Here is a 122,800-nt window from a genome sequence, read left to right on the forward strand (position 1 = left end):
AATATAGTACTACTCCCTCTGTAACTCATCTTTCAATATATGTTTAATTTAGTGAGGCAAAGTGAATAAATATGAAAGGAAGAAACATAAAAATATATGGCTAAATTTTAGAGCTTTGTATGTTAAAATCAATTCATAAGCAAAAGTTTTACTAAAATTGAGAGTTTGAATGTTTTCCTAAGTTTGCACATATATATATATTACTAATTGAATTGTTATAAAAAGAAATTTCTATTTCATAATTCATTTTGAAATTTAATAGGTTGTTTATCTTGGGGATGAGGTCTTGACACACATTTTAAAACTCTCATAAGATGTAATTTTATAAAGTATATTAAACATTTTTTAAATACAATTTTTAATATCTAAATATCTATCAAAAAATTAAAAATACCAAATAAGATTATAATTATATATACTTTAAAATCTTATTGTCATATAAGAGTAACTCCAACCTTTAGCTAAAAAGAGTTAGACGTACCAAATATAAAAAATATAGTCAATGTCTTGAAAATATCATACTCCAACCATCTTTTAGGATCGCATACACTACAGATCGACGTTAATCAAACAAAATAATAAGCACGAAAGTAAAGAACACAAACAATTAACGTGGAAACCCTTGAATGAGGGTAAAACCACAAATCCGCTAAATATAATCTAAATTACAAGATTGGAGTCGCCCCCTCACTCAAAACTCTTGAATACAAACCCCTCAACTTAATCACAAAAGTTCTCTCTTATGTATCTCTCACACAACTCTCTAACTTTTGTAATTCATAAACCTCCTACAAATAACTGTATACACAAATATTCTAATCCTAATTTACTTCAAATCCTATTTTATGATAATTACCTAGATCTTCATTCGTGCATAAAGTCTCAAACATCGCTCGACCCCCACATATGTGCATGGAAGTATCAAAGTCAATCACCGATTCTGATTTACTCATCACCGAATCAGGAACGGTATCCTCACTTTCTATCAAAAACTCGTCATCCTCGATCATGTGTAGAGATGGCGCATCTTCAACTTTGTTCTATCCCTTCATCTCTTCTAAGGATCTCAAGTCTTCTTTATAGTTTGAACAAAACATCTGCATATGACCCGTTTCATCATAATAATAACACTCAACAGTGCTCATATCGTTCTTACTCGATCGAGATTTACTTCTTCCTTGCGGGTTATCGCGCACGCTCCTCCTCCCTCTTTCAGCACGTTTGACAGCCAAAACTGTCTCACCACTTTGAGAAACAACATCCTTTGTCATCCTCTCATTATCTCTTAACGCCTTTAACACATCATAAAGCGCAAGAGACGTCATCCCCACTAACAACGTCTGCTTGAAATATTTGAAGGACTTCGGTAATGATGACAACAGCAGCTGAGCTTGTTTCTCGTCTTTAATCGGTTCATTAACATTAGCAAGATGACATACTAGCTGATTTAAAAAAACTAATGTGATCATGGAGATTACCTTCTTCCTCCAATTTTAAAGAGTACAACTCCATCTTCATCAAATTAAGTCAGTTGGTCAACGACTTCGAAGCGTATATGCTTGCTAACTTGTCCCAAATCTCATTTGGTGTCGACTCCTTCAACACGTTATATCTCACATCGGGTGCAAGTGCCAGCCCGATTGTACTCGCCGCTCTCTTCTGGATTTGTGCCCAATCTGTATCACTCATCTCTTTTGGCTTTGTCCACTCCAAGGCATCATCAAGTCCTTGTTGAACTAACACATCCTTGATGGTTAATTGCCACATAGTGAAATCCGTCTTCCCATCATACTTGGATGCATCAATCCTCAACCATTTCAGATCCTCCATCAAACCAAAAAAAAAAATCAACTCAAGACCAACTATATGCAAACAGCCTACTTCGTGATTGCCTCCTCTTTAACGTCAAATCTACTCCTCGAACTTGAGCTCATGATACTAGTTTGTTAGGATCGCATCCATTATAGATTGAAGTTAATCAAACACAATAACAAACAAGAAAGTAAAGAACACGAATAATTAACGTGGAAAACCCTCAATGAGAGTAAAACCGCAAATCCACTAAATATGAATGTATTACAAGATTGGAGTCGTTCTCTCACACAACACTCTTGAATACAAACCTCTCAACTTTATCACAAAAGTTCTCTCTTTTCTATCTCTCACACAACTCTCTGACTTTTGCAATTCACAGAATTCTTACAAATAATTATATTTTAGTCACACAAGTATTCTAATCCTAATTTACTTCAAATCCTAATTATGATAATTGCCATCTTTTTTCTATCTTGAATGGAATCTTTCCATAATTAATATTTCCACCGAAAATAGGATTATCTCACTTATCATAAATAAGACAACTTCTTAAATTAGGATTCTTAACTTATATAAGAATTTGGGACGGACCCCAACACCACCTCTTGTTTTTGGCCAATCTCCTATCGATGTCTATATATGTGGTACCTCACTACCTCTACATGATTGTAAGAAATATGTATGAAGATAACAGATTATTTATTACGATATGATATTTTCTATTTTAACGATCTGAAATATTAATAACATACTATTTTTAAACTATAACTGACCACTATAGTCAATACTATTGAAAAATGTCTCGCAGATTCAACAAACTTTACATAATATTTTACCGATCCAATTTAACCGACGATCATAACCAACCGTGTTTCAGATGTTGTAATGAAAAAAATTCTTAAGAAATGAGAGAGGAAAAATGGGAGTATTTGATATTAAAAAAAAAAAATGAAATGCAATAATGGATAAGGTGACTAGACGAGGACTAGGCAAATCCGGTAGCAAGCAAATAAGGCATGTGCAAAGTTCGTTTCATTACAAGACAATGTTAAGGTAGGTAAGCCAAGTTAACTAGTTAAGTACTACCAATGACTAAGCTGTCACCAACTGTGTGTCAAAACACAACACACAATGTCACTTGTTTTTCACCTCATTTAATCCTATAAATATATACACAGTCATACACACTTGTATCCAACTCCAACTCACTCATTTTAGTTTTCTACAAGTTGCAAGAAAGAGCTAAGGAAGTAAGCAGAAGGTTATCTCTAGAATACAAGGTACCAGTTTTTTCTCTATTTTTGATAATAAGTTTTGATTTCTATTATGATTTTGTCTTTACAAGATTTGTGTTCTTGAACATGCATGGATGAAGTTTCAATATTATGCTTATGGAATGATACTTGATTATTTTATTTTTTTTAAATTATTGTGATAAGATTTGTGTAATGTGATGGGGTTTGTACAATGAAGAATTTTAGGAGGCAATGAACTGTTTTTCAGTTTGTTTGAAGGTTATAAGGAGTAAGGACCAAGAAGGTTGGTTGTTTTATCAGGTTTTTGCTGGGACTTGGGTTGTTAAAAATCATTTATTTTATATAATTAAACACGCTCACACACTCGTCTTGTCTTTGTCAAGAATTGAGCTCTTGACCTCCTTGCCTAGATTACTAGGAAGATGATGAGGGTATGGTTTTCTTGGAAGTAAAGAGTTTAAATTCAGGCAGAACTTAGAGGGAGGACTGGAATTAGAATTAGCCGTATCTCCAGGAAAAAGTGGGTATGGGGATTATAAGGACTTGCCATTTTATGTTTTGTGGTTGCTTAGCCAGGACTTGAGTGCCTTGTGCCGAATTCGCTGGTTCCTGTATGTTCCAGACTCCCACATTACTATCAACTGCCTGCAGGCAATGTGATCGTACCTTTATGATAAGAAGTGCATCTCCTTTGTTAGAAGTGTGTCACTTCCTGAATGCTAGTCTTCAATGTTTCACTCTACTATTCTAGTGGACTAGAAGTCAACTCTAAGAACTGTTTTGTTGAACATGTTTTAAGAAGAATTAATCTATAGCTTTTAGGTGGAATGATATATGACTTGCAGCTGGTTTATGTGAGGCAAGTTAAATTTTTTTTTTTTTTTAATATGTGTTTTAACATACTCAGAGATCATTAAATGCATTTAAGTTTGTCTATAAGGTTAAGGGCCTTAAGGGCAGTTATAATATGTCATCTTTGTCATGTCCAGATATTTGAAAATTTTCTTTTAGATGATGAATCTAGGATTCTGACAAGCTTTTAGTCGTATAAGTTCCACTTTAAGCATCTTCTGGTGGTCTTTTTGTGTCTGTAATGGTTTAGTACTGGTTGTGGAGAATTGAAATGTATGGAGAAAATTAAAGAGTGAAGTAGAGTGCTAATTAGCCTTATCCTTAAAAGAAATGAAGAAATGGGGTGGTGGGGGGATCAGGACTTCTTTAAGTTTTGTTGTTAAGTCAGCCAGGACTTTGAGTGTTTTTGTGTCGATGTTGGTGAATTGTTGTTTGTCCCATTGACTTCCTGTTACTTGCAAGGATTGTGGATCGTTACACATGACCTTATAATGATGGATAGAATGTCAGGGGTTCTAAGTACATCACACTCTCTATATGACAATTTTCATAAATCCTGCTCTATTTTAATTCTATGATGCCTGACTACAAGTATTACTGTTAGAACTTTGCTTTTGAACGCATGTTAAGAAGATATTTGTATGGCTTAATAGGTTAATTGCTTCAAGCCTTGCATTTAAGTTACGTAAATTGAGTTAATCTGTGGGTGATTTTTTAGTGAAAAACTGATATCATCAATTTTTTGCATTTAAGTTTGTTTAAGAGATTAAGGACCTCGAGGGCCTGGGCTTGTTACTGTCTGTTATCTGCAATAGGTCTGGGGCTTGAATTATATGTTGTCTATGAATAAATGCATATGTTAGGCATTAGTCCGTGCCCTTTTACCATCTCTGCGCCATTATATTATGTTTTGTGGAGGGAGTTCCTTAGTTATACTATCCACAGTTTTGGTTCATAATATTTTATGCTGCTTGATGAAGCGAAGGTAGCCTAATGTTATATTTAAGCAAAATTTAAATGAAGTTTCGGACTTGACTTCGTTTTTTCTAAACAAATATCAATGGGGCTTGCATTTGTTGGATTAGATATCTAAACTATTTGTCCTGTTTTGTCTGAATATGCTAGGTTATGTTTCTGCAAGAATTATAGATCCTTCAAAACAATACTATGGACTACATTTCAACTCTTTTTAGTTCATACCGGGGGACTCCCTCTCCCTATATATTATACATGCAAAAGTGATGAACCAAAAGGTGATTAGTATAAGTCCTTGAGGAGATTAATAATCCTATAAACAACCAGTCAGATAGCCTTATTATGCACACTGAATATATTACTGCTTAGTTTGATTTGAGCTGTGTCTGAAAGTTCCGTTCTCCTGAGTGGTCAGAAACTCTAGCCAGATTTAGTTCTGCACTGTTTTAGTTCATCTCTTGGAAGATGAAAAATAAACAGGGCCTTCAAGTAGGATATTTTATTGCACATTGAGCCTAAATTTGCTAAATCTATGCACTTTGCTGAATTTATGCCTTCAAGTAGGATATTTTAGTTGCAGAAATCAAAAATTATGCAAAACAAACAGGTATATCTAATGACCAAGCATTCGGGAAGTTCTATGAGATATGTTTGTTGTTATCAAAACCATGATAAAATTCTTTAAATCCTTTGTTACATATACTTATCTTATATAACTCTCAGATCGGTCATCAACAATCTGTGCAGGAGCACTTGCCATTTTATGGATAAGACAAAATCTGAAAAGGAGTCTTCTGAGGAGTCGACTCGGGAGTCACTAATTGCTCTCTCTCATTGTTTGCCAGACTCACCAAAACCATCAACAAAGACACTGAGCAGAGACCACTCATTCAAAGATATCAATGGTGACAGAGCAGAATCTCATAGGTCAAAGCTGATCGCAATATCCAACAAGCAGTCCTCGGACAAGAAAGCTAGACCGGTGTCTCCTGGTGCCTAATGTGCACACTGGTTTTTTGTGGAAACAAGGTTGTGCGACAAGGCTTGCTTTCACAAAAGAACATTCTAATGGTTAAGTGTTCGATCAAAGATTCAGAACTTTAAGCTTCAATCTGTATGTGAGTTGTCTTATTGCATCACCTGATATCTGTATAGCAATTTGAGCAACAAAAAAATATAGATTATCGGCAACTGGATTTCTTTAACTTTTATTCGATCAATGGAAGGTTGTCTTTGTCATCTAATTATTTTCTTGCTGCAATGGTTATTTATTATCATTGATCTGAGCTGATTTAAAGCTCAAGCTATTATTATCATTGATCTGAGCTAATTTAAAGCTCAAGCTTTTCATAAACTTTTAGCGGCCTAAACAGGTTTTGGGCTAGTTATTAATTTATTATCAGGAAAAGTATATGACGTTGGCATGTCTTCGATTGGCTACAGAACTGTACATATCAACGTGATTTTTTTTTAATTTAACTCAAAATTATGCCTAAATGCTCGACCTTCCTATTTTAAAATTTGCATATTATTAGCTATAACTAAATGTTAAATTTTGATTAATTATACTTAATTAATTATTAAATATTATAGCTATAATAATGAAATCACACACATGTATTACCGTGCAAAAGACATCTAGTTCTCTGTTCAGTATATATTATATGGAGGTCTTTTGCAAATATTTATCTATTATTTTTTGTTCAATTGCAAAACTTTGGTCATGCGTTTGTACCCCTACATTAAGTTCAAGGTTCGAAATCCGCAAATAACGTATTAAAACATTTTTATAATAATATCCATCTAAAATCAAACATAAACCATTGATTGGAATGGAGGGAGTAAAAGAAAGATTTAAATATAAATAATATATCAAAATTATATTATTTAGTTTTAAAAATATTAAAAATTATAATACTCTTCCTACCTCATATACTTTGATACGGTTAAAACTCCTATAAAACATTAATTTTTAAATTATTGTAGGCCTTTTTCACCTGAATAAAAATCTAATGTCTTAATATTTTTAAAAAGAAAATTTTAAAAATAAGCTATATGTATTATATAATATTTTATTATTGATAGTTGATACTCCATCCGTCTCAATTTAGAGGTCCCTTTTGGAATAAACACATATTAAGAAAAAAGTTGGTTAGATAAAATTTTATCTCATGTATCATTAATTAGTGCATTGATAAGTGAGAATATAGTTGAGTTTCAAAAAAATCACAATAAATATAGGGATTTAGTGCATTGAGAAGTGAAAATAATGATGAGTTTCAAAAAAATCACAATTAATATGTAGATAAATTTGTATTGAAAGAAGAGAGGACAAGTATTTTGAGACAATTTTTTTTCTTCCAAAAAACACTTATAAATTGAAACGGAGGGAGTACAAGACCATGGTGAGTAATACATATAAAAATATAGACACATATCAGATCACCATAATATTGTAGACTAATACTATATTTTATTAATGTTAAAAAGAATAACATAGTGTTAATAATCAAAACCGAACCTAACTTTAGTGATAAAAAAAATTCGAACCTAACATTAGTGACAAAAAAAAAAATTATAGTTCAGTGGTAGGTTTCTAAATAAATAATAAGTTGAGTGGCAAAAAAATCTATTTTCCCTATAAAATTCAATTCAACCAAAAAATCAGAAATCCAATTATTTGCGGAGACTTCCACTAATAGTAATGGAGCTCAGTTTTCAATATATGCTCAGCTCACATAGAATACAACTGCGATTCTAGAGATTTCTAAAACCCAGTGGTATTGTGCTTAGTTACCCTCATTGGAAATGCAGGTCACCTGCCATACTGAAATAGCGAAATTTCTAGAGTCTTGTTTGTCTTCTTTCATTTATTTATTTGCTAGTGTCTTGAGAAGTGGAATTACCAGGGAAGACCAATTGTTGTGCTGCAAATTATTACTAATATATTATAGTATATTTTAATATTAAATAATATATATTAATAAATTAATATTTAATTTTGATATATAGTTTAGACTTAATGAGTTATATTCATTATTAATTATTTTTTATATATTTTTTTAGTATATGACGTATATAACTCTTTATAATTTGTATAAGTTTTGATAACTTGGTTTAGAGTTATATTCATTATTAATCATCTTTTAATTTTATTCTATATTTTTTGAGTATATGGCGTATATAACTCTTTATAACTTGTGTTACTTATACTATCAAGACATTAGACTATCCCATTAATAAATTTTGTTTCTATTCATATACTGTAACAGTAGTGACATGCTCATTCTCCGTATAAACACTAGAGAATCACAGCCTATAGATCAACACTTGAATAACCTGAAAACAGGTTAGATTGATGTACTTGAAAATAGCATATAAGTGGAAAGAGGGTTATATATATACTCCCTCCGTCCCCTTGAATAGTATACATTGGGGGACGGGGACGCGGCACAGACTTTAATGCTCCTGTAAAGTATAGTTGTGTAATATATTTTTAAAATTTTCTTTTTGTGAATTAAAGTTCGGATGTTATATTTTTATACAGAAAAAGAAAATCTCCAAAATAAGTTACGGAACTATATTTTATAAGAGCATTGAAATGCGTGTCGAGCAGTTGAAAAAAAACTTATAGAATTAAATGGGACAGAGGGAGTATATGATATTTGAAAATGAGTTTGTTTAACGTGTGTCCTTAGCATATGATAAGTACTAATATCTATAAATTTAGATGTTTTTTTATTAGTGTGATTGTTATAAATGCAGAGGTCTATCATAATTAAAAAGTTCAAGTCAATCAAAAAAGAAAAAAATATCAAATTTTGAACCTATGCACATAAACACAATCATAAAAACCTGTTTTAGAAATAAAGTCTGATTGAACGATACGAGTTCAAATTTAGAACAAGTCTCGAAATCCTGATTATATTTTGGATGGAATATGATGAGTGACTATTATTCGTTTCCCGCGTTGTTTTACAGATCTCATAACTATCAAGTTAACCACACATGGATCGCAAAAAACAAGACGATCAATATATAACTACTAGACTTATCTGCAGAGTGAATGATTGAAGAAATATAGAATGAATGAAATATAAAGTCCAAAATATCTAAATTTTCTTTCTGAGGTCTCAAGCGGCCCTATTCGACCTCATGCAGGCATCAAACATTTTTCCCTCCGGTGTCACCTTTACGTTGAGCTAAATAATTTGGATTGAGCTGCCGACGTGAATAAAAAAGAAACATGTGTCTCCTTCTAAAACCGCCAACATAAAGAAAGATAAGTGCTTATGGTGTGCGGATATTTAGGGACGTTTGGGTGAGTTTAAAATAAGTGTTTCTTGCTTAAAATAAAAAAAATAAAATAGAAATTAGAAGAAAGATAAGATTTATAAGTGATTAAAGTGTTTGAGAAATAAACAGAAACCCTGAAACAAAAACTAGCATTTCTAGCATTTTTTAAATGCTTCTTGATCTTTTACACAAACAATATAAAATAAGTGCTTCTAATTTATAAATCACAAGTCCGGATTTAAGTCGGAAATAAACACCCTTTGTTAGCTCTACACATTCACGAGAGCTTCTTATTTCGGCTGGAACAAAGATGCTGAAGTGGACATGACCTATTTAATTGCCCACTTTTTAACGTCTGTTTGGTCATTATTCCTTGAGGAATAGCTAGCCCTCGAAAAGGACAGCAACTAAACGGCCGATTTTTCATTTTAAATAATTATTACATCGATGACAGATATATGCATCATATAAGCAAGGGACCTACAACGAGAAAGGTAAATTAAAGATTGCCAGTTTGCCACAAGGCTTGTGCCTTAAGAATATTGATGGCTCTTTTGATTTTTTAATAATAATAGGCCTGCCTTGTATAACTTTATTGATCATTTCTTGATATGTTTTATCCATGGGCGTAAACAAACCAAACTATTCGTGAGCTACTCGAGTTTGGTTCAGAAAATATTCAGAATTTCATTCGGTAATAATCGAGTCGAGCTCGAACTCGAGCTATTTGGATGTTTTGCCGAGCCGAGCTCGAGCTTTAAATTTCTCGGCTCGTAAGGTTCGCAAGCCTTATCGAGTCTCTACTATTTTTTTTATTAATATATTTTTACAAATATATTTAATATTTTTTTATATTTTATATATTTAATCGGATCAAACTCGAGTCGAACCGATCATATTTCGAGTTTTTGTCAATATTTGGTGACTCATTCGAGCTTTCGAGCTGAATTCGAGCCTATCGAATTATTTACGAGCCGAGCTTCGAACTTGAAATTAAAGGCTCGGTCGAACTCGAACTCGAGTTCGAGCCCCGAACTTTTCAGTCGAGCTCGAGCCGAGCCTAGCAGTGTACACCCCCGGTTGTATCATTCTGAAATTGTGATAATTGAAGACAACCCAAAATAGAATTCTTACCGAGATCAGAAACCCATATGTTCTTCTAAAATACTCCCTCCGTCCCCCTGAGTAGTATACATTGGGGGACGGGAACGCGGCACGGACTTTAATGCTCCTGTAAAGTATAGTTGTGTAATTTATTTTTAAAATTTTCTTTTTCTGAATTAAAGTTTGGATGTTATATTTTTATTCAGAAAAAGAAAATCTCAAAAATAAGTTACGGAACTATATTTTATAAGAGCATTGAAATGCGTGTCGAACAGTTGAAAAGAAACGTATACAATTAAATGGGACATATGGAGTAATTGAAGTTGGAAAATATTAAACCATTTCACACGGACCACACCTACTAATTAATAAAATCTGATCAATACAAGTATATAATTATGAGTAGTAATAATACTAAAAAGAGAAAGGGTTTGTCTAGTGTGTGCCCATGGGTAGAGGTGGCCAAACGGGCCGAACCGACCGAACCGGCACACCCCGAACCGGATTTTTAACCGTCCGAAACCGTCTAAACACGGGCCGGTTCGAAACCGACCTGAACCGATACAGAGTACGTGCCGAATACGGGTTGGGAAATGAGGGACCGAACCGTAACCGGCCCGGAACCGCGAAAACCCGTGGAACCGGCCTAGTGTGAACCGTAGAACCGCGGAACCGCGGTTGAACCGTAGAACCGCGGCTTGCACAATAAAGTTACTACCTACCCCTACCCCTAGTCACAGTCAGCAAGGTGTTATAGATGGACCAATCTTAGGTTCAAAATTTGTAATATAATTACAATTTTTTGCTTTCTATTCTTTTTTACATGGGTTTTAATATGTTAATTTTTGTTTTATTTCGTTAATTTAGTTAATTTTAGTTGTTGTTTAGTTAGTTTAGTTTATTTCGTTTATTATAAAAATAATTTACTTAATTTTATTTCGTTTTAGTTTTTAAATTTCAGTAATTTTCTTTAAAAAATAATTTAGTTCATTTTGTTTCGGTTAAGTTTTTAAATTTAGGTAATTTTATTTTTAAAACTTTATTATCCAATTTTTAAAATTAAAGAATTGTTAAAATTTACCTGTTATACATAATAATACTTAACAAAAATAATTTTCAAAACTAATATCTTATAAAACAATTTTATTATCGAATTTTTAAAATTTAAGAATTCTTCAAATTTAAACCCGTTACTATTAAACTAAAAAAAATGAAAAAGAAAGACATGCACCTCAACAACAAGACAGACAACTAGACAAGCAAACACATACAATTTACACACTCTGTTGAACCGCGGTCAAGAACCGCGAACCGCCAGCCCGGATTGTTCGGCCCGAACCGCCGAACCGCAGAACCCGTGTAAACCGTATAACACGGTTACGACTTCCACTTTCTTCAGCACGGCACGGCACGGCACGAACCGTCAGTGTTGACGGGCCGGTTACGGTTCCACAGCTGACGGTTCGGAACATCATTGGAGATGCTCTTATTAGAGCATCTCCAACGGCGTTGGCTATAATCGTCGGCTAAATTGGACCTGGAAGACATTATGTAAAATTTGCTGAACCTGTAAGACATTTTGCTTCAATGGTACTGGCTATATTGGTTGACTATAATTTAAAAATAGTATGTTATTAATATTTTAAATTGTTAAAATAGAATATATCAATTCAATATGGTAATAAATGATGTACAATCTTCCTACAGATTTTCTTACAGACCTGTAGAGGTTCGACAAATTTAGCCATCCATAGGAGGTTGGCTAAATTTATAGACAACAGGTGAGCATGGTTGGAGTTGAGATTTTGGAGCTGTTGGCTATTTTTTTTATTTTAGGTATGCCAACTCACTTTTTAGCCAATGGCTTTAGATGGTTGGAGATGCTCTTAGAGTGCCGGTTTGTTTACAATAAAGCAGGAGTTGCTTTTCTTGACCCATTTGTACAAAAAAGCTACAAGTACTTATAAAAAGTTGAGAATGTTAATTTTTCTTCCGAGCTTGTACTTGTTAACATGCTTTTCAATTTTACTCCATTTGTTACTTTATACCAGAAGTCACTTATTTTAAAAGTTATCCTAAATCGTATTTATATTTTAATTTCCGAAAAGAATCGACGGTACACCTGAAAATGAAACAGCTATTGACGTTGACGTGCAAAGGTATAATTTGATGACTCGCTTCCTAAAAAATCACAAACCAATAAACCAATCCCTCCGTTCTTGAACATGTGCATTTTGACTTCTCAGCATACATTTTAAGGTACTTTGACTATATAGCTAGAAATGTTATTTTCAAATATTTTTTTTTGTGAATAAAAGCGTTAATATAATATTTTTATTCAGAAAAAAATTTGAAAATAATATTTTTAACTATATAGTCAAAACACTTTAAGATGCATGCCAAAAAGTCAAAAGGCAGATATTTAAGAACAGAGAGAGTAATAATTTGACGGAGATAAACCTACAACAAACTAGGGTATTTACGATGGAAATTAAGCCTGATATCCGTCATAAGTTCCCAATTTATGACGGACAATAACCGTCGTTTTTGCTCAAGTAGTAAGTTCGAAAAGCCGTCACAATTTTCCACGAGCGTCGTAAGTTTTATCTAGTGTCGCAAGTATAAACCGACGTGGTAAGTTAACTTGGTGGGACCCACAATTCTACCATATTCATAATTAGACTTATAACGGATTGTCCGTAGTAAGTTGGCCATTTTACGACAGGAATTTCCGTCGTATGTTAATTGTGGAATGTGGACCCACATGTTCATATTTTTGGTTCATTCTTGCAACGGAAATTTCCGTCGGTAGTTAGCTTACGATTGAATCTGTTTAAGAACATTTGTCGATGTTATAACACTTGATTATTAAACCAAAAATATATATAATCAATTTATATTAAACTATAAATCATATATAAATTTTATTACCCTTACATGTCCAAAATTATAGGACAACAATCATGAACATAAAAAATTTAAACAATTTTATATTATTTTATTTTTCACGGTAAGAGATTTTTTCTTCAAAAAAATTTATCATTTAGCGAAAACCATACAAATATGTCTGAACGTTTAGACAATAAAGTTTTAATGATTAAAAAAAATATTTTAAAATTAAATATATTGAATATTTGATTCCTCCGCAATATTGCTTCTCATATACCTCCTTTTAACTTTCTCATCTAACAATGAGAGAATGTCATGTTATAAAGATCCTGTTCGACTAACTTAAAAATAAGACAAAAGAACAAGAAAAATATAAGTCGATGCAATCTTTTAATTGATAATAAATGATAGTATACCCCACACTAAAATATTAACAAAAATGTGTGTACTATATAGAAATTAATAAACAAAAAAATAGTCTAACAAAAGAAAAATCTTTAGCCAAACTGCATGATGAAATGAAATAATATATGCCTAGAATAGAAAAGGCACAAAAACGTCACTTAATTGTCACTTAAAATGCTAAAATACGTTTTCAATCATCGCCACCCATAAATGGTAAAACATTAACCATCATTATAGTTACAATAAACTTAGAAAAATTTCAAATTTTAAAATATTTGAAGTTTATAGATTCAATCACAATTTAAATTGTTAGTCAGTTTTTGTTGGAAAAAAGAAAAAAGAAATGTCAACTAGTTATTGTTCATGACGATTATTTCCCCCTCCCCCCTCTCTCTCTCCCTCTCCTTGCACATACATAGATATCATCAAGATTTGGCTACATTTCAAGTTAGCCCATGATTATATCCGCTTTAACTGGAGATGATATGAGACCTATTAGATCAATACCGAATCCCCATGACATTTAATTGGTGGCGGTCTTGTAGTCAAAGCGCTGCTTCTAATCGGTAGCGTTATTCTTGTTAAACGCTTCACCAAGACAGCAAGTACACCACTTGATGGGGAACGCTCATCTCGTCGCTCAATCCCTCTACGACAGAAAGGCAACTAACCAAAATTATGAGTCAGAGTGCTCAAGATTGTAATGGCTCATATCTACGGAAACATTAAAAAAACAGTAGAAAAATAGGTGTGATCTTTCCAAAACATAAAAATACATGATTATGATTATGTGATTATTTATTAATTTAAAGTATATATTATGTTGGTGTGATTATATTTCATTTTGCCATGATTAGGTATGATAGAGTGCTTGAATATATTATTGTATGAGTTTTTCATACCCTATTTCTTCATTTTTAATCTATTTTTGTCCGAATTTGGGGAGATTGGATATGTGTAATCAATATTATATTATGATTACTTACAATTTATGCGTTCAATATCCTCATTTTTGATGGATGTTTGCAGTTTTTGGATGGTGGCAGTGGAGGTGGAGGTGGTGCTCGTTGTGAAATTAGATTATTCTGATTGACTTATTTTATTGCGTGATTTTAGTTTTAACTTTGTAATTTTGGATATTATTCGGTTTTGATAGTAGCAATTGTAGATCGGAATTTTAATTATTGTTTGAATGGCAAGTTGACTATCTTTTAGTTTGTTTATCTTTGAAATTCGTCTTTTCTCTACATACTTTAATTTGAATTTTTGTATTTTCATTGAAAGATTAATTGATAGAATCTTTATAAATGATTATTGTACCAGAATTTCATAATTCATAGGGGCCATATAAGATGACTTTTTGTGTCTTAATGAGGTATTATTGTGTCATTAATGGTTAATTGGTGTATACATAATCGGATTTTATAGTGTGCCCATTGGCACACACTAACAACCACTTTTTGTTGAGGTGGAGAGCTTTTATTGGCCAAAACCTCATTAATAATCATGGCCCCCTGCATATGCACAAAAATCATGACCAGTAAAAGCCCTACACCTCAACAAAAAGTGGTTGTGACCCATACAAAATTTATATTGTGCTAATAAGGATGTTTCAAGTATCACTAATAGGGGAACATGTGATAAATAGAACTGTGGGGTTGTGTTTTGTTCCTAGTAAGAAGCAACTAGTAGACATTTTTACCAAGCCACTTGATATATCTACATTTTCAAGATTAGTAAGTAAGTTGTGTATGCTTAATTTTTTCTAATTAAATAAATGTTTTTTTTTGTTTGAATTTTGCAGCCAATGATATGTATGAATTTGGTCAAAATTTTGTCCAAGTCAAATTAACTCTATTAACTCCTAATGATTAGTCTTTGATAGATTTTCACATATCAATGGATAAAAATAACACTATCAACGGATAATTCCTCATTTCTAGATCTAGCATCTTATCCGTTGATTTGTTTAAATCTCAACTCTTGATATTCATTAAGTCATCCGTTGATATATACATACAGTCGTGTGTGTGTGTCAGCTGATGCCTTTTGGGAGTTAGCATTAATTTTTATCTTTGAACGATTATATTTTACACTTGATTGCAATTTTTCTAAGCAAGTATATAAAAGTACTTGGGTCATTTTAAATTCTTTTTATCTTACTTTCTATTTTCCTAAGCGCGCAAACTCTCCCTCTCTAAACATCTCTAAGTCTTCAGGCTTTCTTCAAAAACAACAATGGCGCAAATCACCAAGCAAAAGTCAAATCAAGGCTTTATCTATGAATTTAACAAATTTGTTACGTTCGTTGAAACTTCTCAAGTTCATTTCGATTTCTACTACCTGATGCGGTTCATCAAATACTGTAAACTGTTGTATGTTATGCTTAAACCCCTCAGTTGTACTAGGAAATTATTGAAGAGATGTGGAGCTTTGCAAGGTATAACCTTGAGACTAAAACCCTAACTCTGTCCATTAATAAAGTCATATATGATGTAATTGAAGAGATAATTAGAGATGCACTACATATATGTTAATAATATTGTACCAGAACCCATTATAGATATTGTCACCATGCTTGGCTCTATCAACTACAATGGAAATACATATAATTTAGGAAAAATATATATAGAAAATGCATGAAGAGTTTTTCGGTAAGGTATCTAATTTTGATGTCTTCACTATGTCAATGCAGAACATCACCTATATGCTTTTAAAAATTCATATTATAATATTGGTGATATAATTCTGTTTAAGATGGTTGCTAAACTTGGTCCACTTGAATCAAGGACCAAGAACATATATTATTCTAGGTTCTTTATGCTTATATTGCTAAGCATTGGTGTAAAAATTTAGTAATCTCCGAGCCCAACAAAAAATGTAATTTTTGAACTTAAAACAAATGAATTGTTGGAGATTTTATGAGGCTGAATCATAATAAATAAGTGGGCCTGGTTTATCCACCACTTTTGTAAGTATACATTTCTAATCTTAGAACTGCTTCTACCTCCAATTCTTCAATTTCAACTTCTGCAATGGAAGTTGAAAACCCCAACTTCCTACCCAAGCAGCAAAACCAAAGAAGATTTTAAAAGCAATCTAAGAAACCAACCTCAGGTGTCTCCCAAAAGGTATCTGTTGTAAAATCTACCCAACCTGAGGGGAGTGTGTTGGGCGAAAGTTGTGAGAGGAGGGGTGAACATCAAGAAAACTCCTAAAACAAGGTTGGTGAAGAACGTACACCCCATACAAGTCATCTTACATCTTCTCAACAAGATGTGGTGATTAACATGGATATAAGCACAACCTAGTGACATCTTCTCAACAAGATATTTCTATTGAAAAGATCTCTCAACCAGGAGCATCAAATAAATGGGACTTGAACACTTATCAAACACCACCTCAAACCTATATAGGGAAACCCAGGAAAAGGGAACTTGTTGCATAAACTAATTGAAAGACCAAAATCAAAGATTTGGGGTCAGTGCAATCTACTTCTGAAATTTACCGTGATATGGATCTTACAAATGTGATGTCACAGCCTCCCTTCTACCCTCAAGTTGAAACAAAAATTCCTAGCATAGATATCTTTATGGAAAGGTTGATTTAATTTACAGCAATTAACCCCCAACAAAATTTTCCATCTTTACATCTTATGGAGATGCCAATTTCCAACACTGATGATTAGCTTACTCAAGCTTTGTTAGATCATCAGATTATCCATTCATATACAATTATGGAGCCTGTGATATCATTTTCAAAATTACTATACACAGACTCTACAATTGTGTCAATTACACAATCAACTGATAATAGTTTGTTTTTTTTGCCATAATCAACTGATAATAGTTTAATATCATCAAATGATGTTCTTCATCAGTTGATAAGTGAAGATTCATTAACAAATAGGCTCAACAACAATTATCTGTTGGCAATTGATAATATCCCATCAACGGCTATCTCACAGCGGTGATGCATGCTTCTTATGTACCAGTCGATGCTCAAATAGAACATCTTACTATAACTTCAACTACTAAAGACGAAAACATTATTATCTATGTATTTCTAGGTCTAAGTGCAAGTGAGGTAGATAAGAGGCTGCCTTTTGAGCAGGCAAAATAAGAGATGATGAGTAAGAGGCTGGGTATTTCTTCCACTTAAGCCAAAGAAGAGCTTGTGAGTACCACATTATTAGGTGTAAATGAGTGCATGGTGAGTCAGGGTGAGACCCTGATGCAAGAAAAGAGAGATCTTGAGAGAAATACATGTACAAGAGAGATAAAGGAGATTGCTATGGATGTATTGGATGCCTTTTCCTTCCATCACCATGTGTCTACTTATCAAGTCATGGCAACAAAATTCAATATCCAAGTAGAGGAGACCCTGGGATTGGTGCATATATCAGAGGCATTAGGAAGAGCCCAATTAGCCCATGCGGCTATTCCCAAGGAGATGCTGAATATAGAAGGAGACTCTGCATATGATGAGAGTCATGATGATGTTACAAGCAACAAAGGTGAAGAAACTGCTTCTAAAATACCATACTGGGTTTATGATCTCAACTATATAGGTGGAGATTCTCAGAGGTCATAGATCAGTACAACAAATTCGTGGAATAGGAGACCTCATCACGAAACATCTGAGTTCTTTCTATGAAGATAATCGGAGACTATATAAGCTCTAGATGACCAGTTGAGGTAATAAATGAGGCATCTAACCCAGAGAGTGGACTCTATAAAGACTAACAACAAGGCTACTCTTGAAGATAGAGTCCCCATTGGAACAATTAGCAAAATCAGATCCAGAGTTAAGAAGGAATCAATACTTGCCCCTTCAATTGATGCTTTTGAGGCCAGAGTTTTCTCACTTGAAAAAGATGTAGCTCAAATTCTTCACAACCAAGAAGTTCAGAACAACATGATCTAGAGGCTGCTCAATTGACAAGGTCTTCTTCCAACCCCTTGATGATAATAAAAAGAGGGTGAAGATAGATAAGAAAGTTAAGGCTACAAAAGAGCCACATGCAACAACCAATGAAGGACCATCATAGAAAAGCAAATGGAAGGAGCTATCATAGGACTTCTCAAAAATACCGAGTATAAAACTAAGGAGAATTTGCCTATTCAGTAGAAGGATAAAGATGCACAAGATACTAAACTTAAAGGAGTCAATCGCTCATCATCCCCAAAAGCCCCAACCAGTCTTGCTACTCTGATCAGTCCTAGCAAAGTCTTTAATAAGAAGAAATTCAAGGGTGAGCCATCTTGTAAAAATGAATTCCTTCCAGAAATAATTTATTTTTTCTTGATTTTGAATGAGTATTTATAAGTAAGGCACACATGTATTGTGAGTCACAGGATCGTTCGTACTTGGCATATGACGGCAACGTGAATCTGAGTGGATTAAGTCTCTAGTCCAGCTTTAAATAGTGTTCTTGAGTTTAAGGGTGTTAATGTTCCGAGTTCTTGGTGTTGGGTCATGCTCAATTGAGTTTGAATGTTACATATAGGGTCTGAGTTTATAACACTATGCACGACATAATCTGAACTCTAAGTAAGCTTATATTGAAAGAATTTTTAGGCCCTGTTTGAAAATTAGCGATTAGTTGTAGCGGTTTGAATTAGCTGTTTTGACTAATTTATTTAATTAACTATTTTGACTAGCTGATTCAGTTAGCTATTTGTATAAAAGTGTTTGGTAAATAACTATTAGCTAATAGCTACTTAAATACACAAAATAACTAATAAGGACACTGAAATATAATAGAATTAAATAACAATCATTCGTTTTGTTTAATGCATGAACATTGTTACCAACTTTAAAGGTTTAAGTGAAACTCAATTTTTTAATTTACAAGACTCCTAGAATATTCCTAAAAATCTTATCATCATTTTGCATTCACCAACACTCGGCCAACATATAAATTTCTTCAAACAATCTAGCTTGAGGCCTCAATAAAAATATACGCAATTTTTTACTCCTGCTAAAAATTTATATTGCAGCATGCAGGTATGCATTATGATTATTATTTTTTAGCTCACCAACTTGTGATATATGACACTTTCTTCATGAAATGTTCGATTGACATGAATGTCCTACATCTCTTCTGGCATCTGGGGCCGAACCAAATAATAGATTTTGGGAAATAAACCCATCACTATCGATTCATAAATGTTGATAATAAAAATACATATTCAGTATTGGATATATTTGACATTGAGAGTAAGTAGAATAAAATCAAAAAAATTTCAGATTCTGAAAAACCGAGAGGCATGTATAGCATAAAGAACATACAAAACACATAAAATGATAAATTAAACAGTTATAATAGAATGCTATAAATTTCCAAGGAAACTAACCTTCTCCGATATGCTTTAGAGGTAAGAGTGAAGAGGAGTGAGGATAGTTGAGAGAAAATGGAAAAAGAACAGGTGAAGTGTTAGTAAGGTTTAATTTGATGGGAGGATAGAATAGTAATTTTATTATTTTGTCCCAAATCTCTAATTGAAAAACCTCCTCAAAATAATTTTTTCAAAATTAGCGAATTGAGACTAAATCACTGTTTCAATCAGCTTACAACCAAACACTCCCATTAGAGGATCTAGACGGTCAAATCTCTAATTTGAGACAAATCTCGAACTTTTACCAATTCGCTAACTTCCAAACCCTTAGTCTAGTTTTGAATGAGTGATGAGTCTTGATTTTGGGCATATTTCAAGTATTTTTTAAACTCACAATAAGCAAGGCTACGCGTGGCCCTATCTTATCATATGCCCCACTAATTCATGAACATTGTGGTTGGACGGGGGAGTAGAGTACAAATGTTGTGCGGTATTTTAGACTTATTTGGTTTGAACAGGTCTTTGAAATGACTACTTGTATGACATGTATTAAAATATGGATATTATGTTGTGGTTGTGCAAACTTTGTGTTTCTTAAGATTAGTCGTAGTAGTTGTCATCGTGTTTGTGTGAAGGATTGAAGAACTACTGTGACCGACCTCTAGCTAGAAAAACTATATGGGCGTGACAATTGCACGTAGGAGATTCCAACAGTGTTTCAAAAAGGAATGATGACTTAGGGCCTGTTTGTTTGTAAGAAGCTGCTTCTGGCTTCTGCTTTTCTTGACTCGTTTGTGTAAATAAGTAAGCACTTTTAAGAAGCTGAGAATGCTAGTTTCTCTCTCAGAGTTTCTGTTTTTTTTCCAAACACTTTATTAACTTATTTTTAATTCTCACTTCTAATCAAATTTTTGATTTTAAGCATGAAATCACTTTTTTTAAATTTGTCCAAACGGCCCCTTAATGTTTGGATGAATGCTCCACTAGTGGACTGAGCATATAAAGCTATTAAAGAGTTGATTCTAAAGACGAACAAGCTATATTTCTTTAACAAGCACATAATGAAACGACATAAGAAGTAAGAAGTGGAAAGTGGAAAAGCAAAAGAAGATCACAACAAAACTAAGAATTGTGCAAGGAGAAGTTAGTTACTAGAAGTTAGACAACAAGGATGATAGCTCGCTTTGATTTTGTTTAACTTTCCAGGTCTTTATTATATGCGTTATTTGTAATAGCATGCAGGTTGCTTCATTATATGTGCGTTGTTTGTAATATTGACAGCTTAGCAGTCTCAAATATTGACAAAAACACATTAATAACAAATATAAAACTAAGAAACATCATTCCTATATTATTCTTTTGACTTGCAGGTTACATGATCAATAGCTAGCTTAGCAGTCTCAAATATTGACAAAAAAACACATTAATAACAAATATAAAACTAAGAAACATATGCATCATTCCTAGATTATTCCTTTGACTTACAGGTTACATGTGCTAAATTTTATCATCAATTTTATTCTCTAACTTTATTATGTCTTTGGCATAAAGTTTGCTATGCTCTAGAGAGTGCTTGTACTTGGACTCACTCATTACTTTAGTAATATCTTGAATCTTCCAATGTTGGCTCCATCATTAAGAGTAAACGTAACTATTTCACCCCCTCGACCCTCTATTATTTTCCTTCGAGCAATCTTATAAATCAAACAGCGCTCTCAACAAGTGAGATATAAAGAAATATAGATACATAAGTGTAAATATATTTATAGAGAAAAAATAATTGACTAGAGAATGTTTTAAGTTTGGAGAAAATAGAAATGGTATGACTAAGTTGGCTATAATTTTATAACAAAATGAAAAGCGGAAAAAATTATAGGCATTTTTTTTCCCCTATGTTAGACCGAGTTTAAAGAAGTAGACACAAAATTAAAATGTTAAAAAATGTAATATTAAATATATTTGACATCTCAAACTCCAAATACAATATATGTAGTCTTAATATAAATTTATATGATTCCTCATATAAAAATTATATATATATATATATATATATTATATATATTAAATCTAGCTCTGATTGTATTCTAATTTTATTAATCTAAATATATATATATATATCACCTATTTTTCTATAATAACATATATATTTAAAAATATTAAAATAAAATAAAATATTTATCTTGCCTGGCATCAAAATCATGACAGGATTCACACCAGCTATGAAACAACTCGTAAATAATTCTCACAGACAGGATTCACACCCGCTATGAAACAACTAGCAAATAATTCTCACAGCCCAGCTTTCAGTCTCAGACCACCGCCTTTCAAACCACCGCCCCTGTTTGTCAGATTGTTTTTCAAATCGCAACACTGCTGCCTCAATTTCAGTGCTGTTTTAATTCACAGCTCATTCAACTTTCTTCAACCTTCTTCAACTTTCTTCATGATTAAGTTTACTTTCACAGAGCCAAATAATTTAAAAGAGTAATGGATTCACATAACTTATGTTTTTTTGACAGGACACATAACTTATGTTAACACAGTTGTATACATAAAAAACATATAATAGCAATATTAGTTTAAGAAACATATCATTTGTAAAAGTTTCTAAATCTCTTTTTAGTTGTAACTTTCACTTTTTGAAAGTAATATAAAAAGCATAAAGCACGTACTTTCACTTATTATTCTTAAAAAAAATTATAAAAGATAAAAATATAAATTATAAATTTTAACTCCCAAAATAAAAAAATTCAAAAATAATAAGTGGAAGTATATTTTTTAATGACCTTAAATTACGTGCAAAAAGTCAAAGTGACAACTAAAAAGGGACGAAGGGAGTAAAAATTTACATAATTATAACTTAAAATAATAAATAAAACTTTCATTTTACATCCAAAATACATAAATTTATATTAAAAATAACTAACAAAATAATTTTGACAAATATATGAATTTGAAAGACATGTCATTTAAGATTTCATCAATTATCATGAAATTATAGGTCAAAGAAAATACTATTACCTGTTATAACACTCTAAAATAAATAAATACATATTTCAAATTATATTATTTTTATCTTATATTCTTTCCGGCCCTTTTTTATTCCTCTAATAATAAATAAGATATATGTCATTAAATTTTTTTTTTATTTTAAACAAACATTAACAAATTTAACATCATAATTTATTAAATGGAATTAACGTGTACAAATTTTTTTAAACAAAGGAAATAGATTGTATAACTATATATTATGGAAAATGTATTTAAAATATTCATTCACACATATAAGATAATTTATAAAGGGTGGAATCGTTATAATTTATAAACACCCTTTAAATATAAAACTATTTTCACCCAAACTAATCCTAGTTTGAGGTTTTACTTTTCTTTATTATACAAAAATTATATATATGTTATATTATCACAAAAAAATCTCCTTGAAAACAATGACTTAGAAAAATATATTCAAAACAATGACTTGGAAAAATATACTCCCTCTGTCCCAGTCAATTCTATACGTTTCTTTTTCACTACTCGACACGCTTTTTAGGCTCTTATAAAACATAGTTTTACAACTTTTTTTTCAGATTTTCTTTTTTTGTATAAAAATATAAATGTTATACTTTTATTAAAAAAAAAAAATCTTAAAAATAATTTACATAACTATATTATATCTCCCCCAATGTATACTATTGACCGGGACGGAGGGAGTATTCAGGATCCTCACCTCGGCTGTCTTCCCCAGAAATCTTGTCTCGTTAATCAGAAACAGAATGACACACACTAATCTAACAAATCAAATCAAACTTAAAACAAATTACTATATAGAGTTAGGAATAAATGTTAAATTGTAAATTATTAAAAATAAATAAATATATTAATAAACAGAATAAGATACATTTATTAATTTAAACAGCAAATGTGAAAATTAAAATTCAATTAATGTTAAAAGTATTGAAACTATAATATATTCATACACATACATGTATTTAAATAAGTTAAGTAAATAATGAAAATAGCCTAATACGTAAAAATTATTTCTCTTGCAATCATAATTTTTTTTTAGAAACAATGAGGAGTATAAAACTAATATATTAAAATACATTTAATAATATAGTGCAAGATATTTTATACTATTGTCTAAAAATTATTACTTTAACCCCGCTCAATTGTTTAATTGGGGTAAGGGGCCTCCGCACACATTTTTTAATATTTATTAATTCTGAATTAATATCTAAAATTTTATATAGAAAAGGTTTAATAAAAAAAATTTGAAAGAAAAAGTTTAATAAAATTATGTAACTATATTTTATATGAGTCTTGACACCGCAAAAGAATATAAAAAAAGAGAGAGATATCGTAAAGTTAATTGAGTACTCCCTCTGTCCCATTTAATTGTATACGTTTCTTTTTAACTACTCGACACGCATTTCAATGCTGTATTTAACTACTCGACACGCATTTCAATGCTGTTATAAAATACAGTTCCGTAACTTATTTTTGAGATTTTCTTTTTCTGTATAAATATATAACATCCAAACTTTAATTCAAAAAAAAAAATTTAAAAATAAATTACACAACTACACTTTACAGGAGCATTAAAGTCCGTGCCGCGTCCCCGTCCCCCAATGTATACTACTCAGGGAGGGAGTAATTAATTTCATTTCTATCTTTTAATTTTACTGGCTAGCTAGAATCAAACTGTGTCAGATGGACACGTGAACCTAACAAATCAATGAGCTTTTGAAATTTTTCAAAAGACAACAGTCACATACATAACCTATCCAAACAATATTATAAAAAGTTGTACTGTAATTAACTTATCATAACCCCACACATATTATAATGTTATCACAAAGATAACATGTACTCCTACTACGTAGTGGGATTAAGACTTGAGACACTAACATCTATCCTCAGAAATGTCTCCAACACTTTTTCCCAGTGTTAAGTTGTTAACCATCATTGCTAAGAGATTTTGTGGGATACCTGTATCAATATTGTAACACATCCATATTAATAATAATTAACTTTTGTCTTGGTTAAATATTTTAATTTTGCTAGAAAGATGGTTATAATTTATAAGTGTTTATAAATTTCTATATATATATATATATAACCTTTTATATTGCATTCAAATATTTAAATATTGTATTCTCTAATACAATAAATTAAAAACTTTAACAATATATTTTAAACAAAAACTTTTTCATAGTATACTACATTCTCATGTTAGAATGTTACTCTAAATAGAATATTATATACTAAACTGTTTGCACTGTGAGTTGATTAAACAAAACATACTCAAAGAATAAAGTTACTTGATTAAAAACTAGAACACGTCGACACTACGAGTCATTGCTTAACCCACTCATTGACTTCCTTTGCCTCAAAGGAAATTCAAATAGCTAAGGAAAAGCCCATACATACAAATGACCAAGACATTCTTCTTATTATGTGGGCGTTTGGGTAAGCTTAAAATAAGTGCTTTTTGCTTAAAATAAATAAGTGGAGCAGAAGTTAGAAGTAAATTAAGACTTATAAGTGGTTAAAGTGTTTGGCAAATAAGCAGAAGTCCTGAAACAAAAGCTAGCATTCCTAGCTTTTTATAAGTGCTTCTTGACTTCTTACACAAACGGTCCGAATAAGTGCTTATAACTTATAATCCAGAAGCTGGGCTTTTAAGCCCTCCCCAAACACCCCCTATATAAATAAATATGAACTGTTCCCTCCTGTTAAGGCACTCCTTGGATGATATATTAAGACAATATAGGCCGGCAACACATTTCCATGTATCACAGAATACAAAAGTACATAAATGTGGAAAGTATGAGTGTTATTAATACTCCTTCCGTCCCATTTTAACTGCTTTTGACTTTTTTACACGTATTTTAAGGTGTTAAAAAAATCACATGTAGACATAATTAATCTTTATAAAATTTATATCAAATAAAAGTTTAGAATCCAAACTTTAATTTAATATAAGAATTAAATATTTTTATTGAGTGTAGATACTATATTTTTACACCTCAATATATGTGTTAAAAAATCAAACATCAGTTAAAATGGGACAGAGGGAGTACGTTCTTTCTGATGTGTGTCAAGGGCACACAATAAGCACCAACTCTCATGAAAATGGCTTCATTTGATTGGTGGAATTTGTGTAAATGCAGGGGGGGTCATCCACATTTATTATCCATTCACCAATCAAAATCTAGTATTTTCATGGGAGTTCGTGACTATTGTGTGCCCATGGTCACACCATGAAAAATTCGATATTAATATACCTCTATTTTAAAAGCAGATAATTAATTGTTATTAATTATCAATTAATTTATGTTTCATAATTAATCAGATTAATTTAATTTTTGACTATTTATTTAATCATCCAATTAATCTCTCATCAATCTAATAAATCTCTGATTAATTTTTTTTTCTTTAACTTTATGATTAAGTCTCATTCCTAAATTTTAGGACACTATAATATACTAATAAAAAAAATTAGATGATCATTTTTGTATTCGGAACATAACGAAGTGATATGGATAGTAGGGGAGAGCAAACCTCGGTTTGGTTCGGTTTTTGGGTAAACCCGTAATCGAAACTGAAGGTCCTCGGTTTAAAAAATTGAAAACCGCAACCGAACCCAGTGGTTTCGGTTTTAAAACTCCGGTTCGATTTTAATCAGTGCGGTTTCGGTTTTAAAACCGCAAAAAATTAAATTAGGAAACATACTTCCAATTTAATGAATAAATAAGTTAACTTGATTAATGGTTGAGGAGAAAATTTGAAATTTAAACCATCGCTTGAATAAGGAACTATTTATGATATGTTCATTAATTGTATACAATGAATAATAATATAAATAAAAGACTAATCATATAAATTAAATTAATGATATCATACTTATAATTATACCTAAAAATTTTCTTCGTGCTTTATTCACACCGACGATCATAATTCTATGTTTAAACTTATAAAAATTATACTCACTGCTCCACTATTACTATCCTACTCTGTTATATACAATTAATATATTAGTTGATAACTCATAGTAGACTATGAGATATTAATTTAGTTTACATATTTTTCTTATAACATTATATAAATAAATATTATTTATTATTTTTTTAAAACTCAGTTCGGTTCGGTTTTTTACGGTTCGGTTTTCATTTAAAACCGAAACCGCATCCATTAGAATCGGTTTAGTTTTTAAATTTTTCGGTTTCGATTCTGATCGATTTTATGCGGTTTGGTTTACCGGTTTCGGTTTCAGTTTGAATTCGACTTTTTGCTCACCCCTAATGGATAGTATAACAAGTGTCACACCATTTTCAAAATGGACATGTAAATTCCGTAATTTAGGATGGAACATATGATGGAACTTGATTGGATATATAAGTGAAATTTTGATCTTGATTCAATTAGATTCATCATTATTAATAAAAAAAATATTTGAATTATAATATAGATATAATAAATTGACTGATGAATTTTATATTTCAAATATAAATAACATGAAATTCATATATTTACAAATGATACTGATAAATATAAGATATATAGTTATTCCTAAATTTATATTAATCAATTAAATTTTAAATTTAAAATTAAAATAATATTAATATAAAATTTAAAAATATTATATATATATATATATATATATATATAGAGAGAGACAGAGAGAGAAAAGTTCTATGGAGACTGAATTTTGTGGAGGCTTTAGAGACTTAATCACAACCATCGATTTCTTAAACATCCAAGGGCTGCATATATTTGTCCTGCACCTTCGTTTTCTCCCTCTATCCTGTCCTGCCTTTCTAAATTAGTTAACAACAAGCAGTACTTCTAAATCTTGCATAACATAAAATAATAATTCCATAATATTGGTGTTCAATCACAAAAATCCTAACAAATAAAAATGATAATTGCATACAAAACAAAGATGTAGTTGGACATTGCTATGATTAGCACTGAACTCATCGTCATTGTCCTACAACGAATTGAATTTGTTGAAAGACAAAATAACACTTACATATATCACAAATATGCGAGACAAATTATTAATATTACATTACTAGATATGCAAGACAAGAATAGTATAAATTATAAAGATAGTTTTGAATTTTAAATAAAACAAGAAATGCATGACAAGAATATTATTATACATTACTAGAAATGCAGGACAAGAATAGTGTAAATTATTAATATTACATAACTAGAAATGCAGGACAAAAAATGCAGGACAAGAAATATTTAATCATGTCCATTAATTGCCAGATTATTTTAACGGTAGATATTGTAGTCTCTAATGACTCCAAAATTTTTGGTCTCCATTGAGCCCAACTCTCTCTCTCTCTCTCTCTCTCTCTCTCTCTATATATATATATATATATATATATATATATATATATATATATATATATATATTATAAATTATCAATGCATATCGAGAATGAGAGGTCGGATCCGGACTAATCGATGCATATCGAGAATGAGAGGTCGGATCCGGACTAATCCAAGAAATAAGAAACGTTTCATATTTCAGCTCGGTTTAGGTTTGAACCATTGTCCCATTCACATACAAAATAGATTTTTGGATTTTTTTTATAATTTATTATTAAAACATCACTCTAAATGCTATATGTTCATCAAAAAATTAAAATCTTATGAATTTTGATGGGATTTCAAAAAACTCAAAATAAACTGAAAAATCTCACAAAATCCATCATTTTATGAAATCCAGAAAAATCCATCAATATTTGAATACCATCATATTTTAATGGATTATAAACAATCTCAATTAAATACCATCAGATTTTAATGGATTATAAACAAAATCTCAATTGAATACCATCAGATTTTTAAGCTTAATTTGAAATTCTAATTGAATACCTCCTTGTAGCATAATTTAAAATCTCAATTGAATACCTCAAGATTTTGATACATTTTTTAAAATCCGAATTGAATATCCTTGTATTACATAAACAAAAAATTCTTTAAAATCTCAATTCAATACACCCATCTTATTTTATGTCGGCTATATTTGAAGTAATGGTAGATACCTCAAATGACGTGACACACGTATGACTAATTTAATTGGACAGTCTTTGTATACAAAGGAGTCTCATTATTATGAATGTGAGTGAAACCAATCATGCATTACCAATTAGATCCGACAAAAAAGCCTTGAGAAGTTTTTTTTGTAGCATTTTCCTTGCCGAACCTGTACAGACTTGTAATAAATTCATAAGAAGATTATTACCGTATTGCATTAATATATTATATTTATGACAAATTAAAATATCATCTTGATATCATAAATTTTACACATTATCATACAGATTCAACTAAATCAACAAATTTGAGTCAATTTTATTTGAGATGCTCTAACATTTTTCATACTCATTATATATATGTATGTATGTATCTGAATGTGTGGGGATAAATATGTGATAAAATAATAATACTTTTGCCAGAGCATCTCCAATGAGAATGGCTATAATGGTTGGATATACTTTGAAAATAGTATGTTATTAATATTTTTGATTGTTAAAATAAAATATATCAGTTTAATATGATAATAAATGATGTGCAATCTCCCTACACAGGATAGGTATGATTAGAGTATGAATTTTTCGAAAAGTTGACTATATATTTTATTTAAAGTATTTTAACTCCCATTTTAGCTAAAACTTTTTAAGATCGGAGATGCTCTCCCTATCTTGTAATTTCTGAAAGAATACTTTTAATAAGATTCTTATCTTTTGTGTCTATAATCTGTAAAGTTCCTTGAGGGTTCTCTCCAAAAATTTTAGAATAAAATAATTTGACCGCCTAATACCCCAACCAACCGTGTATAAATAGAGGCCAGCTCCTCTCATTCCTACTCACTCTCATTTCTCTATACTCCTTGCTCTTATTCTACTTTCTCTATTACATCATCATGAGTTTTAGTTTGGTCCTTTCTGTAGCCATTTTTCTCCTCGTTCTCCTGGGGTTTCTCAGGCGGGTTAATGGGTGGTTTTACGACTACAAAGTGGGCGAAAAAAGCTATGAGCTTCCTCCCGGTGACATGGGCTGGCCATTCATCGGAAACATGTGGTCGTTCCTCTTGGCTTTTAAGTCCAACAATCCTGATTCCTTTGTTTCCAGCTTTATTCAAAGGTCTCGCATCTTTCTTCTTTGTTTTTTTATGTGTTTTGGTTATCCATGTCGATCACAACTAAACTTACATGCCACTCAGTTTCCAAATGAAACCTTATTTTATTCCAAATATGTGCTTTTATGGCCTATTTTTGTTTTCTCGAATGAATGCAGATTTGTAATACTATGCATTTAGTATATGTTCAAATAAATCCCCGAGAAGGGGGATAAGTCTTTACCGATAGACTATCCTGCTCTCGGATCAAATGTTTTAGAATTTTCCAGAGAAAACAGAAGTTTTCATCATTCTAGTGATCTTGCAGTACATGATTGTCAAAACACGGGGTCCACTTAAAGATTATTTTTTTCTTATTATTCGTGAATCTTTTGTTTTATCCTCTGGTTTAGCTGTGTTTTTCTACAATTAAAGGCTTGATTGTGTTATGTTTTTACAACTTTTTGGTTTTTCCTTAAATTTATATGTACATGACAATCGTGATCTGTGTCCGTTACAAATATTTCTTGATAAGGACTTGTGAGCTTATCGAATAAAATAGATTTTTGAATATTTATTTCCTTTAAATCGAATGCAGAAATGCGCATCTTTTATCTGTAAATTAAATGCATTCATGTAAAAATCTCTGTGATTCTTATCTTAATATCTGCAAATATTCCGCTCTTTAATATAGAATACTATTATTTTTTGGTGTGGCAAGCACAGACTGGCCTTATACGATTATTTATATTTCTTTTGCTTTTTACTATAAAAAGTTATAAATTTTGTGACCCGAATAATATATACTGATTTTTCGAGATTTACAGGTTCGGGAGAACCGGTATTTACAAGGCGTTTATGTTCGGGAACCCAAGTGTTATTGTCACAACACCGGAAGCTTGCAAAAGAGTTCTGACAGATGATGAAACATTTATGCCAGGATGGCCTGTTTCCACAGTCAAGCTCATGGGGGAGAAATCCTTCATTGGCATTTCTTTCGAAGAACACAAGCGGCTGAGACGATTAACAGCTGCACCGATAAATGGTAACGAGGCACTCTCGATTTATATGTGTTACATTGAAGATCTCGTAAAGTCTGCATTGGATAAGTGGTCGAAAATGGGGAAAATTGAGTTCTTGACTGAGGTCAGGAGGCTCACTTTCCGCATTGTTATGTACATTTTTTTGAGCTCTGAGAGTGAAGCTGTACTTGAGGCACTCGAAAGAGAGTACACTACACTTAACTATGGAGTTAGAGCCTTGGCGATAAATATTCCTGGATTTGCATATTATAGCGCGCTTAAGGTTTGTTCTGTTTTTTTTAGTTATTTTTTTTATATCAGGTTTATGATTCGAGATTGGATCCGTATCATTTAGAAATTAAAATTGTGTTGTGAATTTCAGTCACGGAAGAAACTTGTGGCTCTTTTCCAATCTATATTGAATGAGCGTAGATCACGGATAAAGAGTAACTCAGCATCATCAAAGAGGGATATGATGGATGCTCTGTTACATGTTGAAGATGAAAATGGTAGGAAACTGAATGATGAAGAAATTATTGATGTTCTGCTCATGTACTTGAATGCTGGTCATGAATCTTCTGGGCATATTATCATGTGGGCCACGGTCTTTTTGCAAAAAAATCCTGAAATTTTTGCAAAAGCCAAGGTATTGATTTGTGTATATATAGTATTTTTTCCGGAGTTTGGAGGCCGGGTTGAATCTAGATCTCTAATTATGAAATTTGATGGAAATGTAGGCCGAGCAAGAGGCTGTAGCGAAGAACAGACCCCCTAATCAGAAGGGAATGACATTGAGAGAATATAGACAAATGGAATATCTGTCCAAGGTATTTTTTTCGAGTTATTTTTGTTGTTTTAGCATACATAGATTTTAAAAACAGAAGTGTTCATTCTTTACAAGCAAATCTTTGATTGTTGGTCTAATTTTGCAGGTTATTGATGAAACACTTCGCTTAGTAACATTTTCACTGACTGTCTTCCGCGAAGCAAAAAAAGATGTGAAAGTCAATGGTATAAAACAACGCATACCTTATATCATAATTGTCATGTTTTATATTAATTCTTGGTCTAAACAAATTACAATGTCTTGGACAGGTTATACAATTCCAAAAGGTTGGAAAGTTTTAGTGTGGTTCAGGACTGTTCACCATGATGAAGATATTTATCCCGAACCTTTGGAGTTCAATCCCTCGCGATGGGATGTAAGTTTCATATTCTTTCTCGAGTGATCAAATGTATATTTCAAGATGCACTTGTATGTTTTTTCGCTAATTTATAAACTTATTTGTTCAACACTACAGGATTTCACACCAAAAGCCGGGTCATTCCTTCCTTTTGGAGCAGGAAGCAGACTCTGTCCTGGAAATGATCTCGCAAAGCTTGAAATATCAGTTTTTCTTCACCATTTCCTTCTCAACTACAAGTAAGCCGAATAAAAACTTCTGCAGAAATTCATAATATCGTTATGATTAATATGGACTATTCATTGTTTGCGATATCATAAGACTAATTGATGTGTACTTTATTTGCAGGCTCGAAAGGGAAAATCCTGAGTGTCCGTTGATGTTCTTACCCCATACCAGACCAAAAGATAACTGCATGGGAACAATCAGAAGGGTTTCAAGTGAGAATTGAGGCATAGATAGAGGGCAAAGGAGAGAAGAAGTTTGGCACATTATCAAGTTTATAGAACTTGATAATGACTATCAACAGTTCTTTCTATAATATCTTAGTGTTCCTTTATTTGTAGTTTGTTTCCGCGTATCTTTGTACTTGGTTTTCTTTGAGATCAATATCATGGTACGTTATGGTTTTGCTTGGTTCAATGCTTTTTTCTCAAAGGAAAATCTTTTAATGTTTTAACCAAGTTTCTCTATGAGAGTTATTGTTGGTTGGTTTGATGACTTTAAACTAAAATTATGTGAAGGTAGATTCAAGTATTCAACTAACTAGCAATATGGTCCGGGCCTAGCACACGAGTACTTATTATTTAGTTAGGATTTTGAATTTGTAAGTTTTATATATTATAAAATTGAGACAGAAGTTCAATAGAAAGTGGAATTGTGTTTTAGAAGTCATGGTCCATTTTTCCAGTTCTATTTAGTAGAAGTCGGCTTATTTACTAGTGTTCGTGAAAATCAAATAATAGTAAAACGGAAGTATTTCTTGCTGTTAGATATATTAGTAATATTGAAATAAATTCAATGAATCAAAGAAACACAAAAACATCTTAGCAAAGAAGAGTGGGGTACTGAAACATACATATAATCCGCAACGCAAATCAAAAATAAAACTAACATCAGACATGAATGAGCAAAAAACAGCATAAACGAAATCAATATCGTTAACGAATGAGAAAAAACAGCATAAAAGATATCAATATCATTAATGGAAAAATCTAGAAATTAACAAGGCTGAGGTTGTTACCGGAATCAACATCAGTGACGATAATTTTTGGTCGAAATCGGGATGGTGAATAATGTAGATATGGCTGACATTGTATGGTAAGGTTCGTTATTGCAAAAAAAATTGGGATTTTCTCCGCAAGTCTCTCGCTCTCATGAATTGCCAATACCTATAATGTGCCTACATATCCCTACATACAGGCAATCAAGCCATACGTAGTTGTAGTCACCTAAGAATTCTACTAGGATTCGATTTTTACTTCATAGATCTCGAAGCATATCGGTCGGCTCAAGGCTTTTCGAACCTCACTTGAATTCGGATTCTCCCGAAGTCGATGTAACCGTCGCTCCATAACTTACCCCAAATGCAAGGGCACGTCTCTGCTCCTCGATGAGGACAACCCTCTAGATTACAAGCTCTTCAACGAGGATAACCAGCAAAAATACAGAGTAAGGATCTCTCAATTCTTCATCCACTACTTCCCAATAAGGATGACTCATCAGAATACAAAGCAGGGTCTTTATTTATCAACGATAGATTTCACCCATACTAAGGGTGTCCCCAAGTACAAGATGTTCACTCTCGCCCTTTGAACCTATTTACGACTCATTTCCTGTCCTCGATGCTTGATGCCCAAAGTCTATCTCTCTGGGGCGCGCCCGCCATTAATGAAGGACATGTCCTCCTTCATTTCAATCATATTGGGCCTAAATTGTGGCCCATAAACTTGTCTTCAACTCTCTTCGTGGATCCGCCCATATAAACTAGCCCATAGTGAATTTTGGATATAACAACTATCCCCGAGTCTCAGGTTTATTAAAAATATGAATGAGAGTTAAATAATCTTCAAAATTCAAGCTTCCAATCTGCAATATTTCTCTGTCAACACGTCCTAACTCATATGGAAACATCCTTCAGTGGCCTGCTTCATATCCTACGTTAGTCTGCACCTGGCGCGTCCTAATTTTACGGCCCGCTTCTAGCAAAACCTATGACCTTTCAGTTTCTCGGTGGTTGACAACTGTTACGCATTACATGCTTATTTTTAATCAACATTTTATAGATAATATAAATATTCGAATTCTCTTCATTTCCCCCCTTTTTTTATAACAGTTATCAAGCCAAAGAGAACCCTCCGTCGTTGCTTGTATTTCAAGCTTCATCTGGTTGCTGCAGCGTTATTGTCCAATTTCTCGCAGTCAACATCTTCCCCAGTTCATAAGTTTTGATTTCATACCCAGAACTCTTCATTTCATCATCTAGATTGTAAAATTCAAGTATGAGTCTTTTTTAGTTGCTTCATGTTATTCCGTCTGTTCTTTTATGTATATACATATGTATACATGTTATATCTGCTTTTGCTTAATATCTTATTGGGTTATATGTTTATGAAATTTGCAAGTATGAATCCTTGGCGCACCATAACCTGAGGCGTGTCTCAATTATTGGCTTTAAGAAATCCCTTTACATAGTAGACATCTGGGAACACTTTTTATTTTTAATCATAATGGCGCACATTGTGTTTGTATTCTTTTGCAGCTGGCTAATCAGGGTGTGCCTGACCACTTCTCTCCCATTTCTTTGCATTCTCTACCTTCACGCCCGTTTGTTTATATAGAAGAACAAATCTCAAATCTTTTTCACCACTTCCATTCACAAAAAATCTCCGACTTCATGGTAGAATACAAGGCTTCTTCTCCTTCCCCTCCAATTCATTTTTCTACCGATATCTCGGTTGACATCGACAAAATCCTTGATGAGGATGAGAAAGCTATTAAAAGCACCTATCAGAGGGGCAAGGCTCCATAGTAGAATCTGACGCTGAAGAGTCTCACGCCGCGTCCTAGGAGGATAATGACAATGAGTCCTCAAGGGACGACGAAGATATTACAGCCTTATATCAAGAATCAGACGAAAGCTCAGCACGTCCATCATCGCCTCTTCATTCACCTAATTTGTATGTTCTCCTCCTGTAAATAAAGATGAGTTAGATACAGATTGAGATTCCGAGGAGGAGCTAACTAAGGCTGAGAAAGTAGTTGTTCGCAAAAAGGCTGGCAGACTAGCCTACGTAAGTCTGGTGTCCAAGGCTACCGATAATGAACTCTTCAGCGCGCCCCTTATTAGAGCCAGGGACATGTTTGGCAGCTTCACTAACATGTACGTTGATCTTGACCAGCTAAAGGCGTGGGAGGCTCGTGCAGGGGGGACATGTGGATCTGGACAGGAGAATGGCTGCTGCTGAACTTTTCTTACCCACCTGCTTCAACCCTTCAGACACGAAAATACTTCAAGCTTAGATTAACGAGCTAACTTCTGCCAACAAAAGATTAACGGAAGACTTGGATGTGTCCGAGAAGCGCAAGTCACAGCTGGAGCCTTGGAAGACTAAAGCAGAAAGCTTCATCAACCAACTTCGGAGGGAAGCTCCCACTTTTAAAATTGAAATGAACACCAATGCTATTGTACTAACCAAAGCCAACACCAAAGTAGTGGAATTGGATAAGAAACTCAAAGGATTCCAGACTCAAAAATATCTTGATGTGGACGCGTCCTTCACGGAAAGCTTGTGAAGTTATGTTCTTGGATTTCTTATAGTGGATCCAGAATATGACTGGTGGATTTCATCCCACCAAAAAGGCCTGGATCGACACGTTCAAGATTGAGCATGCTACAACCATCAAGGATAAGCGTCTTGAGATTAAGCTGTAAAATATTTAACATATTTACTGTTAAAAATTACAATTTGAAAATAACTGGTTCCCTTGTAAAAATAATGTTAAACTGATATATGAAACCGAAGCATGTATATCATTTTTCCCAATTACCAACATTGATTATAAAAAACGATTTGCAATACTCGATAACCCCTTCTTTTCATGTACTTCATTCCAAATTATTTTTTTTAATCAAACTTAAATATCTCACATTGTGATAGCCTTCATGATCTCAATTCTTAGGTTGGACATCATCTTCAGTAGACCCAACCTAAGCATTCGTTAAAAAATCTTGAAAAATCAGACGTATTTTAATATTACAATATTATTTAATAGTTAGTTATTATTATATTATTACTCCCTCCGTCCTTCTCAATTCTTAATATTGGGGGATGAGGGCGTGGCACGGACTTTAATGCTCCTGTAACGTATAGTTCTATAACTTTCTTATAAAAATTTATTTTTCCGAATAAAAGTTTGATATTTAAATTTTTATTCAGAAAAAGAAAATTTTCAAAAAAAGTTGTAGAACTATATTTTTTAAATGCATTAAAATGCGTGTCGAGCAGTGAAAAAAAATGTTAAGAAATTAAAGGGATAGAGGGAGTATTTATTAACAAGTATATATTTACTATATCATAAATCATAAATTTTATAATAGATCATATTTAAAGTGATATAGTATTTTAATTTTATTAAATTATTATATATATTTCAATTAAGAAAAATTTATAAGGATTAGACATATTTTAAAATCAAATTGATCGGCAACATTATAAAGATTAATCGGTTAAATGGAGAATTTTTAGACACACAATACATTTCGTGAAAAGTTCTCTTAAAAATATTGCGTACGCCCGTTTATTTAAGAGAAGTAGAAACTGCTTCTAAATTCTGCTTTTCTTGATCGGTTTATGTACATAAGTTGTAGCACTTTTAAAGAATCGAGATTGCTAATTTTTCTATTAAAGCTTCACTTTTTTTTCAAATACTTTATTAACTTATTTACCTTTTACTTTTAATCCACAATTTACGCCATGCTCTCGAGTTAACTGGGTGGAAAGTAAGTGAAAAGGAAGTAAAGTTATAAAACTTTTGTTTTTATTTGTGCTCCCTAGCTTTTTAAAAGGAGAAAAGCAAATGAAAATTGATGCAAATATAGCATACTTTTACTCCAAAAATGGGATGAAAGTAAAAGTAGATTTGTTTTCACTTGTTTTCTCTTCAAAAAAAAATCTTGAGAGCATATCTTAGACAAGAAATCACTTATTTTTAAACTTGTTCCGACATGCATTCGTATCAAAGTTTTTTTAAATTTTTGCACGATAAATAATTAAAAGAAAATATTTCTTTGTTTTAAAAAAAAGGAAATATTTCTAAAAGAAAGATCGAAGTTAGGGTTTTACCGTCTTAACAAGAGACAGAGCACCGAGCATTCTGTGTAATGGCAAAAGCTTCTTCAATTCAACCAACATAATCCAAGGTACCATTCATTTCTTGTATCTATTATACATATATACCTACACCCTTTGTGTTAAACAGCAGAGATACTACACATATTGCCACCATCGTTTCTTTAATATATTCCCACACCGTTTGGTTTTAGATTCTTGATTTTGCAAAATGAGGTCTCTTTTGCGAAAAAGATTGCATTTTGATTCAATCCTGAGAAACCCATTTTATGTTTATCCCCAAAACTTGCTTGATTGTATGAATAGTATTCATAAACCCCGCCAAAACCCATGTTTTCAAGAACCTGGGGTTTCAAGAATTAGGCCCTTTTCAGCCCAACCCAGTAAATTCCCTGAATATGAAATGCCAACTGTGACATGGGGTGTCGTTCAAGGGCGTAAAGAGAAACTTGTTTCTCGGGTTATAGTTTGTGATTACTTGAAGGGAATAGGGATTATTCCTGATGAGTTAGAGCAATTAGAGTTGCCTTCTACTGTTGATGTGATGCGTGAAAGGGTTGAGTTCTTGCAAAAGATTGGGTTGACTATTGATGATATTAATGAGTATCCGTTGATGCTTGGTTGTAGTGTGCGGAAAAATGTTATTCCAGTGTTGGGGTATTTGGAAAAGGTTGGGATTCAAAGACAGAAACTTGGAGAGTTTATTAAGAACTATCCGCAAGTTCTTCATGCTAGTGTTGTTGTTGAGCTTGTTCCGATTGTTAAGTTTTTGAGGGGGCTTGATGTGGAGAAGCAAGATATTGGTTATGTGCTTATGAAGTATCCGGAATTGTTGGGGTTTAAACCAGAAGGGACGATGAGTACATCGGTTGCATATTTAGTTAGTATTGGAGTTAATCCGAGAGATATTGGACCTATGGTGACACAATATCCTTACTTTTTGGGAATGAGAGTTGGTACGATGATTAAGCCTCTCGTGGATTATTTAGTTTCCTTGGGTTTGCCTAAAAAAGTGTTAGCGAGGATGTTTGAGAAGCGAGCTTATGTACTTGGTTATAATCTTGAGGACACAGTGAAACCAAATGTGGACTGTTTGATAAGTTTCGGAATACGAAAAGAAGCTCTTCCTTCTGTTATTGCGCAGTACCCTCAAATTCTTGGGCTTCCTTTAAAAGCTAAACTGTCTTCACAACAATACTTCTGTAACTTGAAGCTCAAGATTGATCCGGAAGGGTTTGCTCGTGTTATTGAGGGAATGCCTCAGATTGTTAGCCTCAATCAAAATGTCATTATGAAACCTGTCGAGTTCTTGATCGGAAGAGGTATTTCTCCCGAAGATGTGGCTAAAATGGTTGTTAAATGCCCCCAATTGATTGCTTCACAAGTTGGTCTCATGAAAAACAGTTTTTACTTTTTCAAGAGTGAAACAGGGAGGCCATTGAGAGAGCTTGTGGAATTTCCCGAGTACTTTACTTACAGCTTAGAATCAAGGATCAAACCAAGGTATCATCGATTAAAAAGCAAAGGGATTAAATGTTCCTTGGGCTGGTTCCTTAACTGCAGTGACCAGAGATTTGAAGAAAGGCTGCAGGCAAATTATATCGAGGCAGAGAGTGCTGGTCCATCATTTTATATGGGTGGGAAATTGGAATTACCTGGAAATGACATTGTATCTGATGATAATGATGATGAGAGTGATGATGAAATACTTTATCGACGCACTGTTTCTCTGTAATAATCTTCCATATAGATCTTTTAAAAGATTATTGATTTTATCAATTTTCTAATTTAATAGACAGTCCTCATGCTCTTCTCCTTTTGGTATATTCATTTATATTAATGTTATGGCCTATGGTAGCTGCATCGTCAATTTTTGATGAATCGATTACACAGGAACATATTTACTCTAAGGATCTTAATTAAAGGCACAATTTGCTACAAAAAATGAGGGATGGCCCTTTTTAATTTTTATTGTAATGTTAGCGATTTGATTTTGCTATTATTTTTTACTCTTTTGTTGAGATAGAGCTGAATTTATTGATAATAATGATGGAAACTTGTCTTTAAATTGATAGAGATCGGTGTCTTTTTCATTTATGAGAAGTTCTATGATCTGTTGATCTGATTTTGATATTGTTTAATGTTAGCATAATGAGTATAGTTACTGTTTTATTTAGATGTTGAAGATTAGAGATGAGAAGATTAATGATTTTGACAATAACTCGTGTTTAAATTAGTGAAGATTTTGTTCTCTTTGTTTACCAGAAGATTAATGATTTGTTGGTGTGAGTCTAATTTTACGTAATGTTGGTGTTATGATTTGGTGAGTATTATTATCACACGGTCAAGAATTGAAGATTCAATAGTTTGTTAATGAAGCTCAAACCTTATTCTGCTTCTAAAGGTCAATATTGGAGCTCCAGAACTTGTTGAATCTTACAACCTTATGGTATGAATTTTGATTCTCCTGTTTCGTTATATTAAAAGTATAAAGTATTTCGTTCAATTTCTTTGTTAGTTTTTGATTTTTAAGTATCAGTCTGCAGTTGCTCACACTTTGGAATTGAGACACAGAATATCTTACATAGCCTGCAGTTTGTTTTGAACAGAAAAGGTATTGGTTTTATTGTAAAACTAAAAGAATTGAAATTGTTTACTTTATGCTTGTATCAAAAACTTTTTTAGGTGATAGTGGAAGAATGTTTTTGATCACTAGAGTCTAGACGCATTTAATTTAGGTGTGACCACTCGTTCATCTACCTGTAGACAAACAGTTGTGAATTCTCATAAAACCTGACCTGTATATTGATTTTTAGTGAATACTAAATCACGGAGCGCACTAGTGAATGACTTTGTGGAGCAGGGATTTCATTTCCAATATATCTCTACATATTAGAAACCTTTATTTAATAGTAACTAGCCTGTTCAATCAGTGTGAGACAAGAATGAATGTAAATTAATTATGTGTCCTTTTTTTCTTTGAAGGTCATTTTCACTATGTTTACGCTTCTAAGTATAATAGCAATCATGTGACTCATTGTTATCAATCGACGTTGATCTTAAATCCCCTTTAGCAATTGAAATACTTTTTCCAGTACATCTGATAACATACTAAAGAAACTCAAATGTCTGAGGTCTAAAATGGTCTTATTTGTCTTATACACGATGCAGTAATGTAGGACCAAGATTTCAAGATTTTACCATTTAAGGGTTATGCTCTTATGTCTAGACTAGAAACTGATTTTCGTTTTCTATTTATCAATATATATTGAATTTTCATGGCCATGTTTGTTTCAGGTTGTATACAATTACTGTACAGGTTCTTACATATCACATATGGACATTTGCCACTATAATGCCAAAATTCCCATGTAGCTATGTGGTTGTTAATTAGATAGTGGTATGAGTCCTATAATTGTTCGGAAGGAACCATTGAAGTAATGGTCCAAGTATGATTTGAATCAAGTGCCAGTTAAACTTTCTTAAAGACAATTTCTTTATATTATAGAAGTCGAAAAGCAACTAGTGGCCAAGCAAGATTTTTTTTTTAGATAATATCTAATCTAATATCTATAAATGAGTGTGTGACCATTTTGCATTAATTTTCAATTTCTGATTTCCTTCTATGTGCCATCCCCTGCTTGTTTCTTGTCTTCGTATTATTTCCCCCCTTCATTTTGGCCTTTGTTGAGTCTGCTCGTATTTTATTGATGTTAAATAGGTTTTGCTTGAAAAATTTTAAGCACTTGCAAAGAAAAATTTTATGTCATGGCTTTCCAATTTTGCATGTTTCTTTGATAGCATGATTGTTGATATAACGAGTATTCCCTCATAGAATTGATATAGTATTTCATCTTATTCGTAATCTTTTTGGCAATATTTTAAGGGGTGGACAAGAAGAAGTTGAACTCTCTTGTGATATACAAGTTGAAAAAGACTTTAAAGGGTGAGTACAAGCTCCATATTCACATTGCCAAAGATCATTGACTGAAGTGGATGGAAGGGTGTGTTGGTTGTTTCATTTATCAGTACCAATACTTGTAAAGATTAATAGGCATAATATGTCCCAACTGCTGCATGCAAATATATGGAAAGGAGCTTGCCATTATATTCTGGAAATTCAGTACTAGTCAGCTAGAAAAGGTAAGTTGAACATTTTCCCGCTTTTCTTTAGAAAGGAGCTACTAAAGTTGCTGCTGGCCTTTCACTGCCTTTTTCTCAACAGTTACATAGTAGCCATGTATATATAGCAACAATGGAAAAGCTATGTATCAACATTCTGCGTTTACACTTCACTTTTGTGTATAAGAAATGATTTAGATTTTTTGTTTGTAACCTAGAATCCTCATAATAATAAAGAATATAGAAGTATAACCTAATCTACACTTATGTACTGCAAATTATATATCACAATTGATACTTAAGTTTACTTGTGGAAATCAACGGACTTGATATCATCACACGGTGAGTTCTTAGCATTGGGTCATACTTGCTGGTTTTTTTTTGGATTCACAGGCTACTGATAAGTAATTTCTAGGTGGCTAGAGTCATCAGCTACTTGTGCACTTTTAAGCATTTTTAGACAGCCAGAGAGTTTGTGCATCTACAATTCGCTTTCATGGCCCTCAAAATAGTTGTAACAACAATATTTCTTTGCCTCAGGGACATGCCGTAGTGCAAAACTTATTGAAGTACAGTAGCTTAACTCGTGTGCTTACATGGCAAAATAGAGAAGTCTTATTCTTCTGTAAGCTCTGTGACATGCTACTGACATAAAATCATATGTAATCTTTGCACATTCATATCTAACTTGTTCCATGTCATTAATTTCTTTGCAACCTTGATGCTCATAACAGTTTTGTTTACTTTTTCTTTAGCAGGGAATTTTCTTCATTGTAAAATTAAGCCTTCGGTATTGTAATTAGAAGCTTTATCCCTTCTGTCGTTGGATTAGGATTTACATTTATTGAATCTGATTGATCGTGTAAACATTGTGTGTCATTATGTTCTCTTTTGTTTCAGGATAATATCATCCGAAGCCACTACATAAACGGATCTCTTCTGGGGAAATGTTGGTGTAAGTTTTCACAAACAGCAGACACTTGAACTATATAAATCACTCGCGGAGCTACCTATTTATTGTGCTAAATCCAGTTGGTGAACAAAGGGCAAATATATATAAGCATATGTATTTTAAGTTTTTAACCACTTTTTTCTAATTTTTGTTAACCTGACCTGAATATAGTAATACACACTAAGAATTGGGCTACAAAAGTAGAACTTTATTCCCTATTCCTGCTTAATGAATTATTTTGTTCAGATTCAATGTCTAAAAAATATATAGATTAGAGCTCAAATAGTGTTTTATACGGCGGTGTTTCTGTGGCAAAACACACTTTAGCAGACCCAGAAAATCCCTCAGACGAGTCTTCTGCTTAGTTATGGTATATTAGTATATAATACCAAAAATTCTGTCCTAAACTAATTTGGATACTTGCATGTCTCCTCGGTCTTGCACATCTTTGCTTGGGATCAACATCTCATACCATCCGTGGCCATTTTTGACTGCACATTTTCTTCCAGTAAATAAGCCTTAAAGAGGAATTTGTAAATTCAATGTATATCAGATATTTGGTAAAGAGGGCCATTTATTACCCAACCAATTTTCCTAACCTGCTACCTTTCATCTTCTATTGCAATTCCTAACCTGCTACCTTTCATCTTCTATTGCAATTTCAATCGTTACAGAAATTTTGTTCAACTACAAAGTGCTTGGTGACTAAAAAAAGATGTGTGTGTGTGTGGGGGGGGGGGGGGGGGGGGGGAGTCGGGATCTTTGAGGGCTCAGAAGATATTCTGCAAAAGACTACTGATAGTAGATCATGTATGATGCATCATTGTTGCACGACTGGAATAATATTGCAGATTATTTCTGGTGAACTTGACATCATGAGATACTGAGAGGTATAGTAATTAAAACCACGCCTTATGTAATATAATTCAATGTTTATAGATAAAGTCACTCTTTCATCTAATCAGATGTAAGTAATAAAGTTTCTGAACAAAACTAAAATCTATCATATAATGACATCAAAGACTGATTTGCGGCTGTAGATTTTTACTCTTAATTTAACGATATATCTTGAATGCAAATGTTTCGGTCCTTACACTATGAAAAAGTAATTTTCTTCTTATTTTCAGGTAGAAAGTGTGAAATTCAAAATACAATGTAATATGATATGCAGATATCTTTGCTGGATATTTTGTATTACCCAGGGAATATACAGGTGTGTTAAGTTGTTACTTGTTATTAATTATTATGGCTAACGGGCCATGTCAAAGGTCTTTTGTTTCCCAGTGTTTTGCATTCTTAGAGCACACAACTACTTTTAATATAAATGTGAAATGTTTTTGGAAGTCGTAATTGAATCAGGAACATCTACTGTATCGTATGAAGCGCATAAACCTGCAACCCTGAACTTGGTCAATTTAGATGCTGTAATAGTTAGTAAGCTAGCACCAGTTGTTGGCTCATTCAGAATTCGTTATTTATGTTTTACAATGCTGCCAATGAGAACTTGTTGGTGTTTGAGAAGTAATTATAATGGTTTAGGTTAAGAAACGATGGTGCTTTGGTTCAACTGTTCCACAATGTCTCCAGAGAGTCATATGATATTGTTCTTTTTGCTATATATATAAAAATCAAGGATTATGATTCTTGTCTGATAGGGGTGAGCTAAGATGTATTATCATATCTGATTTTAAATCTGTATTGTATAATATATTGAAGAGTAGTGCTACGTATTCCGAATACTGTTCCCAATTTTTTCCCCTAAAGGCAGATAGATGACCAATTTTAATTGGGTGGTTGATGTGCATACAGGGGGTCTTATTATTATTAGTGCGAGTTGAACCACTTATATGTTGCCAACTAAATTTGGGGAATAATTTTTGGGAACCGTTTTTTAGGTAGCTAGCATTTTTCTATATTGAATTCTTAATACGATAATTTCGATATGTTTTCTGTATATGAGACGCACTATTCCGTCTTTTTTTCTGATTTTTATCACTTATTAAATATACAGACAATCTCTTCTGCTTATTGATTGGTTCCACCTTTGACATTTTAAAATCAGCTGGAATTCGAGTGAATAAAAATGTTATAATTCTTCAAAGTAAACCATTTGATTTGGTTAAAGTGAGTTGATAACCCTTGAGCGCCGCTCAAGGGAGACTTAGTTTGAGAAGCACTCCTAATTGTGCAAGTCCAGCCCCTCAATGAGCTGACAAAGCCGCTGATCCATATCTTTTTTAAAGGTTTTGTTTATAATCAACCTTACACACGTTACCATTTAATAAGTACCTCTGTTTCAGGTGACATATTTATGCACTTACAATATTTTCAAATTGCATTTTTTTTTACAGGTAATTTGCATACAACTTGCGAGCACCTTTCACAGTTTTGACTTTAATAAACAATGTCAGATCTCCACCAATCCGGATCATACTTGTCACGTTGTGTTGTGTGTGTATATATAAATAACATGCCGTGGAGTTAGAATCGTAATTTAATTGGGTCGGAACCAGTATAAATATTTAATTTGGATTATTAATATTTTTTTAAACTGATTTTATAGTTCTTTTCAAGATTGAAATGTAGAACAATGATAGTTAAAATAATTTTTTATTTTTTTAAATTTTTGAAGGTTAGTCGGGATTGTTGTGTAGATTCACGCGTATATACTTGGTCTTTTGACATTTATAAGTTATGTGAGATCCCCACCAATCCAGGCCATCCATATCATGTGTGTCACAAAGCTGTCAATGTACACAACCTCAACTATAAATGAGTATGCTCATCAAACACTTTATTGACTCTCATTTTTGAGTTCCAAACATGGATTTTCCTCTAGATTTCAGATGTCCTATATCCATGGAGCTGATGAAAGATCCTGTTACAATCTCCACAGGTGTTAGTTACGAGCGCAAACACATCGAAAAATGGTTTCATTCTTACCATAAGAAGACTTGTCCGGCAACAATGCAGAATTTGGATAACTTTGATGTCACTCCAAACCATACCCTCAAAAGGCTTATTCTTGCATGGAGTACTGGTTGTTCATCATCCTCTTCGTCTCCCAAAAGCTCGGTCAAGAACGAGGAATTTGTGGCGTTGCTGAATGCAATTGACTCGTCGTGTCCTTTTATTGTAAGTTCACTTCAGAAACTCCGGTCCATTGTGCAAATGAGTGAGGAAATAAAGAGAGATTTCAGAAGATGTGGAGGTGTCAAAGTTCTTGTGGAAATTGTTGTTCAGATTCTGATTGAGAACTCGGATTTCATGACTTTTAGAGCTTGTGAGGAGGCCTTGGGTGTTCTGCATGAACTCCCTTTGTCAGAAGACGATGAAACTGTCTTGTTATTATCCAAGCCGGAGTGTGTCAAAGCCATGGCTATTATGCTTCAAAGAGGAAGTGCTCAGTCCAGGTTTTGCACTATTTCTATATTTCATAAAATGGCTCGAGTTGATTATGACTGGAAATATGTTGTTGAAGATCAAGGGATCGACTTTTTCAAGGCTTTGCTGGAGCTTGCATCGGATGAAATGGGCACCAAGGCAAGTTCATGTGCTCTACAAGTCCTAATTGATATACTCACTTCATCTAAGAAAAGCCGGTTAAAGGCCATTGAAGCCGGTGCAATGTGTACTCTAATCGAGCTCCTCCCTGATTCAAGTCGATCAAAGTGTGAGAAAGTTCTGGAATTAATCAAATTGCTATGCAAATGTGCTGATGGCAGGTTGGCTTTTATCGAACACGGGATTGGTATAGCTGCAATAACAAAGAAAATGTTGCATGTATCCTTTGTTTCTACAAAAAATGTGGTGAAAATATTATGGTTGGTTTGCAGTTTTAATCCGACCAACATCAGGGTTATTGAAGAAATGTTGTTTTACGGCTCAGTGTTGAAGCTTGAGGCCTTGTTGCACATAGATGGAGGATCCTCCACTAAAGATAAAGTTGTCAAGTTATTGAAGTTGCATGGGAGTTCATGGATGCGTTACCCTTGTTTTCCTTGTGAATTAAAGGATTTTTTGAGCTTAAGTGCTTGAGTTTTGGTAATGTAAAATTGAAAAATATATAACATGCACAAATTTGTCTACATGTTTGAATATCTGTTCTAAAAATCGGTAATTAATCATGATTAATTATCAATTAATCTGTTCCGTAACTTATCAAACTGATTAATTAATCAATCCAATTAATTTCTAATTAATCTTATTATGTAACTTCACCGATTAAGTCTGATTCTCATTTTTCACTGACACCGACTTTGATTACATTGTTATCATCTCTATAGTAGGCCACCTTGTTAAATCTTTGAATTTGTTTGTGCTGGTGTGTGTTGGCATTTAATTATCACAGACTTCATGTGATGCAAACTGCAGGTCATTGCAGTGGATGGTGCCTGGTGGCATCAAATCAGTTAACGCTATACCTAAGAGAGATTCAATGCAACACGGAGAAAACAAGAAATACCCTAGAACATTTATGTAATGACATCAATTACTATATCTATATTTTATTTAAGTAAAATCTCAAAAAATGAATATCTCTTTCTTAGAGACTTATTTTTATTTCTGAAATGTGATTTTACAAAAATATATATGATAACTGTAAAAGATATTTTATAATAATTTAGTATTATATTAATAATTTTGTACCAATAAATTATAAACACTAAAATTTATCCAAATATATAAATTAAAAATTACTTCTCATTTAGAACTCATTTCTTATTTATAAATAATATATACATTTATTTTAAATCAAATTAAACCAAACGTTCCACAATAAAATACCAAAAAATTGACTATAACAACCTATAAGTATAATATATGTAGCTCAGATGTCTACATGTTGATTGACACAAAAGAGTTGACCAAGTATACGGGCTATGAATTACTCCTTCCGTCCCATTTTATGTGACCTTTATTCCTTTTTGGGACGTCCCAAAAAGAATGAATCTATCATACTTACTATTTTTGAACACTACTTTTCACTATTACACCCACTACCTTCTTCCACTATCTTCATTCTATAATACTAATATAAACACTATTACACTCACTATCTTCCTCCACTATCTCAAATCTATTACTCCCTCCGTCCCAGTTCTTTTGGCTTGTTTGACTTTTTATGGTCAAATTGACCAAATTTTGACCGATAATAACTAATTATTCTTATATGATTTTCAAAATCCGAAACATACATCTTAAAGTAGAACAAATGTAGATTTTGGTAATATATTTTTTATAATCTTTTTCAATGATTTAATATATATAAATTTCAGTCAAAGTTTGGTCAATTTGACCATAAAAAGTCAAACAAGCCAAAAGAATTGGGACGGAGGGAGTATTAAATATTGGTAGGTCCACCACTTTACCTACTTTTCAACTAAAATTACTACATTTTTCTTAATCTCCGTGAAAGTCAAACCAGCTCACTCTTTTTGGGACGGAGGGAGTATGATTAATGCATGCGTGATTTCTTTGACAAATACTGTATACAGTTGAGCACTCGACACTAGCTTGTCGACAATGAATAATATTTAATATTTCACCCGTCCTAATACTATTCCTGACACAGTGGTACAAATGGGAATCAAAATTAATAGATACAGTTACGGAATAAAAATTAATCAGAGATTAACTGAATTGATCAGGGTATAATCGGATGAATAATCGAATATTTAATCAGTTTGATGAGTTAGGAAATAAAGATTAATTAATTATTAATCGTGATTAATCACCGACTTTTAGAACAGTAGAGAGTTTATTTATGTATCAATCACTTATAATTATATTTGATACTTATATCAAATTAGAAAAATACATATCACGTGTATATTTATATAGAATAAGTTTTGTAGATCAGAAAAACCTATAAATTGATTCAATGAACAGTACATATTACATTTTCATACTTATGTATATGATATGATATTATTATAATCTAAATATTTAAAAAATTGATCAATTTGATTTATTTAATTCTATGGACTTCCTTAATGAATTTTTTTATCATATACTAAAAATAAAAACATTGAAAATTTGATCGATATCTACATCCTCCTTAATTTATAACATATTATGTTAGACCTTTTTATTATAATTAAAAGGTATTTGAACATTTACATTGAAACATATCTCTTTTGCATCAATTTTTAGCTATTTGACAAGTTTAACTATTAAGAGCTTATTTAATATATTAAAAAATAATTATTTAAATTATATTAATCAAAACATATTTATTATTATTTAAAAGTCTATTTTAACTAAAAACATGTATTATTCAAAAAGTTTGTCTTCACAATAAAATTAAATATTAAAATATATAAAATTAAATAAAAAAATATTACAAGTTCATGTGCATGACACGGATTATAAGTTAGTACAAGATAAGTTTCCTATATAAAAATACTTATAAATTGATTCAAATACTAATTAATCAAAATTTTAATATTTCAATTTCAATAATATAGATAAGATAATCCTAAGATAAGATTTATATTAATTATAACTTATTTTATGTAAATCGCGTTGCAGCAGGCTCTGATCAAAGAGGCATAATCACAAATTATGCTCCCTTCGGGAGTCGAACCTCGAACCTGTGATCAAGAGGATACTTGTCCCCTCTTTAACCAGCTGAACCAACCCTTGCGGGATGTGATTTATGACTTGATGTAACTTAATATGACAAGCTAAAATTTAAATGTCTGTTTGAGTAAATTTGACTTACTAAAGATTTATGAATTATTAAAAATGCAATGATAAAAAATAAAATTGATCTATAAATAATTTAGGGCTTTTTTTATTCATAACCCAGTTTTCAATCTTATTTTCAAAAATACTACCTTCTCCAATCTTATTTTCAAAAATACTACCTTCTCTAAAATATTTTCAAAAATACCGTGGTTGCATATGCAACCATATATGCAACTGAATTCCTGATTTCAAGTTCCAGTTTTCAAATGTCATTTTCGACCTAATGACATTTGAAAACTGTAATTTGAAATCAGGAATTCAGTTGCATATGAGGTTCTATTCAGTTGATTCTATTGTAATCTAATGGCCCCGCCAGGGGCACCCATACATCAGTTGTAACTAAATGCAACCTCATACCCAACTAAATGCAACCTCATATGCAACTAAATGCAACTGAGAACTGTAAGTTGCAACGGATGTATGGTGTGCCCCTGGCAGGGCCATTAGATTGCCACAGAATCAACTGAATGCAATCATATGCAACTGAATACAACCATATGCAACCATATATGCAACTGAATTCCTGATTTCAAGTTCCAGTTTTCAAATGTCATTTATATATGGATTCCAAATATGAGGTCGAAAATGACATTTGAAAACTGGAACTTGAAATCAGGAATTCAGTTGCATATATGGTTGCGTATGCAACCACCGTATTTTTGGAAAATATTTTAAAAAAAAATAGTATATTAGAAAGATTTTAGAGAAGGTAGTATTTTTGAAATAAAATTGGAGAAGGTAATATTTTTGAAAATAAGATTAAAAAAACAGTATACAAGATAATTCCCCAATAATTTATGATTTATGAGACTTTTTATTAAAAAAAATCAATTTTAGATTAATTTATTGAAGAAACATCAAATTCTGACTTATTAATCAAATTTCAGATTGTCAGAAACGGCTCTCATTAATCGAAGTCCAAGGAGACTCCATATCTCAATGTGAATGTACTGAGAACACACAAGCATGTTACTCATACCAGGCAGTAATAGCATACCTCAGATTAAGGCACGTTAGGCTCTTGGAAGTTGTTTACATTTGAATCTTTGTCTAATTATAAATTGTTTATTTATACACATACTTGATTTGATTCGTCTAATCCAGTTGACAAGTAGTTGTTTTGGTGGTCAAAGACATTAAAAATGTATTGAACTGGATGATATATAATTTATACGACGATAACGAAGTTGCTTAATAATCAAAGTAAACGCTTTATTTTAATACATATAAAAGTAAACTTGTGTGAATATGACATTAGATTTTATATTCAAGATCATCAAATCAATACTAAATTACATAGTAATTTCTGCCTAGCTACATACTTACACAAATACATGACTATATAAAGTATTAAAAAAATTACGGCTATCTTCAATTTCTTTGGTGTATAATTTGTCTTATAACATGATTGGAAAATATAAATCACATCAATAATTAATTTCCTGCATACGTTTGCCTAAAATATGAGGATTTATAGTCAAAATTGCTTCACTTCATATGATTCAAAATAAAAAAACTTACTCCTGACAAAAGGTTAAGTACAAAAACTTAACATACTTGTACATAGTTAATGTAATTTGGTCATCTGGTTCAACTAAATTATGAAAATTTGCTTAAACATTCATGTAGTTTGATCATCCAGTCAACTGATCAAATTTTCTTTAAGACCTTCATTTTCTGAACTGGCGGCAAGCAATCAAAATTTTGGTTTTCTAATACCCGAATGCCAGAACAAAATATATCATCCTGGAGGTCCAGGCTTTATAAAACTTTTCTATCATATTGGTAAAAGAAAATTTACTAAAATGTGTAGTTCATAGTTCATAGTAACCTGATAACAGTCCATAGTTCCAAGTTCCAACAACTATTCTTCACAGATTATATGCAATAGTTCATATAGTCATTAGTCAAGACAACTACTAGGAAGATAAGTTACATGTACTCAGATAGAACTAATATGAGATGGTTTAGTTAGCTCAACGGTCAACAATATAGGCTTGAATTGTAAAAGCAACTACTTTTAAGATAGTCCACCAGAATATATGTTCAAGTCTGATACAAGCCAATCTAGCTTTAATATTTATATTCACTTGCATATCTCACTCTCCCTCTCACTCCATTTATATTATTTCAATATGTATATATTGACAATTTAGACTCACACATCACTAACATGCTTCGAACCCTTAATCTCAAGAAAAAAGACACTCACACATTACATGTTTCGAATCCTCACCCTCCACTAAAGACATGCCCTCACAGTTTTTTACCTTCAACCTCATCTTTAAGCCAGATAAACCACACCTACACAACTTTACAGACCTCCGGTAAAGAGGCTTTCATGTTACTTAGATCCTTTGCCTCTTCTTTAACATTGAGAAGGTGTTAAGACATACCACAAAAGACCGCCCAGTATAAAATATGTTACAGGTCATCTTTTAAAATTCTACTTACAACATGTTTTACATTTATATTTAATGTAACAACCGGAAGTTAGTTAAATAAATTACCTGGAACTGTCAGCATTATGTACAAAGTTGTTCAATACAACCCTAGATAACAATTAACAAGTACACAATATGTCATTGTATTGACAATACCAAACAAAAATATTAGATAATGGTGTACTTGCATTACAGGTAAACCAGCGCAAAGCACGCCTAAAACAAGAAAGACTTTTAGATTATGATATAATAGAAGCAACAAAATAACACTGACATACACATATATATTACATACACACACACACACACACACCGTACCACCAATATACAATTATCATCAAGAACATAACTGAGCAGAGATGCAGCAGAAAATCACTTGCGAGCAGAGATGGAGAATTTGATGCAGCTTATCAAATTATCAATTAACTGTATCTATATACATTATTTTTTCTGTTATCATTCAGTTTGCATTTATTTTACAAATAAGCATATTCACCTTGATGGCTTGATATTTATGACATGATTATCTCACTAACCGACCCAATCTACTTGAATGGAGACGTAAAATTTATTCTGTAATAATTTTTTTTGCATATGCAATATGATTGAGGAGCTTAGACGTTTGAATCTTACAGGGACATTTTACATTGTCAGTCTCTAGAGTATTTGCATTAAAGCTTGGCAATGGCATGAACTGGCAAGTTGGATCTAGGGGGGAGTTTCAAATCTTCCCAATCAATATCATCTACCTTCGAGAAGTGCCGATCAACCATTTCATCCGTGACACACTCTAGTCTAGATGGTTGCCACTAGAAGACAACAACAGAGAAAAAAAATGGATGAATCATTATATATTTATACACATTACAGTATTAGGCATTCATGCACTGGAAAAAAAATAAAAAAGGAAGAAAATTGTGTACATTTGGGTTTTTATCCTTGTCCAACAGTAAAGCCCTGCATCCCTGCATAATGACGTGGGTTCATATATAGTCCAATAAGACAATCTTACATCATTTAAATAAATATGTACCTCAAAGAAATCCCTGCTGACTTCTCCTTTCATGACACAGCAAACCATTCTATACTCTCTAACAAGGCATTCACCAACACCTTCAAGCCTTCCTTCTCTGATCTGGAACAGCAATCACATTAATAATTTAAAACTTCAAATATATGCCTTGAGATTTTGAATCTGTTATTATGGCTTCTCTCTGATGCAGAATAAATATCTACTTTACGTGTAATACTTTATTCTTTTTTTTTCTCCTCTATATTATTTAAAACAGTGTAACTAGAACAAGAGTCATAATTAGGTCATGAATAAGACTACCAGAACCCAATCATAGGCCCTTTGCTGGAACAAATTCACAGATGATCAAATATAGCATCTGCAGTACAAGGGTACAATTGCAATGATCTAACTAAGAGATAGTGAACCTGATAACGTACAAAGTCAAGTAAAGGCTACCCTCGGTATATTTAAATATCACTTCCAACTTAAATACTTAATTGTTTCTAATCATCAGGGAATTTTTGACATTCAACAGATGCTAGCTAATCATTAAAAAGGATGAAAAACTGCCTGTGTTTTCCAGAAGATAGCTACTATGCAACTTCAAAAGTAATCAATATCAGTATCATCTAAAATCCACAACATTTATGCATAGCCTAGTTAAATTTGGTGTATCGTGGATGCGCCAGTATGATTATATTATTAACATAGAAAAATTTCTAAAAATAGCTTAAATAATCATGAGGGCCCATACCGATCTAAGGGAGATTTTTAGACTTGTTGGAGATGCTTTTTTCAAAGTTTGAACGGTTGAAGTGATCCATTCATCCTTGTGCTCTACAGCTTTGCTCTCCTGCACAAGAACTTATAAGTTATAACATATTTAATGAAAGGAGACGGATAAGAGTACAACCAATCAGATACGTTGAGGCAAAGGTTATTTAAAATAGTAGGGGACATTAGATGATCTTTTTCATAGGACTTGCTCCAATCAACTTACAAGAACAGATATTATCTCCTCAACTGTCTTTCGTGAGAAGCACTTATCAATGATATGCAACCTGTCGAAATTATATGTAAATTAGACCATATTTTACTCAAGGAAGAACGAAGCACTGGTCAATATACACAGATATATTAAAAAGAGATAAAAGGTAGGAAAAAACATTGAAACCGGTACACCCCATTATGTAATTTTACAGTCATTGTTTTCATTCCATCCCATTCATTCCAATTTACACCAGAGCTCAATCCTGATGATCTAGGATGATGCTCATTCCTACCTCCTACTCATCCCTTTACAAAATTTATCATAGAAAATCTGCAGATCTGCACTTACTCATCTTCTTCACTAGTCTCAGCCTTTTCTCCTACTTTCAGTTTTCTTCTACATTTTCACTACATTTCTACCTTTCTCATTCCCTCCAAATTCGAACCAAATAGATTGTAGGTATTTGTATAGGAAAAATGAACAGAAAACAGTAAATTACAGCCTATGTACCTGTTGTAAGCACTATTTGCCTTCAAACTTGGATATTGAGAGAACTGACTTATAATTGAGGATATAATTGTTGCATCAAATGAATCCACCTTGCGTAGTTCTTCTTCCAACAAAGACAATTTCTGATCATTGTAATTCCAGTGAAGGATTAGATTGCATTCTTTATGAAAAAAGTTTACATTTCCTCCATTTCAGAATAGATTTGTAAAATTATTCCGGAAAATTGGAAATTAAATGGACTCATATTTGGAATAAAAGGTGATGTGACGATAAATTTTTTTAGCTTTGACTTCCAAAAGTAATATAGTGAAGCCTCTATAAAGTAATAATGTTGGTACCAAGGAAAATCTTACTTTATTGAATTTATCATTTCATCAATATAATATTATTACTTTATCGATAAAGTAATATTAATTACTCTAGATATTTATTTTTTTACATTATTTGTAATATATGAAAGGAATTTTAAAGAGTATACTATACACCTTATGAGTTATGATACGTCGTATATAGAATGATAATATTAACTTGAATACATTGTTTTTAAATTTAAAAATCATTTTTATAATTAATATATCCAAAAAGTAGATTCTGTATACAAAAATAATAATACTTATATTTACACCATAACGCGACCTTATATATATATATATATATGTGTGTGTGTGTGTGTGTGTGTGTGTGTGTGTATGGGCTCCTTTTCAAAACTAACCACTTTGTTCGATCACTTTTCAAAAACAACCGGTTTTTTTTTGAGCTTTCAAAACTAACCAGTCTAATTCATTCGAAAACGGGCGACCCAAACCATATTTTTCCAGCCGTTAGGGACGCCCCTTGAAAGGGCGACCCAAACTTGTTTTTTAACAAGTAAGGGACGCCACTCACAAGGGCGACCCGTGCTCGGAAACCTGTGACGTGGTCGCCCCAGTCACGGGCGTCCGCGTGGCCCTTACCCCTCAAAAACCCTCCACTTTTCCTCCTCCCCCATTTTCTTCCTTCCTTAGCAATTGCGGCGACCCCTCCCCCGGTTAAAAATCCACCACCCCTCACTCACAAATCAGCCTCCAAATCACTCAAATCAGCCTCCAAATCAATGCCATTTCAGATCGTTACTTAAAGGCTCCCTTTCATTTATAATCACTATGTTCAACCACTTTTCAAAAACAACTAGTTTTTCTTCGAGCTTTCAAAACTAACCAGTCTAATTCATTCGAAAACGGGCGACCCAAACCATTTCAAATTCCCTGTACGGGACGCCCTTCCAAAAGGCGACCCATGCATGCATGCATGGCCATATGGGTCGCCCTATACACGGGCGACCCTGGCCTATTTTTTTTTTAAAAAAAATCATTAATCGGATAATTCTTATACATTATTTGTGATATTATATAATTATATTATGTAATGATATAATATAATATTATAGATTGTAATATTTAAATATTTAAGCTCATAGTGAAGTATAATTTAGAAGGTAATTAATCATATATATATTTCAATGACCAAACGGCGATAATCACCCCCAACTACCGTTAAAGTTACGAGCCGGATACACCGCTAAAGATTTCATTAAAATAAGAATTCTAAGTCCTTAGTGTTCTCAATCCTTGGTGATGTCCACAATATAGTCGGAACCATATTCTTCATCATCATCTTCATCGTCCTCAGCGTCAACATCTCCCCAATAATCAGCTTCATCACGTGCATCAAGTTTAGCCTGCAATGCATCGCATTCTTGCTTAATTCCAGCCATGTATCGATTGTAGCGAGCATCAGAAAATGGGATACCCAACTGACGAAGTCTGTCATTAAAAAGTTTATCAACTTCAGGATAACGTCTCCCCTCGTCCTCAACCTCCTGCTCTGTCGGCACCCAATCTTTGCCATTTCGGGCTCTCCTAGTAGAGAACTTGCGTTGCAAATAGTACGCATGATCCCACTTGATCTTCAACGTCTGTGGTGGTTTGCTTTTAGGAGCTACTGCAGGTTGTTGGTTGTTTTGGTTGCTGCGCATCCCTCCCAACAATAGCTCCGGTTGTTGTCTTCTCTGTTGTTGCTGTTCCAGGCATTTTTCGTAGCCGTAGGACATTGGCCTTTTACCCTTTTCCATCTTGGTGCAGTTGAAGTGATGAATGAAATATTGTTTTCGATGTATTTTCGTAGTTCAAATGTGGAAACTGAGTTCAATGTATGTGTAGAAGGCAGACTGGAGGACCTATTCATAAGACAACTCGCGAAGGAATTATTGTTAGGCAAAAATTCAAATCCGACTGTATTCTGAAGTATCTTTTCATTAAATGCATGCTTTGATTTCTTTAAATGCATGCTTTCTATTTGCATGCGTATTTTGATGGAAGACATGGTTCACATGTGTACAGTAATAAGCCTGACATATTTCACATGTGTTGTGTTGTACTGTAGCTTTAAAAGTTTGAAATGACAACTCTCTGCTGCAGTGTTGTTTTCTTTGCAGTCTTCTTTTGCAGTGTTGTCTCTATTTTGTTTAAAGTGGTGAGAAGACAACTCATATTTACAGTTTTCAAATGACAAGGGAAATTCTATACAGGCCTTTACTGCTAAAATGACTAGATCATGCACTGAAGCACGATAGATAAATGTAGAACAATTAAATCCGTGACATTAACTTGAAAATATGTCATTACAAGTGCTTGAAACCAAATTGCGACAAATTTAACAACACAACATTTAATTTAAATCACGAGAAAAGCCACAAACAATGCGATCATTAAACAAACTAATCCTACTACGGAAGTCAATGCCTTATGCATCTTCCTGCTTCTCTCCAGGATAATTGCATTCCTGAGTTCTTGCACCCTTGTCTCATAAGCGTGAAGAGTGTCCTGCAGATGTAGACGCTCATTATTCAATCGAGTAATTATAGCATCGTCCTCCAAAGGCTCATCATCAAGCCATTTGAAATAATGACAACTATTTGCCTGTAGTGAAATATTGGACAGTTTTAAGCACAAAAAATGTAAACATATGATGTATATTCGAAAACTTTACTTACATTTCGAGAACCACAGCAGTAAAATCTTTGAGCCATCATCTCATCATTCCAACAAGTTCGTATTTTAGCCCTCAAACCACAATTACAGAGGTATTTTAGCCATTTGAATAGGATCACATGATCAACAGTAAAGATTAGACCCACGTTTTCATACTGCCACTCTATAGATTAGACTACACACTGCCAAACCATAGCATGCATTGAAAGAATTTCCGAGTTAGGGACGCCCTACCATATGGCGACCCATGCTCTGATGCATGACCATATGGGTCGCCCTATACACGGGCGACCCTGGCTTATTTTTTTTTATAAAAAATTAAATAATCGGATAATTCTTATACATTATTTGTGATATTATATTTTATATTATTATATTATGTAATGATATAATATAATATTTATAGATTGTAATATTATAATATTTAAGCTCATATTGAAGTATAATTTAAAAGTTAATTAATTATGTATATATATATATATATTTAATTCAAGTTTTAGTAAGTATCTAATTAATAATGTTGTAATTACATAGCTAGTAATAAAATTGTGAATTTTTGTAACTTATATGTTTCTATAAAATACCATTAGGTTTTTAGCCATTGTCACACATACACACATATTCCAGATCGACTCGTACAAACAAAGCTCTGAATGGAGAACCATAAACGATCGAAAAAGGAAGACGAGGGGATGGAAGAATGGGCTTCTGAACAAACGAAAGGCGAGCTTTCAATTGATGCGGAAAGGGCATCGAGGAAGATGAAGTTTGTTGCGGAGATGCGGTTGTTGCAGTATCGAGAATAAAGAAAGGGCAGACATTGGGTGCCGACCAAGGATGAGACCGACACTGAGGTTATGTATGGAGTAGGCAGGGCGTTGCGAAAATATCACTTCAAAAAAGATAGAGATACAAATAATTCTTTCTTGAGAGGACAGATCACGGAGGAGCAAAGGGTAGCATTGTTGGAAGAGAGCTGGGCAGAATACGATGCAAAAGTGGTGAGATCGAATTTTGACGAGTATGCAAAGCATCCGTGATGAATTTTGTCATATGTTAGACGTGAGTCATTTTGAAGTAGTTGTAATGTTGTGTTTATGCTCTTACTAAGTGCAATTTCATTGAAATAAATATAATGCAAGTACAAACAACTAGATTTATCGAAATAAAAGCAAGAACAAAATATATTATTCGGAATCATCAGAATCAATTGCCTCTTCATCGGATTTTGAAGAAGTTGACATTCTTCTTCAAAAGCCATTTCCCTGCCGCTAGCAGTTGCCGAATTTTTTACCAACTTAAGCATGTAGAAACGACAACGACGCAACAACATTCTGTTGTCCTTTTCCCTTATTAGTCCCACAGCTTCAATGACCAAACGGCGATAATCACCCCAACTACCGTTCAAGTTACGAGCCGGATACACGCCTAAAGAATCGCGGACGGGGAGCTTTGCACCGAGACCAATCAGATCATTTCTCAACTGATCCGATTCTTCAAGACGGAATGCCCACTCGCGCCGCACTCCAGCGAAATACTCTTTAGGATCGGTGTATCTCAAACTATAGTAGTCGTCATCCATTTGTCGTAGCAACCAAATTCTAGAGGATGAGAACATTTCGTGATGAGAAGATTTAAGTTGTAAGTGTAGACACCTTCAATAAACATGAGTACATATAGACTAATAATCCACTGTAGGCATGTGAACTAGTTGAGTTGGAAGGCTAGGGTTGCACAGCTTTCATGGACTGTAGCCATGTGAAGCTACTTGAGTATAGTGGTGAAGGTGTCTGAATCGGTCCATGTGAAACTGCATAGATTCCTTTACTGTAACCATGATAAAAGTAAATGACATGGTCTTTTTGGCAGAGATTCGGAGACTGTACCCATGTGAACCCTATAATGCACCCATGTGAATTATTTTTTGCAGAAATTCGGAGACTGTAGCCATGTGCAGCCATGTAATGCTTGGGGCATGTGAAACTGCATAGATTCCTTCGGGGTCAGATTACAAGACTATAGCCATGTGAAGCCTATAATGCACCCATGGCAGAGATTCCATTATTTTCTTCCGCAATAATGGTAATCTGGTGAGTAAACATTTGTATGAAGGGAGCCTATTTGGGAAATTAGGCTTAAAAATAGTGGAAAACTTGTTCACACTTTTTAAACAAATCTTAATTACATGATCCAATAGGTGAGGTTGTTCAAGGGGATAAGTGCTACTGTGAAAGGCTTGCCGTTCATAGTACTTATCGAGGGACTGGGCCTAATGCTGGAAGAATGATGTCCCGGTGTCCACTATGGCCAGAGGGGTGCGGATACATGTTTTGGATCGATGACCCACTTGAGGCGCGTGCTACTGCAGTGTTTACTGAGATTACTAAGGAGATGAGCGACCTCATATGGGATCATCACTTTGCAAAGGAGAGGATTAGGGAGAGGCATAATGAAGACCTTAAATCTGTGAAGGGAAAAAAGAAAGGGGAGGGTTGTTCAAAAAATAAAAACGAACGTTGATTTAAGTTGATGTCCTAGTAACATGCATGTGTTGTTGTGTTTCTTATTATGTACGTACAATAATACATTTCCTTCCCCACTTTACGAACCCAGTCTTATGTATTAAGTTGTTTATTTTTTAATATTTTAAACTGATGGACTTATCATTTTCACCTATAAATAAGTCCCTCAAATCATCTCACCTTCATCACTATCTCAAACACATTATAACATTTATGGATTCCGTTGCTGTCGATAAGTGCAACTGTGACAAAGTCCTTGTTAAGAGAGTTTGTCATGACAACGGTCCCGACGTTGGTAGACGGATGTTGCAATGTCCTAACGGCGCTAGTGGTTGTGGTTACTTAGTATGGCTAGATGAGCGGCTAGACACCCGGTCAACTGTGGTCATCAACAAACTTTCTGAGGAAATAAGTGACCTCAAATGGTAGCAGGCAGTGGAAATTGCAGAAATGGAGACGAAGCATGCTGAAATGGTAAAAAAATTAAAGAAGACCATGAAGGGTGATGGATCTCGATGGGATGCTGAGGATGTTTGATGTTTTTTATGTTATGTGTTTGTCTTTCAATGTTGTTTAACTTATGCACATCTCTATCTATCTTTATAACTGTTCCAAATGTTGTTATCTCGTGTTACATTTGTAAGTGCTAAATGCTATGTTTCAGTGGCATTTTAAGTGTTACGTTGATGCTTATTATGTTTATGTGGCTTTGTCATTGTTTGTTGGAATAAAAGTGATGTTATGCAAGAATGTTTACATACATAATGACACCTAAACGGAAAAGTAGCAACAAGTAGCAAGTGTTCATACATAAGCAACAAGTACCAAATAAACATACATAAGCAAACAACGGAACTACAAACTGAAAATACATAAACTCAAAATACATAAACTACTTCTTCTTATGCCCGAAGATATGGCTACCCGTGTGACATCTCCTGCCCTTCCTCTTTGCATCTCTGGGTGGCTGCTGTCTCTGCTCAGGCTGGGACGGCCCCTCGGGTTCCGACTCTTCTCGTACTGCCCACAGACTACTCTCAGCAGCGTACGCACCAAAACTATGCATATGTACAGGAGTAGGAGTGGACCTCACCCCTGCCGGTGTAAGTGGAAACGTAGGTGCCCCGAACACGTAGGATGGGCTACCAAATGACGGGACCGGGGCCTGTAGCGGAGGTGTGGTGTACTGATCGACCAGGAATGACATGTCAGGACGATAAGCATCTCGATCTAAAAACTGGTATGACTCTTAAAGTGGAGGAGAAACATGTGTGTGCCCACCAGTAGCAGAGGTGTCCTCGTCATCCTATAAATTCACCGCAAAACCACCTTCACCACCTACGTAGTCATCCCCTCAAGTCTCAGTTGGCACGTCGGGCCAACGGGGCCATTCCCCCGCCCCTGAAGGACCCCGTGCATCCCTATCTGGCGAAGTAGAGGTGCCAACATGGTGCGACCAGCCTCCCGTACCTGAGCTAGTACTGGCCACATGAGTGTAGTAAGTGCCAGGCTCCGGCTCAACTGGTGTGACAGGACGCCGACCTCTGCGTGTCGGAGGGCCTCGGTGACCCCTGACACGACCAATCAACCCCTGTAGAAGACTCTGTGCCCGATTAAGATCGGGGGCAGCAGGGTCAATGGCGGAGTCCACCTCTAGAAGCTCTTCCTATTGTTACCAAACATAAACATGCAAGGAAAAGTCAGGCCGGGAATACATTCTAAATGACATAACATATGCAGTAGAACAAAAGTAATTGTGGAAGACAGTAAAAAACTTAATAAGAAGGTTGTTTACCAATGACTGTGTGGCGCCCTGTGTCCCCTGAAAAGCATCCGCTCTGGTCCAGAATATTGGGTTAACCATGTATCTACGTGTAACCTCGAGGTACCAAGGCATGTATGCGGGAGCGCAACCATCGCCAGGCATGAGTGGAGGAGATGTCATAGCTCGGTGAAGGGACGTATCCCACAAACGAATGTATGTCTCCATAGGGCCCTGCCAGTCAATGGACTCGTTGACGACGTCGTGCAACTCATGATGATTCCTACGTGGGGAGGATGTGGGTATGTCCTGAACGAACCCAAATTGCCTCGTGACCCTGTCAGTATAACACCACTCGACATATGCCATGTACATCAAAGGGGTGGGAGCTGTCCACTGCAAGTACAATGTCTGATCGGGCTGAAACTCATCATCTAAAGCTGCATACGGCCTCCACAAAAACTGTTGTACACCAATGTTATCCAACTCGTACCGGGTGATACGACTCTGAGAGTGCGGCACCTGAGTACGGGTAACTGAAGCCACCCACCTACAACAAAATGTTTAGATTAAAGAAGAGAAGTAGTGCATGTGCAATAATTGAATGCGTTTATGAGAAGAGTAGCATATTAGATACCTAAGCGCAAGTGGGTAAGTCAATTGGGTTTGAGACCTGTGTCGTGGAGCTATCGTAGGGAACCGCTCGTATATCCACACCTGGTATCAAAATACATATATGTGCACATCAAGTTGTATGGGAAGACAATAAACTGAAACTAAATGACAGTAATGGGATTAAAGAGGGTACTTTCACGCGTACCTGAAGTAATGTGGCATACCCACTGAAGTCGATTTTGACTCCCCTGCTCGCATCACACATCTTCCTGTATAGGTAGGAAAGAACAGCACTACCCCAACTATAACCACCCAGGCTCTCCAGGTCATCTCCAAACACTGGAGGATGTTCATCACATTCTCGGCTTACGGACCACTGGCCGTCCACTTATCCTGCACGGGTACACCTCCACTCCAGCCCAGAGGGTGGCTTTGGTACGGGATTTACTTGGACTGGCTCCTGGGAACGATGATTTGAGGAAGGACAACTTGAAGATCCAGTGGTTGATTACACACTTTGGCAGATGTCACCGGTTGGACGAGTTGGCTGAGGATTTTGGTGCGCAGTCTATCTTTCACATTAGGGCACACCTACTTTGTGTGATCGGATCGTTGTTTCCCAGTGGCAGCGGGAACTATGTGCAGCTAAGCCTTCTTCGGTTACTAGATGACCTGGAGAGCCTGGGTGGTTGTAGGTGGGGTAGTGCTGTTCTTTCCTACCTATACAAGAAGATGTGTGATGCGAGCAGGGGAATCAAAATCGACTTCAGTGGGTATGCCACATTACTTCAGGTACGCGTGAAAGTACCCTCTTTAATCCCATTACTGTCATTTAGTTTCAGTTTATTGTCTTCCCATACAACTTGATGTGCACATATATGTACTTTGATACCAGGTGTGGATATACGAGCGGTTCCCTACGATAGCTCCACGACACAGGTCTCAACCCAAGTTGACTTACCCACTTGCGCTTAGGTATCTAATATGCTACTCTTCTCATAAACGCATTCAATTATTGCACATGCACTACTTCTCATCTTTAATCTAAACATTTTGTTGTAGGTGGGTGGCTTCAGTTACCCGTACTCAGGTGCCGCACTCTCAGAGTCGTATCACCCGGTACGATTTGCATAACATGGGTGTACAACAGTTTTTGTGGAGCGCGTATGCAGCTTTAGATGATGAGTTTCAGCCTGATCAGACATTGTACTTGCAGTGGACAGCTCCCACCCCTTTGATGTACATGGCATATGTCGAGTGGTGTTATACTGACAGGGTCACGAGGCAGTTTGGGTTCGTTCAGGACATACCCACATCCTCCCCACGTAGGAATCATCATGAGTTGCACGACGTCGTCAACGAGTCCATTGACTGGCAGGGCGCCAGGGAGACATACATTCGTTTGTGGGATACGTCCCTTCACCGAGCTATGACATCTCCTCCACTCATGTCGGGCGATGGTTGCTCTCCCGCATACATGCCTTGGTACCGCGATGTTACACGTAGATACATGGTTAACCCAATATTCTGGACCAGAGCGGATGCTTTTCAGGGGACACAGGGCGCCACACAGTCATTGGTAAACAACCTTCTTATTAAGTTTTTTACTGTCTTCCACAATTACTTTTGTTCTACTGCATATGTATGTCATTTAGAATGTATTCCCGGCCTGACTTTTCTTTGCATGTTTATGTTTGGTAACAGGAGGAGCAGCTTCTAGAGGTGGACTCCGCCATTGACCCTGCTGCCCCCGATCTTAATCGGGCACAGAGTCTTCTACAGGGGTTGATTGGTCGTGTCAAGGGTCACCGAGGCCCTCCGACACGCAGAGGTCGACGTCCTGTCACACCAGTTGAGCCGGAGCCTGGCACTTACTACACTCATGTGGCCAGTACTAGCTTAGGTACGGGAGGCTGGTCGCACCATGTTGGCACCTCTACTTCGCCAGATAGGGATGCACGGGGTCCTTCGGGGGCGGGGGAATGGCCCCGTTGGCCCGACGTGCCAACTGAGACTTCAGGGGATGACTACGTAGGTGGTGAAGGTGGTTTTGCGGTGAATTTAGAGGATGACGAGGACACCTTTGCTACTGGTGGGCACACACATGTTTCTTCTCCACTTCAGGAGTCATACCAGTTTTTAGATCGAGATGATTATCGTCCTGACATGTCATTTCTGGCCGATCAGTACACCACACCTCCGCTACAGGCCCCGGTCCCGTCATTTGGTAGCCCATCCTACGTGTTCGGGGCACCTGCGTTTCCACTTACACCGGCAGGGGTGAGGTCCACTCCTAATCCTGTACATATGCATAGTTTTGGTGCGTACGCTGCTGAGAGTAGTCCGTGGGCAGTACGAGATGAGTCGGAACCCGAGGGGCCGTCCCAGCCTGAGCAGAGACAGCAGCCACCCAGAGATGCAAAGGGGAAGGGCAGGAGATGTCACACGGGCAACCATATCTTCGGGCATAAGCAGAAGTAGTTTATGTCTTTTGAGTTTATGTATTTTTAGTTTGTAGTTCCGTTGTTTGCTTATGTATGTTTATTTGGTACTTGTTGCTTATGTATGAACACTTGCTACTTGTTGCTACTTTTCCGTTTAGGTGTCATTATGTATGTAAACATTCTTGCATAACATCACTTTTATTCCAACAAACAATGACAAAGCCACATAAACATAATAAGCATCAACGTAACACTTAAAATGCCACTGAAACATAGCAGTTAGCACTTACAAATGTAACACGAGATAACAACATTTGGAACAGTTATAAAGATAGATAGAGATGTGCATAAGTTAAACAACATTGAAAGACAAACACATAACATGAAAAGCATCAAACATCCTCAGCATCCCATCGAGATCCATCACCTTTCATGGTCTTCTTTAATTTTTTTACCCTTTCAGCATGCTTCGTCTCCATTTTTGCAATTTCCACTGCCTGCTACCATTTGAGGTCACTTATTTCCTCAGAAAGTTTGTTGATGACCACAGTTGACCGGGTGTCTAGCCGCTCATCTAGCCATACTAAGTAACCACAACCACTAGCGCCGTTAGGACATTGCAACATCCGTCTACCAACGTCGGTACCGTTGTCATGACAAACTCTCTTAACAAGGACTTTGTCACAGTTGCACTTATCGACAGCAACGGAATCCATAAATGTTATAATGTGTTTGAGATAGTGATGAAGGTGAGATGATTTGAGGGACTTATTTATAGGTGAAAATGATAAGTCCATCAGTTTAAAATATTAAAAAATAAACAACTTAATACATAAGACTGGGTTCGTAAAGTGGGGAAGGAAATGTATTATTGTACGTACATAATAAGAAACACAACAACACATGCATGTTACTAGGACATCAACTTAAATCAACGTTCGTTTTTATTTTTTGAACAACCCTCCCCTTTCTTTTTTCCCTTCACAGATTTAAGGTCTTCATCATGCCTCTCCCTAATTATCTCCTTTGCAAAGTGATGATCCCATATGAGGTCGCTCATCTCCTTAGTCATCTCAGTAAACACTGCAGTAGCACGCGCCTCAAGTGGGTCATCGATCCAAAACATGTATCCGCACCCCTCTGGCCATAGTGGACACCGGGACATCATTCTTCCAGTATTAGGCCCTGTCCCTCGATAAGTACTATGAACGGCAAGCCTTTCACAGTAGCACGTATCCCCTTGAACAACCTCACCTATTGGATCCATGTAATTAAGATTTGTTTAAAAAGTGTGAACAAGTTTTCCACTATTTTTAAGCCCAATTTCCCAAGTAGGCTCCCTTCATACAAATGTTTACTCACCAGACTACCATTATTGCGGAAGAAAATAATGGAATCTCTGCCATGGGTGCATTATAGGCTTCACATGGCTACAGTCTTGTAATCTGACCCCGAAGGAATCTATGCAGTTTCACATGCCCCGAAGCATTACATGGCTGCACATGGCTACAGTCTCCGAATTTCTGCAAAAAATAATTCACATGGATGCATTATAGGGTTCACATGGGTACAGTCTCCGAATCTCTGCCAAAAAGACCATGTCATTTACTTTTATCATGGTTACAGTAAAGGAATCTATGCAGTTTCACATTGACCGATTCAGACACCTTCACCACTATACTCAAGTAGCTTCACATGGCTACAGTCCATGAAAGCTGTGCAACCCTAGCCTTCCAACTCAACTAGTTCACATGCCTACAGTGGATTATTAGTCTATATGTACTCATGTTTATTGAAGGTGTCTACACTTACAACTTCAAACTTAAATCTTCTCATCACGAAATGTTCTCATCCTCTAGAATTTGGTTGCTACGACAAATGGATGACGACTACTATAGTTTGAGATACACCGATCCCAAAGAGTATTTCGCTGGAGAGCGGCGCGAGTGGGCATTCCGTCTTGAAGAATCGGATCAGTTGAGAAATGATCTGATTGGTCTCGGTGCAAAGCTCCCCGTCCGCGATTCTTTAGGCGTGTATCCGGCTCGTAACTTTAACGGTAGTTGGGGTGATTATCGCCGTTTGTTCATTGAAGCTGTGGGACAAATAAGGGAAGAGAACAACAGAATGTTGTTGCGTCGTTGTCGTTTCTACATGCTTAAGTTGATAAAAGATTCAGCAACTGCTAGCGGCAGGGAAATGACTTTTGAAGAAGAATGTCAACTTCTTCAAAATCCAAATTACTTGTCCGATGAGCCGATGTCCGATGAAGAGGAAACTGATTTTGATGATTCCGAATAATATATTTTGTTCTTGCTTTTATTTCGATAAATCTAGTTGTTTGTACTTGCATTATATTTATTTCAATGAAATTGCACTTAGTAAGAGTATAAACACAACATTACAACTACTTCAAAATGACTCACGTCTAACATATGACAAAATTCATCACGGATGCTTTGCATACTCGTCAAAATTCGATTTCACAATATCTATCACTTTTTCATCGTATTCTGCACAGCTCTCTTCCAACAATGCTACCCTTTGCTCCTCCGTGATCTGTCCTCTCAAGAAAGAATTATTTGTATCTCTATCTTTTTTGAAGTGATATTCTCGCAACGCCTTGCCTACTACATACATAACCTCAGGGTGGGTCTCATCCTTGGTCGGCACCCAATGTCTGCCCTTTCTTTCTTCTCGATACTGCAACAACTGCATCTTCGCAACAAACTTCATCTTCCTCGATGCCCTTTCCGCATCAATTGAAAGCTCGCCTTTCGTTTGTTCAGAAGCCCATTCTTCCATCCCCTCGTCTTCCTTTCTCGATCGTTTATGGTTCTCCATTCAGAGCTTTGTTTGTACGAGTCGATCTGGAATATCTGTGTATGTGTGACAATGGCTAAAACCTAATGGTATTTTATAGAAACATATAGGTTACAAAAATTCACAATTTTATTACTAGCTATGTAATTACAATATTATTAATTAGATACTTACTAAAACTTGAATTAAATATATATATATATATATATATATATATATATATATATAGGGTCTTACTCCAGTACAAACTCCTTACTGTACAAACGTACAAACCAGTGATTATAACAATAATATTTAGTGATTAGCATATTTTAATTTAACAAATACATACATACATTCATCACCACCGCCACCACAATCACCTCCAATCACCACCACCACGACCACCCCACCCACCACCACCACGACTGCCCAGCGCCACTCTCTCTCTCTCTCCACCATCCACCACCAACCACCACTGCCCAGCGCCTCTCTCTCTCTCTCACCACCACCCACCACCTATCACCACCCACCACCACCAACCACCACCACCACTGCTAGCGGCTCTCTCTCTGGTTGTTCCCTCACTGATTAGTGCTATACACACACAAACACACACATTCACCACTGCTTTTCTCATCTCCCTCAATCGTGTCTCTATCCCTCAATCGTGTTTCTAGCACTGCCCTTGCGCCGGCGTCGCGGCTGCAGCCGGCCGCGCTGCACCACCACTCGGCTATGCCGCCCCGTAAGTGCTCCCCTCCCCTTATCTCTCCATCAGACCCTCCTGGTAGATTTAGTGATTATGTTCAATCATTTAGTGATTGTGTTCAAGTCATTTAGTGATTGTTTGTACGTTTGTACACTAAGGAGTTTGTATTTGAGCACTTGCCTATATATATATAATTAACTTTTAAATTATATTTCAATATGAGCTTAAATATTATAATATTACAATGTATAAATATTATATTATATCATTACATAATATAATAATATAAAATATAATATCACAAATAATGTATAAGAATTATCCAATTATTTAATTTTTTTATAAAAAAAATAAGCGAGGGTCGCCCGTGTATAGGGCGACCCATATGGCCATGCATCAGAGCATGGGTCGCCATATGGTAGGGCGTCCCTAACTCAAAAATTCTTTCAATGCATGCTATGGTTTGGCAGTGTGTACTCTTATCTATAGAGTGGCAGTATGAAAACGTGGGTCTAATCTTTACTGTTGATCATGTGAACCTATTCTATAAAGTGCGAAACTTTGTAGAGTCTAATCAGTGGAGGTTGAAAATTTTTGTTTGTTTTGTTTTGTTACAATTTCGATGATATCATTGTATTCAAGCTCTCTCGTTGCATCAAGCAACCACCTCTGTAATTGTGGTTTGAGGGCTAAAATACGAACTTGTGGGAATGATGAGATGATGGCTCAAAGATTTTACTGCTGTGGTTCTCGAAATGTAAGTAAAGTTTTCGAATAAACATCATATGTTTACATTTTTTGTGCTTAAAACTGTCCAATATTTCACTACAGGCAAATAGCTGTCATTATTTCAAATGGCTTGATGATGAGCCTTTGGAGGACGATGCTATAATTACTCGATTGAATAATGAGCGTCTACATCTGCAGGACACTCTTCACGCTTATGAGTAAAGGGTGCAAGAACTCAAGAATGCAATTATCCTGGAGAGAAGCAGGAAGATGCATAAGGCATTGACTTCCGTAGTAGGATTAGTTTGTTTAATGATCGCATTGTTTGTGGCTTTTCTCGTGATTTAAATGTTGTGTTGTTAAATTTGTCGCAATTTGGTTTCAAGCACTTGTAATGACATATTTTCAAGTTAATGTCACGGATTTAATTGTTCTACATTTATCTATCGTGCTTCAGTGCATGATCTAGTCATTTTAGCAGTAAAGGCCTGTATAGAATTTACCTTGTCATTTGAAAACTGTAAATATGAGTTGTCTTCTCACCACTTTAAACAAAATAGAGACAACACTGCAAAAGAAGACTGCAAAGAAAACAACACTGCAGCAGAGAGTTGTCATTTCAAACTTTTAAAGCTACAGTACAACACAACACATGTGAAATATATCAGGCTTAATACTGTACACATGTGAACCATGTCTTCCATCAAAATACGCATGCAAATAGAAAGCATGCATTTAAAGAATCAAAGCATGCATTTAATGAAAAGATACTTCAGAATACAGTCGGATTTGAATTTTTGCCTAACAATAATTCCTTCGCGAGTTGTCTTATAAATAAGTCCTCCAGTCTGCCTTCTACACATACATTGAACTCAGTTTCCACATTTGAACTACGAAAATACATCGAAAACAATATTTCATTCATCACTTCAACTGCACCAAGATGGAAAGGGGTAAAAGGCCAATGTCCCCCGGCTACGAAAAACGCCTGGAACAGCAACAACAGAGAAGACAACAACCGGAGCTATTGTTGAGAGGGATGCGCAGCAACCAAAACAATCAACGACCTGCAGTAGCTCCTAAAAGCAAACCACCACAGACATTGAAGATCAAGTGGGATCATGCGTACTATTTGCAACGCAAGTTTTCTACTAGGAGAGCCCGAAATGGCAAAGATTGGGTGCCGACAGAGCGGGAGGTTGAGGACGAGGGGAGACGTTATCCTGAAGTTGATAAACTTTTTAATGACAGACTTCGTCGTTTGGGTATCCCATTTTCTGATGCTCGCTACAATCGATACATGGCTGGAATTAAGCAAGAATGCGATGCATTGCAGGCTAAACTTGATGCACATGATGAAGCTGATTATTGGGCAATTTGGGGAGATGTTGACGCTGAGGACGATGAAGATGATGATGAAGAATATGGTTCCGACTATATTGTGGACATCACCAAGGATTGAGAACATTAAGGACTTAGAATTCTCATTTTAATGAAATCTTTAGCGGTGTATCCGGCTCGTAACTTTAACGGTAGTTGGGGGTGATTATCGTCGTTTGGTCATTGAAATATATATATATTTAATTACCTTTTAAATTATACTTCAATATGAGCTTAAATATTTAAATATTACAATCTATAATATTATATTATATCATTACATAATATAATAATATAAATATAAAATATAATATCACAAATAATGTATAAGAATTATCCGATTAATGATTTTTCTTTAAAAAAAAAATAGGTCAGGGTCGCCCGTGTATAGGGCGACCCATATGGCCATGCATGCATGCATGGGTCGCCTTTTGGAAGGGCGTCCCGTACAGGGAATTTGAAATGGTTTGGGTCGCCCGTTTTCGAATGAATTAGACTGGTTAGTTTTGAAAGCTCGAAAAAAAACTGGTTGTTTTTGAAAAGTGGTTGAACATAGTGGTTATAAATGAAAGGGAGCCTATATGTATGTATGTATGTATGTATGTATGTATGTATGTATGTATGTAATATATATATATATATATATATATAATATATATATATATATATATAAACCAAATCTAAATAGAAACTAAAAAATATTTTTAAAAACTTATATTATGTTTCCTTTATTTGTTAAAACTTACATTATGCCCCCTACTTCGCACGATTACTTCCCCTATTTTACACTTTAGCCCCTGCCATGCTTGCGCCCCACTGTCAAATCAGCAAGGACCCACTACCATGTCAGCAGGGTCTACAGCAATGTGGGGCCACATCAGAAGGCCCCACCCAGCCCCACATAAACAACAAACTAAATAATAATATTAGTTTCCAGTTTCTAGGCTAAGGAGGTTTCTAGTGGAGTACAACCATATATAAACACACACACACTCACACAGAATCAAAGATTCATTCACTCACACAGAATCAAAAATTCATTATATATGAAATCTAAATTCATAAACTTATAATATAACAGTAAGGAATAATAATAATACCTGGGTTCATAACTTCATATATGCTTTATAAAAAATCAAGTACGATGTTAATTTTGATTTTGGTGGGAGAGTATAAGTGACCATACATTCATATTTTCGAAAGAATCAAATTGTATGGTGAATATATGAATTATATATAAAATTCTGGATTATTACCTTATATATTTATTGGGACCTAATGATATCCAATTTTTATTAATTATCTAATACATTTAGCGAAATTATTACTATGTAACATTGGCGCCTGTCAGGACCAAACAAATTGATTACCTAATCAAAGCTATTACTCTAACAGATTTTGCTTAATCGAGGTTTAATTGTACTTTGTTCTATATGTAAAAGTTTCATAAAATCCACAGTGGAGACATGTTGATAGATTATAAAATGTGCCAAACTATACCTTTGACGGGACAAAGTGAGTAGCAAGGCCACATGCAAGCATTTCAGCTCCATCTAACCTAGCACCAGTAAGGCCAACATATTCTCCTACAAAATGTCCGAAAGGAAGACTTAAAAAATATGGATATAAATAAATCCTAGATTTATATTACAGCTATACAAATTCCCACCAAAATGAGCGACTTAAAAAGAGCTGAGAAAAAAAATTACACTCCAGAAAAGCTTCTTGTCATTTAGGGTAAAACCTGAAATTCATTAACTGATAATGTAAACCTAAAGTATACCAGCTTCTTGTATAAACCCACCAGCACATTTATGCCCTAAACTGGTGACATGGCGGAATTGATGACATTTGGCCATACATATGGAGGTGAAATAACTCCAACGCGTTGTTGTTGAGTCAGTCGACTAGTAGCGTCATCGACCGGGATCCTATCAACTAATTGCAGCGACTCAGCTAATGTCAGTGTTTCAGGCGACTAGTTGACTAGTCGAGTCGATTAGTAGACAATGTGACCCGACTGGTTTATAACCCAATCAATATTGACTTTTTTTAATAAAAACCCTAGATTTAAAACACAACAGTCTCCCATTCAATACCAACGACTAAACAGCAACAGCAGCAGCCTCCATCGGCTTCTTCTCTGCCTCATTGGAAAGAATTTTTTCTACTTCTTTGCTTCTCTCTATTATATGTATGTATATATATGTATATGTGTGTAATTGTTTATGTGCGTGTATATATAAATATCTTATATGTATGTATACATGTAAACTTTTATATATCATATAATATACCTATAAATTAGTCACAAACTTTTGAGTAGGGCTGTAAACGAACCGAGTCGAGTCGAGTTTTACCGAGTTCGAGTTCGAGTCGAGCTTTTTTTTACCGAGTCGAGCCAAACTCGATTATCTTATCGATCTTTTTTCTTGGTTCGAACTCGAGTTCGTTAACGACCGAGTCGAGTTCGAGTTCTTAACGAACCGAGTCGAGTCGATACCGAGTCGAGTCGAAACCGAGTCGATTGATAAAAATTTCAACTTTTTTTCTTTTCTTGGCTTTGATTTTGTCTACACACTTAAAAAATATTAAAAATTAAAAGTTTAAAATAAAAAGAACAAAAACCAAAAATCTTATTATTAATCCATTCTTTAAATAATATAAAAAAGATTATTTTTTTAATGTATATAGATACCGAGTCGAGTTCGAGTTCGAGTTTAACGAGTCGAACTCGAGTTCGAGTCAAAATCGAGTCGAGTCGAGTCGGACATCTAAAAAGCTCGGATCGACTCGTTAAGCTTATCGAACAGATTTCGTTGTTCGAACTCGAGCTCGTTAACGAGTCGAGCCGAACCGAGTCGAGTTTCTTACCGAGTCGAGTCGAGTTTCTTAACGACCAGCTCGGTTCGTTTACAGCTCTACTTTTGAGTATCAAACTATGGTTGTATTATGTTTTATAGTTTTAGTGCTTTGGTGATTAATGGACTGAGGTACTGATTAGTGTGCAGTAGCGGCCGCCGATCCATCCATACAAGAGTCTGGAGAACTCTTGTTATTTTTCAGAATTTATCGTATCTTTTATCCAAAATACATGTGTTCTGTAAATTAAAACACAATAATGAGAAATAACTGCATTTAGAAAAAATATTATGAAAAGTTATTTACTCAACACGTGAATGATATGTACGAAACGTAGTAGTTATATAATTTCTGTTCTATGAAAATTATGACATTATTCATTAAAATTTGATGTGTTATGTAATAAAGGGCAAACATGAGAAAAACAAAAAGTCAAAACTTTTTACAGAACACGTAAATGTAAGAACATATGAGTTCTCCGCGGAACTAGTTCTCATTTGAACCTTAACCTATGCACACACACACACACTAGCTCATAGTCCCTGATGATTAACAATATTTGTTATTTTATTGTATATATTTTAATCTTTAATTTTGTTTTAATGATATATTTATGTTAGAGAATGCTATGTTATATATAATATTGTCAAGTTTAACATGTTCCAGCCATTACCGAAGAATCCACGAAGTCTTGATAAATAATAAGAGGCACCAACATCTGGAAAAAGCCCTAGAGCAGTTTCTGGCATTGCAAAAACCTGCAATTATGCCAAGTATTATATACTGTGAACTAGAACCAAATGAAGATGAAGAAAGTTATCAAAAGTGGCACAAGCCACAAGTACACGTTCTACTAATGCTTTTTCTAAAGAATGTCGCCAATAACTAGTAATATTACTAGAACACAAACTAAAATACTGTCAGAAGTGATGCAGAAGTCGCAGAAGTCGAGGACAACGTAAGACTAGGACCACAGAAAATGGACAGCTTGATACTATTGGCTTTTGAAGATATTCTAGAATAAGTTAATAATTATCTTTTGTATGGAACTTATCTTTATAGAGGTTAATTTTATTTAACACAGTTTGTTTAGTGTTATTGTGGTAGGAATCATTTCTTGTAACTGAGGCTATAGAATTCCTATTGGGCTTGCTGGCTCAGGCAAGTACCTCAGATTTAGACAAATTAGAATATAAAATTAAGACTATTTTTTGTAGACACAGGCGGTTGGACTCTATTATTACAAAAATAACCAGAAGGATCTATATATGTCAACGATATCTTTTCAAGTTTACCCCAACCAATTTCTTTGTGTAAACTCTTTACTATACGTCGCGCAGTTTATTTATTTTTTTAGTCAATACATTATAAACCATAAATCTCGGATCAACACACTATAATGTAGGCTTGGGTTGATCAACCGCAGAAAAGAAATAACCCTGCGATTTCTCAGTGGCACAAGAGAAGAATCTATTTGGATGCAGATGATAACAAGAAAAATGTTACTTCCACTACCACTGCCTAGTTTATTCTCAAAATTTTCCATATCATATGAGGGCCCAGGGCAAAACTAAAAAATGGGCCGCTAACTTAATTTTATTTTTGCTACCTCCCAACAAAATACCATAATACAAAATAAGATGCAAGTGAATTTATAATTAACGTTCTAACTAAATATCGGGACACTAATAATAAATTCATTAACATAAACTATACTCAACTCAAAAATACTTATAAGTTTTCATATCATCATAACATTGGACAAGTGAAGAATATGACCTTAAATAATATTGTTCAAAATTCAAATTTTAAAACTTTTAAAATTTAAAATTCTAATGTATATAAAAATGATTTGGAGAGGAAAGAGGTTCCAAAATAGTGGAATCGAAAAAGTACTAAAGCAGAGCATAAAGACGAATCACGAGCAAAATGGAAATAATTCGTTTTTTTCATGAAACAATAATGTATAATATTATTACTACTCGGTTGGATAAGATTTTGGGCACTTTAGAAGTACAATTGGGCCCAGGGCGATGGCCCTCGTTGCCCTGCCCCTGGACCATGAATGGGATTGGTAATCTGTTACTCTTTATCAAATGTGGAAAGGTCATTTTGTGGCAACCTAAGTTGGCAAGTACCAATGTTGTGTTGTGCAAACTGAATCAGAAAATTGATTAACTCGCAAAATATAGAAATCTACAGGTAGGAACACTGTAAGGAAGCAAAAGTACAGATATTTGGCTAAGCTATATGAACACATAGCTACGTATTTCAATAGCAAGGTGGAAAATAAAGGCATACCGAATTTTCAGTTGCAATTCGAAATCTACCATGAATTGAAGCACCTGCACCTCCTCCCATAACAATTCCATTAAGGAATGATACCTACAATATTATTTGCCAGCAAATATAAATGCCTGAGCATTCCTAAAAAATCTCAATAACCAATTTGTAAGAGTTTCTTTAGTGCTCATAGTTACCTGTGGTTTACTATATGTTGCCATCAAATAGTTCAAGGTAAATTCTTTCCGGAAATAGTTTGCACCTAATTTCCAGTCACCTGATAACATTATTAACACAACTATTAAATATCACCTTCATATCTTTATTGTCATGAACAGATTCAAGGAAACTCGTGAAGGATATTGAACAGAACCTTTATTGTCATGGACAGATTCAAGGAAACTCATGGAAATTGAACAGAACTTTATGTTAAAAACTCGCAGAAAATCACATTGGTACTCATAAGGTACAGTTTCTAAAATGGTCTTAGCTATCACATTTAATGCAGAATTAAAGTCTATGATAGATAGGAGGGGCTGCAAGGTAAATACTAAAACTTGCCTTTACTAATATCACGGACCACAGCTGCAACATCGCCACCAGCACAAAAAGCTCGTCCATTTCCCTATAAACAAAATTAACACAACATCATGTGATGATAGAAGTATGCATCTCAAACAAAAGGAATCAACAATGTGGCTCCAAAGTTACATACTGAGAACAGGTTGATATCATATCTAATATGGGAGTTACATAATCAAATTCATTGTTTGGGGGTTATATACTCAAATTCATTGTTTAATGTAACCACTTTTGACCCAAATGTGAGACCAATATATAAAAGTGACACAGCATGAAAGAAATTAAGAACTTATAACTGAAACTTGCCTGTTTGCATCAAATGTTAACTTATCAACTGCTTTGTGAAGGACAAATTCTAAAAGGGGTTTTATGAAATATAAACGACCAAACATAACCTTGGGGGAATCAGAAGTGAAAGAATAACTATCCCTAGGGTTTCTTAGCCATGAAAGGGAGAAACTGTGATGGATTGCAAAGAATTGAAGAAGGGACTCAACTTCATAATCATTAATATCCCAGGGATCAATTCAATAGTTAACCACAAACCAACTTATAGCTTAATAAATGAAAAAATAAGATACGTAGATACAATAACTAATGCCTACCTAAACATGTTGCTAGCATAATGTGAAACATGGGAAAGAAAGGACGACATGGATGACGTTTACCAAATACAAACAATAGACAAGATAGACATACACTGCCAACAAGATCTAAACGATAAGCTGTGATTTGATGATCAAAGTGAGAGTAGACTCTAGAGAGCATCCACTTAAAATGTATTTATATTTATACAAAGTAATAACAGTGACGCGAGTATAAAAACCAAGCACACAAGCATATATATTCCCTATTCTACTAGATGAGTTCCATTAACCCAACCAGCCATGTTACTCATGTGGTGGAAACATTTTAATCATTTTCTGAATACTGAAATAAATGAAAGATTATCATGACTGGTGCCTGAAGATTTGAATAAATCCTGAGCCTTATGATGTCACACCTAGTGCTGTGGCTGCCAGTGATAAAACAAATAAATAGGTCCCTGGTAGACCATAAGAGATTTAGCAAACTACATATATTCTTGAAATCTATAGAATAGTTTAATCATTCTACTAAGGTGGTTTGTATTCTCATTTATGTTCTGACAATACCTTATTCTTTGTGTCTCAATTCACAGTTACAGATTTGGGGTAGAAACACATAGAGTTGTAGCTAAGAAAAATATTCTTTTACTCCTTGATATCTTAAAATAATTTGAATATATAACAAATAAGTTTGACATTAGAATTTTAGACATACCTTCATAATTATTAGTTTGACACTGGGGTCATGATCACATGCATGAAAGAGCTCCAGAAGACGAGATATCTAGGGAAGGAACGAAGAAAGATATTAAACACTTTATAATGACAAGGTAAAAAGGAAATCACTTCACATATAATAATTAATAACCCAAGTGAACCACTACATATACAGGTCACTGTACTGAAAAAGAATCATGCAGTACACATTTGCTTAGAAAAATAATTATGATGAGACTAATATCTCAAATATAATCATAACACTATAAAATTCAATCAACTTCCATATGAATTCCTTGTTTTGTCCCTGCTTGGTGCCGACTACTTGATCCATGATTCAAAAAACAAGATCCAACACATATTTAAATCTCAGAACATGCCAAAATTTAAATACAAAATCCGAAGTAGCGAGAGAGAACATTTAAGAAATAGATGATGGAGCTGTAATATTATTGTTATAAAGAGGCATTTGGTGGCAACTTTTAATGTCTTCCCTTTCTAATTTCAATAATTTAAATTTAACCGTTTTGTGCAAAACAATCCATTTTACAAGTATACAACAAGAAAATAGATCGACTACATGCAATATATTGAAGCTTTAATCACTACCTGGTTTGTTTTTTATAAACGAAAAATAGAGCCCAGTAGTATATTTATATATAGTATAATACATGTTTCACTGTTATGAAGCTGAGACACAAAGGTACAAGAAATAAAGGATACCACGTGAAAGTTAAATTTGTATATGAAAGTCAAACCAAAATTAGATTCAAAAGTAACAATATAGTGAAGCAGTAATATAAGAGATCTCCAGAGAACTCAGCAGCATTTCAAGTAACATGTTACAGATATTGCAAAAAGATGCACACTCCTATGTGGAGCATTAACTTCAAATGTTGAACATATTGCACCTATAATTACCCTCATACCATGGCAAATGAAAGGGCATTTAGCTGCTTGGTCCTGTTTAATGTATATATTCTCACAGATCCACAAGTTTCTTCCAAAACCTGCAAAATAATATATTATATATCTCTAAATTTGAAGTCTAAAATTAATCTGATTAAAAATGGGAACATATTATGCTTAACACTATTCAGTTTTTTCAAGGTATTCTGGATTTTGGAAAGACAAAGATAAACAAATAAAGGACAAGAAGCAGCGTAAAAAAGTAGAGTCAATTCCTTTTGTATGTTGGTGAGTTTCATAGGTAAAGTGTTTTATTTTAATCTATGTGTCTTTAAGTTATAAGGAAAAAAAATATTTTACACAGATATGCCAATGATCGTACCATTTGTTGATGGGACAAAAAATCGATTTAGTGAGAAGGGGCAAACCACTTGATGCATCAGAGAATTCTGACAAATCATTTATTCCCAAACGAAGAAGAAATATGATGAAGGAGAAAATCAATGCAACTGATTGGAGGAGTTAGGAATATGTGTCGGGCAACAACTTTTGTTTTTAAAGTAGGGTTAAATTGGGTTTCACTTCAATAAGGCGCGAGTTACCAGCCCTCTCGCTTGCAGAGGCATGTCTCGGAATAGCAAGGTGAGGCCATCAGCTCGCAACAAGAAGGTCTCCTCTTTCCAATTGCATCACCACAGGAAGAGGAGGCAGGTCACCTCCGTCTTTTTGCTAATTGATGTACTTCTTGTTTTTTCTAATTAATTGACATGCCTAAAAAGCTAGTTGAGAACTTTCAAAAAATTACGTTAAAAACTACTAAATTGCTTACGGATTTGTACATAAACAAACTAAATTCATTCGTATTATTAAGCATGACTATAGGTGTGTTTATATTAAAACTAAAATAAAAAACCAACTGCATACACTAAAACTCATTGTAAAGAACCTGATGAAACATAAAATAATGTGTCCATAATAATACCCTATTTAATATGGAAACATATATACGAACCTATTAAACTAGGACATCATTTTTTATATTGTACTTATGGAAACATATATCCTAAGTTAAAATTTAGGGCATTTGATAAAAAAAGTTGATCCAATGCCTTATATCACTAGGACAATATCTCCGAGCCTTATTCTTAAAGCATCTCTCTCCTTGCCTAATCCTATATTTTATAATAAATTATTACACACATTCTCTTTCTCTCTCTACTTCATATTGTCCTTTAATGATGAAAGAACACCTTTAATAATATTATATTAAATATATAGTTGTGAAGGCACATTGTTATAGTCAACAGTGCCCTATATTGATGTCCTAAATCAAAATTTAAGGCACGTGAAGCAAATCAATGCTCCAACGGTGGTGCCTTAAAACACTAGGACATGTAACAAGTACCTTATTTTTGAGGCACCACTATGCATGCCCTATCAATTAAAAAATAGTTTCATATCATTCCACTACATCTCTCTCCTCCCTCCTTTTCATTTCTTTCCAATAACAATTCAAATATATATTATTATTTTAAAAATAAGGCACAATAATGAGGCATGTTGTTGGACTTGATAGATTTAAGATGATGTCCTAAGTCACTAGGACACAATATTTTATTATATTTATAAGGCATTTGCTAGGACACTTTTGGACTTGCTCTAATAATGTCTAAAATCACTAGGACATCATTTTTTATATTGTACTTAGGGCTTTAACTAGGACATTGTTGGATTTGCTCTAATGTCAGAAAATTTGCCGTTAGCTACGTCGAATATAACTAGCTGGGTGCTGGGACAGTTTGCTTCTTCTAATTCTACAACCTAAAAAAACATTTTAAATTAAGGCTTTGTAGAGTGAAATAAAAGAAGAATGAGCAATCGAAATAATGTTTGGCTAGCACGTAAAAAAGGAAGAAATCGATGCAACAACTGAATCCATTTTTGTGACAACAATTGCTTCTTGTTAACCAATAACCCCAATTTGGGAAAAATCGATTGATCATAAATCAGGGCTAAACAAATAGTAGGTCTTGAAGCTAAATTATAAATATTATATACTAAAATCAAGACGATAAGTATGAAAAAACACGAAGAGACACACATATATATAAGCAGTTCCATATGATGAAACATGATGAGTTGAGATTTGTAACCTGCTCAGTTTGAGACATTGTTGCTGTTATGTTTGAGAAGAGCCAAGAGTTTGGGAGAGTACTTGAACACCTTGACTTTATATTATCCTTATACTGCAGTCAATGTTTTTAGTTTGGTCGGGCACGAACCCAGATGCGAACCCATCTTTCTGTTTAGATTATCGCAACATTTATAAAATAAACAATTCAATTTTTAAATGAAGACTAGATATTGAATTACAATTTCAATAATTATTCCAATTTCTATTCCATATTATTATTATTATTATTATTATAGTATTAAAATTTTAATTTATTAATAAAAATTAATGGAAAAAAAGTGAGGAAAAGTGTATAAAAGCTGGCAAGTGAAAATATTATAAGGGTGTAATCAGGGTTTTAATGAATTTTATACTCCGTCGATTTTAATGGATTGTATGTGATTTTTATATTTTGATCTTATGCAGATTTAGATAAAATGTCGCAAAATTGATATAAATTCTTTAGGATTTCAGGACAATACTTCAAACATTCATGAATTTTGGTAGTATTTCAAATTTCTTAAAGTACACTGAACAATTCAAAAAAAAATCCATCATTATATGAAGTTCGAAAAAATCCATCAACATTTGAATACCATAAGATTTTCATAAATATTAAATAATTCTAATTGAATACCATCGAATTTTTAAGCATATTGAAAATCTTGATTGAATATCACAGGATTTTGTAGCATAATTTAAAATCCTAATTGAATACCTCCAGATTATGACACATTTTTTAAAATCCGAGTTGAATGCCATCGGATTTCATAAATGGAAAAAAAAACCTTTAAAATCGCAATTTAATACACCCTTGATACACCCAAAAATCAACATGGGCTTACTTGATTTAGGCTCACTTAAAGAATGAAGATATGATAATGAGCTGAGACATGGTCAAAATTGAGCTGCTTAGAATGTGCGCGTCCAAATATATGGCGCCTCCAAGAAGACCTGCAATCTGCGCGCGTCTTGATTAAAGGAAGACATGAACTCGTTTGATGGGTCATGCATACTTGAAGACGGGAGATATGGTGTTTGGGTCGGGACATGGTCAGAATTGTCCTGCTCACGCCCACTTATCTAGCGCCTCTAAGGAAGACCTCCAATGAGGGCGCGTCGTCATTGGAAGGAGTGTACAAATTTGAACAATCAAACATGAAAATGATTTTTACGAAGATATGAAAGACAGGAGAAATCCCTTTGTAGCCAGGGGACGCCCTTAAACATAGGTGTATTTTATCGTCAAGGTTCGAAGACCCAACTCTGTATTCTAGTGAGCCATCCTCATCAGGGAGTATTGGGATAATGATGAGAGGTCTTGCTATGTAAATAAGTGGGTTGTCCTTATAGGGAGCTTGTAGGACTTTCTTGTGAGCATCTTTTAGACGGCCTTGCTCTAAAGTCTGGTGGGTTGTCCTTATCAGGGAGCAAGGGCACGCTCCATGTATTTGGGGTAAGTCATGGAGTGACGGTTGCGGCGAGTCTGGGAGAATCCGAGTATCAGTGTGATTTGAAAAGCCCTAGGTCAACGGACATGCTTCGAGACCCATGAATACACCTCATCGTATTGGTCCCTTTTTGGAAAGGCGGCTGAAGGAGAAACCGAATCCTAGTAGGTTTCTTAGGCGACAAGAACTACACATGGCTCGATCCCCGATAAATATGAGGGTATGTGGGCAAATTAGGGGGACATGAGTTGAGAGCATAAGGGGGCAACTCGAAACTCTAATCTTAGCCACTCTTACTTTCATCATCACCACCACTCTCCGATACGAATTCCAAGAAGCGGGCACCATCACAGAAATTGATTCCAGATACAACCTCAAACTTTTTTCACTACCGAATTCCTCCATTACAACCCCATCATCAAAAACAAAATAAGAAATGAGTTAATTATTACCTATTTAGGAGGAATGAAAAATGAATCCTAAAAATTTAGAGAATGACTAGGACTTTGCTTGATTGGATTTTTATTACATTTCTCCGAAAATTATAGTTTAGGACATCATATAGTTAATTTATTATATATTCTTATACAGTTACTATATGGTAATATAAAACCACTATAGTGTGTTTTTGTCGCGCTCCGCGAGTGTTTAAGATATTTTCCTATTATAATCACAATTTTGGTAATTATAATATCATAAATGTTTATTTAAGGAATTGTTTAACCAAGTATATTAAATAGTCTAATTTCAATCACTAAAAACCCTATCCTTTTATAATCTCTCTACCTATATTTCCTAGTCGTTGCTGGAGTTTTCATCGATTTTCACTAGTGGAAAACCCCAAATCAGTTAATTTATTTTTGTTTGTTCTTATATTTTCAATAATACTCCTGACCGGATCTTTTCTTCGATGGGAATTTCAAGATTTTGATTCAATGATAAAGCAATTAAGATGAGTCAATGACGAGTTAGGCGACTGCAATTCAACTTTAGCCATATCCAGTGTCTACATCTATTTACATTCGGTAAGGTAACAATCGTGTGAATTGACCCCACGATAATGTTATGAGTTCGAAATCTTTTTAGTACTTTTAAATATCACCTTGGGTATTTGTAATATATGTCCTTTGTTATTGGTTATATATTTCGTAATTTGATTTTTGTTATTTGTTTATAGATAGATATATAGGGCTTTATATTGCGAACTCGGTTAAAGTCTTTTTGTATAATCTATTTAAATTATTGTGTTCCTTTCGAGAGAGTGCCATCGCAGATGCAAAAGACACCAAATCTCAATTGAAAAATCTGGGAAGAAAAATCTATACTGGATGGGTCATCGAACCTCAATCTCTTCCCTCTTAGTGCGCTTTTTTTTTTTGATATGTGCTTCCTAACCTTTTCCGGCGTGTCTTCAACCATTTCATATTTATCCAGATAATCTTCGATTATGTGTGTACGCAGATCTACAACTGGGGCTTGCAAAGATGGAGAAGAAACAATATCAGAATCATCATCAGATACTGGGGCTGAGTTTTGTATGAGTTGTGATTCCATAAAACAAGTTTAATTGAAGGTAAAAGATATAGATGGAGCAAAAACAGAACATATGTATTTTAGGGTTCATGAGAAATGGATGAGGGGGAGAGACGAGATATTGGATATCGGAGTTTAAAGTGTGTTTTTAATCAACGTATGTGTTTAATTAACGTGTGTGATTAATTAAAAAAGAGATCAAGATATAACAAAGTAATTTGTGGGATAATCAAATGAAGTTTATAATAATATAAAGGGGCGTTTGGTTCGTTTCGGGGAAACAGAATGAAATGCGGAAAGGGAAACATGGAGAAAGAAAATTAATGATCCTGAATTGTTTTACTTGTTTGATTTTGATCCAGAAACGAAATGAAAAATTATATGACAAATTTTAAATATGATTTTTACGATATTATATTATTCTAAAATTTTAATAATCTTTTTGATATATACAGGGAGATGACCAAATATAAACCAATATTAGCCTAAAAACCTAAAAGCTAATTTTAAAATTTTAAAATATCTCCTTATACTTTTTAAAACTTACAATATACGCCCTAGTCGTCATATCAATCTTTCAAAATTTACACTTTCTATCCAAATGCCATGTCATCAATGGGGCCCACCTAGATGCCATGTCATTTGCCACGTTAGCTAACACACCAGCATTGAGGGCCCACTCAAACCGCCATGTCAACATTGGGCCACCAGGACTGCCACATCATTATGACGTCACTGCCATGCCAGCAGAGTATTGACATGGCAACTACCAAATCAACAGTCCCACCACATCAGCACTATGCCTGCTGCCACGTCAGCAGTGGTGCCTAAAAATTAAAAAATATATGAAGTAATGAAGTGAAGTCCAATTAGCAATCATGGAGTGGGTTTAGTAAAATTGGGAATGTACAGTGTGCCTAGTTGTTTTTAGTTTGCAAGCTAATTTGGTTTGTATTTCAAAAACATTTTACATATTATTTCTGTTTCTTTAATGATTATATACATAAATAATAAATGAAAAGTAAAAAAAAATTGGAAAAAGAAAGGAAATACATAGTGAGGGGTGGAAAAGAGGTTGGTTAAACTCAAAACTAAAAAAGGGTGAAAAGTAATGAAATTTCTAATAAAACAAATATTTGTAGAGGAATCATTTTAATTATTTCTCTTTCCGTCTTTCCCTTTCTCAATTATCCCAAAACAAACTGACATGATTTTATCATTTTGGGTAAGTAAAAAAAATACTCCCTCCGTTCCTTTATGTTAGTCAATTTGACTTTTTGCACATATTTTGAGATGAAAAAAACATATTTCTATAAATTATTTTTCAAATGTTCTTTTTATGAATAAAAATATAGATGCTAAATTTTTATTCAGTAAAATAAAATTTGAAAAATAATATGTAAAAGGATGTTTTTTTGTACAACTAAAATTACGTGCACAAAGTGAAAGTGACCAACATAAAGGAACGGAGCTTAGCTATATGGTGTCCTAAGCTATTATAATAAGGAATATGATATAAAAGATAACTCCAGCAGAGTCCTAGCAGTTCCTTAAAAAGTTAGGATGCCCACTTCATTCCTCATTTTTAAGGATTGTGAAACCATTCCTCATATTATTTTGAACAATAAGATATTCACCTTCACTCCTTTTTTTCTCACTCTTTCCCTCATTTCTCTCGCCTACTTACAAGTTGAATATAATATTATAATAATAATATGGAATACAAATAGGGAATGTTGTTGGAGTTCCCATTGAATAAAATGTAGTAATTTTTTTAAAAATTACATATTTTATTATATATTTAGGGAATATGTTAAAACTCTGCCGTGGATGATTTCAGCTCAAAGCGGAAAGCGTAAAGAATCTTAGGATAAAGAATCTGAGGGTACCATTTAGGGGTGTGCACGGGTCGGTTCGGCTCGGTTTTTACCAAAAACCGTTACCGAACCGTGTATGTCGGTTCGGTTCGGTTTCTAGGTATTAACCGTAACCGAACCGTTCGGAACGGTTTTTCTCGGTTCGGTTAACCGTTTGTCGGTTTCGGTTTTTTTCGGTTTTCAAATTTCATAATTTATTCTCTTTAATATCGTGCTAATAAAAAATTATAAAAATCATATCAACATTGTGATAAAAATTATGAAAATCATATTAACAGTGCAAAAATTAATTAAAGGCAGTGGACATATTGATATTAAAGCATTAAAATGATGGCAAGATTGAACAAACTTTTTCTTTTAAAACTTGAAACTCAGGACACAGGGAGTAGACTACATCTTTTGTTACTGTAGACCTGCAGACCATCTTGATACAAGGGAATCGATAACCAGTAATCACTAATGCACTGATCATCTATTAAATAAAATATAAATGTATATAGTCACTAGCACAATCTGTATATAATAAATAAATATATATTAAATATTTTAAATTAATATTAGCGGTTCAGTTATAGGGGTAAAACCGTAACCGTCGGTTCGGTTAGGCTACGGTTTTTTTCGGTTTTTGTCGGTTTCGATTTTTTCCGGTGTGGTTTTTCGGTTTTTCGGCTCAGTTTCGGTTTTTTGGTTTTTTTTGCTCAGCCCTGGTACCATTTTTAACCATAAATAAAGGTGGAAGGAATTTTACTTATTATTCAGGTCCGGGCCCAGAAGCTGACCCGAGTGGACTGACATCACGGGTCGGAAAGCTAGTTGAGTTCTGTGATCTGAGTTTCAATACAGACAGTGCGCGAGTGTTCTGTCGGGAAGCTCTCTAGTGAAAAATGGAGGGTGTGTTTGGCGAGGCGGAATATCTAGCATGTTGTGGAAGCCACAAATTTGCAAAACAAATGGTGGAATCTGGTCCTTTCTCTTCACTTGAGCAAGCTATTAGTGCTGCTACTCACATCTGGTTCAATCAAGTATGTCTCCTTGGAGCCTTATCCCTCTCTGTCTTTGTATATTTGTTAATTTTGTGTTAATTTTGTATAGATATGTATATGTAGGTTGATGTTAATGGTTGGCTTGAAGCCTTTGGTGCTCATCCTCAGATCGGTCAATCTCCTTCTAATGATCATAAAAGTCCTACTAGTGCTCAGTTCAGTCTCTCTCTCTCTCTCTCTCTGTCCCCCTCTCCCTCTCCCTCCCTCCCTCCCTCCCTCTCTCTCTCTCTCTCCCCCTCCCTCCCTCTCTCCCTCCCCCCTCTCTCTCCCTCCCTCCCTCTCTCCCTCTGATTGCGGCTACTTGTGTAATTTTGTATTTTACATCCAATTCTGTAATTGCCAAACTTTGGGTGTGGGCTAAAATCTTATGTTAATCAGCTATGTTATTGTTTTGATATGTTTTAATATATATTTAAGTTTTCTTAAAGATAATTGTGAAATATGTTTGGTTTGGAAGAGAAGGGTGTTTGGGCTAAAATCTCAAGTTCATGATTGTACTTATTATGTACTACCCGTGTTGGACTAATTTTACTAGTTCTATTTGTGCTGTATGATGGTAAAAGTCTAATTATTGCCTTTGTTGTCTAATTAATATTCGCCTAGTTGATTAATACCTGTTATCCTTCCTTAGCATGTCGACAATTCTAGATCTTTTGCCTTGATGTAATTTTTTTTCGGATGCTTCAGCCTTGTCCGTCCTCCCTCAAATTCAGTTCTCCCAGTGAGGCTAGTTAGGAAAAAGAACCTTCTCTTTCGGATTGTGCTGTGCAACCAAAGCTCCAATGCTATCTTAAATTACTACTCTTCGATCACTAGCTGTTACAGAAAGCACTAACAATGTATATAAAGCTAAATTAGCTGCATTAGTATGGAGTTTTATAATATTAGGTGGTTAAAATATAAGTCGGCAGTGAAAGAAGTGAACTATAATGAAGGCTCTCCTCAATGAATTAAAGGTAGTGATTTCTATGGTTTCAAATTTTATAATTAAAATAAAAGTTATGATTTATATGGGCCCGGCCTGCATTGATGTCTAGCATGTTTACTGCTATACTATAATCTTGCTTCACCAACTCAAGTTAGGAATTACATTTTATATTGGCCACTAATATTCTCATGTTACTCTCTTTTGAACATGAACTTGGAATACTGACTAATGAGTACATTTATTAGTCTCACTTTTTGAGCCTGTATCGTCCAATATTTATTTCTTGATCTAACTAGTTGAATATCATTTTTGTAGGTGGAGCAAGGGGGAACAATCAACTGCAATAGCCACTGCTACTGATTCTACCTTGCAGGTGATTCCTTTCCCCGCAAATGAAATATAATATATCATACTGTAAGAATTAAGATAGCACTTAGCAAACAAAGAAAAAGAATGAAGATAGTAAGGTACAGAAGAAACAGAGGGATTTAGATAACTTCCGAAAAAAAGATTAGCAGAGAAAATAGGATTAACTAGTACTGGTGACTTACTTTTGTGATAGGTTTGGGAAAATCTCTCTCTCTCTCTCTCTCTCTCACACACACACACACACACACAGAGAGAGAGAGAGAGAGAATTACAATTTAATATGCATCTATATAACGATGCCAGCTACTACCTGTAATTGGTGCTGCGGTGATTTGCTTAGCTAAAGAAAAAGAAAAGGATTAGTTACTTTTGTGATAGGTTTTCTTACTACTACTGACTTACTTTTGTGATAGGTTTTCTTGAACAGTCTCTCTCTCTCTCTCCCCCCCCCCTCTCTCTCTCTTTCTCTCTCTCACACACACACACACAAAATATCAAAGTTAAATATGCATCTATATAATGATGCCAGCTACTACCTGTAATCGGTGCTGTGGAGATTTGCATGAAGAATTCCATTTCTTGAGATGCTAATTTTGAATACATGCATTATCCCTCCTCTAAGCCACAGTCAATATTGTTTAATCCCTTCGACCAATTTAATGGACTTGCATTCTTATGTTGATGCTTTAAAGAATGTAGTTGCGGATGCGGCACAACAAATATGCTACTCACTCTGCCCTGTTTTATATGAATCTTTTGCTATGTGTTCAGAAGATGTACTTGCACATAATATTTGTTTACGTAATTTTAGTATTGTATAGAAATTCAAACTTTAAACTTTTATACAAAACAAAAATTATGAAAAAAATGTTGATACAAGTACCTTCTTTACGCCTCTTGAAATACGTGCAAAAAGTCAGGAGGTCACAATATTTTGGACGGAGGGGGGGTTGTAGTTGATATATATATGTGTTATATATATATATAATCAAATTAAAAACGGAGGGGATTTCGTGGTTTTATGTATCGGAGGGTGTATTTTAAGTGTGTGTGGTGCCTTCTAGGGGGCCATTATATTAGATTGATCTAAGGGCTTAAATTAGTTTCTAGTTTCTGTTTTAATTTTGGTTTCTTTCTGATCATTTGCATATACATACATATATACATATATATATATATATATATATATAGAGAGAGAGAGAGAGAGAGAGAGAGTTCTACTCCAATAGAAACCAAATTAGCCTAAAAACTAAAAACCAGTTTCTGAACAGTTTTTTATCACTATTTTTAACTACAGAAATCACTAATTTGTACATAACATATCACTAATTTATATATAGCATATCTCGTGAATATAAATATATACACACACATATATGCAACGTATATGACCATCATCTTCACCCAAATCGTAATAATGGACCTCTTACCACCATTACCAAAAGTTTCTATGACTTGCCACCATTGTCTATCATCACCAATAGTCACATACACTTTCCATCATAACTTACAAAACTAACGACTACTTACCATCATCATACAACTTCTCTTGCGGCTTCCTACCACCAAGAACCATCCTACGGATGAAATTAATCATCTATAATCGATTATCAGTAATTTAGATAAGTAGATTTTCTCAATTTTGATAATAAAAATCGCTGTTTACATACTGTATAAAAACAGTGATTAGTGCAGTATAAATTAGTGATACCCGTAGTTATAAATAGTGGTAGGGAAACTGGTTTCTAGTTTTTATTTTAAGAGTGGTTTCTATTTGATCATGAGCCTATATATATATATATATTTCATTGAAGCAGTAGTGTTGTTTGATACATAATTCACTTTTGCCGTACAGGAATTGTATGACTGGAATACTCGTTACAGACAGAAGTTTGGATTTGTTTTCTTGATTTGTGCATCTGGAAGGAGTACACCTGAAATACTTGCTGAACTAAAGGTGAAGTTAATAGATGATTTTTTTTTTGTTCTGCAACTACTAAGAGGAAAGTTGATCTTTTCTGGTCACTATGGTATAACTCATATGATATACGTTGATTTTCTTATATCAACTCGGAGGAAGGCATCATAATCAAATCTCTTTTGTCAACTCTACCTGACTTGTGAATTTGGACAGGAACTACCTGAATTATGCTAAAAGTTATTTCTTTTAGAATTGATGAAAGGTTGATGTTTGAGACTTTTCAGATTAACACCGAGCACTCCTTTTTGTTGATTTGTTACAGAGACGTTATTCGAACAGACCATTTGTTGAGTTTGAGATAGCAGCACAGGAGCAAATGAAAATAACTGAACTTCGTCTTGATAAACTCTTTTCAGCTGCAGAAAAAGCATCTACAACTAAAACTCCGTTCTCCACTGCGGGTGCCCTGACAAAAGCAGAAGGTGATTTTACTTAAATTAGCCTTTACCATTACATATGGACATCCTTGATGGGGCATTTAGAGTTAAAAAACTGAAGTTGCTGTTGTTTTTTCTTTCCAAACTTATCTCCTGTTTGTGGATCATGATTAGAAACCTTTGAATCTGACTAATATACTTAACTAATATTGTCTTTTCAGTTTTAGTAACAATTAAAGAGCAAGAGTACCTTATCAATCATAGTTAAAAATTCAGAGATGGCTGCTCTCCTACTTCCATCAGACATGTAAAACTTATTCAAAATCTCTCAAATTGATTTCAGCCATAGGCCATAACTTGGGCGAATCACGGGTCTTCTTTAATATTTTATACCTTTTTTATATATGATTTTTTCGAATGTTAGTTTCTAAATAAATTAAAATAAAATATTATAAATGTTCTATTTGTATGTGTCAAACTCATGATACTTAAAATTTTAATATGTTGATGATGAGAATCGAACCTTAGACCTTTGACAACATCTTAGATATTAAAATATAGATAGCATATTCTTTTTTATTGTATCTAATGATTCTTGTTCAAGAGATCTAATGATTATAATAACAATTATAAATGAACATATTAAACTACTAACTGATAGGCAAACAAACCAACTCATTATTTAGGCTTTAATAATATAGTATAGTATAAGTCCTTGTAACAAAGATCAAGAGTACCTTATCAATCACAGGTAAAATTTAAAGATAGCTGCTTAGAGCATCTCCAACACATTGAAACCCTTAGTTAAAAATGAATAAAAAGATACCATAAATAAAATTATAAATAATATGTTGATACTACTCCGCTCTAACGGGCATTCTCCTTGTCTAAAAGTTTAGCTAATCTCGTAATGTTGACTATATTTGTCGAACCTTCTATAGGAAAATTCCACATCATTTTGTACTATATTAAAATAATACTCCCTCTGTTTTGAAATATAGGTCGCTTGACTTTTTAGCACACACTTTCAAGTCTTTTGACCGCATAGCAAAAATCATTATTTCTATTTTTTTTTAAATTATAATATTAATCATATATTTTTATTCAAAAAAAGAAAAATTTAAAAATAATAATTTTAAATATGCGGTCAAAAGACTTAGAAGCATGTGCCAAAAAGTCAAACAACTTATATTTCAAAAAACAGAGGGAGTATGTTTTATTTCTAACAACTTGAATATGTTAACATAACATTTTTTTTCTATTAAATCATATTATGTATTATCAAATCTGGGGCGGGGCAGGTTTTTCCTGTGGGGATTAAGTGAATACCATACCCACCCCATATATATATAGGGGCAAAACAAAAAAAATCTCCCCATTTTCCTGCCCTGTTTTGCCGCCACATTAAGAAGCCTATGGCTGCTCTCTTACTTCCTGAACTAAATTAATCTCTATACTTGTAAAATTTATTTAAAATCTCTTGAATTGCTTCAGCCTTAGCCCCATTTGTAAACAATATCTTTCATGTTTTCGTATGTGATATGGTATGTATAAAAAAAGAAGCGTTTTACTGTTTGAGTATTTAAGTGTTGAACAAGGCTTGTTTAGTAAGTGACTCAAATCTCTGAAATGATCATAGCTTATTAATATATTTATATTGCGAAGTTAGTCCACAAACTCAATATGAAATCTGAAAAAAAAAGGTTCATATTTCATGCCAAAAGCATATAATTCTGAAAGTGGATGTTGTATGTATGTGTACTAGTGCATTGCTTTCCCACTTCAGTCTAAATTCAACACACACACACACACACACAGGATTGGTTAGTAAGTGTATTCTGCTAGTCTATGTTACCCAGACTCTTCATTTTGTCTCGAGCACGTGTCGGACACTCGACACTCGGACATGGGTATGGACACTCCGACACTTAGTTTAAGCCAAAAACATGTAAAATTTTCAAATTATTGCCGAGTCCGACACTCCGACACGTATCCATGTTGGACACTTTTAGCCGAGTCCGGGTAACTTAGCTGCTAGTAATATAGCCACTTACATTTTACTTTAAGGCTACACTTGTTCCCACACAATAAAAAGAGCACTTAATCCTTAGGATTGTAGCCTGGTGGATATCTTCACTTTCGGTAACAAGTGGTTGAGGGTTCTAGTCTCAGTGGAGAAATATATATGCGTGAGTATTTAAATTACTTGATCGACCCAATTTAGAAGTCAAAGTACAAAAAAGAAAAAAAAGAGAGCTCCTTAAAAATAAATTTACAAGATTCTGTGAAAGCCTTTCACTTTCATTAGTTTCAGGTGGTAAAATATATATTCCTTTGTTTAGCTGGTGATCATTAATATTTCTGAATTGTTCATGCTACAGTTCCATCAGATATATGCTTGGTTGTATTAGTATTTTCGCTTGTTGTGTAAATGACGAAACCATATGTTTATGTCTTCATTCATTCTTAAGTGACTTGTGTTTTATGAAATTTAGAAGACCGTGTGAGCATCATCGGATCACATCTGACTTCAGCATCACATTCTTCTACCACAAAGCCATCACAAGTGTCAACTAGGACTCGTCCACCAATTACAACTCATGTCCTTGATATTGCTCGTGGACATCCTGCTTCTGGCATTGAAGTAAGATTAGAGATGTGGAAAACAGATCGGCCTCGGCCACTGTTCAGTGACTTGGGAACAAATAATTGGACATTTCAAGGGTCTTCAACTACAGACAAAGACGGACGAAGTGGCCATTTGATGACCATTGTTGATGCTCTGAATCCTGGCATTTATAGGATAAGTTTTAATACTGGCAAATACAACCCGGATGGATTTTTTCCTTTTGTATCTATTGTGTTTGAAATAAGGGAATCCCAGAAGTTGGAGCATTTCCATGTTCCCCTTCTGCTCTCCCCATTCTCCTACTCTACATATCGCGGGAGCTAGACATGTTTCTAGGTGATTAATAACAGACTGTCAACTTCGTACTGTAATGTTTTTATTTGCCCAAGTCAAACTTCTAAACTATTAAGAAAGTAAAACTTACTCTTTTAAGTGGAAATATGACCCTCCCGGACTTCTTTACCTGCCAATAGTTTTTATTTTATTTATAAATGTTCATGCAAAGGATTGCATCCTCCCCACCATAGCGTTGTATGTGTTGAAGGCATGCGACGAGAAGAGAAGAAGACATCCAGGGCTAGCCACAGCTCAACCTATTAGATTACTGTCTATGCTTATCTATATTTGTAGCATGTTGGAAATGCTTGTAATTCAAATTCAGAAAGACGTTCTCTTATTATTCATGATGCAAATACAGAACTTACAACACAGACTATTATAACTGAAAACAAGAATCGAAATCTTCCCTCCTTATTCCACAACAGAAGGTACAAACCAAACCCATCGGAGAGAACAGAACAGCTATTGAGCAACAAAGCCTCTAGACATAGGCATCGGGGTTTTGGAGAAGGTAGGCTTCGACAACTTTGTACATCATTAGAACCTTTTCCTTACCGCTCTTGATGTCCTCTTCTTTGAGCATGAAGTCACCTTTAGTGTAATACTTGCTTGTCACCTTAGAGATGGTACCACCACTGGGCGAGGATTCAAACTTAACCTCGTAAGTTATTTTCTCAAGATTTTCAACCAAAGCATCGCCTTCCAACAACGTATAGTTGTATGTGAACTTATCTTCATTAAGCTCATCAATGTGGTACTTGACACTACTGAAATTGCGACCTGAAGCAGTAAAAAAGATGTGCCAACTTAGTTTGATAATTTTAGTATTCATGTTTAACAAGAATCCAGATACATGTGTTATGTGTATGTATGCTCATGAAAATATATACTAATGTGGCTATATAAGCGTGAAAGAATGAGCATACCGTCAAGAAAGTTGACTTGCTTGATGCTTCCAGCTCCGCCATCTCCTTGAATGATCTCAATGCTCTTAATACCTTGTGGCAAGAGTTTGGGAATCAAGTTGTGAGAGTCGAGGATGGAAGCCTTGAAGATCCTTGATGGAGCGATAGCAGAAGTGTACTCATCCGTAAAGCTTGCGAAACCCATTCTATTATATATAAAACTTTGGTGAGAAGTAAGGAAAGGAGGTTAATCTAGATGAGTGAAGAGCTTTTTGGGTTGATTTGAATGACATGGTGAAAGTATGGTATTTATAGGATAAGTAAGTAGACATGGACTGGGATCACTTATTCTGGCGTTTGTCCAAGTAGGGTATGGACACCTTTAGGTTTCAATGGAATGCACAAGACAAAATTTTGGATCTCAACATAATAAGAATTAGAAAACCAAAAAACAGAGTCACAGGGCTAAAAAGAGTCTAAAACTCCTATTTATTGCAGCATAACATATAATTTCACTCATGAGCAGTTAGTTGCAATATAATTGTTAGGCTGTTGAGTGAGTGAGTTAGAGAAGAACCACTCATGTAGCAACAATCTTTTGTTAAACAAAAACAATAGTCATTCAGAAATTTATACTTAAATGATAAGTCCAAATATACGAAGCCTCGATTCCCACTTGTCATCTTGATCTCTAATTTTTGACGCCGCTGCTAGGTGGGGAGCCTGCAAAACAATGCCTGACCGGGGTGGTGGCAGTCAAGCACCTCCGGTGTAAGGATGAGAATCGGTTTATTTATGTTCTTGTATACAAAACATGATTGCCATTCAGAAATTTATCTTCGAAAATGGAATGCACAATACAAAATTTTGGATCTCAGTATAATGAGAATATAATCAGAAAACAAAAACAGAGTTACAAAGCTTAAAAGCACAAAAGCAGAGTTACAAAGCTTAAAAGCTTATATATAGAGTTGAATATACAGGTAGGATGATATTGCATAAACAGATGAGTTTGTTCTCTTTCACATCCTCAGAAGGAATAAAAACTCAATAAATAAATATAGCTGGACACAAAAGCTATAGTAGTTTTGCAATTGCTTTGCAGTATTCTCTCTGTCATCTTCAATTTTATACGTTTTTTTTTCACTATTGGAAACATACTTTAATACTCTTATAAAATATAATTTTTTAATTATTTTTAAAAATTTCGTTTTCTGAATATTGAGAAAAAATTAGAATTATGTTATATATTTATATTTTACAAGAGCATTAGAATACATATGACGTCCTCGTCGGCCAATATATATAATTTAGGGAGACAGAGGAAGTATAAGTTTAGGTGTTTGGGCGTGAAAATAGGATGAGTTTAATATATGATATACAAAATACTTAAAATTGTTTTAGATATTTTTATTGTCATGTAATAAAAAGTTCACTTTATTATGCTCAATATATGATCCAAATCATAATTACAAGAAAACGAGTACGCTGCCGCGTATCTCGTATCAGTTCGTTGGACCCAAAATAGGGATCGTTTCTGACCCAAGTCGCCAGAATACAGGTTCCGAGGGCTTTGTACTTCATGAGATCTTTAGTGATCAAGTTAGTACCAAAGAAATGTTCTTACAGTTTCAACATTTGATAAGGGAAATGCTTTTAATTAAATTTAAAAAGAAGCTTTCTTATTATTCATGATGCAAATACAGAACTCGAACCAGATTCGAAATTATCTACAACAAAAGGTAAACCAATCCTATTGAAGAGAACAGAACAACTATTAAGCAAGAAAGCCTCTAGACATAGGCATCGGGGTTTTGGAGAAGGTAGGCTTCGACAACTTTATACATCATCAGAACCTTTTCCTTACCGCTCTTGATGTCCTCTTCTTTGAGCATGAAGTCGCCTTTAGTGTAATACTTGCTTGTCACCTTAGAGATGGTACCACCACTAGGCAAGGATTCAAACTTGACCTCGTAAGTTATTTTCTCAAGATTTTCAACCAAAGCATCGCCTTCCAACAACGTATAGTTGTATGTGTACTTATCTTCATTAAGCTCATCAATGTGGTACTTCACACTACTGAAATCGCGACCTGAAGCAATAAAAAAGATGTTCGCCAACTTGGTTAATTTGATAATTCTTCATGTTTAACTAGAATATAGATGCATGTGTATGTAAGCTCATGAGAATTTTTAAGAATGAGTGTTACCGTCAATAAAGTTGACTTGCTTGATGCTTCCGGCTCCTCCATCACCTTGAATGATTTCAATGCTCTTAATACCTTGTGGCAAGAGTTTGGGAATCAAGTTGTGAGAGTCAAGGATGGAAGCCTTGAAGATCCTTGACGGAGCGACAGCAGAAGTGTACTCATCAGTAAAGCTTGCAAAACCCATGCTATTATATAGAAAAGTTTGGTGAAAATTAAGGAAAGGAGTTAGATGTAGATGAGTGAAAGAGCTTTTTGGGTTGATTTGAATGACATGGTGGAAGTATGGTATTTATAGGATAAGTAAGTAGACATAGACTGGGATCACTTATTCTGGCGTTTGTCCAGGTAGGGTAAGGACACCGTTTGGTTTCTGGTGCAATTTATCTTGGAGATATATTTCAGTGGAATGCACCAGACAAAACTTTGGATCTCAACATAAAAAGAAATAGAAAACCAGAAAACAGAGTTATGAGCAGGTAGTTGCAATATAGAGTACTATTGTTTGGCAGTTGGGTGAGTTACAGAAGAACCATTCATGCATTCTTTTGTTTAACAATAGAATTTAGGGGTGTATTCAATGTTAATTTTAAAAGATTTTTTTTTTTTTCATTCATAAAATTCGAGGGTATTCAATTCGGATTAAAAAAAATTATCAGAATCTTGAGGTATCCAATTGAGATTTTAAATTATGCTACAAAATTCGCTAATATTCGATCAGGATTTTAAATTATGCCTAGAAATTCCGATGATATTTAATTGGGATGGTTTAAATTCCACCAAAATCTGATTTTCAAATACTGATGGAATTTTTTGGACTTCATAAAATGATGGATTTTGTGGGATAATTTAGTGTGTTTTAAGTTTTTTAAAATCTCATCAAAATTTATAAGATTTTGAAACATTGTGCTTAAGTCCTAAAGAATTTATATCGTCTCTGTGACATTTTTTAAATCTTAAATTTAGGTAATATTTCTGGTTCTACTTTCTCAAACAATGAACTACAGTATATTTACTGTCACAAAATTTCAAAGAGGTCAATAGAAAAGCTGGGAGAAGGTCAGGCCTCTGAATTTCATGGGTAAGCTTGCTTTGGTGGACAGAATGGTCCAAGTCAGCATCAATGAAGATTCTCAAGAAGATAAGCATAGCAGAAGATTTCCTCATTGTTTGATCTGTCAGAGATGTTGCTATTTTGGGTGAAAGTAGGAATGTTTGTTTCTTATAATGTCAAAACTCAGAGAAATCCAGGGCATTATTGACTTTTAACATATCTAATAAACATACAGGTTCTGAGGGCTATTTACTTCATGAAATCTTCAGTGACCTAGTTAGTACCAAAGAAATTAAAGTAGCCTACAAGGTGTTGGTGTAGTGGTAGAGCTCTTGTACCCCCCTTGCGGACAGGAGATACTTTTTAATTGAATGCAGAAAGAAGTTTTCTTATTATTGATGATGCAAATACAGAACTCAAAACACAGACTATTATGACTAAAAACATGAATCGAAATCATCCCTCCTTATTCCACAACAAAAGGTACAAACCAAACCCATTGGAGAGAACAGAACTAGGAGCAAGAAAGCCTCTAGACATAGGCATCGGGGTTTTGGAGAAGGTAGGCTTCGACAACTTTGTACATCATCAGAACCTTTTCCTTACCACTCTTGATGTCCTCTTCTTTGAGCATGAAGTCGCCTTTGGTGTAATACTTGCTTGTCACCTTAGAGATAGTACCACCACTAGACGAGGATTCAAACTTAACCTCGTAAGTTATTTTCTCAAGATTTTCAACCAAAGCATCGCCTTCCAACAACGTATAATTGTATGTGTACTTATCTTCGTTAAGCTCGTCAATGTGATACTTCACACTACTGAAATTGCGACCTGCAGGAGTTAAAAAGATCTGTGCCAACTTAGTTTAATAGTTCTTCATGTTTAACTATAATCCAGATGCATGTGTATGTATGATCATGAAAATTTATAAAAATGTGGCTATATACGCGTGAAAGAATGAGCGGTACCATCAATAAAGTTGACTTGCTTTATGCTTCCAGCTCCTCCATCACCTTGAATGATCTCAATGCTCTTGATACCTTGTGGCAAGAGTTTCGGAATCAAGTTGTGAGAGTCAAGGATGGAAGCCTTGAAGATCCTTGATAGAGCGACGGCAGAAGTGTACTCATCAGTGAAGCTTGCGAAACCCATGCTATTATATAGAAAAGTTTGGTGAAAATTAAGGAAAGGAGTTAAATGTAGATGAGTGAAGAGCTTTTGGGTTGGTTTAATTTACATGGTGAATGGATGGTATTTATAGGATAAGTAGACATGGACTGTGATCACTTCTTCTGGCGTTTGTCCAAGTAGGGTAAGGACACCTTTAGGTTTCTGGTGCAATTTATCTTGGAGATATATTTCAGGGGAATGCACCGGACAAAATTTTGGATCTCAACATAAAAAGAATTAGAAAACCAGAAAACAGAGTTATGAACAGGTAGTTGCAATATACTAATGTATGGCGGTTGGGTGAGTTACAGAAGAACCATTCATGTAGCAACATTCTTTTGTTGAACAATGGTTTATATTTTTTATTATGCACGGTTTGTTTGGGAGTGCTGCTAAAAATTGTTATGCTGTAGGAAAAGTACTGTTGTACAAATCAGATAGTAGTTTGGTAACTTTTTTTGTTATTCGTATAATTTGGATAATAATATAAAAAAACAATATTTTTGATGAGATTTGATATTGAAATCTATGACAGCATTCACCAAAAGCTAAAAAGCAATTTTTTATAAAAGCATTCAGGGGACATGCTTTTTCTAAAAATAGTTTTTGAGTTGAAAGCTGTTGTTTATGACTTTTAGATTTATTAAACAGTTTTTCACTAGTTTTCCGACAAAAATATGCAACAATGCCAAACAATAGCATACTAGACCTATACAGAACATGAAATATGCAACAATGCCAAACAATAGCATACTAGACCTATACAGAACATGATTGTCATTCAGAGTTAAATATCAACTAGGTGACTGATTGTGCCCAAAAAATTAAGTAGATCATTCATTGCAAACTTGACTCAAATATTATTTTATCAAAATAATATTTTATCAAAAATATTATTTTATCGTTAGTCGAAATTCTTAAGGTATTATATATTGAGTTTCACACATTTTTTTTATAAATGTTATTACATCCAAATGAATGATTCTGAATTCTAGTATTTTACATAATATTGTTAGATTTTGAAAATTTATCATCTATTTACATTTAATTTTTTATTGTATTATTTGATTTAAATAAAAATAAATAGTAGATAAATTTTTAAAATTTTAAGAATATTATCTAAATTACTATAGCTCAGAATCTTTCATTTGGATCTAATACCATTCATAAAAAATGCGTGAAACCAATATATAATACTTTAAGAATCTCGACTAACGATCGAGTGATATTTTTGATAAAAATTTCCAAATTAGTGACTCATCTAAGTCAAATTTTCAACAAGTGATCTACTTCAATTTTTTTGACACAGTCAGTCACCTACTTGATATTTAACCTCAAATTTATGAGGATAATTAAATTTAACATAAAGTTCATTCATGATTAAATAAATAAAAGATAGAGTACTTAATAAATAATATATAATCTATTTATCATTAATTAATATACTGAAAAGATTTTATTTTATGTTTTGAACTTCTAACTCATCCTAAAGGATTATTAATGAAGGGGATGTGTAATTTACTAAAAAAATTAGAAGAAAAAGATATCCTGAGCATGAGTTCTACAAGTGTTTCGAGATACAAATCATTATTCATAACATCGTCGTGTAACATTGAGAATCTCAAATAGTTTTTATCAATTTTAATTTTGAAAAACTTTTTTTCGCTGATGCAACGGTAACCGAAAATTTGGACCTCTTCTATTTTTTTATTAATCAATTTTACTATTTTCTATCTTGACAAAAAAAATTATATTATAATTATGTAACTAAAAAATCTAAATCCCTTCTAAATTTAGATTTTAGACCTTAGGAACCGTGCCTGATTGTCATTCATACAAGCTGAAGTCCCACTCCAGCTGAGACCGGCTCATTCAGGAGCCTGCAACCGGATAGCTTTTTCCAACCTCAAAGTTGTCAACGATGTCTTTGAAACCGCCTGAAAGGCTGAAGTATCTTGGTTTGTAAAAACCAATGGCTGTGAGTGTATGTCTTGTGTATTCGTATAACCAGAAATTTTTGGCCAAAAGGTCTTCTAACTTGTCTTTTTCTTCAGCACTTAGCATATTTAAATCTTTAAAACAAAAACACATGTAACCATGTTGAGATAAATGCTTAAATATAAAGATAAAATAAATTTGGAGAATTATTTCTCTGGCCTTGGCATAATCATCTCCCGATTGATTAGACTAACGAAACCATTCGCATCAATAAAGCTCATCCAAATTCCATGAACGAAAGCACGGATCGGGTTTGACTGAGCTTATGCCTTATGACTTAACGTAACTTATGACTTAACGTGACTTATGTGATAAGATGGAAGTTTAAAATGTATGTTTGAGTAATTTTGACTTAGAAATAAATATCAAGTAGGTCACTCGTTTCGTCCAAATGTATCAATTGAGTCACTGATTCCCAAATTGACGCAAATGAGACACTCATTAGAAAAATTTGTATCAAAAATATCACTCTATTGTTAGTCGAAATTTTGAAAGTATTATATATTGAGTTTCATACATTTTTTATAAATGGTATTACAATTTACATCCAAATGAAAGATTCCGAATTCTACTATTTTCGCTAATATTTTTAGATTTTTTAAAATTTTATCAACCATTTATATTTAATTTTTTGGTTGTTTTGTTTGATTTCAATAAAAATAAATAGGAGATAAATTTTTAAAAATCTAAAAATATTATCTAAAATACTAGAACTCATAATCTTTTATTTAGATGTAATACTATTCATAAAGAATGCGCGAAACTCAATATATAATATTTTCAAAATTTCGACTAACTATAAAGTAATATTGATACAATTTTTTTTTATGAGTGTCTCATTTGAGTCAATCTGGGAATCAGTAGCTCAATTCATACATTTGGACAAAACGAGTGACCTACTTGATATTTATCCCTGTTCAGATATTATTATCATCATCTCTTCACATGTGATTAATTATAATGCTTCTGATTATATAAATAAATTTAAGGTTGTATTCAATTTTAATTTTAAAAGATTTTTTTTTTAATTCAGGTTCAGATTCAAAAAGTTATCATAATCTTGGGGTATCCAATTGAGATTTTAAATTAGCTATAAAATCCGGTAATATTCAATCAGGATTTAAATTGTGCCTAAAAATTCCGATGATATTCATAATTCAATAGAGATTGCTTAAAATCCACTAAAATTTGATGATATTCAAATGCTGATGGATTTTTTCAGACTTAATAAAATAATATATTTTGTGGGATTGTTTAGTGTATTTTAAATTTTTTGATATGAGATTTTAAAACATTTGGCTTAAATCCAAAAAAATCTATATCATCTTTGTGAAATTTTTAAATCTTAAATTTGGGTAATATTTCTGGTTCCACTCTCTCAAACAATGAACTACAGTATATTTACTGTCACAAAATTTCAAAGAGGTCAATACAAAAGCTGGGAGAAGGTCAGGCCTCTGAAAAACAATGAAGTACGCATACTCAATTCCACATTTGATAACGAAAATACTTTTAATTAAATTCAGAATGAAGTTTTCTTATTATTCATGATGCAAATACAGAACTCAAAGCACAGACTATTATGACTAAAAACCAGAATCGAAATTATCCCTCCTTATTCCACAACAAAAGGTACAAACCAAACCCATTGGAGAGAACAGAACAGCTATTAAGCAACAAAGCCTCTAGACATAAGCATCAGGGTTCTGGAGAAGGTAGGCTTCGACAACTTTGTACATCATCAGAACCTTTTCCTTACCGCTCTTGATGTCCTCTTCTTTGAGAATGAAGTCGCCTTTAGTGTAATACTTGCTTGTCACCTTAGAGATAGTACCACCACTAGACGAGGATTCAAACTTAACCTCATATGTTATTTTCTCAAGATTTTCAACCAAAGCATCGCCTTCCAACAATGTATAGTTGTAAGTGTACTTATCTTCATTAAGCTCATCAATGTGGTACTTCACACTACTGAAATTACGACCTGCAGCAGTAAAAAAGATGTGTGCCAACTTAGTTAATTTGATAATTCTTCATGTTTAACTAGAATCCAGATGCATGTGTATGCATGCTCTGAGAGTTTATAAGATTGTGGATAAATGAACGTTACCGTCAATAAAGTTGACTTGCTTGATGCTTCCGGCTCCTCCATCACCTTGAATGATCTCAATGCTCTTGATACCTTGTGGCAAGAGTTTGGGAATCAAGTTGTGAGAGTCAAGGATGGAAGCCTTGAAGATCCTTGATGGAGCGACAGCAGAAGTGTACTCATCAGTAAAGCTTGCGAAACCCATTCTGTTATATATAAAACTTTGGTGAGAAGGAAAGGAGGTTAATCTAGATGAGTGAAGAGCTTTTTGGGTTGATTTGAATGACATGGTGAAAGTATGGTATTTATAGGATAAGTAAGTAGACATGGACTGGGATCATTTATTCTGGCATTTGTCCAAGTAGGGTATGGACACCTTTAGGTTTCAATGGAATGCACAAGACAAAATTTTGGATCTCAACATAATAAGAATTAGAAAACCAAAAAACAGAGTGACAATTTATTGCAGCATAACATATACTTTCACTCATGAGCAGTTAGTTGCAATATAATTGTTAGGCTGTTGGGTGAGTGAGTTGGAGAAGAACCACTCACGTAGAAACAATCTTTTGTTAAACAACAACATTAGTCATTCAGAAATTTATCTTCGAAAAGGGAATGCAGAATACAAAATCTTGGATCTCAGTATGATGGGAATATAATTAGAAAACAAAAACAGAGTTACAAAGCTTAAATAGAGTCCAAAGTAACTATTTATTGTAGTATACTCTCTCCGTCTCTTATTATTTTTCCTGTTTGCCTTTATCACGTTTATCAACACACACTTTTGGTTGTTAATATCTTCAATTTCGTATCAGTATCAAATATAAAAATTTCACAGTATTAAAGTACTCGTGCATACGAATCCAACAAGATCACTTACGACTATATTTAGTCTTATAGATTAGACTGAAATCAGTAATTTGTCTCATGTTATGAACCGTCCCGACATATATCAAATGAGAAAAGAAAAAAGAAACGGAGGAGTACTAGTTGGTAGTTTCACGGTACTTGTTTGATTAGACTGTTGCAGAAAAACTCCTTTCCTAGCAACATTCAGTTGTGTAATCAATATAAGTACGAGTAATTCCTTGGTTTTTTTTTGCCACATTGTTTTTTTTTAATGAAATGAAATGAGAAATTCCTTGATTAGATTTATTAATCCAAGAATATATTTAGTACCATATCATTTATTTGAGTTGTCCAAACAGTTTCTCTAACTATGATAATTGATAGATAAGATTGTACCTGCGTTTATTTTATCTTATATTTACTAAATAAAATAGCCAAAGATCAAAATGAAGAAGTTGAATATATATATATAGGTAGGATGATATTGCATAAACAGGTGAGTTTGTTCTCTTCCTGTTTGTTCTCTTTGACATCCTCAGAAGAAATAAAAACTCAATAAATAAATATCGCTGAACACGAAATCGCTATAATAGTTTTGCAATTACTTTGTGGTATAAGTTTAGGTGTTTGCAGCTCTGAAAATAGGATAGAGTTCAATATATGATATACAAAATACCTAAAATTATTTTATATATTTTTATTATCATGCTCAATATATGATCTAAACAATCTAATTTATAAATAAGAAAGGCGAATCTAAGATGATTGATTTTAATTATACTTTCTAATATTAAAGTATTTGTAATTTTTTTAATAATTTGATTTTGTCCCTTGTCACTGACGTGATATTTTTATTGTCATGTAATACAAATTCACTTTATTATGCTCAATATATGATCCAAATCATAGTTACAAAAAAACATGTATGCAGTTCGTTTGACATAGAACATGGGTCGTTTTCAACCCAGGCCGCCAAAATACAGGTTCCGAGGGCTTTGTACTTCATGAGATCTTTAGCAATCAAGTTAGTACCAAACAAATTATTAAAGTAGCTTACTAAATGTTCTTAAAGTTTTAACATTTCATAAGTGAAATTCTTTTAATTAAATTTAGAAAGAAACTTTCTTATTATTCATGATGCAAATACAGAACTCAAAAGATGACTATTATGACTGAAAACCAGAATCGAAATTATCCCCCCTTATTCTACAACGAAAGGTAAACCAATCCCATTGGAGAGAACAGAACTATCAAGCAACAAAGCCTCTAGACATAGGCATCGTGGTTTTGAAGAAGGTAGGCTTCGACAACTTTGTACATCATCAGAACCTTCTCCTTACCGCTCTTGATGTCCTCTTCTTTGAGCATGAAGTCGCCTTTAGTGTAATACTTGCTTGTCACCTTAGAGATGGTACCACCACTAGGCGAGGATTCAAACTTAACCTCGTAGGTTATTTTCTCAAGATTTTCAACCAAAGCATCGCCTTCCAACAATGTATAGTTGTATGTGAACTTATCTGCATTAAGCTCATCAATGTGGTACTTCACACTACTGAAATCGCGACCTGAAGCAATAAAAAAGATGTTCGCCAACTTAGTTCATTTGATCATTCTTCATGTTTAACTATAGAATCCAGATGCATGTGTATCATGCTCATGAGAGTTTAATAAGATTGTGGATCTATAAGAGTGAAAGAATGAGTGTTACCGTCAATAAAGTTGACTTGCTTGATGCTTCCGGCTCCTCCATCACCTTGAATGATCTCAATGCTCTTAATACCTTGTGGCAAGAGTTTGGGAATCAAATTGTGAGAGTCAAGGATCGAAGCCTTGAAGATCCTTGACGGAGCGATAGCTGAAGTGTACTCATCAGTAAAGGTTGCGAAACCCATGCTATTATATAGAAATTAAAGCGTTGGTGAAAATTTAGGAAATTAAAGGAGTTAAATGTAGATGAGTGAAGAGCTTTTTGGGTTGGTTTGATTGACATGGTGAAAGAATGGTATTTATAGGATAAGTAGACTTCTACTAACAAATGCTTCTTATTGTATTTATAGGATCACATATTCTGGTGTTTGTCCGTTTTGACATCACAAACACTGACTAAACAAGATAATCTGCAGTCCGAGGTAAGGTAAGAAATTCATCTTCGAAGTATATTTTAATGGAATGCACAGGACAAAATTTTGGATCTCAGCGTAATAAGAATATAATCAGAGAACAAAAACAGCTACAAAGCTTATAAAATAGAGTCTAAAATAACTATTTATTGTAGTATAATACTTTCACAGTTCACTCAAAAGGTTGCTAGTTTCTCTGTACTTGTTTGGTTAGTCTGTTACAGAAAAACTCCTTTCCTTGCAACATTCTCTTGTGTAATCAATTTAAGTACGAGTAATTCCTTGTTATTAGATTGATATTAATCCAGAAAACCTTATCGTCTATACTTTTTACGCACGAGATCTGTACAAAACATATATGAGTTCAGAAATTTAGTTTCAAACATCTTTTCTGCAGAGGTGATTAATTATGATGCTTCTGTAGTTCTGTTCATATAAAACCAATTTAACTGAGTTTTTACTTTTATTTATAAACTTAATTGTTGCGTGCGTTATGTGCCGATGTTGTTAGTTAAATACAGGGACAAGACTTTGGAAGTTGTAATTAATTATTGCAAGAGATTGCAACGGTTGATAACCAGAGCTCCACATTAATTGCAGCGCAAAAACGATATCAACTACTTCCTCCGTGTCATTTTAGTTGTCACATTTTTATTTTTGTTGGTCAAATTGACTAAGTTTTGACCAAAGATTATAAGTCACTCAATCATTATTTTAAAAAATTGAAAATTACATCTTAAAGTACATTAAAAGTTATTCCCGGTGATATATTTTTGTTATTTTGTCAATTGATAAAATATTAAAAAAATTCAGTCAAACTTTAGTCAATTTACAAAACCAAATGTGACAACTAAAATGGGACGGGGGGAGTAATTGACTAAGAGCATCTCGAATGAGTTGGCTATAATCGTTGGTTAAATTGGACCTGCAACATATCATGTAAAATTTGTTGAACCTGTGCTTCAATTGTATTGGTTGTAATTTAAAACTAGTATGTTATTAATATTTTAGATTGTTAAAATAGAATATATCAGTTCAATATAATAATAAATGATGTGCAATATATTAACTCACATTTTAGTTAAGGGTTTTGTATGATTAGAGATGCTTTAATCCCCCGTGATGGACCACAAATTGTACTATATTCCTAACCCCGAAGTTCAGAATGGTCCATCTCGCTAATCCCATAATAAGAAAGTCTGTCGAAGAAAGCCTTCGTCCCTACAAAACTTATAAAGTAACCACCCCTATCTCAATTCTAAAAATTTCTAAAAATCATTAATTAATCGATATTTCCTACATTTACTGAACTGATTAAATCCGTGCAGATTATCTAATTATATTTCAATTGATCAATTCAATCAATTTTCGGACTGATTCACGTTTTTTTACGATACGATTTCATATTAAATCTAAGTCTAATTCACAATTTTTTACGTCAATGATCTCATGTAAATCGTAAGTAAACATATAAAGTAAGTGAAGAATCACAATTTTTTTAATTGAAACGGAGTAGTACCATTTATTAACCATCACTATCTCATGTAAATTCTCGTCACAGAATCAAAATAGCAGCTTTAATAGTTAAAATCTTCAATGTTGTCGTATAATCAAAAGCAATACTTTCTCATTGACATTAAGTAAATACAAGTAGCAAAGGGTTAATACTTAATAAACATATTACTAACATGGTTCCTGTTCTTTGACAACCGCGTGTTAAATAAGGGTTATCTAACACACTGTACGGGGGCCGTTAGATCTATATTTCAAAGGCTCAGATTCAATCTGAGATTTTAATGTATCCGCTATAAAAAATCGCGGATAGGGAAAACTCCCTTCCGCGGTAAATAACCGCGGATAGGGAGTTTTCCTTCCGCGGAAAATAACCGCGGATACATTAAAAACCCAAAATTGGATCTGAGCTCTTGAAATATAAATCCAATGGCCCCCGTACAGTGTGTTAGATAACCCTTATCTAACACGTGGTTGCTGTGGAACAGGACCCTACTAACATATCATTTCACATGATAATATTGCCCCTCTTTATTTGAGTTGTCCAAACATTTTCTCTGACTATGAATATACTTATATAAAGGAGAAGCGAGGGGCGTGTAGGTGGCGCCTCTCAGATAGCTCCGTTCTATTTTTCTAATTTTCCGGAATTTTTGGGTGAAAGATATAAAAAAAAATTGTTTCAGATTCATTGATATGGTATATATCTTGGCATAAATTAATTTGATTCTGTTTCAGATTATTTATGGAATATAATAAATTGAAAGTATTAGTCTGATTTTATTTCAGATTATTTATGGAATATAGTAGCTTGCAAGTTTTTTAATCTGATTCTATTTTAGATTATTTAATTATGGAAAAGAGTAGCGCACAAGTTTCTCGGCACCTATAAATACCCTTATAGGTTGTAGGGTTTTGGATCATCTAAACACAACCTACACTGTCTCTCAATATCACAGTTAAGGGTGTGCATTCGGTTCGGTTAACCGAAAACCGAACCGAATAACCAAAATAATTTCGGTTCGTTAATCAAAATTTATATTTCGGTTCGGTTTTCGGTAGCCAAATTTTCATTTTTCGGTTATCCGGTTTTTTAACCGCGGTTTCATAGAATTTCAGTTTCGGTTAACCGAAATAAATTTCGGTTTCGGTTAACTGAATGCACACCCCTAATATATGTTTGTTGGTGATTCTTTTATAATATTTGTTTTGGTCGTCGGACGTATTTGTTGTTGTTTGCAAGCTTACTATCTGTTTTATTGATGTCATCAGTCAGTATAGTCGTATGCTTTTTATATGCAGGTAGTGGTGTATGTGTCTAAGAAGTAGTGTTTGGAAAAGTTAATGACAATGTTAGTCAAGAACATGATTACTTTTCAAAAAGAAAAACACAATTAAAATTAAGATTCGTCGTGCTTTAAATCGTTAATTACATGTAGAAACTTATTATCATTTTTTCACATATGAATTATAATCCAATTTTGCAATTTTAAAAATTAATATTGGTATTGCATCGAGATGTTTATAATATAAAATTTATTTTATTTTATAAATATTAATTTTGAATCACTAATATAATTTTTATAAGTCGCCGCAAATTGATTTTATTCTATAAATATTAATTTTGAATCATTAATGTAATTTTTATAGGCCGCCGCAACGCGCGGATTCTCAACTAGTGATAGATAAGATTGGACCTTTGTTTATTTTATCTTATATTTACTAAATATAAGAATGACACAAGATTTCCTCATTTTTTTATTTTTTTTGTCAGGAGATTTCCTCATTCTTTGATCTGTCAGAGATGTTGCTGTTTTGGGTGAAAGTCAGAACTCTAGAAAGGAAAGCCTTAAGGATTGCTGTTTTGTGTCAAGTTGAGTACATAAACATTTGATAAGGTAAATGCTTTTAATAAAATTTGCAAAGAAGCTTTCTTATTGTTCATGATGCAAATACAAAACTGAAAGATGACACTAAAAACCAGAATCGAAATTATGCCTCCTTATTCCACAACACAAGGTACAAACCAAACCCATTGGAGAGAACAGAACAGCTAATAAGCAACAAAGCCTCTAGACATAGGCATCGGGGTTTTGGAGAAGGTAGGCTTCGACAACTTTGTACATCATCAGAACCTTTTCCTTACCGCTCTTGATGTCTTCTTCTTTGAGCATGAAGTCGCCTTTAGTGTAATACTTGCTTGTCACCTTAGAGATGGTACCACCACTAGGCGAGGATTCAAACTTGACCTCGTAAGTTATTTTTTCAAGATTTTCAACCAAAGCATCGCCTTCCAACAACGTATAATTGTATGTGTACTTATCTTCATTAAGCTCATCAATGTGGTACTTCACACTACTGAAATCGCGACCTGCAGCAGTAAAGACGATGTGTGCCAACTTAATTTCATAATTTGTCATGTTTAACTAGAATTCAGATGCATGTGTATGTATGCTCATGAGAATTTTTAAGAATGTGGATAAATGAGCTGTACCGTCAATAAAGTTGACTTGCTTGATGCTTCCGGCTCCTCCATCACCTTGAATGATCTTAATGCTCTTGATACCTTGTGGCAAGAGTTTGGGAATCAAGTTGTGAGAGTCGAGGATGGAAGCTTTGAAGATCCTTGATGGAGCGACAGCAGAAGTGTACTCATCAGTAAAGCTTGCGAAACCCATTCTATTATATATAAAACTTTGGTGAAAAGTAAGGAAAGGAGGTTAATCTAGATGAGTGAAGAGCTTTTTGGGTTGATTTGAATGACATGGTGAAAGTATGGTATTTATAGGATAAGTAAGTAGACATGGACTGGGATCATTTATTCTGGCATTTGTCCAAGTAGGGTAAGGACACCTTCAGGTTTCAATGGAATGCACAAGACAAAATTTTGGATCTCAACATAATAAGAATTAGAAAACCAAAAAACAGAGGCACAGGGCTAAAAAGAGTCTAAAACTCCTATTTATTGCAGCATAACATGTACTTTCACTCATGAGCAGTTAGTTGCAATATAATTGTTAGGCTGTCGGGTGAGTGAGTTGGAGAAGAACCCACAACAATCTTTTGTTAAACAAAAACAATAGTCATTCAGAAATTTATACTTAAATGATAAGTCCAAATATATGAAGCCTCGATTCCCACTTGTTATCTTGATCTCTGATTTTTGACGCCGCTGCTAGGGAGGGAGCCTGCAAAACAATGCCTGACCGGGGTGGTGGCAGTCAAGCACCTCCGGTGTAAGGATGAGAATCGGTTTATTTATGTACTTGTATACAAAACATGATTGCCATTCAGAAATTTATCTTCGAAAATGGAATGCACAATACAAAATTTTGGATCTCAGTATAATGAGAATAAAATCAGAAAACAAAAACAGAGTTACAAAGCTTAAAAGCTTATATATAGAGTTGAATATACTGGTAGGATGATATTGCATAGACAGATGAGTTTGTTCTCTTTCACATCCTCAGAAGGAATAAAAACTCAATAAATAAAAAATATAGCTGGACACAAAAGCTATAGTAGTTTTGCAATTGCTTTGCAGTATTCTCTCTGTCATCTTCAATTTTATACGGGTTTTTTTTCACTATTGGACACATACTTTTTTTTTTTTTGAAAATGAGAATAAATCTCAACGAAAATCGGCAAATCACCGTGATAATTATTTCATTCAAGAAAGTTTATTATCTAACCGTCGGACATGAAAGATGACCGGGGAAATTTAGACAATAAAATTTTGATGTCCGAAAAGAAAAACCGGTCTTTTTCCAAAAATCCTGAAAATAAAACAAGAGAAACAAAAAAAATATAAGTCGATATATTTAACATATTATATCAAAAATATTCCCACAATCATGATAAATCATGATTGAGACAATTAAGCTCTTAATTAAGGCATAATAATAAAATATTAATGTCCTTAATACACAATTAACGCCCTCAAATAAGGCACAATTAACGCCCTCAATAAAGAGGCACAATTTACGCCCAAGAGGCCCAATTTACGCCCTCAATAAAAAGGCACAATTAACGCCCTCAATTAGGAGGCACAATTAACGCCGTCAATTAGTAGGCACAATTAGCGCTTTCCTTTCTGAAACCGGATCCCGTCCCGAAGCCGCCGTCACCGCCACCATCGGCCACCACCGCTATGCTATCGATCAAGTTGCCTCGTCGTATGCGAAGCGAACAACGAAGCGTCTCATTTGTAACACGAAAAACCGCCAAAAACACCAAAAACCAAACAAAACACAAGGATTAAACAAACAAACAAATACCCACAAACAAACAAGATTAAAGTCAAGATTAAAGTCAACACCTTTTCGCAATTCCACTCAAAATAAATCAGAAAAAGAAAGTAACAAACAAAAAAACGAAGAGATACCTGAAAAACAAAGTTGCAATAGCAGGTATTACCAAAATTTTCAAGACAACATAACGTTTGCCTTCGGGGAAGGGGTTGACGAGAGCTTTCTCGAAATTAGAACCCGTAGCAATCGAGAAATGGACACATACTTTAATACTCTTATAAAATATTATTTTTTAATTATTTTTAAATTTTTCGTTTTCTGAATATTGAGAAAAAATTAGAATTATGTTATATATTTATATTTTACACGAGCATTCAAATACATATGACGTCCTCGTATGCCAATATATATAATTTAGGGGGACAGAGAAGTATAAGTTTATTTTGGACCTGTGAAAATAGGATGAGTTTAATATATGATGTACAAAATACTTAAAATTGTTTTAGATATTTTTATTGTCATGTAATACAAATTTCACTTTATTATGCTCAATATATGATCCAAATCATAATTACAAGAAAACGGGTACGCTGCCACGTATCGTACCAGTTCGTGTGACCTAAAATACAGATGGTTTCTGACCCAGGTCGTCAGAATACAGGTGCCGAGGGCTTTTGTACTTCATGAGATCTTTAGCGATCAAGTTAGTACCAAAGAAATTATTAAAGTAGCTTACTCAATGTTCTTAAAGTTTCAACATTTGATAAGGAAAATGCTTTTAATAAAATTTGGAAAGAAACTTTCTTATTATTGATGATGCAAATACAGAACTCATAAGATGACTATTATGACTAAAAACCAGATTCGAATTATCCCCCCTTATTCTACAACAAAAGGTAAACCAATCCCATTGGAGAGAACAGAACAACTATTAAGCAAGAAAGCCTCTAGACATAGGCCTCGGGGTTTTGGAGAAGGTAGGCTTCGACAACTTTGTACATCATCACAACCTTCTCCTTACCGCTCTTGATGTCCTCTTCTTTGAGCATAAAGTCGCCTTTAGTGTAATACTTGCTTGTCACCTTAGAGATGGTACCACCACTAGGCGAGGATTCAAACTTGACCTCGTAAGTTATTTTCTCAAGATTTTCAACCATAGCATCGCCTTCCAACAACGTATAGTTGTATGTGTACTTATCTGCATTAAGCTCATCAATGTGGTACTTCACACTACTGAAATCGCGACCTGAAGCAATAAAAAAGATGTTCGCCAACTTAGTTAATTTAATAATTCTTCATGTTTAGCTATAGAATCCAGATGCATGTATATGATGCTCATGAGAGTTTAATAGGATTGTGGATATATAAGTGTGAAAGAATGAGTGTTACCGTCAATAAAGTTGACTTGCTTGATGCTTCCGGCTCCTCCATCACCTTGAATGATCTCAATGCTCTTGATACCTTGTGGCAAGAGTTTGGGAATCAAGTTGTGAGAGTCGAGGATAGAAGCCTTGAAGATCCTTGATGGAGCGACAGCAGAAGTGTACTCATCAGTAAAGCTTGCGAAACCCATGCTATTATATAGAAAAGTTTGGTGATAATTAAGGAAAGGAGTTAAATGTAGATGAGTGAAGAGCTTTTTGGGTTGGTTTGATTGACATGGTGAAAGAATGGTATTTATAGGATAAGTCGACATCGACCAACAAATGCTTCTTATTGTATTCATAGGATCACATATTCTGGTGTTTGTCCATTTTGACATCACAACACTGACTAAACAAAATAATCTGCAGTCCTAACCTTTAGGTTTCTGCTGCAATTCGTCTTCCAAGTATATTTTAATGGAATGCACAGGACAAAATTTTGGATCTCAGTGTAATAAGAATATAATCAGAAAACAAAAACAGAGTTACAAAGCGTAAATAGAGTCTAAAATAACTATTTATTGTACTACTATAATACTTTCACTCAACTCTGTACTTGTTTGGTTAGTCTGTTACAGAAAAACTCCTTTCCTTGCAACAATCTCTTGTGAATTTTTTTTAAATACGAGTAATTCCTTGTTATTAGATTGATATTAATCCAGAAAACCTTATCGTCAATACTTTTTAAGCACGAGATCTGTACAGTAGATGAGTTCAGAAATTTAGTTTCAAAAATCTTTTCTGCACAGGTGATTAATTATGATGCTTCTGTTCATATAAAACTAATTTAACTGAGTTTTTACTTTTATTTTAAAACCTAATTGTTGCGTGCGTTTTATGTCCCGACGTTATTAGTTAAATACAGGGACAAGACTTTGGAAGTTATAATCAATTATTGTGAACTACATTGCAGTGCAAGAGATTGCAAGGGTTGATGACCAGAGCTCCAAATTGGAGTGTAAAACGATATCAACTAATCGGCTAAGAGCATCTCTAATGAGGTTGGCTTGGCTATAATCGTTGGTTACTTGGTTTAATTGGACATGCAACATATTATGTAAAATTTGCTTATTGACATTAAGTAAACACAAGTAGCAAAGGGTTCCTCCCTCCGTCTCAATTTATAGGTCTCTTTTGGAAAGAAAATTTGTCCCAAAATACCTGTCCCTCTCTTCTCTCAATACAAATTTATCTCTATATTAATTATGACTTTTTTGAAACTCAACATTATTTTCATTTCCCAATGCACTAAATTTTGTTTAAAACCTAAATCGTTGGTTTAATTTTGTGACTGATTCTGGTTTGTTTATTTTATCTCATATTTACTAAATATAGGCATGACACTATGACACAAAATTTCCACATTCTTTGATCTGTCAGAGATGTTGCTGTTCTGGGTGAAAGTCAGAACTCCAGAAAGGAAAGCCTTAAATTTTTACAAGGATTGCATCCTCACCACCTGTACGTTTCAAAGGCATGCAACCAAAGGTAAATGCTTTTACTAAAATTTGCAAAGAAGCTTTTTTATTATTGATGATGCAAATACAAAACTCAAAAAGATGACACTAAAAACCAGAATCGAAATTATCCCTCCTTATTCCACAACCGAAGGTCCAAACCAAACCCATTGGAGAGAACAGATTAGCTATTGAGCAACAAAGCCTCTAAACATAGGCATCGGGGTTTTGGAGAAGGTAGGCTTCGACAACTTTATACATCATCAAAACCTTTTCTTTACCACTCTTGATGTCCTCTTCTTTGAGCATGAAGTCGCCTTTAGTGTAATACTTGCTTGTCACCTTAGAGATGGTACCAGCACTAGGCGAGCATTCAAATTTAACCTCGTAAGTTATTTTCTCAAGATTTTCAACCAAAGCATCGCCTTCCAACAACGTATAGTTGTATGTGTACTTATCTTCATTAAGCTCATCAATGTGGTACTTCACACTACTGAAATCGCGACCTGCAGCAGTAAAGAAGATGTGTGCCAACTTAATTTCATAATTTGTCATGTTTAACTAGAATTCAGATGCATGTGTATGTATGCTCATGAGAATTTTTAAGAATGTGGATAAATGAACGTTACCGTCAATAAAGTTGACTTGCTTGATGCTTCCGGCTCCTCCATCACCTTGAATGATCTCAATGCTCTTAATACCTTGTGGCAAGAGTTTGGGAATCAAGTTGTGAGAGTCAAGGATGGAAGCCTTGAAGATCCTTGATGGAGCGACAGCTGAAGTGTACTCATCAGTAAAGCTTGCGAAACCCATGCTATTTAATAAAAAACGTTGGTGAAAATTTTAGAAAGCAGATTTATGTTGATCAGCTAGAGAAGTGCTTTTCGGGTTGATATGACAGACATGGTGCAAGATTGGTATTTATAGGATAAGTAGACATGGACTAACAAGTGCTTCTTATTGTATAATACCTATGAGTATTACTACGAGAAAGGGGATCACATATTCTGGTATTTGTCCATTTTGACACTGACTAAACAAGATAATCTGCAGTCCGAGGTAAGGTAAGGACACCTTTAGGTTTCTGCTGCAATTTTTCTTCGAAATATACTTTAATGGAATGCACAAGACAAAATTTTGGATCTCAGCATGATAATAAGGATGTAATTAGAAAACAGAACAGAGTTACAAGCTAGAGAGAGTCGAAATTAACTGTCATATATATTGTAGCACTTTTACTCGATGTATTATAAGAAACACAACTTTTTGTGACTGAAATATCGATCATAATTGAACAATAACGACTGATTTTAATTGATCGTATTAAACCTGATCTTTGTTGGTTATATGAATCGTTATTAGCGTTGACCATAATCCTCTCCGGATGGTTTGACCCACATTTCTGCCATGTAAGTGTTACATGTAGAGAGTAATTGTCCTCAAAAGTGCCGACCAATCAATTATGACCGGCTCTTTTTATTGATGACGGTCGCAATTCATATGAAAGTGGTTGTTATTATTTAATTCAGTCATTTTTCTGAAAAATGAATGATCATTTTCGGTCATTATTCTTGCTGGTCGCCGTTATTAAAACCTTAATTTTTTGGCCGTAATTTTAGAACCTGCCAATCCTGCCATGTAAATCATCAAAACTAACTCCATGACCAATACAAATAGATAATCATAATTCTTAAAATATGACTTGTCAATATAACACTTGTATCCTATTTTACGGTAAGAAACATCAAATTTTGATCTTCACAGTTTGTCACAAGTTTAGAACTAGACAACCAGATACTAGCCAGTAAACTTACCTCTGTCCGTTGCAATTGATAACATTTGGGAAGGAGATTTGACACAAATTATAAAACTTCAATAAAATATAGTTTCACATATAACTTAAGCTTTACTTTAACAAATGTGACGAAGAGGATAAACACTTGTCGTAGTTTTAACATGTGATTTGTGTCCTTATAACGTTATGGCCCAAATCACTAATCATGATCCAGCTCAAAGGATTTTCTAATAAATATATCCAACACACAAATCCAGGCCCAATAGTTGGTCCAATATATTTCTTCTAAATCTAACCATATAGATCAATAGTACATACTTGGGCCTCGTATGAATGTTCTCCTGCTTCAATTTCGTATGCACATCACCTAAAATCCACCAATTTATATTTTTTTTTTAAAAAAAATTTAGCCATTTTTCATACCAAATAAACAAAAAAATGGAGTTTATATATAAGTGGATTTGAACACTTGTTTAAATAAATTGCATTCCTATACCCAGGTACTAATAATTACAATCCCATTGACATACTTGAATATATTCTAATCAGTAGTTCCTTTAGAAAACATAAAATTACTGCATATTATTATATTAGGTCATGCATGAGTAGCAGTGCTATATATTCTAAATAATTATTTAATTCATCTTTTTACTGCTAATTAAGATTACAATAAGATCTCCGAATGTTACTTCTGATATCTGAAGCAAAATATAATGAAGCTGAACGCCTTTTTAGAAATTTTCATCCATGCACCAATGATTGTTGAGTAAAGAATCAATCATTTTAATAATATAAAATTCGTTGATTCAAATTAAATACACCAAAGTCGTTATTTCAATTCCAACTATCGGTGGTGGTTGTTTTCTAGCTGAAAATGATAGATTTAAATATGTATCATGGGAATCATGTCCTATATAGTATTGCATTTCAAGCCTCTCATTGTAACATGGGAAAGCTTATATATTCAAATTATTTAATTTAAGGTTGTAACTTTCTTAAATGGATTAGTTTAATAATATAAGCACTTGGAGAAGACAATGGCAAATAATAAAAGAAGGAAGAACTGGTGGATAGGGTTGAAGGTTGGAGCATCATGCTTTAGAATTCCACTATAGGATTATATATATCAACATGAAAGCCCTTTGTTAACTAGATTGGCATATTCTCTGTTTTTTCTTCTTTAAGCTTTAGGAAATAGAAAAGATTGAGGTGAAAAACCAACTTTTGAGGAAAGTGAAAAATATACAAAAACAGTGAAAAATATATCCATTCCGTTTTAAAATAATAGTCGATTTGACTTTTTACGTAATTTGAAGAGTAAAGAAAGCATACTTTCACATATTTTTTTTCCAATTTTTTTTTCTGAATAAAAATAAAACATCCAAATTTTTATTCTATAAAAATGTCTGAAAAATAATGTATAAAAATATGTTTTTTCCATCTCCAAGTACGTGCAAAACATCAAAACGGCTATTATTTTGAAATAGAGGAAGTATTAGAAAAATTATTATGAATTCCAAAACCAGTTTAGTCTAGTGACATACAATTTAATTATCATGTCATTTTTAATATTAGATTCGATAATTAATTATTCATCTCGAAATTTTCCGAAACATATTAAAATTTATAAAACATATAAACCTAATTACGTGTAGAGAAGAAGTCTTATAAATTTCACAATTTTAAGTTAGTTTGCAAGAAAGCTAAAATTGTATGTACATATATGTTATCTGTCATTACCAGCTGGTTTACGAAATTGCTGGCTAACCTTGGACTTGCTTCAATTGAGCAAAAATGTTTGGTGGAACAAACATATCTATAAAGGCTAATCTCGCCACAATAATTTAAGTGCAAATGCATAGTAAATTACAAGTTGTTTAGGTAGAAAACATAGTGGGGACACGGATTTGAGTGCAGATTAGTGGAAAATTAGGAGATAAACTTGTGTCCGTAGACCCTATTCGATTGGACGGAGCCGACACTCTCCTTGTAATGACCAAGAAATTTATAATATTCTAATCCGTTACGCGACAAATCTCGCTGAATAAGTCATTAGACAGCATCATACCACTTACTTGGGAGAATGAAAAAGGTGAAAAAGAGATTTGAATTATTTTAATGAAGTTGATCTAATCATGTACAAAATCAGCCATTGTGTGTTTCTATCATCATTTTATGATTCTGTAATCTTTCTTTTAACTGTTAAATTTTGCTAGATTTGATCAGTTAAATTGTTCTTAGGTTATGCTAAAATTGATCAACTTAATTGGTTATAGAAATGTAGAAATTTGTTGAGTAAGAGTTTGTTTAGATGTTCGGTCAGAAGAATGAAGTGGCATAAATTGTTTGAATATCATTCAACCTGAGTGAATGCATGTAAATTGTGAGAAGTCTATTGCGATTTTTTTTAATGTTACCTCGGTGATGGTTATTGACTTTAGGGTTTTCGAGTGTGCATACAAGAATCATAAGCTGATGGTCGGTCGTTACTCGTCACTGTGTTTAGCGTTGGAAACAACCTTATAATCATATTTTTTTTTTGAAAATATATATATCTATTTTAGTAACATATTTATTTTTATAATTCATTTGATGTACGAACATTTTTATATAATATATTCATGTTGATAACTTGATATACATAATACGTTATATAATCTTTTGATTTAGTTTATGAATTACTTGTTAATATTTTATATGTGGAGTTATATACGATTAAAGTTAAGATCTTAAATTTCAGTTGAGATAAAAAAAAATACCTATGACTTACGATTATATTTCAAGGGTCGCGCTATCAATAGGTAACCAGTTTTTAAAATAACCACTAAAGTTCTGTTGCAGAACCCTAAATTTTAAATAGATTTTAGGATCTAAATCTAAATACATGTTTTTTCATCGTTGTGTGTGTTCAAAAATAATTTTAAAATATAAGACATATTTTTTTGCATGTGAAGTTCTGCTGCAGAACCCTAACTAATACTCCCTCCTTCCCATTTTAATAGTCCACTTTGTTAAGAAAAAATTTCCCATATTATTTGTCCATCTTCTTTGTCCAATACAAATTTATACAACTTTCAATGTTAGCATTTGTTATCCCATACAATTTTCATGATTTACAATGTAAATTATGTTGACTTTCAACAATAATGAATAAAAACTTAGTACTATTTTTGTATAATCTATGCATGACAATGGTAACAACATATCACATTTAATATTTCTTAATATGTGTGATTTGAACAAAGTGGACAATTAAAATGGGAAGGAGGGAGTACTTAAATTCTGTTGCAGAACCCTACTTAATACTAGAAATAAGGTAAGGACTCTATGGTTCTCTCTAATGGTTCTTTTTTGAATATAACCGTATATTTCAATTAGAACATAAAGTAGAATGTATAATAGTAGTAATTATATATTAACAATCATATTCTATTTATATTTTTTTTTTCTTGTCACATGATGATTTCTCGTATGATAAATTGTATCAGAATACAATAGCCGCTTCGAGGAATTCCTTTCGATCAAAAAAATTTACTATCTAACTCTCGGACATGTAGAGATGACTAAGAACACTTAGACAATAAAACTTTAATGTTCGATAAGAAAACAGCCATAAGAGGTCCCGCTATCATCCCTTCTTCCACTCGCGTATCCTGGAAAGTACAATACAAATAAAAGAACATAATAAGTTCATAGATACAATAGAATACTCCCTCTGTCCCACCAGATTTTTTATGGTTTCCTTTTTTGGACGTCCGACTCATTTCTTTACATTACAAAACTTTCCTAAAATAGTTAATGGGTCCCACCACTTTCTCATTTTTCTTTCCTTTTCACACTACTTTTATTCCACTATCTCTTTTTTATATATTAGAAATCAATGGGTCTCACCACTTCTTCTACTTTACTTTCTCTTTTCCACTACTTTATACATATTTCTTAACCTCCATGCCCAAATCTAATGTAAAAAATTGGGTGGGCGGAGGGAGTAATAAACTATCTAATATAAAAGAGAAAAGAGTCAACAAACTCATAACTAGAAAGAAAAAAGATATAAATATAATATAATTTTTTAAAGAATAAAGAAAGTAAAATAAAACTAAAATGAAACAAATCATTAAAAACGTCTACACCAAATCACACCTCTCTCTCTCAAAAATTAGGGTTTGGAAAGCGGTCGTCTTCTTTCAAGCTAGTTGAAGGGCTTCCACTCGTTTCTTCTCCGGTGGACAGCCTCAACCCCTTTATTTTCTTTCATCTTTGTTGATTTTTTTTAATAAAACCTAAATTTTTGGGTGTTTGTCTGTCTCTTTTTTTGGAGTGTGTCTGGTTTGCCTCTCGTTTTGGAGTGTTTTGTAATGTTTTTGTTTAGTTATGTTTGGATTCATTCGATGTTGGATCTACTGAAAATGATTTTATTGATGTTTTTTGGGATCTGGAAAATCCGCGTCAAATATCAGCCGATGAAAACCCGCGTCAAATATCAGCCGGTGGTAATTATGGAAAGAGCTCACCTTTCACAACCAAAGATTGTTGGTTTGTTTGGGGTTTACACTTTCAGCATGTCTATAGCTGGTATCCGGCATGTAGATAGCTAGGATGCCGCTCCTCCAATTTCAGTTTATGAGATTAGGTTTTTTGAACACTATTCTAACAGAGACTTTTATGTGATAAGGTCAATTGTGATTTTGATGCTTTCGGTGATGTTGGTGCAATTTGGATCGCTCGTGATGTCTTTGATTTCATTTTTAACTTTAAGAATTTTTTAATTCTATGTGTCAAACGATCTAGAAACAAATCATCTAATTATTTTTAATATGTTATTTGTTTTTCAACCTGATTATATGGTTAGTTGGGGGTTTGTCCCGACTGTATTATGTTATGGTTAATGATATTATTTTTATTTTCTGTCAAAAAAAATCTACACCAAAGAGATAGTGAGATCTCTTTAGTTAGATACGTAATAAATAATAGATTAATTGACACTTTGCACCCCACAAGTGTAAGCGCTTTTTCAATTTGGTCCAAAAAAAAAAAATTCTTGCAAAGTGTCAATTTCTGATGAAGAACTTTTGTTTGAGACCAAATTAAAAAAGCGCTTAAATTTGTGGGGGTGTAAAGTGTCAATCACTCAAATATCAATAGATAAATGTATTTTGAGATCATCATTGAACTTGCTCTTGTAAACATTGCACTATCACTCCTCATCAGAAACGCTATTTGGATTTTTTTTCAGAATCCCTCTTCAGCTGGCCCAAAAGGTCACCCCGGTAGTCGGAAATCTGCATACATGTTCACTAAAATTTCTTAAAATTCCATAGTGGTAAATTTTTTTAGTGAGATATTGAATATAATCTCGTAAAAATAGTAATTTTATAGACTTCTTTCTACTGATTTTTTAAATACAAAATTATCATTTTACCCGTGCAGTCGTTAATTTTAATGGTCAACTTGACGGAAAATGATCAAAAAAGTGCATATTGAAGCGTTTTTAAACATTAGAGTGCATATTGACAAGAAATTTTGTTTGGGACCAAATCGAAAAAGAGCTTAAACTTGTAGAGGTGCAAATCGTCAATTACTCAAATAGCAATAGATAAATGTATTTTGAGATCATCATTGAACTTGCTCTTGTAAACATTGCATTATCACTCCTCATCAGAAACGCTATTTGGATTTTTTTTTTAGAATCCCTCTTCAGCTGGCCCAAAAGGTCACCCCAGTAGTCGGAAATCTGCATATATGTTCACTTAATGACTCTTGCTTGCGTACATTACACTATTACAGTGTGTTCTTGTATTTAATACTAATAATTAATCTGAGATTGGCCAGCTGACTAAAAAGGAAAAAGGGAGAGTAAAACACTAACCATTCTTTTAACCCAAATTCTTTCAATAATTAATCATACAAAAGATTGGCTGCATTATTGGGTTAAAGCAACATACTCCCTCCGTCTCATTTAATGTGATACTTATTCTATTTTCATTATTACACCAGTTGTCTCTTTTTTGTACTCTTGTATCCACTGCTTTCTTCCCATATTTCAAATTTATTATTAAATTTTGATAGGTGAGTCATTTGATCCACTTTTCAACTAATTTTACTCTTTTTTTACTATATTTTTTAAAATCACCATAAAAACAAAACAAACTCGCATAAAATTGGAAGATAAAATAGGACGGAGGGAGCAGAACAATACAAAATGCATACACATTGTTCAACGAAAGAAGGCTTAGGTTATAAAGTAATGCAAGTAGTTAGCACTAGTTGCAAAGGTAGAGAAGATGGTGCAGCATGATGTAGACAGAAATGATAACATAGGATGGAGATGAAATGAGTAGATCTCTTCCAAAGGACAGACTTTGGGTGGGATTTGACCTATACATACATACATGCAATTATTATTGCATATATGTGTGTACTTACATTTTTCGTACATAATTTAATTGGACTGCCTGTCACCCTTTCCTAACTCTTTTGTACGTTATTTTGTGTGTTTATTAAAGAAGTATGGCGTTGCCTGTCAGATTGTCACATTTCTTGATTGGACTTTCATCGATCTTCTTAAAGTTGTGAATACACAAACAAAGCTTATTCGTCAATAACATGCTCATAGCCTCGTACTAAGCACACTAGATGAATAATTTATTTATTTATTCATAAACATTGTTTTCATTTTATTCCCTCCGATTCTTTTTACATTTCCCATTTGAGATGTTGGCGCTGTTCACAACATGAGACAAATTATTAATTTATACACAGTTTATAAGATTAAATATATTCATGAGTAATCTTGTTGGATTTGTATTTATGAGTACTTTAATATGATGAAAATTTTATATTTAATACTAATATGAAACTAAAGATATTAGCGATTGAAAATGAGTGTTGGCAAACGTGTCAACCACAAACGGG

The 122,800-nt window shown here is 33.9% G+C and overlaps 14 protein-coding genes and 1 long non-coding RNA gene across 17 annotated transcripts; 5 read left to right on the plus strand and 10 right to left on the minus strand.

Moving 5' to 3' along the window:
• The first annotated feature begins 2,949 nt into the window (after window positions 1–2,949).
• Window positions 2,950–6,142, plus strand: LOC108200491 (uncharacterized). The gene is made up of 2 exons (XR_001802712.2): window positions 2,950–3,095; window positions 5,646–6,142. It is a non-coding gene; the product is annotated as an uncharacterized LOC108200491 (long non-coding RNA).
• A 23,676-nt stretch (window positions 6,143–29,818) lies between these two features.
• On the plus strand, window positions 29,819–32,922 carry LOC108200404 (ent-kaurenoic acid oxidase 1). Its single transcript, XM_017368533.2, has 8 exons — window positions 29,819–30,100; window positions 30,902–31,379; window positions 31,479–31,742; window positions 31,834–31,923; window positions 32,029–32,107; window positions 32,192–32,298; window positions 32,398–32,519; window positions 32,629–32,922. Exons 1-8 carry the CDS (start codon window positions 29,880–29,882, stop codon window positions 32,729–32,731), a joined length of 1,464 nt encoding a protein of 487 aa, XP_017224022.1. The 5' UTR covers window positions 29,819–29,879; the 3' UTR covers window positions 32,732–32,922.
• A 4,677-nt stretch (window positions 32,923–37,599) lies between these two features.
• On the plus strand, window positions 37,600–39,429 carry LOC108200717 (transcription termination factor MTERF4, chloroplastic). The gene has a single exon (XM_017368960.2). The coding sequence runs from the start codon at window positions 37,843–37,845 to the stop codon at window positions 39,364–39,366; it is 1,524 nt and encodes a 507-aa protein (XP_017224449.2). The 5' UTR covers window positions 37,600–37,842; the 3' UTR covers window positions 39,367–39,429.
• Window positions 39,430–45,417: 5,988 nt separating this feature from the next.
• LOC108201980 (E3 ubiquitin-protein ligase PUB22) lies at window positions 45,418–46,793 on the plus strand. The gene has a single exon (XM_017370331.2). It carries the CDS (start codon window positions 45,529–45,531, stop codon window positions 46,741–46,743), a length of 1,215 nt encoding a protein of 404 aa, XP_017225820.1. The 5' UTR covers window positions 45,418–45,528; the 3' UTR covers window positions 46,744–46,793.
• Window positions 46,794–52,291: 5,498 nt separating this feature from the next.
• On the minus strand, window positions 52,292–80,648 carry LOC108202644 (3-hydroxyisobutyryl-CoA hydrolase 1). Its single transcript, XM_017371138.2, has 14 exons — window positions 80,507–80,648; window positions 78,374–78,454; window positions 77,443–77,511; window positions 76,120–76,183; window positions 75,756–75,835; window positions 75,577–75,660; window positions 73,949–74,033; window positions 71,914–71,999; window positions 54,419–54,540; window positions 53,918–53,978; window positions 53,672–53,770; window positions 52,936–53,037; window positions 52,826–52,867; window positions 52,292–52,711 (listed from the first exon to the last, which is right to left on the minus strand). The coding sequence occupies exons 1-14, from the start codon at window positions 80,522–80,524 to the stop codon at window positions 52,574–52,576; spliced, it is 1,131 nt and encodes a 376-aa protein (XP_017226627.1). The 5' UTR covers window positions 80,525–80,648; the 3' UTR covers window positions 52,292–52,573.
• On the minus strand, window positions 60,754–69,572 carry LOC135146711 (serine/threonine-protein phosphatase 7 long form homolog). 2 transcript variants are annotated; one of them, XM_064084312.1, is made up of 5 exons: window positions 66,153–69,572; window positions 62,552–66,044; window positions 62,369–62,448; window positions 61,765–62,281; window positions 60,754–61,635 (listed from the first exon to the last, which is right to left on the minus strand). In XM_064084312.1, exons 2-5 carry the CDS (start codon window positions 62,609–62,611, stop codon window positions 61,324–61,326), a joined length of 969 nt encoding a protein of 322 aa, XP_063940382.1. In that variant the 5' UTR covers window positions 62,612–66,044; window positions 66,153–69,572; the 3' UTR covers window positions 60,754–61,323. The 2 variants fall into 2 exon arrangements, with proteins under 2 accessions (XP_063940382.1, XP_017226628.2); XM_017371139.2 differs by having other exon boundaries at window positions 62,552–69,572.
• Window positions 80,649–86,141: 5,493 nt separating the features above from the next.
• Window positions 86,142–93,153, plus strand: LOC108200240 (uric acid degradation bifunctional protein TTL). 2 transcript variants are annotated; one of them, XM_017368326.2, is made up of 6 exons: window positions 86,142–86,409; window positions 86,494–86,585; window positions 87,674–87,731; window positions 89,583–89,684; window positions 89,971–90,130; window positions 92,581–93,153. In XM_017368326.2, exons 1-6 carry the CDS (start codon window positions 86,272–86,274, stop codon window positions 93,036–93,038), a joined length of 1,008 nt encoding a protein of 335 aa, XP_017223815.1. In that variant the 5' UTR covers window positions 86,142–86,271; the 3' UTR covers window positions 93,039–93,153. The 2 variants fall into 2 exon arrangements, with proteins under 2 accessions (XP_017223815.1, XP_017223816.1); XM_017368327.2 differs by having other exon boundaries at window positions 92,584–93,153.
• A 211-nt stretch (window positions 93,154–93,364) lies between these two features.
• On the minus strand, window positions 93,365–94,252 carry LOC108202364 (major strawberry allergen Fra a 1.07-like). Its single transcript, XM_017370746.2, has 2 exons — window positions 93,980–94,252; window positions 93,365–93,833 (listed from the first exon to the last, which is right to left on the minus strand). The coding sequence occupies exons 1-2, from the start codon at window positions 94,161–94,163 to the stop codon at window positions 93,535–93,537; spliced, it is 483 nt and encodes a 160-aa protein (XP_017226235.1). The 5' UTR covers window positions 94,164–94,252; the 3' UTR covers window positions 93,365–93,534.
• A 1,360-nt stretch (window positions 94,253–95,612) lies between these two features.
• On the minus strand, window positions 95,613–96,443 carry LOC108201210 (major strawberry allergen Fra a 1.07-like). The gene is made up of 2 exons (XM_017369505.2): window positions 96,168–96,443; window positions 95,613–96,050 (listed from the first exon to the last, which is right to left on the minus strand). Exons 1-2 carry the CDS (start codon window positions 96,349–96,351, stop codon window positions 95,752–95,754), a joined length of 483 nt encoding a protein of 160 aa, XP_017224994.1. The 5' UTR covers window positions 96,352–96,443; the 3' UTR covers window positions 95,613–95,751.
• Window positions 96,444–97,578: 1,135 nt separating this feature from the next.
• On the minus strand, window positions 97,579–98,462 carry LOC108202363 (major strawberry allergen Fra a 1-2-like). Its single transcript, XM_017370744.2, has 2 exons — window positions 98,187–98,462; window positions 97,579–98,049 (listed from the first exon to the last, which is right to left on the minus strand). Exons 1-2 carry the CDS (start codon window positions 98,368–98,370, stop codon window positions 97,751–97,753), a joined length of 483 nt encoding a protein of 160 aa, XP_017226233.1. The 5' UTR covers window positions 98,371–98,462; the 3' UTR covers window positions 97,579–97,750.
• A 3,434-nt stretch (window positions 98,463–101,896) lies between these two features.
• On the minus strand, window positions 101,897–102,764 carry LOC108201212 (major strawberry allergen Fra a 1-2-like). The gene is made up of 2 exons (XM_017369506.2): window positions 102,497–102,764; window positions 101,897–102,370 (listed from the first exon to the last, which is right to left on the minus strand). The coding sequence occupies exons 1-2, from the start codon at window positions 102,762–102,764 to the stop codon at window positions 102,072–102,074; spliced, it is 567 nt and encodes a 188-aa protein (XP_017224995.2). The 3' UTR covers window positions 101,897–102,071.
• Window positions 102,765–104,407: 1,643 nt separating this feature from the next.
• On the minus strand, window positions 104,408–105,301 carry LOC108202359 (major strawberry allergen Fra a 1.07-like). The gene is made up of 2 exons (XM_017370740.2): window positions 105,036–105,301; window positions 104,408–104,892 (listed from the first exon to the last, which is right to left on the minus strand). The coding sequence occupies exons 1-2, from the start codon at window positions 105,217–105,219 to the stop codon at window positions 104,594–104,596; spliced, it is 483 nt and encodes a 160-aa protein (XP_017226229.1). The 5' UTR covers window positions 105,220–105,301; the 3' UTR covers window positions 104,408–104,593.
• A 3,547-nt stretch (window positions 105,302–108,848) lies between these two features.
• LOC108202389 (major strawberry allergen Fra a 1.07-like) lies at window positions 108,849–109,725 on the minus strand. The gene is made up of 2 exons (XM_017370767.2): window positions 109,454–109,725; window positions 108,849–109,330 (listed from the first exon to the last, which is right to left on the minus strand). Exons 1-2 carry the CDS (start codon window positions 109,635–109,637, stop codon window positions 109,032–109,034), a joined length of 483 nt encoding a protein of 160 aa, XP_017226256.1. The 5' UTR covers window positions 109,638–109,725; the 3' UTR covers window positions 108,849–109,031.
• A 2,260-nt stretch (window positions 109,726–111,985) lies between these two features.
• On the minus strand, window positions 111,986–112,877 carry LOC108202388 (major strawberry allergen Fra a 1.08-like). The gene is made up of 2 exons (XM_017370766.2): window positions 112,599–112,877; window positions 111,986–112,455 (listed from the first exon to the last, which is right to left on the minus strand). The coding sequence occupies exons 1-2, from the start codon at window positions 112,780–112,782 to the stop codon at window positions 112,157–112,159; spliced, it is 483 nt and encodes a 160-aa protein (XP_017226255.1). The 5' UTR covers window positions 112,783–112,877; the 3' UTR covers window positions 111,986–112,156.
• Window positions 112,878–114,140: 1,263 nt separating this feature from the next.
• LOC108201213 (major strawberry allergen Fra a 1.07-like) lies at window positions 114,141–115,001 on the minus strand. Its single transcript, XM_017369507.2, has 2 exons — window positions 114,720–115,001; window positions 114,141–114,596 (listed from the first exon to the last, which is right to left on the minus strand). Exons 1-2 carry the CDS (start codon window positions 114,901–114,903, stop codon window positions 114,298–114,300), a joined length of 483 nt encoding a protein of 160 aa, XP_017224996.1. The 5' UTR covers window positions 114,904–115,001; the 3' UTR covers window positions 114,141–114,297.
• Window positions 115,002–122,800: the final 7,799 nt, after the last annotated feature.

Source organism: Daucus carota, chromosome 9 (assembly GCF_001625215.2).
Source record: "Daucus carota subsp. sativus chromosome 9, DH1 v3.0, whole genome shotgun sequence".
NCBI lineage: Eukaryota > Viridiplantae > Streptophyta > Magnoliopsida > Apiales > Apiaceae > Daucus > Daucus carota.

What these genes read in the sequence shown, in the direction of transcription:
- LOC108200404 (XM_017368533.2), top strand. Translation starts at nt 29,880, where the DNA reads ATGAGTTTTAGTTTGGTCCTTTCTGTAGCCATTTTTCTCCTCGTTCTC. An exon ending in CATATTATAGCGCGCTTAAG is followed by an intron (nt 31,380 to 31,478) that starts GTTTGTTCTGTT and finishes TGTGAATTTCAG; the next exon opens with TCACGGAAGAAACTTGTGGC. An exon ending in TCAATCCCTCGCGATGGGAT is followed by an intron (nt 32,299 to 32,397) that starts GTAAGTTTCATA and finishes TCAACACTACAG; the next exon opens with GATTTCACACCAAAAGCCGG.
- LOC108202359 (XM_017370740.2), bottom strand. Translation starts at nt 105,219, where the DNA reads ATGGGTTTCGCAACCTTTACTGATGAGTACACTTCAGCTATCGCTCCG. An exon ending in GCAAGTCAACTTTATTGACG is followed by an intron (nt 104,893 to 105,035) that starts GTAACACTCATT and finishes TTATTGCTTCAG; the next exon opens with GTCGCGATTTCAGTAGTGTG.
- LOC108200240 (XM_017368326.2), top strand. Translation starts at nt 86,272, where the DNA reads ATGGAGGGTGTGTTTGGCGAGGCGGAATATCTAGCATGTTGTGGAAGC. An exon ending in AAAAGTCCTACTAGTGCTCA is followed by an intron (nt 86,586 to 87,673) that starts GTTCAGTCTCTC and finishes TCATTTTTGTAG; the next exon opens with GTGGAGCAAGGGGGAACAAT. An exon ending in CTACTGATTCTACCTTGCAG is followed by an intron (nt 87,732 to 89,582) that starts GTGATTCCTTTC and finishes TTTGCCGTACAG; the next exon opens with GAATTGTATGACTGGAATAC.
- LOC108202644 (XM_017371138.2), bottom strand. An exon ending in TCAAACTAATAATTATGAAG is followed by an intron (nt 76,184 to 77,442) that starts GTATGTCTAAAA and finishes TTTTGTTTATAG; the next exon opens with GGAAATGGACGAGCTTTTTG. An exon ending in CAACATATAGTAAACCACAG is followed by an intron (nt 75,661 to 75,755) that starts GTAACTATGAGC and finishes ATAATATTGTAG; the next exon opens with GTATCATTCCTTAATGGAAT.
- LOC108202363 (XM_017370744.2), bottom strand. Translation starts at nt 98,370, where the DNA reads ATGGGTTTCGCAAGCTTCACTGATGAGTACACTTCTGCCGTCGCTCTA. An exon ending in GCAAGTCAACTTTATTGATG is followed by an intron (nt 98,050 to 98,186) that starts GTACCGCTCATT and finishes TAACTCCTGCAG; the next exon opens with GTCGCAATTTCAGTAGTGTG.
- LOC108201210 (XM_017369505.2), bottom strand. Translation starts at nt 96,351, where the DNA reads ATGGGTTTTGCAAGCTTTACTGATGAGTACACTTCTGCTGTCGCTCCG. An exon ending in GCAAGTCAACTTTATTGACG is followed by an intron (nt 96,051 to 96,167) that starts GTAACACTCATT and finishes TTATTGCTTCAG; the next exon opens with GTCGCGATTTCAGTAGTGTG.
- LOC108202364 (XM_017370746.2), bottom strand. Translation starts at nt 94,163, where the DNA reads ATGGGTTTCGCAAGCTTTACGGATGAGTACACTTCTGCTATCGCTCCA. An exon ending in GCAAGTCAACTTTCTTGACG is followed by an intron (nt 93,834 to 93,979) that starts GTATGCTCATTC and finishes TTACTGCTTCAG; the next exon opens with GTCGCAATTTCAGTAGTGTC.
- LOC135146711 (XM_064084312.1), bottom strand. Translation starts at nt 62,611, where the DNA reads ATGTGTGATGCGAGCAGGGGAGTCAAAATCGACTTCAGTGGGTATGCC. An exon ending in GGTATGCCACATTACTTCAG is followed by an intron (nt 62,449 to 62,551) that starts GTACGCGTGAAA and finishes TTTTGATACCAG; the next exon opens with GTGTGGATATACGAGCGGTT. An exon ending in AGGGCGCCACACAGTCATTG is followed by an intron (nt 61,636 to 61,764) that starts GTAAACAACCTT and finishes TGGTAACAATAG; the next exon opens with GAAGAGCTTCTAGAGGTGGA.
- LOC108201212 (XM_017369506.2), bottom strand. Translation starts at nt 102,764, where the DNA reads ATGTCATTCAAATCAACCCAAAAAGCTCTTCACTCATCTAGATTAACC. An exon ending in GCAAGTCAACTTTATTGACG is followed by an intron (nt 102,371 to 102,496) that starts GTAACGTTCATT and finishes TTACTGCTGCAG; the next exon opens with GTCGTAATTTCAGTAGTGTG.
- LOC108201980 (XM_017370331.2), top strand. Translation starts at nt 45,529, where the DNA reads ATGGATTTTCCTCTAGATTTCAGATGTCCTATATCCATGGAGCTGATG.
- LOC108200717 (XM_017368960.2), top strand. Translation starts at nt 37,843, where the DNA reads ATGAGGTCTCTTTTGCGAAAAAGATTGCATTTTGATTCAATCCTGAGA.
- LOC108202389 (XM_017370767.2), bottom strand. Translation starts at nt 109,637, where the DNA reads ATGGGTTTCGCAAGCTTTACTGATGAGTACACTTCTGCTGTCGCTCCA. An exon ending in GCAAGTCAACTTTATTGACG is followed by an intron (nt 109,331 to 109,453) that starts GTACAGCTCATT and finishes TTACTGCTGCAG; the next exon opens with GTCGCGATTTCAGTAGTGTG.
- LOC108201213 (XM_017369507.2), bottom strand. Translation starts at nt 114,903, where the DNA reads ATGGGTTTCGCAAGCTTTACTGATGAGTACACTTCAGCTGTCGCTCCA. An exon ending in GCAAGTCAACTTTATTGACG is followed by an intron (nt 114,597 to 114,719) that starts GTAACGTTCATT and finishes TTACTGCTGCAG; the next exon opens with GTCGCGATTTCAGTAGTGTG.
- LOC108202388 (XM_017370766.2), bottom strand. Translation starts at nt 112,782, where the DNA reads ATGGGTTTCGCAAGCTTTACTGATGAGTACACTTCTGCTGTCGCTCCA. An exon ending in GCAAGTCAACTTTATTGACG is followed by an intron (nt 112,456 to 112,598) that starts GTAACACTCATT and finishes TTATTGCTTCAG; the next exon opens with GTCGCGATTTCAGTAGTGTG.